Source organism: Notolepis coatsorum, assembly GCF_963971535.1.
Source record: "Notolepis coatsorum genome assembly, chromosome: 20".
Taxonomy (NCBI): domain Eukaryota; kingdom Metazoa; phylum Chordata; class Actinopteri; order Aulopiformes; family Paralepididae; genus Notolepis; species Notolepis coatsorum.
This window is the reverse complement of record NC_140184.1, coordinates 876,484-1,020,662: the sequence shown is the minus strand read 5'-3', so window position 1 is coordinate 1,020,662 and position 144,179 is coordinate 876,484. Positions and strand designations below refer to the sequence as shown.

Genomic DNA, 144,179 nt, shown 5'->3' with positions numbered 1-144,179 from the left:
CATACGAGATAAAGGGTTCCCACACCACATCAAATTTCCCACTTGATCCCCGTAAAAGTATATTTAATCTTTTCAACTTTTAAATGGTACATTACATCGCAAATCCATCTGCCAAATGAGGGAGGATGTTCATCTTTCCAGTTCATAAGAATGAGACGTCTTGCTAGAAGGGAGGAGTAAGCGAAGCAGTTCAGTTGTGCTTTTGGTAGATGTAAGTCGTCGGAGAGAACACCAGAAAAAACAGGAAGTGACACGGTTCCAGTACCCGACCTGCCAGGTCTGAGTAGAGCTTAAATATGGACGACCAGAAGTCTGCTAGGCTAGGACATGACCAAAATGTGTGGTACAGACCGGCCGGGGCTTGTTTGCATCTGTTACAAGTAGGACTAGCCTCAGGGAACATTTTTGACAGTTTGAGTTTGGATATATGTAGCCGATGTACAATCTTAAATTGAATAAGCCTGTGTCTCGCACAGATAGCTGAAGCGTGAAATTCAGTCGTACACAGTATTTTGGAAGCTATACGTTTCCCCCTGCATAGAACAATATCCCTACAACAACATTACAAAAACTGAGGGGTATTGATACCTTTAACTTATGTAACATATCTAGTGTTTTCTCTACCATTTTATTGTATTAAGGAAGATCGATTTATTTTCAAATAATAACTGTGATATTTCCTCAGACAATAATCGTACCATCATAATCTCAAATCGTGACATTCCTAGTCCATTTATGCAACAACACTGATATTTTCGGAGGGGAAACGCTGATATCATAAATGTATTCATTTGGATTGGAAGCACTGGAAATATGAACGAGCAAATTGTCATTGAGTTTCACGAAATACCCCTGGAAGATGGGTCACCAGGGCCCAGATCGGCTATATCTATTGATGCGATATGCTATATTGATTGGCGGCCGGTCTGTACTGATGGTGAAACGTGTTTGCAGGAGGAACAAGGTGGTGAACCACTTCAGCATCATGCTGCAGAAGCGTCTGCGTGAGGGCGACCGCGGCAACGACGACGACGAGAAGGGGGGCAAGAAGAAGAAGAAGAACCTGCGCATCGCCAACCGGGAGGAGGAGCTGAGCAGCGACGACAGCGACAGCAGCATTATCTATCTTCTAGGCGGCAGTGTGTGAAGTTAAGTCAAGCACAATCTGAATTCTTGGCCATGACTAAAGGTGTGCCACAAGGTTCAGTTTTGGGTCCTGTCCTTTTTACAATTTATATTAATGATATTGTTTCTTCTTTGTATGGATGTCATGGCTGATGACACAATTGTGTACTGTATTGCAGACTCTGTACAGCTGGCCTTTGATTTATGCTCTACAGGATGCCCTTACTAGTCTTAAATTGGTTCTTAATGCTAGTAAGACAAAGTTTGTTATTTTCAAGAGCAAGGAATATTAACCTTGATGATGTGAGGATATCTACTGTCAGTGGCTCTTGTATAGAGAGAGTCACTGAGTATAAATATCTTGGCACCACCAGGCACTACTACCACTACAACTATTAGATTAGATTAAATTAGATTAGATTCAATTCGATTTTATTCGATTCGATTAAATTTGATTAGATTAGATTAGATTCAAATTCATTGTCATTATACAGTACAACAAAAAGAAGTGTGGCATCCAACCAGAGTGCAAATGTAGCAGTAAAGTGCAACAGCAATATACAATGTACAGGTGATTAAACTGGGTACAAAATTACTACCGAGTCTAGTGCTAATCAGATGTATGTACAGAGTGTATTATATAAATAGAGACAGTATGACTACTACTGGCCAGCAGTGTAACTAAGAGTAGGATATGTACAGATATATAGGGCTGTCAAAGTTAATGCTTTAACTTTGGAGATTCATTTAAATTATTTAAAGCCGCCCTGAAAGGCGAAAGCAATTAGGCTCTCTCCGACTTATTTTATTTATTTATCTAAAAACCAAACTATTCAGTCAGATAGCGATTTATTATGAAAGTATACAGTGCAATTACAATTTCAATAACTTTCCAGCACTTTACACAATCCAAGCACTTTTCAAACCTTGAAAACACCACATTGAAATACAAGCATTTTTAAGGATTTCCAGCACCCGTACGAACCCTGTTAATTATATGATTTATATTACTGGTAGTTCATACAAGACATTATCGTCCTCTAAGCCAATCTGCACTTTAACATATTTCTGTTAGCGCCGCGGATATAAGAAAGAGGTCTAGCTGAGTCAATGTTGATGGTTTTGTTGAACATTTGTATTTCACAGGAGAGAAACTGTATTCAAAGAAAGCTATAGTCTTTTAATCTAAATATACTTTCTTTGTGTTGATTTTACATTAATTCCATGATTTTACTCAAGTAAATATCTGTTACAAGCTTTGGTATTAAGTAGAAAAATGTAATCTATTGACAGCACTAATATATATATATATATACAGCATTATAGTACATGCTATCATACAGAGCTAAGGGTTATGTACAAGCAAGTATATGAGGGGTTATATGCAGGTATATTCAGACAAATATGGGTATACAGTATATGCAGTGATATAAATATATAAGTGTTCAGCACTGTTGTGGGGGACCCTGATGTAAACAAGACGAAAGTCTTTCTCTGGTCTGCATCCCCTTAACAATTGTGTGTATTGAGCCGTACTGTACTTTACCCATTCTGCAATCTGTTAATAAAGTTTTCAATCAATCAATGTTGTACATGCTATCATACAGAGTCTATGGGTAGACAGTGAAAGCAGTTAAATAAAGTATATAGAGTTACAATTACTAATTGCTGCTACTATTATTTATTTGCCAACAAATTGTCACCTTTTTGTCTTCAGTTATATCGGAAACAAATAGACACTCATACACTTATAAATGAGGTGTAAAGAGAAAGAAAAGAGAGAGAACAATAGTGAGGACTAGGGCAGCTTGTGCCCCTGACCAGCTGGACTCTGTGACAGGAGACTAGTGCTCGGGGAATAAGGTGCTGTTTAAAACTTAACAGCTTGTGGAACAAATTAAAATCTATTTTTAGTAAGTAAAGATGGGCAATATCATTGCCCAGGTGGCAACAATTCAATAAACATTGTTATTTGTTTATATGCCCTTTATTGTTAAGCTACAACCTTACAACCTTACATCACGATGTTCCTGGATTTGAACTTTGAACCCTATCTACAGCTTGAAGGTCCAGGGTTCGATTCTGGCTTGGGGACCAGGTCGCCGCGTTGCCAGGTACCCAGGTGGGAGGTATCTCCCGGGCCTTTCTGTGTGGAGTTTGCATGTTCTCCCCGTTGCTCGCAAGGGGTTCCCCTCCAGAATATAAAACCCAATGGAAAAACATGCAGAACAGATCGCTAACGCCGTCACGTCCCTGACTAAGAGGGACAGGAGAACTTGGATTGGTCCCCGGTCTCTGCCGCAGCCCGTGTCTGCTCCCGGCTGCCCTCGAAGGACAATGGGATGGGTCAAGCGCAGAGATGAAATTTCATCGGCGACCCAAAAAGAAAATTATGCATGTGTGTGTGTGCCGCCCATCACATGTGTGTGTCGCTGCATGACGATCATTGTCAATGTGTGCAATGAACAATGTTCAAAGTCCAATTTAAATGACTTGTGCTTAAGGTTCCTCCAGCTTATTCTGAGCTTGGAAAGGTCTGCCTTCTCTGTTGATGCTCCTGCCTCATGGAACATCCTTCAACACACTTTAAAGATCAGTACTCTTCCAACCTGTGCACAGTTCAAAACCATGATCACTAACCACTGTATATCATTGTTTTGATTTCGTGTTTTAGCTGATTTGTATCTTTTAACCACTGTTCTACTGTATTCATGGTCAAGTCAGTAACAGCTCTGTCACCAGCCTGTGCATCATGTGTCCACTTCACGTGTTTGGATTTGACTCTCCGCTAGACTCCAATGGTTGGAGTCAGAGTCAAGGTTGACTTCAGAAATCCCAGAGTCAAGCATCACCTTCTAGATGCTTAACAGAAATGTCTGCCCTCTCATATTTGATGTTAGCAAATCCCCCTCCTGAACAATGAATCTTAGAATTAACAATATCTCGCATACAGCAGGCCTACCACATGTATCCCATGCCTGCAAGAGTGTCCTGTGACTAACTGCAACAAGCCACACTTTTCAATAGCACCTGTATTTCAAAGACCCGTGTGTGTGTGTGCGTGCATATTTTTATTCTTTCTCCCTCTCCTTCTCTCTCTTTCCTCTTCTCTGAGTGTGCTCTTGATCCCAGGGGTGGTAGGGAGGGATAAGGGGTGGGCATAGCGGGTCATTGTCCATGTGTCTTCAATGTTTGAATAATTTGTACAAGTATGTTTGTTAGAATAATTGGATGTCTACATTTATGTCTATGTATATTAGTCTGAATAATTGAGTGTCTAATTTGTATGTTTATTTCAATAATCACTGTCTATATTTGGATATAATGTATGCGTGTTCAAATAATTGAAAAATTCTACAAATAAAGGTGAAAATATATATATATATAATAATAATAAATATGTGCTTTGACCCAGTGTAAATCTTGTCTAAACCTATTTGTCATATTTTGCATTTAAAAAGAAAAGAAAATCGACTTTGTGTATCAATTAAAGGTGCAGTCAGCTATTCTTTTCTAATTTATTCTTCTTTAATTATATTCTTTTTTTTTTAAAATTCAGTGAATTTGTGAGCAGTGGGAGTGAGAGGGGTGGTAAATCTGGCACATCCTAACGTGCCACACACTAAATATCAACAATCTTTCTCCAGAATATCAATCAATCAAACGTGACGAGCCAGGCCAATTTTAGCATGTTAATTTATGGAATATGCAATCTAACAGCTAACGTGAACTTTACAGTAATTACATGGATAATAATTTAAATTGCTTATTTGTTTTTTAACCAACAAAGCAACATTAGGATAGTGTAAATACACAGTACACACTGATTGCAATTCTCACTGGGAGTCTGGGACCTACTGTACAAATTTCACACACGTCACACACACATTGCCTTTTGTCCCTCCAGTCGTACCGTAGCTCGCTGACGTCACTTAAAATGGCGGCCCCGCCGGCCCCCATCAGAGCATTCGGCTAACAACATTAGCTTAGCGAACCTGCCACCGCACTTAAATCAAATCAAATCAAATCAAATTTATTTATAGGGCCCGACAACACACGTTAATGTCCCCACTTCTATGTGCATAAAGTGTGGTAACAAAATATCACAGCCCCTAAGACTGGGAGCGTTCTAACTCTACCGAGCATGTACCCAACATTATATGAAAAATAAAAAATCATTCCCTTTAGCGTTTGAAGTGCACTAAAACGTCGTAATGATTTTTTATTTTTCATATAATGTTGGGTACATGCTCGGTAGAGTTAGAACGCTCCCAGTGTTAGGGGCTGTGATATTTTGTTACCACACTTTATGCACATAGAAGTGCGGTGGCACTTCGCAGGTTCGCTAAGCTAATGTTGTTAGCCGAATGCTCTGATGGGGGCCGAGCATACGTCGCTGACGTCACTTAAAATGGCGGCCCCCATCAGAGCATTCGGCTAACAACATTAGCTTAGCGAACCTGCGAAGTGCCACCGCACTTCTATGTGCATAAAGTGTGGTAACAAAATATCACAGCCCCTAACACTGGGAGCGTTCTAACTCTACCGAGCATGTACCCAACATTATATGAAAAATAAAAAATCATTACGACGTTTTAGTGCACTTCAAACGCTAAAGGGAATGATTTTTTATTTTTCATATTCTTTGATAGCGATATATATTATATATCGCTATCAAAGAATGCTCCCACTACAGAATCATTTTATATGACCTCACTCCATGTATACTGTATGCATATGGTGAGCATATTTTTATACTCTATCATAACATTTTTATGTAAGATTTCTGGGGTAAGGTATTTCAATACACCAATATTTATATCGCTATCAAATAAACTCAGAATTCAGGGAACAAAACTGTTGCTTTTAACCATGGATTTATTTATATACACTCCATGTATACTGTAAATGTATGATCTGTAATGTTGTCCTCTAGGCAAGACAGGTGTAGAGGAGTTCACAGTGTAATAAGTTACTAAACTCGCAACCCACACATGGCAAACAAAAATTAAAATACAAACTCAAAAATAATGGCCAGTTTCCAGTTTTTATTTAAACACACACAATACAAGCGCTCCTCGCTCTAGGACTGGTGTTGCGGTTCTCTGCGGTCAGCCAAAGAACGCGGCTAGCCTCCCTCTGTCGATCTCATCCTGTGACGCTGCGCCACCAGCTATTCCTGCACAGAACAGTGAAAACGTATGTTATAGAATGAATGAATGAATGAAAACTTTATTAACAGATTGCAGAATGGGTACAGTACAGTACAGCTCAATACATACAATTGTTAAGGGGATGCAGACCAGAGAAAGACTTTCGTCTTGTTTACATCAGGGTCCCCCATTTTCAATTCATCGTAGACTCAGGAATAGACCGACAGTCAAACAAACAAATTGCTTGGCTTGTGTGAGATGTGTCAGAAAGAGTACTCACATGGCCGCAAACAACGCGAACTTTCCGGCAATCCTAATAATCCAGGAGATTACATAGCCGGCGACTACACCGACGACCAGTTTTTCATTGTGGGGAGTGTCCACCTGTGCCTGCAGGATGGGGACAGGAGTGTCCACCTCAGGTTCGTGTGCCTGCAGGATGGGCGTGTCCACTTCAGGTTCGTGTGACTGCTGGGTCGGCATAGTGGCGACTGGAAGAAAAAGATAGCACAGTTTAGTATAATATTGCAGTTTAGCATAACAGGATAATATAGCATAGCATTACAGTATAGTATAGGAGTATAGTAATAATATCAGCATTATTATTATAATAATTCATTTCACAAGCATATGCAGACAAGACATGCAGACAAAACTCAAGACTGAATGAATGAATGAAGAGGTATACCTGCTGTTGCCGGGTTGGGTTGGTTGGTGGTTGGTTGGGTTGGTTGGTGGTTGGTGGTTGACAGTCTGAGTGGGACAGTCTCTTAATTTGAGTTTATGACTCCAGGAGCCGTGATTTATAGAGTGAGGAGGACTGACGTCAGCTAATGATGACACACACACACACAATCCCACCTACATGTGTGTGTGTCTAAGTGTGTGTATGTGTGTGTGCACGTGTGTTCTGTGTGTGTGCATATATGTGTGCGTGTGTGTGTGCCAGCAGGTCGCGGTGACAGAAGGTCCGATAACGTTCTAACTGAGACTCAATCAGCAACGACTGTCTCCTCCGCGTTAGTGTGGCCAGAGTTTCGTTATTATTCTTGTTGAATGGAGATTTCCGCGAATCCACTGTGTGAAATTTCTCCCCAATCAGGTTCAAATGTTCTCGAGGTCATGTTCTACAAAGTATCCAGTCGGCCCATTGCCCTCCTTCCTGAGTCTGACGTGGTGAGAAACACCTCTTCAGTAAACAACCTGGCCCCTGGTGAGCAATACACCCTAAATCTAACCAGTGTTGATGACCTGTGTGCTCATGCCTTATAATGTCTGTAATGCATAATAACAAAAGTCTAAATAATACATGTTTCTATCATAGCAACTACGGAATAAGTGACCACAATAATCTGGATTTGGGCACATAAATGGTAAATGGCTGCATTTATATAGCGCTTTTATCCAAAGCGCTTTACAATTTGTTCCTCACATTTGACCCATTCACTCACACACCAATGGCGGAGGCAACCATGCAAGGTGCCAACCTACTCATCGGGAGCAATTAGGGGTTAAGTGTCTTGCTCAAGGACACTTCAACACACTGCCGGGAGGAGCGGGAATCGAACCGGGAACCTCCAGATAACCAGACGACTGCTCTACCTACCAAGCCACTGTCGCCCCCTTGTTCCTTTCATATATCTGACCAGCACTGCACTGTGATCGCCACGCCTCTTTGGGGGGGAAACAAACGTGGGGAGTAAACAGGGGTTAGGCAACGTTTGTTCATCATTTATAACTTTAGCACAAAGCTAGAGATGTAAATCTATCAAGTCCCAGGAATAGTAATTATTACCTCTGTGTTGTTAGGTCACCCGGAGATACATATGTCAGGGTATTGAAATGGGGAACTCTTCTGCCTACCACCATGCGCTATGTGAGGCTTTGATTGATATTAACAGATGGGTTTAGCAGAATGGGTACAATACAGTACGGCTGAATACAAACAACTGCTAAGAGGATGCAGACCAGAGAAATTCTTTCGTCTTGTTTACATCAGGGTCCCCCATTTTCAATTCATCAAGACATTTATGACATACATGACATACAAATATACAGAAGGCCCAGAAGGTCCTGAAGTCAAGAGAGAGAGAGAGAGAGAGAGAGAGAGAGAGAGAGAGAGAGAGAGAGAGAGAGAGAGAGAGAGAGAGGAGTGAGAGATAGAGAATAGAGAGAGAGAGAGAGAGAGAGAGAGTTTTGATTGATTGATTGATTGAAAACTTTATTAACAGATTGCAGAATGGGTACAATACAGTACAGCTCAATACACACAATTGTTAAGGGGATGCAGACCAGAGAAATTCTTTCGTCTTGTTTACATCAGGGTCCCCCATTTTCAATTCATCAAGACATTTATGACATACATGACATACAAATATACAGAAGGCCCAGAAGGTCCTGAAGTCAAGAGAGAGAGAGAGAGAGAGAGAGAGAGAGAGAGAGAGAGAGAGAGAGGAGTGAGAGATAGAGAATAGAGAGAGAGAGAGAGAGTTTTGATTGATTGATTGATTGAAAACTTTATTAACAGATTGCAGAATGGGTACAGTGCAGTACAGCTCAATACATACAATTGTTAAGGGGATGCAGACCAGAGAAAGACTTTCGTCTTGTTTACACCAGGGTCCCCCATTTCCAATTCATCGTAACATATATGACATACATGACATACAGATAGACAGTACTGCTACATCTATACATTTATGACATACCAGATTTGCAATTACAGTACTGTATTTGTGATACAAAAAGAGTCCAGAAAGAAAAGAGTATATACATTAGGCGTAGAAACTGTACATTGGATTGGGTAGGTGGGGGTGGGACTGTACATTGGAGGTGGTTGGGGGGGGGCCCCTCTCCCCGATATTATGGGTCGGAGTGGAGGGTCGTTTGGGCATTTGTGCACCTTGGCTAAACCATAGATGACAGGTGTGATAGGGAACTCATCCACCAGGAATTTTGCTTCTTTTGCAGTGACCCATTTATTTTCTTCAGCTCGTTTGATTATCTGTTTCAATTCTAGGTTGTAGTTATTCCTGGGATTCAGTAAAATTCTCTTATAATATTTGGTGTCAGTTAACATCTCTTTGATTTTTTTCACTGTATCTAGGCGTATCCATTATAGAGATTCCACCGCCTTTGTCACAAGCCTTAATGGTGATATTTCTATTCTTGGCTAGTTGGTCTGCAGCCTTTCTTTCGGTTTGAAAGAAGTTTTTTCTCTTGCTATTAATCAGTTGTTCGCTTTCCACAAACTTTATCTTATTTTTATTACGGATCCCCAATAGTCATCACCGCAGCAACAACTAGTCTTCCTGGGGTCCACACACAACAAAAACAGTACATACATACATAACATTATAGTAGCATACATTTAAAAATATATTCCAATATTCCTACATATAAAAATATTTCCAAATAGCATTACAGTACACAGAGTATCAGATCACAGAAAATACAATAAAAGGGATTAAACTCTCAGACAGTCATATCTTTACAGTGTAAACTACAGTATCTGTGTTTTTCTTTAATGTAAACTAATTTCTTTTTCTCTCAATGCTCTTTTCAAATTATTTTTAAAACTTATCTTACTGGTTATCTGAGTAAGATGTACTGGCAGTTTATTCCAATATGACATGGCTCTATATAACAGTTTTATTTGCTGCATTGGTTTTTGGTAGTAGCAGTGTGGATTCTCGGCTCTTTTCCATACTAAACGTGATGGATTCTACACAAGAGTTCAAATATGACAAAAAGGATGACGGCTCTATTTCGTTTCCTGACCAGACCATGAAAACATCATCGATAAATCGAACAAAGTATTTGATATAAGGTCCATACAATGCATTGTTGTAAATGAAGTCCTCCTCGAACGTACCCATAAATAAACACGCATAGGCGCATGCGGATGGGGATCCCATAGCAGACCCATATTCCTGTTGGTAATAGGTATTTTCAAACATAAATACATTTCTATTCAATGTAAATTTAATCAGTTCCATGATAAATCCATGTGGGGGCGTTTGGTCTGGGTGTTTCCCTAGGAAATGGTTCAAAGCTTCTAGACCAAGGTTGTGGTTAATGTTGGAATATAGCGAAGTAACGTCTAGGGTTACAAGGATATCACTGTCACCAATATTTCTGACTGAATCTAGTTTAGATAGAAAATCAGAGGTATCTTTTATATACGAGGGAAGTTTCCACACCAGTGGTTGGATGTGGTAGTCTACAAACTTGGAGGCATTCTCTGTGAGTGAATGAATGAATGAATGAATGAATGAATGAATGAATGAATGAATGAAAACTTTATTAACAGATTGCAGAATGGGTACAGTGCAGTACAGCTCAATACATACAATTGTTAAGGGGATGCAGACCAGAGAAAGACTTTCGTCTTGTTTACACCAGGGTCCCCCATTTCCAATTCATCGTAACATATATGACATACATGACATACAGATAGACAGTACTGCTACATCTATACATTTATGACATACCAGATTTGCAATTACAGTACTGTATTTGTGATACAAAAAGAGTCCAGAAAGAAAAGAGTATATACATTAGGCGTAGAAACTGTACATTGGATTGGGTAGGTGGGGGTGGGACTGTACATTGGAGGTGGTTGGGGGGGGGCCCCTCTCCCCGATATTATGGGTCGGAGTGGAGGGTCGTTTGGGCATTTGTGCACCTTGGCTAAACCATAGATGACAGGTGTGATAGGGAACTCATCCACCAGGAATTTTGCTTCTTTTGCAGTGACCCATTTATTTTCTTCAGCTCGTTTGATTATCTGTTTCAATTCTAGGTTGTAGTTATTCCTGGGATTCAGTAAAATTCTCTTATAATATTTGGTGTCAGTTAACATCTCTTTGATTTTTTTCACTGTATCTAGGCGTATCCATTATAGAGATTCCACCGCCTTTGTCACAAGCCTTAATGGTGATATTTCTATTCTTGGCTAGTTGGTCTGCAGCCTTTCTTTCGGTTTGAAAGAAGTTTTTTCTCTTGCTATTAATCAGTTGTTCGCTTTCCACAAACTTTATCTTATTTTTATTACGGATCCCCAATAGTCATCACCGCAGCAACAACTAGTCTTCCTGGGGTCCACACACAACAAAAACAGTACATACATACATAACATTATAGTAGCATACATTTAAAAATATATTCCAATATTCCTACATATAAAAATATTTCCAAATAGCATTACAGTACACAGAGTATCAGATCACAGAAAATACAATAAAAGGGATTAAACTCTCAGACAGTCATATCTTTACAGTGTAAACTACAGTATCTGTGTTTTTCTTTAATGTAAACTAATTTCTTTTTCTCTCAATGCTCTTTTCAAATTATTTTTAAAACTTATCTTACTGGTTATCTGAGTAAGATGTACTGGCAGTTTATTCCAATATGACATGGCTCTATATAACAGTTTTATTTGCTGCATTGGTTTTTGGTAGTAGCAGTGTGGATTCTCGGCTCTTTTCCATACTAAACGTGATGGATTCTACACAAGAGTTCAAATATGACAAAAAGGATGACGGCTCTATTTCGTTTCCTGACCAGACCATGAAAACATCATCGATAAATCGAACAAAGTATTTGATATAAGGTCCATACAATGCATTGTTGTAAATGAAGTCCTCCTCGAACGTACCCATAAATAAACACGCATAGGCGCATGCGGATGGGGATCCCATAGCAGACCCATATTCCTGTTGGTAATAGGTATTTTCAAACATAAATACATTTCTATTCAATGTAAATTTAATCAGTTCCATGATAAATCCATGTGGGGGCGTTTGGTCTGGGTGTTTCCCTAGGAAATGGTTCAAAGCTTCTAGACCAAGGTTGTGGTTAATGTTGGAATATAGCGAAGTAACGTCTAGGGTTACAAGGATATCACTGTCACCAATATTTCTGACTGAATCTAGTTTAGATAGAAAATCAGAGGTATCTTTTATATACGAGGGAAGTTTCCACACCAGTGGTTGGATGTGGTAGTCTACAAACTTGGAGGCATTCTCTGTGAGTGAATGAATGAATGAATGAATGAATGAATGAATGAATGAATGAATGAATGAAAACTTTATTAACAGATTGCAGAATGGGTACAGTGCAGTACAGCTCAATACATACAATTGTTAAGGGGATGCAGACCAGAGAAAGACTTTCGTCTTGTTTACACCAGGGTCCCCCATTTCCAATTCATCGTAACATATATGACATACATGACATACAGATAGACAGTACTGCTACATCTATACATTTATGACATACCAGATTTGCAATTACAGTACTGTATTTGTGATACAAAAAGAGTCCAGAAAGAAAAGAGTATATACATTAGGCGTAGAAACTGTACATTGGATTGGGTAGGTGGGGGTGGGACTGTACATTGGAGGTGGTTGGGGGGGGGCCCCTCTCCCCGATATTATGGGTCGGAGTGGAGGGTCGTTTGGGCATTTGTGCACCTTGGCTAAACCATAGATGACAGGTGTGATAGGGAACTCATCCACCAGGAATTTTGCTTCTTTTGCAGTGACCCATTTATTTTCTTCAGCTCGTTTGATTATCTGTTTCAATTCTAGGTTGTAGTTATTCCTGGGATTCAGTAAAATTCTCTTATAATATTTGGTGTCAGTTAACATCTCTTTGATTTTTTTCACTGTATCTAGGCGTATCCATTATAGAGATTCCACCGCCTTTGTCACAAGCCTTAATGGTGATATTTCTATTCTTGGCTAGTTGGTCTGCAGCCTTTCTTTCGGTTTGAAAGAAGTTTTTTCTCTTGCTATTAATCAGTTGTTCGCTTTCCACAAACTTTATCTTATTTTTATTACGGATCCCCAATAGTCATCACCGCAGCAACAACTAGTCTTCCTGGGGTCCACACACAACAAAAACAGTACATACATACATAACATTATAGTAGCATACATTTAAAAATATATTCCAATATTCCTACATATAAAAATATTTCCAAATAGCATTACAGTACACAGAGTATCAGATCACAGAAAATACAATAAAAGGGATTAAACTCTCAGACAGTCATATCTTTACAGTGTAAACTACAGTATCTGTGTTTTTCTTTAATGTAAACTAATTTCTTTTTCTCTCAATGCTCTTTTCAAATTATTTTTAAAACTTATCTTACTGGTTATCTGAGTAAGATGTACTGGCAGTTTATTCCAATATGACATGGCTCTATATAACAGTTTTATTTGCTGCATTGGTTTTTGGTAGTAGCAGTGTGGATTCTCGGCTCTTTTCCATACTAAACGTGATGGATTCTACACAAGAGTTCAAATATGACAAAAAGGATGACGGCTCTATTTCGTTTCCTGACCAGACCATGAAAACATCATCGATAAATCGAACAAAGTATTTGATATAAGGTCCATACAATGCATTGTTGTAAATGAAGTCCTCCTCGAACGTACCCATAAATAAACACGCATAGGCGCATGCGGATGGGGATCCCATAGCAGACCCATATTCCTGTTGGTAATAGGTATTTTCAAACATAAATACATTTCTATTCAATGTAAATTTAATCAGTTCCATGATAAATCCATGTGGGGGCGTTTGGTCTGGGTGTTTCCCTAGGAAATGGTTCAAAGCTTCTAGACCAAGGTTGTGGTTAATGTTGGAATATAGCGAAGTAACGTCTAGGGTTACAAGGATATCACTGTCACCAATATTTCTGACTGAATCTAGTTTAGATAGAAAATCAGAGGTATCTTTTATATACGAGGGAAGTTTCCACACCAGTGGTTGGATGTGGTAGTCTACAAACTTGGAGGCATTCTCTGTGAGTGAATGAATGAATGAATGAATGAATGAATGAATGAATGAATGAAAACTTTATTAACAGATTGCAGAATGGGTACAGTGCAGTACAGCTCAATACATACAATTGTTAAGGGGATGCAGACCAGAGAAAGACTTTCGTCTTGTTTACACCAGGGTCCCCCATTTCCAATTCATCGTAACATATATGACATACATGACATACAGATAGACAGTACTGCTACATCTATACATTTATGACATACCAGATTTGCAATTACAGTACTGTATTTGTGATACAAAAAGAGTCCAGAAAGAAAAGAGTATATACATTAGGCGTAGAAACTGTACATTGGATTGGGTAGGTGGGGGTGGGACTGTACATTGGAGGTGGTTGGGGGGGGGCCCCTCTCCCCGATATTATGGGTCGGAGTGGAGGGTCGTTTGGGCATTTGTGCACCTTGGCTAAACCATAGATGACAGGTGTGATAGGGAACTCATCCACCAGGAATTTTGCTTCTTTTGCAGTGACCCATTTATTTTCTTCAGCTCGTTTGATTATCTGTTTCAATTCTAGGTTGTAGTTATTCCTGGGATTCAGTAAAATTCTCTTATAATATTTGGTGTCAGTTAACATCTCTTTGATTTTTTTCACTGTATCTAGGCGTATCCATTATAGAGATTCCACCGCCTTTGTCACAAGCCTTAATGGTGATATTTCTATTCTTGGCTAGTTGGTCTGCAGCCTTTCTTTCGGTTTGAAAGAAGTTTTTTCTCTTGCTATTAATCAGTTGTTCGCTTTCCACAAACTTTATCTTATTTTTATTACGGATCCCCAATAGTCATCACCGCAGCAACAACTAGTCTTCCTGGGGTCCACACACAACAAAAACAGTACATACATACATAACATTATAGTAGCATACATTTAAAAATATATTCCAATATTCCTACATATAAAAATATTTCCAAATAGCATTACAGTACACAGAGTATCAGATCACAGAAAATACAATAAAAGGGATTAAACTCTCAGACAGTCATATCTTTACAGTGTAAACTACAGTATCTGTGTTTTTCTTTAATGTAAACTAATTTCTTTTTCTCTCAATGCTCTTTTCAAATTATTTTTAAAACTTATCTTACTGGTTATCTGAGTAAGATGTACTGGCAGTTTATTCCAATATGACATGGCTCTATATAACAGTTTTATTTGCTGCATTGGTTTTTGGTAGTAGCAGTGTGGATTCTCGGCTCTTTTCCATACTAAACGTGATGGATTCTACACAAGAGTTCAAATATGACAAAAAGGATGACGGCTCTATTTCGTTTCCTGACCAGACCATGAAAACATCATCGATAAATCGAACAAAGTATTTGATATAAGGTCCATACAATGCATTGTTGTAAATGAAGTCCTCCTCGAACGTACCCATAAATAAACACGCATAGGCGCATGCGGATGGGGATCCCATAGCAGACCCATATTCCTGTTGGTAATAGGTATTTTCAAACATAAATACATTTCTATTCAATGTAAATTTAATCAGTTCCATGATAAATCCATGTGGGGGCGTTTGGTCTGGGTGTTTCCCTAGGAAATGGTTCAAAGCTTCTAGACCAAGGTTGTGGTTAATGTTGGAATATAGCGAAGTAACGTCTAGGGTTACAAGGATATCACTGTCACCAATATTTCTGACTGAATCTAGTTTAGATAGAAAATCAGAGGTATCTTTTATATACGAGGGAAGTTTCCACACCAGTGGTTGGATGTGGTAGTCTACAAACTTGGAGGCATTCTCTGTGAGTGAATGAATGAATGAATGAATGAATGAATGAATGAATGAAAACTTTATTAACAGATTGCAGAATGGGTACAGTGCAGTACAGCTCAATACATACAATTGTTAAGGGGATGCAGACCAGAGAAAGACTTTCGTCTTGTTTACACCAGGGTCCCCCATTTCCAATTCATCGTAACATATATGACATACATGACATACAGATAGACAGTACTGCTACATCTATACATTTATGACATACCAGATTTGCAATTACAGTACTGTATTTGTGATACAAAAAGAGTCCAGAAAGAAAAGAGTATATACATTAGGCGTAGAAACTGTACATTGGATTGGGTAGGTGGGGGTGGGACTGTACATTGGAGGTGGTTGGGGGGGGGCCCCTCTCCCCGATATTATGGGTCGGAGTGGAGGGTCGTTTGGGCATTTGTGCACCTTGGCTAAACCATAGATGACAGGTGTGATAGGGAACTCATCCACCAGGAATTTTGCTTCTTTTGCAGTGACCCATTTATTTTCTTCAGCTCGTTTGATTATCTGTTTCAATTCTAGGTTGTAGTTATTCCTGGGATTCAGTAAAATTCTCTTATAATATTTGGTGTCAGTTAACATCTCTTTGATTTTTTTCACTGTATCTAGGCGTATCCATTATAGAGATTCCACCGCCTTTGTCACAAGCCTTAATGGTGATATTTCTATTCTTGGCTAGTTGGTCTGCAGCCTTTCTTTCGGTTTGAAAGAAGTTTTTTCTCTTGCTATTAATCAGTTGTTCGCTTTCCACAAACTTTATCTTATTTTTATTACGGATCCCCAATAGTCATCACCGCAGCAACAACTAGTCTTCCTGGGGTCCACACACAACAAAAACAGTACATACATACATAACATTATAGTAGCATACATTTAAAAATATATTCCAATATTCCTACATATAAAAATATTTCCAAATAGCATTACAGTACACAGAGTATCAGATCACAGAAAATACAATAAAAGGGATTAAACTCTCAGACAGTCATATCTTTACAGTGTAAACTACAGTATCTGTGTTTTTCTTTAATGTAAACTAATTTCTTTTTCTCTCAATGCTCTTTTCAAATTATTTTTAAAACTTATCTTACTGGTTATCTGAGTAAGATGTACTGGCAGTTTATTCCAATATGACATGGCTCTATATAACAGTTTTATTTGCTGCATTGGTTTTTGGTAGTAGCAGTGTGAACGTTTCCCTACAGGCATGCCTAGTATTATACTTATGTCGATCATGTGTACATGTTAGCTGTGAATACAAACAGATAGGCTCTCTTGAGATATATATATTCCTCGTGAACAAGATCAGGCTGCAATCCAGTCTGTCTTCCACCTTCAACCACAACAGCTTGGTATGCATCCCCTCCACACTGTTTCTCATTGAGCAGTTCAGGGCCAGTGGAAGTGGACTTGGAGTGACCTTAGCTATCTTTCACATTTGAGGAAAAACACCCTCACTTAGACATAGATTAAAAATATGACGCAGTGGCTTTGCTACAATTCTGGCAGTTTACCATCTAAGTTATCATGACCACAATCATAACTGCCAGTTATGCATTCATCTTTGTTCTCATCGGAACAATAGCCGGGTCCCCCCCGCCTCCTCCTGTGTAGTCATCGTCTCCCGCTCTGCTCCTTCGCAGCTTTTGTTGTGCTGTTGTCCCGTTGAGAAGGAGCAGCTGACGCCGAGTGGTTTGACCCACCGAGATGCAGAGGTTGAAGGACTGTGCACATTTATGTTGCTACTACTAGGGGTTTTCACTGGGTGGTCTTTTTATTTTATTTTTTATATCATCTATATGATTGCGACACTGGCCCCTGTAAATATCCTAACCCAACCCCCTCCAATGTACAGTAATAAAAACAAGACAATGTACACGTAGATAAACAACAAGTATAAAAAAAAACAGATGTGTGTGTGTGTTTGTGTGTGTAATCTCCTTTGTAAACTGCAGAGACCACTTCTCATGAATGTGGGGATTTCATCCGACCCGTGTCGCTGTAGATAGATACTGCTATTAGCAGCTTCCCCCGCTGCACTCACACCTGCTGCTTTCTCTTTCTGATCCAAGGACATGGGCACCAGGAGAGATTTCAGGGTGCCGATACTGTATCGATACAGGGACGCCAAGTATCGATATTTAATTATTTATTATTATTTAATTATACAGTTTTTAAATTTCTTATAAGGAAGTTGCATTGTTCATTTCAATACCTGTAATAGTACAGTAGGTCACACACACACATGCATTCAGTTAAGTTGGAATATGACTGTAATACAAACAGTTCAGTTTGTCAGGTACATGCAACACAGATTACAGTGTTTATATCTGTCTGCTTGAGAAAATACCATGTTCTGCAATAAAAATTATTGAAGTGAGATGAGCAGACTGAACTTTATTTTATTAGATAAAACATGTTGACAAAGTTGTACTTTGCAGTTGAAAAAAGGTAATAAATTAAATTTGACCAAAATAAAAATAAAAAAATTCCGCAATACTCAGCGTATCACGATATATTTAGTATCGCGATACTATCGTATCGTGACGCAAGTATCGCGATAGTATCGTATCGTGAGGTCTCTGGCAATTCCCACCCCTACAAGCTGGTCTCTCCACAGCAGATGAAGTTATATATTTTGTTAAGTATTGGACATTTAGACTTTTTATTCAATTCATCTTTATTTGGAACTTGTTCTAAATATCCACAATGTACAGTATTTGTAATGTATATTTTTTGTTATTTGTTGTAGGTCTCAGATGAGCGGACTGCAGGTTTACAAAGGGGGGGGTGGTCTCTCTCTCACTCACTCACTCACTCACTCACTCACACCATGCTCAGTTTTTTCAGGGTCCTCCATCGGTCCTTGAGGTTGGCAGCGGTGCGACCCACAAAGGGGTACGCAGACTTTATCTTGGCCCAGTTTCCTTCACCGAACTTTAACACCCCAGCTTTCAACATCTCGGTCTCCTCAGAATTCCACATCTGCAACCAGAACAGAAACACGACCATGTGATATAACCAGGGAATGACAACTTTCTGGTTATCGTGGCACATTTAGGCAAAACCAAAACCCCCATCAGCACAGTAATTATTATTTGGTTACAACGTGTAATGAGATGTCGGCCTGCTGAACGACACCTTCATGATTTAGAGAAAACGTGTGATGGCACCACCTGGGCTGAATTGATATTTGATTAAAGTTGCTGTACTCTGGGAACGGCTGCGTCGCTGTAGATCTCGACTGGAATGATACTCCGGTTCTGAGAAAACCTCTCACTGGTCAAGATTATATAACCTAACATTAGGAACCTGGAACAATGCCTACAGTGTAGCTAATCTACTGACCGGCTGACCCTTAATAAAAGGTACATATTTCATTGTAATTAGTGTATATACTTGACCACATGGTGCCCAGTTGTACAGCCCTGGCCTCTCCCCCCCTCTCTCTCCATGGCAGACTGGCTGCAACCCACTGTGTACAGCATGTAAAGCAGTGCAGCTACTGACCTTCTTCCTGGGGCTGGAGCCCCGAGTGCTTCTGTCTGCTGCTGCTGCTGCTGCTGCTGGGAAACAAGACCAGTTAGAAGACAAACTAATGTGAACAAATAAGTTATGAAATTAATAGAATAATTAAATGTACCACTTATGTTGAATAATGACTCCTCATCACTCCATGTGTCCCTCTCTTCCTCTGCTTTATTGAACAGCTGTTTCCTGTGTAGAGCAAGGTGTACACAATAATTTATTATTGAACAGCTGTTTCCTGTGTAGAGCAAGGTGTACACAATAATTTATTATTGAACAGCTGTTTCCTGTGTAGAGCAAGGTGTACACTAATTTATTATTGAACAGCTGTTTCCTGTGTAGAGCAAGGTGTACACACTAATTTATTATTGAACAGCTGTTTCCTGTGTAGAGCAAGGTGTACACAATCATTGCTTGAAAAGATTACTGTAGTGCCCCCCCCCCCCATTCTAGAGGTACTACAATGGTACTACATTCTAATCTAGAGGTACTACGGTGGTATTACCAACCATTTCTCCTTGGAGACCTCCTTCAGGGTGGAGTTCATTTTAGGAGCTGACCGAGCTGACCGTCTACTCGGAGAGCTGTCCGATGAAGAGTCTGCAATAATCAGCTTCTCACTGTCCGATGAGGACCTGCAAGAGGAAGGCGTGTTCAGGGCCATCTTCAATGAGGACCTGCAAGAGGAAGACATTAGAAGTCACCAGAAAGAGTCAAAAGAAGATCGGTGATGCAGCCTTTGTAAACTACGCCCCAAAACTGTGGAACACGTTAACCAACAACATTTTTTAAAAGGCAGCATCTCTTTACCAAAACATTTGACTGACTTTACACTATTATACTGTACTATTTCTCTGTGATTGACATTGCACTATTTATCTATTTTTTATTCCCCATGTTTTTATGTTTTTAATTTTTATTCTCCTTTTATTTTATATATCCAAGGATTTTATAGTATGTCTCATTCATGTCTTTTACATTCTACTAAAACTGAATCAAACCATAAACAAGGTGGCCTGTTGGGATGTTAGATCCTAATGTGAAAAACTGTGATTTTATAAGTCTGCTCATTTTACTTATTTTTACTTTTATCTTTACGCCCCACTATCCACTGGGTGCATACTATAACCTTATCATGTTTTTTAACAGATTACAGAAGCCTATTGGAACGTGAGGTTCTGATATGAATTGATTAATATATCTGCATTATTTTATCTCACTTTATGCTTTGCACTCGTAAATATGACCACATCTCACGATTCTATCCTCACTCCACTGGCTCCCTGTGCACTTTAGGATTCATTTTAAAATTATTTTATTTGCTTTTAAAGCTCTTCATGACTGGGGGGAGCTCCAGTAGCTCACCACGTACCGCAAGTGCTATTTCAGCGCCGTGGACAACCGCGCTCGCGCGGATCTGGGGCTGAGCGCGTTCGAATCCCGGACGGCAGCCGTGCCTTTCCCAGAGTGTCTACCCCCCCATCTGAACCCTTTCAGCCTGCTTCTGTCGGTCGAACTTGACCAAGTAAAGTTAAAAAAAAGAAAAAAAAAAAAGCTCTTCATGACCTTGCCCTACCCTACCTCTCTGAGCTGTTGCAGTTCTATGCACCTTCTCGCTCTCTCAGGTCAGCTGACCAGCTGCTCCTTGTGGTGCCTACAACTAGGCGTGAGCTCAGGGGGGACCGTGCTTTCTCCGTTGTCGCCCCCAAAGTGTGGAACGAGCTGCCGCTGCAGATTAGGCCTCATCACTGCCCCATTTTAAAGGCCTCCTTATGACCCACCTTTTCTCTCTGGCTTTTGACACCATGTAGCTTGTTGATTTTATGATCTTATTGTTGTATCGTTTTGTTACTGTGTCCTTTGCTTTTAAATATTTTGTAAGTACTCTGATCTATTTACATTTTTATTGCTGCCTATGTTTACCCCCCCCTTTTTTTTCTCTTTTTGGTACTCCTGTTCTTTTTTATCTATTTTTTGTGCTGCTTATAGTTTTTTTAATATGCTCCCTCTGTACAGCACTTTGTGCCCCTGTGGCTGTTAAAGCGCTTTATAAATAAAGTTGGATTGGATTGGATTTGCTCTTGCCGCTTGTTTTACACTGATTTTATGTTTTATTTCGTACTGATGTAAAGAACTTTGAACTACAATCCCCTGTATGAAAGGTGCTATACAAATAAAGGTATTATTATGAGCAGGGACATCTTCAGTGAGGACCTGTTCAGGGACATCTTCAGTGAGGACCGGACGCGTGTATCGCTTCCGCAACGGAATTCGGTTTCCTGGTTCCTCTGATTGGCCGCGACCCCCACGTGACCCGCCCCCCCTATCCACCGCGCGCGGCAGAGACCATGCGTATAAATTGAGGAAGCGAGCGCGTCCGCGGCCGCTCTCTGCCGCGGTGGATAGGGGGGCGGGTCACGTGGGGGTCGCGGCCAATCAGAAGAACCAGGAAACCGAATTCCGTTGCGGAAGCGATACACGCGGACCGGACCAGTCTTTTTGACACATGGGTTCAAAGTTATTCTTCCCTCGATACAAAAAGCAACATGCCCTTCTTTTATCATAACCTTGTACCGTCACTGAAGAATGTGGTTATTATTCACAAACACATGTTGACCCGTTACGGGGGGGCAGTCACACCCATGTGGAGGTCTGTTACGGGGGGGGGGGGGGCAGAGACTTACTGGCAGAGTGGCTTGCTGGCCTGGCGCTTGCGGGGCTTGCGTGTGGGCGTGGTGCCTCCAGCCAGCGGACTGAGAGGGTCCTCCTGACTGATGGCTGCCGGCGGCTGTGCAGACTCGGTGGGGCTCCTGCAGAACAAGAATTCATGCTCAGTTCAACGGTGTTTTTCATTTGACACATCGGGGTGTTTGTATTGTGGCCCTATAACAAAAAGAGAAATGTTACAGAGCAATATGGGGAAACGTACTCCTTGGATCAAACCCGAAGTTACAAGTCTTGGTGTTATAATATACTCAGACCTAAGCTTTAAATCACACATCAACAGGGTGACAAAACATAATATTTCCACCTTAGAAACATAGCTAAGGTATAGCCGTTATAAATCAAAAAGACGCTGAAAAACTGATCCATGCCTTTATCTCAAGCCGACTTGACTGCTGTAATGCACTTCTCACCGGCCTCCCAAATAAATACACAGAACGACTCCAACTCATTCAAAACTCGGCAGCTAAGCTACTAACTAGAACCAAGAGGAGAGACCACATGAGTCCAGTATTAGCTAACCTACACTGGCTTCCGGTAACATTTAGAATCTATTTCAAGGTCCTCCTCCTTATATACAAAGCACTAAATGGAACAGGACCAAGCTACATTGCAAATTCTCTAGTCAACTATGTGCCTCCTAGAACATTGCAATCATCTACTACTGGTCTATTGAAGGTTCCAAGCCACAGCCTAAAGATAATCGGGGATGCAGCCTTTGCAAACTATGCACCAAAGTTATGGAACACACTGGACATTAGGGAAGCTAGATATCTAAATATTTAAAAAAATGAGCTAAAAACGTACCTCTTCACCATAGCCATACACTCCGCTGTTGATTTGACTGTAGCACTATTTTACTCTGTCCATTATATTTTATTGAACTGCACTGTTGCATCATTTTACTATCTATTGTATTCTACTATTTTATTGCACTGCAATATTTTACTCTGTCTATTGCTTTTTATTACAGGTTCAAAACTGTCAGGCTTTAAAACTGTGTAGGACCCAGGCCTAGAACTGCACCCTGAGAGGCAGGTTTGCCCTGAGTGGGAGGTTCAAAGGGTAAAATCTTAGTGGGTATCAAACAGGAGGGAAGACTGTCAGGTTTTAAACTGTGGATACCAAACAGAGAAGGTAAAGACGACTTTAAACTGTTTAAACAGTAATCCAGAACTATTTTATTGCACTGTAAAAAACTGCTTTTATATGTCTGCACTTTGTGCTCATTTTATGTCTATTCTATTCTACTATTTTATTTCACTGCTGCACTATTTTACTCTGTCTATTTGATCTTACTCTTTCTATTATTGTCTATTTTTAAAACTGAATCAAACCATAAACAAGGTGGCCTGTTGGGATGTTAGATCCTAATGTGAAAAACTGTGATTTTATATGTCTGCACTTTATGTGCTCATTTTATGCCTGTCTTTTTTCTGTTGTGAAGCAATTTGAGCTGCAGTTTCTGTATGAAATGTGCTATACAAATAAAGTGTATTATTATTACAATTATGTTTTCAGTTCATCCTTGATGAAAGGATGAAACATTTGAACAAATTCCACCTGGCGTTCCTGAGATGATCTCGTCGGTCCAGAGAGCGGGACGGCCGTGAGGTCAGTCAGGTCACAACGACCTCCTGAATCACTGCACCATCATTACAAAACTCACAGGATATGTTTCATAACACTGTTGACCCACGTCTGTGAAGGTATTTTGAACTCGCCCAATAGGGGGCGCCACCAGTTCCAAACATTTACATTTAGTAATTTAGCTCAAAGCTTTTATCCAAAGTGACTGAACACTTTGGGTGCCAGCTATTACCCGGAACCGTCTGTAGCAAGGCCACCACTAGTTAGATAGGGAACGGTCACCTTGTTTGTAGAGCTATAACTATATTCTATATTATAACTATGGATACAATACCATGGTAATTTGACAGTAAGAACCTTCCGTTCAAGATGAGCAAAAGAAATAATTTTTTCATCCATACATTCCCGTTTTATACCGTGGTGAATATAAGTATGGTTTTAGAGCGGTCTAGGGTAATTCCTGGGAGGTTGGTAATAGCCCGCAACGTGTTTCGTTTTTTGATGCTTTGATCGCCACCAACGGCATACGTTGTGGAGTAACGTTACAGTAACACTTTCGGATCGCAATGAAGGCATGCTTGGATCAACGCAAGATTGATATCATATAGCCCTTACCTTGACTAGGATGTACCCCAAAAAGAATATTCCAATTATCTGATCGCCATTCCAAGTATTGATGTCCATCATGTTGCCAACATAATCCATCCCACAACACTGATCAAGAGTATTTGATTCTTCTCAATCCGCTCGTCTTGCCCGGAGAAAAAGAGCAGAGCCGCACCCATATAATCGACGCACATGTGTGTGTGTGTATAAATGAATGAACCTAAATATGTAATTTGACTGATAGATACACAAAATGGGTTTATTTATGTTGATTTAATTTAGTTGTGTTGATGTTTCCATTTTTGCTAAATGGGTATATTCTGTTTGGTCTTACGCAATAAGTCTATCGGTGTGTTGGATGTGTGTAGGGGCAGGTATATATAAGAATCTTTCTTCTTCCTGTTCCTTTCGGCCATGGGATTTGGTGAGTTATATTAATATGTACTGTTGGACTGTGGTAATTCCATGTACGAATAAATAAATGATGATGATGATGATGATGATGATGATGATGATGATGATGATGATTACGAACGATAACTGATTATAAGGTCAATGAACTCAACTCCTTTTACGCAAGGTTTGGGGCGAGCAGTGGCGACGTTAGCTCACCGGCTAGCGATGCCACTGACACGCCGGGGGGAACACACTCTCTCGGTGACGGAACACAGCGTGAGGAAAGCGTTTATGGGAGTGAACACTAGGAAAGCTGCAGGCCCAGATGGGATAACAGGACGAATACTTAAGTCCTGTGCTAATCAGCTAGCCCCAGTGTTCACCACTATATTCAACCTATCCCTGGCCGAGTCCGTGGTGGCTGCCTGCTTCAAGGTGTCCACTATAATCCCTGTACCAAAGAACACCTCCCCAGCAGGCCTAAATGACTACAGACCGGTGGCACTCACCTCTGTGGTCATGAAATGCTTTGAGAGGCTGGTCAAGGACCACATCTGTGCCTCCCTCCCTAGTACCATGGACCCATTGCAGTTTGCATACAGGACAAACAGGTCCACTGACAACGCGGTCGCCCAGGTACTGCACAACACCCTTTCTCACCTTGACCGTCAGAAGGGGGGCTATGTGAGATTGCTGTTCATTGACTATAGCTCAGCGTTCAACACCATAGTCCCCACCAGACTGGTTGACAAGCTGATCGATCTGGGTCTGAACTCCGCCCTGAGCGCCTGGATCCTGGACTTTGAGTGACAGGCCACAGGCAGTCAGAGTGGGGGGACATACCTCCAACTCAATCACCCTGAGCATCAGGTCCCCCCAAGGCTGTGTTCTCACTTCTCAGCCCCCTGCTGTATTCACTGTACACACACAACTGTGTGGTCAGGTTCAGCTCCAACTCCATAGTAAAGTTTTCGGACAACACAGCGGTGGTGGGGCTGATCTCTAACAACGACGAGAAGGCCTATCGGGAGGAGGTTGATGTACTGGCACGATGGTGCCGGGATAACAGCCTACTCCTGAACATTGGTAAAACCAAGGAGCTGATCGTGGATTTTAGGAGAATACAGCAGGGGACACACAAGCCACTGTGGATAAACTGGGCTACCGTGGACAGGGTGAGGAGTTTTAAGTATCTGGGAGTCCACATCACAGAGGACCTGACATGGACAACACACAGACACTGTGGAAAAAAAAGGCGAAACAGCGCCTCTATCACCTGAGACAGCTAAGGAAGTTCAGAGTATCAGGGAAGATACTCCACTCCTTCTACTCCGGGGCTGTAGAGAGCATTCTGACTGGAAACATCACTGCCTGGTTTGGAAACAGCACGGCCCAGGACAGGAAGGCCCTACAGAGAGTGGTGCGCTCAGCAGAATGGACTACGGGTATTGCACTACCACCACTTAAAAAAAAAAAGATTGTATAGTAGTTAGTACTAGCAAGTATAGCATATGGACATAGAGTAAAACTGTATATTGTATAGTAGTGTACATAGGACCCAGTGCATTTAATTCGTAGCTCAACATTGTATTGCTTTTATCTCAGGACATGTCTATTTTATGTCTACTTTATCATCTTCTACTTATTTTATTTACTATTGTATTCTTGCACAATCGAAGCGGGCATGGCCAACCGCATTTCACTGTATGCCCTGGTATGTGTGATAAATAAACCTCTTGAATCTTGAAACTCCTACACAGAGTGTTGCTTCCCAGCCATCCCATAATCACATACACTCCTACAGAGAGAGTTGGATGAGTATTATAAATAAGAACTGGAAAAAAAAGGTTATTTAATTTCACGGTGTCCATAGAAACGACGATGAACGGTGGTTATTCCATAACCCTAGTTAGAGGATTCCTGGCCTAGCGTCTTGTTATATATCATAACTGGCCAATGAGATAACCTCTTATCTCCACGCACCTAGCGTGCATGCGAAACAAACAAATGCACCCACTTGCACGTGACCAAGCCACTCCCATGCGTCTCCCTATATGACGCCGGAAATGGTCACGATGGTCAGAAATTAATGGTCAGAAATTACACAATGTTGGGTATTCGCCAGAAGTTCACCAGCCCCCGGAACCTTCTCGGTACATCCTAACAGCGCAGCGGTCCTGTCCTGGGTTTTCCTCGTCTCGTGACAGCGGACCGAGGGACGTCGCACGACGGTTAGCAGTCGAGCTAAGTCGTGCACAGGTAGGGCCTGCGCTATCAGGCATTGATACTAGCATGGGTAATACTGCTCGTTGTCTCGTGAGACAACCGAGTGATGTATTGGCGCAGGGGCGGGATATTTGGGAAAACATGGTTGCCATGACTCTCTTTTGGGTGTTTTTCCAAGTATCCTAGAGCGCGCAGCTAATGCTAATGCTACAATGTTAGGACGGCGTTCCCCATGTGCCCCGACGGGGTTGTCACCACTCTTCCCTCCTCTTAACCGTTTCATTGCTGAAGGTCAATCGGTGTCTAATGTGGGGGGTTTTGCTGAGGCTTATTTACCCTTTATACGGGTGGATGGGCTGACGACAGGGCGCAAGGCAGGTGTGCCATGCTTAGAGGGCCAGGTAGCATCGGTCCTTTGCCCTGGCATGGTTGAACGGTATCCCACCCGGAAGCCGACGCCAGAGGGCGAGTCGGCCCGGCAGGTGGCTGAGTGGGCTGATGAAGCTTGTACCGCCGCGGGACGGAATTTAGCAGCAACCAATAACATTGCTCATTTGGCTGCTTTTCTGTCCACAATGGTGTCGGGTGGTGGGGCCTTAGGGCCAGCCGACGTCAAAAACATTGAGCGTGTTTTTGAGGTTATACAGCTTTTGACCCAGCCGCAAGCTATAACCGCAGGGAGGGCTAGGATGCTGTCAACACTTGTTCACAGGCATCTTTGGTTGGAACAGTCTCCCCTTGAGGAGGAGAGAAGACTTCCCCTCCTCAGGGCTCCCCTCTCCGCAGAGGGACTTTTTGGTCTGTCCGCAGGGGCGCGGGCGGTATTTGACCTGGGCCCCACACCACGCAGCCAGAGGTGAGAGCACGAGGCCCCCGACCGGCTGCCATGTTTCCCCCGACTGAGATACCCTGGGCACAAAGAAAACAGGTGATCACAAGGCCGACAGCCTCGGCGGCCGAGGGATCGGCTACATTAGATGAGCACGCCCTAAAAAAACTTCGCCATCTAGCTGTGTCTAGCACGCTCTCCGGTTACTCCCCCCCGCTACGCTACGGGACACAGGGCTCTGATTTGTTCCCTTTGGCTGCGGGCCGCGTGCTTTCAGTGAAGCGCAAGCGGCCCCACGTTTCGCTTCTCATGGGGACAGGGGCTGACACCCAGTTGCTAGCTAGGCCTGGGTCTGCCTGTGAGAATGCTGTGCTGTCAAGCGGCTTCCACACCACACGTTCTGCGTCTGTGTTTGGTGAGCCTGGTGTTGTGTCTGTCGACGGAGCAGGGTTCCCTGTATCTAAAAAGGGTTGTCAGCGGGGGAACTCTAGGCCCAGGAGGTTGCAGCGTGAGTTCCCCCAGCCCCGCCCTCGCCAGGCCGGGTATCACGTTAGTGCCTCCCCCGACCGGAAGACCGGCGGTGGTCAGTCAGGCACGTGTGGTTTGGGTGGTAGTAGTATCACTACAGGGCTACGGTGTGTAGGGACTCACCCTATCGGGCAGTGTGGGGACCACACGCCTTGCATGTCCAGCAGCAGAGCAGGCTATCCTCAGCAGTCCATGCCGGGAAGATGCTCAGCGGGGGAGCTTATGTGACCAGGGGTGATGGCCGCTCCCCCCGTATCAGACCGGCCCTTTCTGTCGGGGTCCCCCCTTGGGTGCGATTGCCTCGTTGGTAGAGTCAGGGTGCGATATCCCGGCTTCGCGAGACGCCCTGCTCGCGCGGTTGGCGAGTCCAGGGAAGGCAACACACAGCGGGTGGGACCGGGCCTCCTATCTACGGTTCCTGGCGGGCCAGCGCCAGTTGGCGGCGGGTGCGCTTTGGGATTATCATCACGTATGGCTACAGCAGTGCCATATGTCGAGGTGGATGGAGAGAGCGCTGAGGCGGGGGCTTGTGTTGCAATTTGCACAACCCCACCCTCCGTTTTTGGGTTTGGTACAGACCCTTTTGTCAGGGTCCGCAGCGGTGACAGCTCTGGCCGATGAGATCCAATCTCTGTTGGCGAAGCAGGCCATCGTTGTGGTCCCAAGGGAGGACGCGATGTGTGGCGTTTACTCCCGGTATTTTCTGGTGCCCAAGAAATCGGGAGGTGTCAGACCTATACTGGACCTGTCCGCGTTCAATCGGCTGATTGTGGCGAGACGGTTCAGAATGTTGACGTCAAACACCTGCTAAGCGCTGTCAGAGTGGGAGACTGGTTCACCTCCATAGACCTGAAGGATGCGTATTTTCACATCCCGATCTTCCCTCCTCACAGGAAATTCCTTCGCTTCCTCTTTCAGGGCATAGCGTACAAATACCAGAGGCTGCCGTTCGGCTACTTTCTGGCCCCTCGTACATTCACCAAGTGCGTGGAGACCGCGCTGGGACCTCTGCGTCGTCAGGGGATACGAATTCTATTCTACCTCGATGACATTCTGCTCCTCAGCCGGTCAGAGGAGATCGCCAGGTCTCATACCAGGCTGGTGGGTGAAATTCCTCACCAGTCTAGGTTTTGTTGTAAACTGGGAGAAGAGTACTCTTCTTCCCAGTCAACAGGTGGAGTAATTGGGCTTGGTTCTAAGCTCAAGGCCCATGAGGGCAACCCTCTCAGAGCGGCGGCGAAAGGATATTCTCAGCGCGCTCAGGAGGTTCCGTCCTGGCAGGATGGTTACGGCACTGTCCGTGATGCGCCTGCTCGGTATGATGGCATCTGCTAAACTTTCAGTTTAGCTGGTCGTCCGTACTAATACACATTGGCCGTATTAGGGGGTGGGAAACTGAAGGGTGGGGATCGGGCGTTGTGGACAGCGACTCCTACAGGTCGGTTGGTGCGCCTGCGCAGTAGAATCAGGAAGTGTCGGGGGCAGCGTGAGCCTCCCACGCGTTACTCCTCGCCACTGAGAGATCGAGCTTCGCAGGTGAAAAGATGCGACTGCTGTTACCTCAAGTACCGGAGGGGACTTGTGCTATGTATGACTTAGTCCACATTGCAGCCGGCTTGTGGGAGGCAAGAAACAGCGTTCGTGACAGGGGAGGGTTGAATTGGATGATACGAAATTGGGATGGGAGAAAATATAGAAAATGGGAGAAAAAGTGGATCAAAAAACAAAAAAAAATAGGTTATCTCATTGGCAGAGCGAGACACTCAGCCAGTATTCATATAACTAGGTTATGAAATAACCTTTCGTTTCGCCTATTGGACTATGCTTGCGCCATTGGACTCTCACTGAAAGAACTTTGAATCACGCACCTATCACTGACCAGGACACGCCCACTACCTGCAGCAGGGGGCGTGGCCATGCTCTCCCTTTTAAGTCACATTTCACATAGAAAAGGTCATCATTGCAATAGGGTATATCTGTAGAGCCGCAAGCCCAACGTCTGGGCGGGGCTTCGGGGCTTGTACTCTGCATGGGCGGGGCGTCGGGGCTTGTACCTTGTGTTGCACTACTGCGCATGCGGATGAGGGGGGGGGGGGGGGGGGGGGGGGCTCTCTCGCTCTCTCTCTCTCCCTACGTGTTACTAGTGCAGACACGTGTTACTGGTGCGACGGACTTTCGCCTTGTTTACTACTTTCGTCTTGTGTTACATTGGACTTTCGCCTTGTTTACTACTTTCGTCTTGTGTTACATTTGTGATTGATTGATTGATTGAAAATGAATGGGTACAATACAGTACAGTACACACAATTGTTAAGGGGATGCAGACCAGAGAAAGACTATGACATACACAACATACATTTGTGATTGATTGATTGATTGATTGATTGATTGATTGGAAAGACTATGACATACACAACATCGTCTTGTGTTACATTTGTGATTGATTGATTGACATTTTTATTAACAGATTGCAGAATGGGTACAATACAGTACGGCTCAATACACACAATTGTTAAGGGGATGCAGACCAGAGAAAGACTTTCGTCTTGTTTATCAGGGTCCCCCATTTTCAATTCATCATAACATATATGACATACAGATAGACAGTACTACTGCTACATCTAGGGAAGAAACTGTACATTGGAAGAGGTTGGGTAGGTGGGGAAAACTGTACATTGGAGGTGGTTGGGTGGGGGGGGGACTGTGCATTGGAGGGGGTTGGGTTTGGACATTTAAGTTTGTGACATACAAGATATGCAAATATGGTTAGAGATACATAGATGGAGAGACTGTTATTAACTGGTTAGAGTTACATCAGAATCAGTAAATAAGAGGTTGAATAAAATTATATGGGATATAAACTAAATATAGCACATATATAAAAAATAAAATAGGAACAGGCCAGGGCTGTACAACTGGGCAGATGTGGTCAATTATATACACTAATTAAATGAGTAACAATGCAGTGGGCAAGTATATAGTCCAGTAGGGTGTGTTAATGTAACACAGTGGGGGAGTGTCAGTGAGGATCCCGAGCCTTGTTGATGAGGCTCACTGCAGAGGGGAAGAAACTGTTCTTGTGGCGTGAGGTTTTGGCCCTGATGGACCACAGCCTCCTTCCAGAGGGGAGTGTCTCAAACAGGTTGTGACCGGGGTGGTAGGGGTCAGAGGGGAGTGTCTCAAACAGGTTGTGACCGGGGTGGTAGGGGTCAGAGGGGAGTGTCTCAAACAGGTTGTGACCGGGGTGGTAGGGGTCGGCCACAACCTTACCTGCACGCTTCAGAGTTCTGGAGAGGCATACAGGTCCTGGAGAGATGGCAGGTTGCAGCCGATCACCTTCTCAGCAGAGTGGATGACACGCTGCAGCCTGCCTTTGTCCTTGGCTGCAGCGTACCATAGTGTGATGGAGGTGAGGATGGACTCAATGTACCTATAAATACTAACTAGATAGTTGATGATAAACATTTAATTTCATTATCTGAAATATTCTAAAATCTAATTGTTTTACCCCGTGCACCCCAGACACAAACTTTTTTTTTTACAATTTTAATAATTTTCTAGAGGTTTAAATTGCTGGGGTGAAATTTACCTCAAGGAAACCAAATGTAATGTAAATTGTAAATTTGAGGATAGCAGGATGTTAAATGCACACAAGATTACTTTAGCCTTTCCTGAACTAGACATTATCAAACAGATCTATAAGCAGATGTATGGATGTCTGGCATCTTTATGTCATGACAGCTGCTAAAGCCTCTTTCGGTTTAATAATAATAATAATGGATTGGATTTATATAGCGCTCTTCTCTGACTCAGAGCGCTTCACAGAGTCCATTATTCGTTCATACACAGTCATACCGGGCTGCCCTGAGGCTGTGCAGGGATTCATGGGAAAATAAACGGGTTGGTACGTAATGGGCTGCTGGAGTTAAAATGACTTGTACCTGAGGCCTGCCGGGACACATGACATCAGTGGTGGACCACCCGTCACCTCTCACTTTACCATGACCGCACATAAACCTGGTACACAGGGGAGCTCCAGTAGCTCACCACGTACCGCGAGTGCTATTTCAGCACCGTGGACAACCGCGCTCGCGCGGATCTGGGGCTGAGCGAGTTCGAATCCCGGACTGCAGCCGTGCCTTTCCCAGAGTGTCTTCCCCCCCATCTGAACCCTTTCAGCCTGCTTCTGTCGGTCGAACTTGACCAAGTATAAATGCGATAAACGTATAAAAGAGCCAGGGAAATGGCCAAAGTTTAAAAAAAAAAAACCTGGTACACAACATACTTGTTCACATATATAATTTTTCTTCCACTCTAAAGGAAATATCTCACATACAGTAGACCCCCCCCAGTACTTTGTGGAGACAAAGATGGGAGGCCCGTCTGTGGACCTGATGAGTACCAGTCTTCTCCTCAGACATATAAAATCAGTTTTTCACATTAGGATCTAACATCCCAACAGGCCACATTGTTTATGGTTTGATTCAGTTTTAGTAGAATGTGAAAGACATGAATGATGTGACATACTATAAAATCAGTTTATTTACAGTGCAATGAAATAGTTCTGGATTACTGTACAGTTCAAAGTAATGTTTACCTTCTGTTTGGTATCCACAGTTTAAAACATGAGTCTTCCCTCTTGTCTGACACCCACTCTTAACACATTAACTGCCACGCTTCTATCCATCAATGTATGATCATTGCCACCAGTCTAAGCCTATGGAGATGTTCACCTTCTTTGCAGGGCTATAACTTTTTTAATTGTATTGCTAAATTGACATTACTATGGCCCATTCAACATCGATTATTTATCGTTCAGGATGTAGGAACGTTATACTTTTTCATTCATATGAAAATACCGTCTAGAATATAAGTTATATGTTGTTATATGTTATCGTTTTCTGCAGTAATTCCTAGAACGCTAGTTATAGGCCTAAACGCATAATATAGATTATCGATTGCAGTTTATTCGCGATACACGCTATATTAAAAAATCCAACTGAATACGATCCTAAACGTTATGACTCATCATGCGCGGATGAAAGGGGGGGGGGGGTGTCGTTTATAATTCCGTGATCGTCAGTAAATGCTTTATGTAGTATGGGTGATATATTGATCAGAGTGGTTTGCATTGAAAAGAATAAACAATCAAGCTGAAAGTAATGTTACTGTCCTCTTACCGTTCGCCGATGAGACAGGAGGAAAAAGATCCCACTTATTTGACGTCAATCGACTAGATCCATTTCCGGTTTGTATGGCGCAATAAACGCCCAAATCATATCGATTATTGAGTTATGCTAGCGATCCATATACACGGATGTGGGTCTAGAGGCCCGCAACAATATGTGACTGCCAGACGGATTTCCCAGATCACCAGAGATCCATTTCCGGTTGTAACTCGCCCGATCATCCACCAGGCGGCGGTATTGAAGCGTTGCACGGTTGTGCCGAGTCTCACTGTCTCAGCCGAGGCTGGGTGGCGGAATTATGAATACCATGGCGAAAAAATGAAATATGATCTCAATAACGTCGTACGCCGTGGCTTGGCGGAATTCGCATGATCAGCAAACCCGTCATAAGCCGTTTATGGCGGTGGATGTGTTAATGGTTTATATCGTAAACACAATGGGTTTGATAAACGATTGTTTATCAATTGCTCTCTCCCAGCGAACAGACACGCACCAGTAACACGTGTTCGCTGGGAGAGAGCGAGAGCCCCCCCCCCCCCCCCCCCCCCCCTCATGCGCAGTAGTGCAACACAAGGTACAAGCCCCGACGCCCCGCCCACGCAGTCAAACAGAGTACAAGCCCCGCCTCAAACAGAGTACAAGCCCCGAAGCCCCGCCCAGACGTTGGGCTTGCGGCTCTGCAGATATACCCTACTGGGGGAGAAAGCAAGACGCTACACCAGTATATCATATAACTAGGGTTATGGAATAACCACCGTTATATTTCATACTGGCTGCATCTTGCTTAGTCTGTTGGACAAAGAAATCCAGATTATCTCAACATATTGACATTGTTTCTAGTTATAACTACAAAACAGGCAGATTTTTTACTGAATTAATTGAATCCGTTCCATAGCTTCATGTTTATCTCAGTCTGTTGCCATTTGTGAAGCACTTTGAGCTGCAGTTTCTGTATGAAAGGTGCTATACAAATAAAGTAGTATTATTATTAACATTAGCTTCGTTTACGTTTTCCCTCACCTGGACATCTTTCTGGTTCCTCTACCGACTCACGTAGGAAAGTGACACCAAAGTGCAGAATATGTTCAGCTAGTATTTTGAATATAAGACATTTATTTTATGAGTAACGTACTATAAAGTATATCTATTGTAAAATAATTATAAAACGGCACACCGAGAGAAACATTACAGCGTATATAGCTAACATTACAGCGTATATAGCTAAGGATCCTTGTCAATAAATAAAATAAATATAGCAACCACACTGCTCACAAGGAGAAACAAAAGACAACTCTGTTTGATACATTTTTACTGCACAGTAGCACAAGTCATTCAAGCATCATTGAAGGTATACAAACAAAAACATCCTCAACAGCTATATTATGTACAGTAGTTGCTACTCTTGGCAATGACTCACTTAATCTAACCCATCGTCTCCTCAATTACTCACTTAATCTAACCCATCATGACCGAGTATGAGTCCATCCCATCCAGGTCACAGTGATCGTCACCCTGAGAAACGACTGTAGAACTGAACCTGGTCCGTCAATGTCTCCCAGGGATCCCATACGACTATTCACAGGCTTGTGGGCAAATTTACATCATTTCAAACCCCAGCCTATTTTTTCAGTCATCCAATCACAACTGTTGCTATCTGAAGCAACAGTTGTGATGGGAGGATCAAGAAAGGAGGGCAAAGTTTGAGATAAGTAAATTGTTTGCTAATCCCCAATGTTCTCCCATCTTCAAAGAAGCCACAATAGACGATGTGGTTGTTGCTGTTGTTGTTGTCTAAGACGTAATGGACACCATGTTGTTAGGACTCAGGATCTCAATCCAATAACCATCAGGGTCCTGAATGAAGGCCAAGCCTTTCATTTTACCTGAGAGAGAGAGAGAAACACAGAGAGAGAGAAACAGAGTAATGTAAACACTGATGTAAACATTGATGTAAACACAGAGCAAACATTAACTTTACAGTGTATATGAGGTAGGACATGTATAGCACAACAATAGAGTTGTGCATCTATTTGGATGGAAATGTAAATATTAACAAAAGCGACTCATTCTGCTTCCTTTAATTTAAGGAATATTCTTACCGTCATCTGGCTTCTTGACAAACGTGACTCCTTGCTCTTCAAACAGTTTGCAAGCAGCATAGACATCAGGCACTGCAATCCCAATGTGTCCTGTATGCAATGAGACGCGAGGAATGAGCAGGATGTGCATCAAGAACAGTGTTAAGAATGTAAAGACAATTATAGGGATGTAGTGGCCTAGTTATGCTGCCAACAATATTCGAATACATTAGATTATTATAATGCATATAGAAATGGGAAGACCATTAACACATTGGACGCCAAAAACAAGTATACTCGTTATTGCCCGCCATGCGTTGTGCGCCAGAAACTAGTTAACTCGTTTTTGGGATCAATATTAAATTTTTTCGCCATGGCATTCATAATTCATCTAGCCTCCCTCGACTGCTGCAGCTGGACCCTGTCTGATATTGCAACGCCTCAATACCGATGTCGGGCGAGTTACACTCCAAGCCAAACCGGAAGTGGCGCTCGGTGCATCGAGGAAATTCCTCCGGTAGTAATATCTTGTAACGTGGATCTAGATACACACTCGAGTGCATTGGGATTGCTTTCGAAACGCAATAATCAATATGATTTCGGCGTTTATTGCGTCATACAAACGGGATATGGATCTAGCAGATCGACGTCAATATTTTTCCTCCAGTCTCATCGGCGAACGGTAAGAAGAAACTAACGTTATTTTCAGCCCGATTGTTTATTCATTTCACGGCAATCCAGCTGATCAACGTATCAACCCATAGTAAAAAAAAAAGACGCCACTGGCGATCAAGGAATTATAAACGACCCCCCCCGCCTTTCCTTCACGCATGATGAAGCATAATGTATACCGATCATATACATTGGAATTTTTTTATATAGCGTGTATAGGAAAGAAACACCAATCTATCATATGCGTCAGGGCCTATAACTCGCGTTTTTGGGAATTACTGCAGAAAACCCTTAATCTGTAGACCGTTTTCGCCTAAAGGTACATGCCTAAGTAAATGGAAGATGTACTCCACTTCTGCATGGTCAATTTGCATGTTCTTGGTATCTATTTCCAGTGTCAGAAATATTGTGTCTGTTACTAGGCTGAGTAAATTGTAATGAAGAAAAGGAGAATATAAATTATGATTTATGATTTTTTGCATCTTTGATCAAAAATGTATACGGGTAGGAGAAAATGCTCACTGAGCTCATTCACCACCTTATTGAGATCATGTGTACAAAAAATCTAAGCAAATGAACCGCGGGAAGATGATTAAACAGAAGGATTTGTAGATACAGTAATTAATGATAATCGACTTTAATTATAAATTCATATTTGACCTTGAACTTGACCTTATTATGGCCAAATCATACATCTATGGATAGGGAAAATGCTCATCTTTCCAATGACAGGGTTGAATCTGGATTTAGTCATTTCTTGCGGTTTTTACGATAATTAGCATTTTCCGATCAATTTGTATTTCCGATAAATCGTATAAAACATCGGTAAAAATGAAAATATACACTTTGACTACTGTTTTTGATAGGGTTGTGGTCTTTACTCTTGGCTACAAAAAAAAAATATTTAAAAACATTGACCTCTTAACATCCAAGGGCCCACATGTGGACGATTCTTTGCCGACCTCTAGTGGATCGGGTGTGCATTTCTTTTAATACAATATATAGATAGAATTAAAGCCCTATTTGTTGCCTGTCGATTGCCCTTTCAGGTGACAAAATCCGTTCAGCGGTTCTCGAGTTACATGCCGATATGTGAGGCGTGCCCCAAAGTACGCAAAAGTACACATTACCACCCCCGACTCCCGGGGGGCTCTAGCTCCGTCAATCATTTGGCGATCTTGAAGATCTTTGCACAGGGTTGTATAGCCAATGAGTGTGGCTTTCCAATGATACCCCATGATATGATAATTGGGGATCTCTATTGATCGATAGGGATGGGTACCGAATTTGGTACTTTTGAGGTACCGAACCGAAACACGTCGGTACTACCGAGTATCGAATCAAGTGAGAAACCGAAAAAAAAATAAAAAATAAATATATATATTTTTTTTATTATTATTTTATTTTATTTTATTTTATTTTTTTAACTTTTTTATTTTCATGTCAACGTTCACACGCACAATATATGCTTACCTAGGATTTGACTTGATTCAACAACAAAGCAGTCGGAGCAATGACAAGCCGAAAACTGTCGAAATTGTAGTTATTTGAAGTTTGGATTTTTTTTTTACGACTGAAGTACCGAAGTACCGAAAAAAGGTACCGTTGGGTACCGGTATCGATTCACAGGTACCGGTACCGGTTCAAATGTGAAAGGTACCCATCCCTATTGATCGATTTATGATAAAGAAAAGAAAAGTCCCCTATAGGGGGACCTTAAGGCTTAAACATACTTATATTCACGGCGGTATTAACACGACAATGTATGAATGAAAAATATAACGTTCCCACATCCGGAACGATAGATACCCGATGTTGAATGGGCCATAGTAATGTCGATATAGCTATAATATTTAAAAAGTTATAGCCCTGCAAAGAAGGTAAACATCTCCATAGGGTTACAGCACTGGCGGACTGGGTATAATGATGGGTACAATGCATGGCGGACAATGTGTTAACTAGACCTTTTTTAAAGTGTTTTTTTTAAGTTCTACTGTTATATGGCCTAATTCACCACAAATTGTATCTTCTTAATGTAATTGTTTTCCCAGATAGGCCTCTTTATTTTACCATATGAGCTGCTTTTTCCACACTTCATCACCACCATCATTCCAACAGACCGTGTCTGGCACTGTCCTTTCAGCACCACATGTTCCCTCTCTGCTGTGTTCTGTATAACAGTATGATCAGCTACATTGATCTGCTGTGTTCTGTATGATCAGCTACATTGATCTGCTGTGTTCTGTATAACAGTATGATCAGCTACATTGATCTGCTGTGTTCTGTATGATCAGCTACATTGATCTGCTGTGTTCTGTATAACAGTATGATCAGCTACATTGATCTGCTGTGTTCTGTATAACAGGATTAACCCCAAGTATCCGTATCCATTGTGCTCCGTAAGAATAGTTAAATCTGTTGCTTCTATTTCAATGGTTTAATTACAACACTATGTAATGTTTTATTTTTTTTACATTTAGAATTGTAACAGTAAAGTTTTTAAGAACGTTTGAACAGGCCATTAAAAAAATTACAATTACTACCATCACTGACGACACTGAGAACACATTATCACATCCCTAATCAAAACCATTTCATTTAGTTTCTCATGTTCCTGTACTACTGATAGTAATACTGTGGCCGGTGTTCCCGGATGGCCAGTAAACTCACCAAAGCCACGAGGATCTGAGTTTCCGCTGTGATACGACTGACTCTCGTCGCTCTCAGAGCCCCAGTTACTGGAGGGAGAGAACAGGAGGGGAACATCAGAGGAACATCAGAGGAACAGGAGAGGAACATCAGAGGAACATCAGAGGAACAGGAGAGGAACAGGAGAGGAACATCAGAGGAACATCAGAGGAACATCAGAGGAACAGGAGAGGAACAGGAGAGGAACATCAGAGGAACATCAGAGGAACAGGAGAGGAACAGGAGAGGAACATCAGAGGAACATCAGAGGAACAGGAGAGGAACATCAGAGGAACAGGAGAGGAACATCAGAGGAACATCAGAGGAACATCAGAGGAACATCAGAGGAACATCAGAGGAACATCAGAGGAACAGGAGAGGAACAGGAGAGGAACATCAGAGGAACATCAGAGGAACATCAGAGGAACATCAGAGGAACAGGAGAGGAACATCAGAGGAACATCAGAGGAACATCAGAGGAACATCAGAGGAACATCAGAGGAACATCAGAGGAACATCAGAGGAACATCAGAGGAACATCAGAGGAACATCAGAGGAACATCAGAGGAACATCAGGGGAACATTAGAGGAACATCAGAGGAACATCAGAGGAACATCAGAGGAACATCAGAGGAACATCAGAGGAACATCAGAGGAACATCAGAGGAACAGGAGAGGAACATCAGAGGAACAGGAGAGGAACATCAGAGGAACAGGAGAGGAACATCAGAGGAACATCAGAGGAACATCAGAGGAACATCAGAGGAACATCAGAGGAACATCAGAGGAACAGGAGAGGAACATCAGAGGAACAGGAGAGGAACAGGAGAGGAACATCAGAGGAACATCAGAGGAACAGGAGAGGAACATCAGAGGAACAGGAGAGGAACAGGAGAGGAACAGGAGAGGAACAGGAGAGGAACATCAGAGGAACATCAGAGGAACAGGAGAGGAACAGGAGAGGAACAGGAGAGGAACATCAGAGGAACATCAGAGGAACAGCAGAGGAACATCAGAGGAACATCAGAGGAACAATTCCACCTTTGATTCTGACCATTTCATACAAACTTAAGAAGTGAAGTCAGGTTTCCATGGTCTTTTCAGGCGACGTCATTTTGCGTGAGACGGTCAAAGGTCCTTAGATCAGCACTCTTGTCAGATACTTGATAAGCACGGTCTAATTTGTGTTTCTATTTTCAAAGTATGAATTTCAGTTGCAATTAAATGGATACCAAGGAGATCTGGGCACCTAAAAATAGTTTTTTCTTTTTTTCTTTTAACACTTTGAATGCCCAGCAGGGGGCGCACATTTAGTGCTTGAATGCCCACCAGCCGCTTCAATGTTAAACGTTAATATCGCCTAATCTAGGTTTTACATTATGGCTATGTGTCTAATCTGCCCGTCGCATTATCAATGACCCATTTCCAGCCAACATTGTTGAAGCGGATTGTTTTTTTATCGGTTCATTTCCGTTTTAGAGCATTTTGAAAAGCCCTTGTTTTCAAGAAGAAGAAAAAAGAATCCCTGATAAACGCTGATGTACTGTAATATTCTAGAACGTTGTCATTGTTCGGCCTATTTATTCGTTTTCAAATAAACGCTAGATTATCGATAGTATATGTGTACGTATGCACGCTGGTGCCGCAAGCTGTAAATCGATTCTCTTATTTCCTGATCACTCGCACAGTCAAAACAGCCATATCACATATAGGGGGAAAGCTTATATCTCCGTGAAAAAAGGTCTGATTATCCTAATACTGGTCAAATAGATTCCTTACCTGAGATCAGATGGTATCCAAATGGATTATTCCAATTCCTGATCGACCATTCCAAAAATCGATTTTTATTGATCCCACGCGTATACTGTAAAACAGCGTATACACGCTGTGCTGAGGGTCCAACATGAAGCTGATCGGCCCCGGTTACATGCGTGAGAAGTAAAATGTGGAGTCCGGGTTTTTTCCCCCCATGCATTTTCATTGAGTCCAATCCAAAAAGGTGAATTACCATCTGGGAGACGATAGGGGGCGCTTTTTTCACATCTGAGCGCCTGGGGTGGCTGATTTACCAACAGTAGACTCGGTTGATGAAATATGAATTCAGATCGCTAATAAAAAAAAAGAGAGAAAAAACGAATATTCTCGTTATGGGCATTCAACCCGCGGGGGGTAAACCCGAGAAAACTCGGGTTGGGCATTCAAAGTGTTAAATGCCCTGGTGACAGATAATCTATACTGGCGAGAACGGACAAAGAGAATCACGATCAATTTTGTTTAGGAATCCAGACATAAAAAGTGTGAACCCACACTAGTCCTGTTTACCAAAAAAACAGATTAATATACTGGTGCTAGAAGCTGCTAGATGTCTTACTGTGTGAGTTCGATGGTGGCTCTCCTAGAGAAGGTCCAGGCCGTCTTCTCCTTCACGTCAGCAGGGATCTCCTTCTTGTCCTCAAAGCCGAGGAAGAAGAGGGAGAAGCGCATGGAGGGGAAGTCAAACTTCTGCAGCAGCCTGTGAAGCGTGAAGAAATAAATACAGGTGCAACGGGAACACAGTTGTTCTGTTCCGTTTAATTTTACTACAGGCTCTGCACATTTATGTTCATATCAAAATGAAAACCATGTGAGGTGAGAGTATGGTATATTGACTTGAGCAGACTGTTAGATCAACCCTGAAACTGCAAATATCTGTTATAATAGTTAATTCAAATAATGCTTTAATATTGAACTGTAGCATTACATAGAGGATACTAGAATGATTAGATCCCTCCACGGTAGTATGGGAATCTGTTGACAGTAAACTCTCAGGGTAACAACACAATGAAGATGCAAATGTAATCAGTGGAGAACAAAGACTAAAGGTCACACCTTAATGTTAGCAGATTTCAGCAGAGACCAGCCTAGACTGGCGAACAGGAAGAATGTGCTTACAGAATGATAAAACAAGATCTATTAATCAACTGTTTAGTATCAAAATGTATGCAAAAGAGTAAAAACCTCTTCAAAGTAAAGCAAAGTAAAGCAATTTGACTCCTTGGGTCTTTTGCTCTTAGAAGCATGTTAGATTTCTCTAGTGGTGAATAGCCTATCTTAATAGTTTTTGTCCAGTGATCCCAAACTAATGCAATATTGGTCTAAATCTAAACAGTTCAGTAAAAGTCATTGCTCATCAGAGCTTCCCCCTTGCGATGGGGAAGAGCGGAGAGCAGATCTTACCCGTTAGAATCATGGCAGTCAGGTTATTGTAGAGAACCTTGATCATGTCAATAAATGATGTGTCGAATCCCAGAGCACTGAGAACTGACCACAGATAAGGCCTTCATCGCATCCAATGAAAGAACTGCCGCTGGTATGTTCAAGTTTAGAGTGGAGGAGCCTTCTCGTGTTATCTAATTAATCCTGTCTTAACACATCCTGCGCCAAGAACGAGTTACGCCGTTTTTGCCCGCCATGCGTTGAACGCCAAGAACGACTTACGCCGTTTTTGGGATCAATATTAAATTTTTTCGCCATGGCATTCATAATTCATCCAGCCAACCTCCGGACTGCAGTGGGACCCTGTATGAGATTGCAACACCTCAATACCGCCGCCTGGTGGATGGTCGGGCGAGTTACACTCTCGCCAAAACCGGAAGTGCCGATCGGTGCGTCGAGGAAATCCCTCCGGCAGTGATATGTTGTTACGTGGCTCCAGACAAACACTATAGTGCATTTGGATCGCTTTCTAAACTTAATAATCGATATGATTTCGGCGTCTATTGCGCCATACAAACCGGAAATGGATGTAGGAGATCGACGTCAAATAATTGGGATGTTTTTCCTCCAGTCTCATCGGCCGAACGGTAAGAGGACAGTAAGGTTATTTTCAGCCCGATTGTTTATTCATTTCACTGCAAACCATCTGATCAATATATCAACCCATACTAAATAAAGCCGTTACTGACGATCAAGGAATTATAAACGACACCCCCCCCCCCTTTCCTTCACGCATGATGAAGCATAATGTATACCGATCATATACATTTGAATTTTTTAATATAGCGTGTATAGGAAAGAAACACCAATCGATAATCTATCATATTATGCGTGAGGGCCTATAACTCTCGTTTTTGGAATTACAGCAGAAAAGATTAAAAACATACTTATATTCTAGACGGTATTAACACAACAATGTATGAATGAAAAAATATAACGTTCCCACATCCTGAACGATAGATAATCGATGTTGAATGGGCCATAGTAATGTCAATATAGCAATACAATTTAAAAAGTTATAGCCCTGCAAAGAAGGTAAACATCTCCATAGGCTTTCAACTGTGGCAGACTGGGTATATTGATGGATATAACCCATGGCGCCCAATGTGTTAACATTAGGGATGTCCGATATTATCGGCCGACCAATATTATCGGCCGATATCGGCAGTAAAATGTGATATCGGAAAATATCGGTATCGGTTTAAAAAAAACAAAAACAATAACAATATTTGTTATATATATATATCCAGTGAAATTATTAGTTACCTGAAATTATTCCGTTTTTGGGGGGGGTGGGGGGAACCCTGCATATATCGGTATCGGTTGATATCGGTATCGGAAATTAAGAGTTGGACAATATCGGAATATCGGTATCGGTAAAAAAGCCAATATCGAGCATCCCTAGTTAACATAGATCTTTACATCCGAATTAAAAAGTGAGAAGGGACGCTAGCTGGAACATTCATTTGATCCTTGGCTTTTTTAAGGAGCAAAGATCCCATCCCTTAAAAAATAACCCTCTTTTATTGATAATCTTATCATTTCTTTAATCAAAGGACCAAAATATGTGCCAAAAGGTGAGATGAAGTAGTGGAACCCATCAGGGCCTTCCTTTGTTCACATCATTTACTGCTTTTTCAATTCCTTGGAGCATGATTCAACTCTTCATTAGATGCTCCAATTTAACATTATAAAAACAAGTCAGTTTCTTATCAAAAACATTTTCCGAACTTACAACTCTTTATAAAATGAGGCAACGGTTGAATTAACACATTTTGGAGCAGTCACCATAATCTCTTTCTTTTCAACACTAAACATGTCAGCAAAATGCTAGATTTGTTCTAAGTCTCAAGGCCAATAGATGACTAGGTCTAGTTCTGTGCATAAGAAACTCAGAAAGGCGTCTCAGAATAGAGTACTGCAACGGGGTCCTGTCCGGGGTCCCAAGCAAAACCCTGGACAGGCTCCAGTATGTTCAAAATTCAGCTGCCAGGGTTCTAACCCGCACCAAACCCTGGCAGCACATCACCCCCATCCTCATCCAGCTCCACTGGCTCCCCATCAAATCCCGCATCACCTACAAAACCCTCCTGCTCACCTACAAATCCCTTCACGCTCTGGCACCTCAGTACCTCACTGACCTCCTCCACCCCTACACTCAGTCACGGTCCCTGCAATCCACGGACACTGGTCAGCTCTCCATCCCCCGAACCAGACTGCGGACGTTCGGGGACAGAGCTTTCAGTGTGGCAGCTCCCACCCTCTGGAACTCCCTCCCCGCAGAACTCCGCACCACCCCAACTCTGGACTCATTTAAAAAACTGCTCAAAACCCACCTCTTCAACCTGGCCTTCAACCCCTAACCTTCTCACTTTATATGTATGTGTTGTGTCTGTCCACTATGTTTGTTGACTTGTTATCTCCCCCCCCCCCCCTTATGTAAAGCGACCTTGGGTCCTCTGAAAGGCGCTATATAAAACGAAGTATTATTATTATTATTATTAGAGTTCATCTATTTTTAATCAGTTATTTTTGGAGGGAAACCGCATCACTAACATTATGTAGTAAAGTTGTGTCAAGAGTAGCATATTCTAATTCCAGAGCTTCCAATTTAGCTGCCCTTTCTTTATTTTTGATAGATTATCAGTAGTATTAGGGCGGCTAGGTGGTGTAGTGGGCAAGGCACTCGCCACCAGTGTGGAGACGCTAGGATTCGCGTGTTCGAATCCAGCTCTCCACATTGTTTTTCAGTTTGGCTGGTCGTCCGCAGTAATACACATTGGCCGTATTACGGGGAGGGAAAACTGAAGGGTGGGGATCGAACGTTGTGAACAAGCGACTCCTACAAGTCGGTTGGTGCGCCTGCGCAGTAGAATCAGGAAGTGTCGGGGGCAGCGTGAGCCTCCCACGCGTTACTCCTCGACACTGAGAGATCGAGCTGCGCAGGTGAAAAGATGCGACTGCTGTTACCTCAAGTACCGGAGGGGACTTGTGCTATGTATGACTTAGTCCACATTGCAGCCGGCTTGTGGGAGGCAAGAAACAGCGTTCGTGACAGGGGAGGGTTGAATTGGATGATACGAAATTGGGATGGGAGAAAAATATGGAAAAATGGGAGAAAAAGTGGATCAAAAAAAAAGATTATCAGTAGTATTACTCCTGATGAATCATTTTACTGCTGCCCATAAGAATCTTGGATCAGAAACTGAGTCTTTGTTGAACTCTAAAGATTCTTTCAAATTAGATTCAAACTGTCTCCTGTATAAATCATCACGTAACGAGGAGTTGAAGCGCCATCTAGAGGCTCTATTGAGAACAGGCCTCATGGTGACTGAGCAAAATTATTATTTATGGTCTGACCAAGTAACCGGTATATAAAAGATATTATAGACATTTTTAAATAGATCTTTAGATGCAAATAATAAATCTATTCTGGAGAATAACTAATGTGTAGCAGAGAAAAAATAATAATCCTTCAGACATCTATCACACCGGTACGGTCTGCCCAACCCCTTACTGCCTCAGAGGCCAGTCTGATTCTCGTGGTTGTCATCTTTTGGTTCAATAAAAAGTTCACTCCCGACTTATCCTCACCAGTTACTTATCCTCAGTTACTTATCCTCACCAGTTACTTATCCTCACCAGTTACTTATCCTCACCTGCAGCCAGTTACTTATCCTCAGTTACTTATCCTCACCAGTTTGAATACAGAAACGGTGACATTGGTCGCAGGAAGCAACAAAGCAGTGAAAATGTCGGAGCTACAAAGTTAAGCCACCTGCTCCATTAGACGCTCAGCCTCGCCCTCCTTCTAAAGTCCTACACTTAAACAGTGAGTTTATAAAACATCTGAATGCACCTACAGCTCAACTTCCTTTACGGTGTTTGAGAAAAAGAGTGTTTTTTGTGACGCTGCCACCAGTTCCACTTACGTCATGCCAAGGATTCTGGTGTAGAAGTCCAAGGATGCCACAGGGTCCTTGACCCGCAGCATGGTCTGTTGCATCATGAAGTCCTGACACGTAAGGACTAGTCATTGTTGGTGATTTCAATTGGGACTGGTTATCTCCGGCGTCAGATGAATTTAAAGCATATTGCAATTCAATGAATTTTACGCAATTAATACTCTCCCCAACTCGCCCAAATCTGAAATCTCCTGAAAAATCTACACTTATTGACTTGTTCTTAACAAATAATCCTCATAAGTATACCTCGATAGGCATGTTTCCTAATGACGTGAGTGACCATTGTGTTATTGCGGGTGTTAGGGATACAAAGATATCGAAGTCAAAACCTCGCTACATTATTAAACGTGATACAAAGCACTTTTTTGAACAGGGATTTTGGCAGGATATGTACCTAAATGATTGGAGCAGGGTCTCTTTAATACCTGACGTTGAATTAGCATGGAATCTCTTCCTGGATATGTTTTTGCCAATTGTAGACAGACACGCCCCCTTAAGGAAGTATAGAGTTAGGGGCAGGGATAACCCCTGGTTTTCTAAAGATTTATCCAACCTCATACGAGAAAGGAATCTCATCTGGGCCAAGGCAAGGAAGGCAAACTCTGAAGCTCTCTGGACCACTTTTAGATGTTTAAGAAATAAATGTACTTCCTTAGTAAAGAAGGCCAAATCAAGTTTTTATCTCACTCTCACAACAGAAAACCTAAATAACCCACAGAAATTTTGGCAGACAATCAAATCCTTATCCCCAAATAGCACAGCTGGTCTTCCACCCTGTATTGTATCTGGTCTATCTACTGTGTATGAGAAAACTGAGATGCTCAACTGCTTTAACAAACACTTTGTCTCTTCTGGGTTTCTCTTTGATCAAGTAACAAACAATACCACAACACAGGTCCCACTTGAAACTGAGCCCCCATCACATAATACATTTGATTTTCAGCCCTTCTCTATTGGTGAAGTGCATAAAGCCCTTAAGAATTTGAATCCTAAAAAACGAGCTGGGCCAGACAAACTGGATCCCTATTATTTAAAGCTTTCTGCTGATTTTATTGCAGAACCTCTAACTTATATTTTTAACTTAACCTTGACTTGTAATGAAATACCCAAGATTTGGAAAAAGGCTCATGTTCTACCCCTGTTAAAAGGTGGTGAGCCTTCAAACCCCAACAACTACAGGCCAATTTCTAATTTGTCAGCTTTAGCCAAGATACTGGAAACTCTGGTAAGTAATCAGCTGAAGGAGTTCTTATATAACAATGCTATTTTATCTTGTGATCAATCTGGTTTTAGGAAATGTCACAGTACCGTTACAGCAGCTACAAAGGTAGTAAACGACATAATTGGGGCTTTAGATAGGAAACAACATTGTGCTTCCCTTTTTATTGATTTTTCAAAGGCATTTGATACAGTGGACCATAATATAATGAAGCATAGGCTAATTAATGTAGGACTGTCTGACTCTGCTGTTGGCTGGTTCTGTAATTATCTTGCTGACAGGACTCAATGTGTTCAGGCTGATGGTTTTTATTCTGATGTTTTATCTGTCCACAAAGGGGTGCCACAAGGTTCTGTTCTAGGACCATTGTTATTTACAATCTATATCAATAATCTAGGCAAAAATGTTCCAAATGCAAACTTTCATTTTTATGCTGATGACACTGTCATTTACTGTTGTGCTAATACGTTGACAAAAGCTCTGGAAAGTTTGCAAAATACGTTTAAAGAAATAGAATCCCAACTTCAGCAACTAAAGCTTGTTTTAAATCCGGAAAAAACTAAAATGATGATTTTTTACTAAATCCAAAACAAAAATGCCTCGTCTTGCCTCTATACACACATCGCAAGGCATTCCTATTCAGATTGTGTCGACTTTTAAATACCTTGGCTTTTTACTTGATGACAGCTTGTCTTTTAAACCACACGTTGAAAGCCTGGTCAAGAGGCTAAAAGTGAGGTTGGGTTTCTTTTTCAGAAACAAATCGTGCTTTTCTTTTAATGCAAAGAAGCAACTAGTTGCTGCCACTTTTTTACCAGTATTAGATTATGGTGATGTTTTATACATGAATGCCTGTTCCACCTCACTACACATGTTGGACACTGCTTACCATGGTGTATTAAGATTTATTTCTGGATATAGATCACTTACCCATCATTGCACTCTGTATGCTAAAGTTAACTGGCCGTCCTTGACTGCCCGTAGACTGCTTCATTGGTACACCTTCATTTATAAAGCAATTATTGGTCAGCTCCCTTTTTACCTCGGTTCATACCTCACCATCACATCAAACCCATTTTACAGCTTACGATCCCAGGACTATTTATATGCCTCAGTACCCAGAACCCGCACAGAGTTTGGGAAAAGGGCCTTCATGTTCTCTGCTCCCTCTGCCTGGAATGGACTTCAAAAAACTTTGAAACTGCAGGCCCTCACTACCATATCTGATTTTAAAGTTCAAATTAAGGGCATTTTAAAGAATGAGATGGGAGAATGTCGCTGCTTCACTGCATAATGTGCCGTTATATTTTATGTTTTTAACCTGACCTTCTCTCCCCAGCAACCTCCTGCAGGGCCTCACCTTCCATCCTCTTTCTACCTTTTTACCCTACCCTCCAATCTCCCCCCAATCCCATTCAATCTGATTTGCTGCAGCTCAAATGTATCCCCTTGCCCCACTTTGCCTTTTATGTCTTTGTCTGTGTTTTGTGTATTTTTGTATGTTTGTTTTTTGTTTTTGCTGCCATTTTGGCCAGGTCTTGCTCGAAAAAGAGATCTTTGATCTCAAGTGACTACCTGGTAAAATAAAGGTCAAATTAAACTCTTCATTAGATGCTCCAATTTAACATTATAAAAACAAGTCAGTTTCTTATCAAAAACATTTTCCGAACTTACAACTCTTTATAAAATGAGGCAACGGTTGAATTAACACATTTTGGAGCAGTCACCATAATCTCTTTATTTTCAACACTAAACATGTCAGCAAAATGCTAGATTTGTTCTAAGTCTCAAGGCCAATAGATGACTAGGTCTAGTTCTGTGCATAAGAAACTCAGAAAGGCGTCTCAGAATAGATTTTTAATCAGTTATTTTTGGAGGGAAACCGCATCACTAACATTATGTAGTAAAGTTGTGTCAAGAGTAGCATATTCTAATTCCAGAGCTTCCAATTTAGCTGCCCTTTCTTTATTTTTGATAGATTATCAGTAGTATTACTCCTGATGAATCATTTTACTGCTGCCCATAAGAATCTTGGATCAGAAACTGAGTCTTTGTTGAACTCTAAAGATTCTTTCAAATTAGATTCAAACTGTCTCCTGTATAAATCATCACGTAACGAGGAGTTGAAGCGCCATCTAGAGGCTCTATTAAGAACAGGCCTCATGGTGACTGAGCAAAATTATTATTTATGGTCTGACCAAGTAACCGGTATATAAAAGATATTATAGACATTTTTAAATAGATCTTTAGATGCAAATAAGAAATCTATTCTGGAGAATAACTAATGTGTAGCAGAGAAAAAATAATAATCCTTCAGACATCTATCACACCGGTACGGTCTGCCCAACCCCTTACTGCCTCAGAGGCCAGTCTGATTCTCGTGGTTGTCATCTTTTGGTTCAATAAAAAGTTCACTCCCGACTTATCCTCACCAGTTACTTATCCTCAGTTACTTATCCTCACCAGTTACTTATCCTCACCAGTTACTTATCCTCACCTGCAGCCAGTTACTTATCCTCAGTTACTTATCCTCACCAGTTTGAATACAGAAACGGTGACATTGGTCGCAGGAAGCAACAAAGCAGTGAAAATGTCGGAGCTACAAAGTTAAGCCACCTGCTCCATTAGACGCTCAGCCTCGCCCTCCTTCTAAAGTCCTACACTTAAACAGTGAGTTTATAAAACATCTGAATGCACCTACAGCTCAACTTCCTTTACGGTGTTTGAGAAAAAGAGTGTTTTTTGTGACGCTGCCACCAGTTCCACTTACGTCATGCCAAGGATTCTGGTGTAGAAGTCCAAGGATGCCACATTGCCACAGGGTCCTTGACCCGCAGCATGGTCTGTTGCATCATGAAGTCCTGACACGTAAGGACTAGTCATTGTTGGTGATTTCAATTGGGACTGGTTATCTCCGGCGTCAGATGAATTTAAAGCATATTGCAATTCAATGAATTTTACGCAATTAATACTCTCCCCAACTCGCCCAAATCTGAAATCTCCTGAAAAATCTACACTTATTGACTTGTTCTTAACAAATAATCCTCATAAGTATACCTCGATAGGCATGTTTCCTAATGACGTGAGTGACCATTGTGTTATTGCGGGTGTTAGGGATACAAAGATATCGAAGTCAAAACCTCGCTACATTATTAAACGTGATACAAAGCACTTTTTTGAACAGGGATTTTGGCAGGATATGTACCTAAATGATTGGAGCAGGGTCTCTTTAATACCTGACGTTGAATTAGCATGGAATCTCTTCCTGGATATGTTTTTGCCAATTGTAGACAGACACGCCCCCTTAAGGAAGTATAGAGTTAGGGGCAGGGATAACCCCTGGTTTTCTAAAGATTTATCCAACCTCATACGAGAAAGGAATCTCATCTGGGCCAAGGCAAGGAAGGCAAACTCTGAAGCTCTCTGGACCACTTTTAGATGTTTAAGAAATAAATGTACTTCCTTAGTAAAGAAGGCCAAATCAAGTTTTTATCTCACTCTCACAACAGAAAACCTAAATAACCCACAGAAATTTTGGCAGACAATCAAATCCTTATCCCCAAATAGCACAGCTGGTCTTCCACCCTGTATTGTATCTGGTCTATCTACTGTGTATGAGAAAACTGAGATGCTCAACTGCTTTAACAAACACTTTGTCTCTTCTGGGTTTCTCTTTGATCAAGTAACAAACAATACCACAACACAGGTCCCACTTGAAACTGAGCCCCCATCACATAATACATTTGATTTTCAGCCCTTCTCTATTGGTGAAGTGCATAAAGCCCTTAAGAATTTGAATCCTAAAAAACGAGCTGGGCCAGACAAACTGGATCCCTATTATTTAAAGCTTTCTGCTGATTTTATTGCAGAACCTCTAACTTATATTTTTAACTTAACCTTGACTTGTAATGAAATACCCAAGATTTGGAAAAAGGCTCATGTTCTACCCCTGTTAAAAGGTGGTGAGCCTTCAAACCCCAACAACTACAGGCCAATTTCTAATTTGTCAGCTTTAGCCAAGATACTGGAAACTCTGGTAAGTAATCAGCTGAAGGAGTTCTTATATAACAATGCTATTTTATCTTGTGATCAATCTGGTTTTAGGAAATGTCACAGTACCGTTACAGCAGCTACAAAGGTAGTAAACGACATAATTGGGGCTTTAGATAGGAAACAACATTGTGCTTCCCTTTTTATTGATTTTTCAAAGGCATTTGATACAGTGGACCATAATATAATGAAGCATAGGCTAATTAATGTAGGACTGTCTGACTCTGCTGTTGGCTGGTTCTGTAATTATCTTGCTGACAGGACTCAATGTGTTCAGGCTGATGGTTTTTATTCTGATGTTTTATCTGTCCACAAAGGGGTGCCACAAGGTTCTGTTCTAGGACCATTGTTATTTACAATCTATATCAATAATCTAGGCAAAAATGTTCCAAATGCAAACTTTCATTTTTATGCTGATGACACTGTCATTTACTGTTGTGCTAATACGTTGACAAAAGCTCTGGAAAGTTTGCAAAATACGTTTAAAGAAATAGAATCCCAACTTCAGCAACTAAAGCTTGTTTTAAATCCGGAAAAAACAAAAATGATGATTTTTTACTAAATCCAAAACAAAAATGCCTCGTCTTGCCTCTATACACACATCGCAAGGCATTCCTATTCAGATTGTGTCGACTTTTAAATACCTTGGCTTTTTACTTGATGACAGCTTGTCTTTTAAACCACACGTTGAAAGCCTGGTCAAGAGGCTAAAAGTGAGGTTGGGTTTCTTTTTCAGAAACAAATCGTGCTTTTCTTTTAATGCAAAGAAGCAACTAGTTGCTGCCACTTTTTTACCAGTATTAGATTATGGTGATGTTTTATACATGAATGCCTGTTCCACCTCACTACACATGTTGGACACTGCTTACCATGGTGTATTAAGATTTATTTCTGGATATAGATCACTTACCCATCATTGCACTCTGTATGCTAAAGTTAACTGGCCGTCCTTGACTGCCCGTAGACTGCTTCATTGGTACACCTTCATTTATAAAGCAATTATTGGTCAGCTCCCTTTTTACCTCGGTTCATACCTCACCATCACATCAAACCCATTTTACAGCTTACGATCCCAGGACTATTTATATGCCTCAGTACCCAGAACCCGCACAGAGTTTGGGAAAAGGGCCTTCATGTTCTCTGCTCCCTCTGCCTGGAATGGACTTCAAAAAACTTTGAAACTGCAGGCCCTCACTACCATATCTGATTTTAAAGTTCAAATTAAGGGCATTTTAAAGAATGAGATGGGAGAATGTCGCTGCTTCACTGCATAATGTGCTGTTATATTTTATGTTTTTAACCTGACCTTCTCTCCCCAGCAACCTCCTGCAGGGCCTCACCTTCCATCCTCTTTCTACCTTTTTACCCTACCCTCCAATCTCCCCCCAATCCCATTCAATCTGATTTGCTGCAGCTCAAATGTATCCCCTTGCCCCACTTTGCCTTTTATGTCTTTGTCTGTGTTTTGTGTATTTTTGTATGTTTGTTTTTTGTTTTTGCTGCCATTTTGGCCAGGTCTTGCTCGAAAAAGAGATCTTTGATCTCAAGTGACTACCTGGTAAAATAAAGGTCAAATTAAACTCTTCATTAGATGCTCCAATTTAACATTATAAAAACAAGTCAGTTTCTTATCAAAAACATTTTCCGAACTTACAACTCTTTATAAAATGAGGCAACGGTTGAATTAACACATTTTGGAGCAGTCACCATAATCTCTTTATTTTCAACACTAAACATGTCAGCAAAATGCTAGATTTGTTCTAAGTCTCAAGGCCAATAGATGACTAGGTCTAGTTCTGTGCATAAGAAACTCAGAAAGGCGTCTCAGAATAGATTTTTAATCAGTTATTTTTGGAGGGAAACCGCATCACTAACATTATGTAGTAAAGTTGTGTCAAGAGTAGCATATTCTAATTCCAGAGCTTCCAATTTAGCTGCCCTTTCTTTATTTTTGATAGATTATCAGTAGTATTACTCCTGATGAATCATTTTACTGCTGCCCATAAGAATCTTGGATCAGAAACTGAGTCTTTGTTGAACTCTAAAGATTCTTTCAAATTAGATTCAAACTGTCTCCTGTATAAATCATCACGTAACGAGGAGTTGAAGCGCCATCTAGAGGCTCTATTAAGAACAGGCCTCATGGTGACTGAGCAAAATTATTATTTATGGTCTGACCAAGTAACCGGTATATAAAAGATATTATAGACATTTTTAAATAGATCTTTAGATGCAAATAAGAAATCTATTCTGGAGAATAACTAATGTGTAGCAGAGAAAAAATAATAATCCTTCAGACATCTATCACACCGGTACGGTCTGCCCAACCCCTTACTGCCTCAGAGGCCAGTCTGATTCTCGTGGTTGTCATCTTTTGGTTCAATAAAAAGTTCACTCCCGACTTATCCTCACCAGTTACTTATCCTCAGTTACTTATCCTCACCAGTTACTTATCCTCACCAGTTACTTATCCTCACCTGCAGCCAGTTACTTATCCTCAGTTACTTATCCTCACCAGTTTGAATACAGAAACGGTGACATTGGTCGCAGGAAGCAACAAAGCAGTGAAAATGTCGGAGCTACAAAGTTAAGCCACCTGCTCCATTAGACGCTCAGCCTCGCCCTCCTTCTAAAGTCCTACACTTAAACAGTGAGTTTATAAAACATCTGAATGCACCTACAGCTCAACTTCCTTTACGGTGTTTGAGAAAAAGAGTGTTTTTTGTGACGCTGCCACCAGTTCCACTTACGTCATGCCAAGGATTCTGGTGTAGAAGTCCAAGGAGGCCACAGGGTCCTTGACCCGCAGCATGGTCTGTTGCATCATGAAGTCCTGACACGTCACACGGAGGTCAGGAAACAACAAGGACACAGAACAAACCATTAGGACATTTATATTGCAATTACATTACATTTAAATTACGCTTTTATCCAAAGCGACTTCTGTACTGTATGCATGTTCTGTACTGTATGCATGTTCTGTACTGTATGCATGTTCTGTACTGTATGTATGTTCTGTACTGTATGTATGTTCTGTACTGTATGCATGTTCTGTACTGTATGCATGTTCTGTATGTATGCATGTTCTGTACTACTGTATGTATGTTCTGTACTGTATGCATGTTCTGTACTGTATGTATGTTCTGTACTGTATGCATGTTCTGTATGTATGTTCTGTACTGTATGTATGTTCTGTACTGTATGCATGTTCTGTACTGTATGTATGTTCTGTGTACTGTATGTATGTTCTGTACTGTATGTATGTTCTGTGTACTGTATGTATGTTCTGTACTGTATGCATGTTCTGTACTGTATGTATGTTCTGTACTGTATGCATGTTCTGTACTGTATGTATGTTCTGTACTGTATGCATGTTCTGTATGTATGTTCTGTATGTATGTATGTTCTGTACTGTATGCATGTTCTGTACTGTATGTATGTTCTGTACTGTATGCATGTTCTGTATGTATGTTCTGTACTGTATGCATGTTCTGTACTGTATGTATGTTCTGTACTGTATGCATGTTCTGTACTGTATGTATGTTCTGTACTGTATGCATGTTCTGTATGCATGTTCTGTACTGTATGTATGTTCTGTACTGTATGCATGTTCTGTATGTATGTTCTGTACTGTATGTATGTTCTGTACTGTATGTATGTTCTGTACTGTATGTATGTTCTGTACTGTATGCATGTTCTGTACTGTATGTATGTTCTGTGTACTGTATGTATGTTCTGTACTGTATGTATGTTCTGTGTACTGTATGCATGTTCTGTACTGTATGTATGTTCTGTACTGTATGCATGTTCTGTACTGTATGTATGTTATGTACTGTATGCATGTTCTGTACTGTATGTATGTTCTGTATGTATGTTCTGTACTGTATGTATGTTCTGTACTGTATGCATGTTCTGTACTGTATGTATGTTCTGTACTGTATGCATGTTCTGTATGTATGTTCTGTACTGTATGCATGTTCTGTACTGTATGTATGTTCTGTACTGTATGTATGTTCTGTATGTATGTTCTGTACTGTATGCATGTTCTGTACTGTATGTATGTTCTGTACTGTATGTCAGCAGGAAGGTTCTGTACGACATCAGCACGAACTAAGGGTACAATATCTTTCAGCTGAGTAACAATGGTCATTCAACAGTGTTGAAACTAACTTGGGTGCTGCATTGTTGAGTGCATAGTAGTAGAGACATATTAGTAGTATAGTAGGTACTGGTAGTAATATAGACAAGGAATATTAATTAGTGGAAGACTGCATGATTGTAGAAGACAGTAAGAAGAAGGTTCGTTTTGGGAGATTCCGCCTTTGGTATAATTGGCGTATGACTGGATTCCAACCAAACTTCAAATGCTGGCAGTGGCAGAAGCGATGGCTGTCCAGCCAAGCTTTAGTAATGCAGACCCATGATGCCAGGGGTCTGTGTAGGGGTGGCCTACTTTCATCAGTCTTAAATTCAATGATGCATAGGTCTCTTTGGACTAGTAACACAACATAGCCCCTTTCGTGACTGTGATGCACGCCAACAAGGTTTGGCCGAGGGTGAATCCACAGTCCATTGCTCCTCAATAGGAAACCAACCTAGATTTACCCAGAAGAACTGGTCCGACACGAACCGTTCGTTATACAAGTATCGCAGAAAAATTGCAACTGTGAGTACCTTTGAAATGTCTCTGCGATACAGTTGTATAACAAACGTTTCGCGTCGGACCAGTTCTTCAGAGTTAAAATAGGGTGGTTTCCTATGGGGGAGCGAGGGACTGTGGATTCCCTCTGACAAACCTTGTTGGCGTGCATCACAGTCACGAAATGTGATCTTATACCATTATGATGAATTGAAAATGGGGGACCCTGATGTAAACAAGACGAAAGTCTTTCTCTGGTCTGCATCCCCTTAACAATTGTGTGTATTGAGCCGTACTGTATTGTACCAAATTCTGCAATCTGTTAATAACATTTTCAATCAATCAATCAAACCAGGCTGTGTATATGCCAGATTGTCTCTCTATCACACAGGCCTAGCAATAAATCAACTCTGCACTTGTGTGATGTGAAGTGTAATGAAATTAAGAGGGCGGCGTGTAGTGTTATCTGCTGCTGCTGCTGACACTTCTCCTTTCCTGTTCCCTCAGTGAGTTGGAACTTGACTAGTCATAACCCCCCCCCCCCCCCGAGGTGTATCTAAATGTCACTGTCTAGTCTAGTGTTTCCTAGGTTGCCTGCATATTAAACAAACAGCAATATAAAGTGGTTTCTGTTTTCAACTCATACCAGATATTAACAGGCCTATAGATTATTATACAAAATTAACAGGTAGGTTACTAAAGTAAAAACTTAAATGTCTAAATTGCATACACCGTTTAGTTTGCTAGCCTGAAGGGACCTCCTGTAATGTTAGCTTAGCATAAGTATCTTTGGTTACAACAAGTCAGGTTTCAATAATAGTTTATGACCATTTCAGTGAAACATCATTACAACTAAGTTATGCCACGATTGTCAACTTACCTTCGTGAGGGGGTTTCCATCTTTACAGGCTGCGGCTGCCGCTTCGTCCGACAGTCCCTGGTCGCTCATGTTGTTTCTCTCTGGTGGGTTTCAGGGAGTAGGGTATATCTGCAGAGCGACCAACGGCCTCTTCCTGCCGACAGGGTAAATCTGCAGAGCGACCGGTGGCCTCTTCCTGCCGACAGGGTAAATCTGCAGAACCGCAGACGCGTCTCTACAATTCGTAGCCGCATTTCTGCAGACCCCTCTCTGATTGGTTGAGGCCATTTCTGCAGACCCCTCTCTGATTGGCCGAGCCGCGACAAGCTCCTGGCTGAAAAGAGGCTGAAAACCCAGTTGTTGCCCGACGGATGGGAGCCGAATCCCGGATCCGAGTTTTCTGATGAATAGCCCCAAAACATGGAGGCCGCGAACGCAATTTATACGCATGGAAGTATTGATTACGCCATAACGAATCATTAAAAAAATATACCGTTAACTGGAATATGTTGTGTGTTTGATTGATTGATTGAAAAGTTTATTAACAGATTGCAGAATGGGTACAGTACAGTACAGCTCAATACATACAATTGTTAAGGGGATGCAGACCAGAGAAAGACTTTTGTCTTGTTTACATCAGGGTCCCCCATTTTCAATTCATCATAACATATATGACATACATGACATACAGGTAGACAGTACTGCTACATCTATACATTTATGACATATCAGATTTGCAAATACAGTACTGTTTGTGATACAAAAGTGTCCAGAAAAGGAGTGTATATACATTTGGCGTAGAAACTGTACATTGGAGGAGGTTGGATGTGTGGGGTGGGGTTGGGTGAGGGCTGTACATTGGAGGTGGGGGGGGGGGGGGGGTGCCTTTACACATTGATTGGACGTCCCGTGACGTCCCGTGACGAAGGCCGGGAGGTTGCGACCCCCTCTGCGTGCCCCCCTGTCTCCGGAGGTCTCGTAGTGGTGACCGGAGTGCCGGATGTCCCGCGATGATGTCGGGGAGTTCGCGACCCTCCCTGCGCCACCCCCTATCTCCCTGTCTCCGGCTGTCCCTGAGCAACGACCGGAGTGTTAAATGTCCCTTGACTAAGACGGGGAGGACGTGACCCTCTTTGCGCCGCCCCTGTGCCTCAAATAGATTCGCTATCAGCTCTATCTTTAATCTTTCAAAATGTTCAGTTGCTATCGCTATTAGCTCTATCTTTAATTTTTCAAAATGTACAGTTGATATTGCATGCACTCATCTGTGTTCCACTACACACATGAGTGCATGCTTACCAACTGTCCGTCTGCAACACTACTATCACCAACATCTAAGAAGGGAGATCCCCCCTTGAATGGCCCTTCTAAGGTTTCTCTCCTCCACATTGCCTGTGGAGCTTTTTTCCCTATTGTTAGGTTTTAGTGAGTTTTTCCTTACCTTCGCGTGGGGTATGTCTGGGAGTGCTTGCATTCTTTCATTTATTTGCATTCATCTAAAAATGTTTGGACCTTATGGTGTTCTTGTTCTGTTCTTGACTTATTGTTATGTTTTCTTCTTGACTTGTTTAAAGAAGATCTGTACGGCCCATGGGGACATTAACGTGTGTTGTCGGGCCCTATAAATAAATTTGATTTGATTTGATTTGATTGATTGATTGAAAACTTTATTAACAGATTGCAGAATGGGTACAGTACAGTACAGCTCAATACATACAATTGTTAAGGGGATGCAGACCAGAGAAAGACTTTCGTCTTGTTTACATCAGGGTCCCCCATTTTCAATTCATCGTAACATATGTGACATACATGACATACCGATAGACAGTACTGCTACATCTATACATTTATGACATACCAGATTTGCAATTACAGTACTGTTTGTGATACAAAAAGAGTCCAGAAAGAAAAGAGTATATACATTAGACGTAGAAACTGTACATTGGATTGGGTAGGTGGGGGTGGGGGGGGACTGTACATTGGAGGTGGTAGGGTGGGTGGGGGGGGGGGGGGGGTTGGGTAGGAGTGGGGGGGGGGGGGGGGGGTTGGGTAGGAGGGGTGGGTGGGGGACACTGTACAACTGTACAAACAACACTGTACATTGGATTATTGACAAGACCATACTTGGTAATTTACTGTACATTGGAGGGGGTTGTGTTCATTTACAGGGGCCAGTTTCGAGTTGCAGTCTCCCTTAGGTGTTTTTTGAGAGTGTTTTTGAAAGTGGGTAGTGATTCACATTCCTTTACAGCTTTGGGTAGGGCGTTCCACATTGATGTGGCATAATTGCGAAACGTGTTTAGTCCCTTGTTTGAGCCGAATCTGGGTTTAACATGATTTGTGGAGCTCCCTCTGGTGTTGTGATCGTGGTATTCACTGACCTTTGGGAAGTATTTTGACATGTACATGGGTACCTTGGTCGTGTAGTGTATCTTGTAGACCAGGCCCATTGCAAGTTGCTGTACTCTGTCGTCTACTCTAAGCCATCCTAGGTTGTCAAAGTGGGCAGGGGTGAGGTGGGTTCTAGGAGTAAGGTCAAGCAGTAGTCTGACCAGTTTGTTTTGAGATGTTTGTAATTTTGTTTTTAGCGCCTTTGAGGTGCTTTGGTACCATGAGGTGCAAGCATAGTCGTAGTACCCCTGAATGAGTGCTAAATGACGGCCGTGTTGCACTGCAGTGCTGTATGTGGTGCGCCACCCTGCGCCCCGGAACATGTGGAGCCATCCCCAGGTGAGATGAGATGGAACACATCTTCTGATGTGGAGTCACCCCCAGGTGAGATGAGATGGAACACATCTTCTGATGTGGAGTCACCCCCAGGTGAGATGAGATGGAACACATCTTCTGATGTGGAGTCACCCCCAGGTGAGATGAGATGGAACACATCTTCTGATGTGGAGTCACCCCCAGGTGAGATGAGATGGAACACATCTTCTGATGTGGAGTCACCCCCAGGTGAGATGAGATGGAACACATCTTCTGATGTGGAGTCACCCCCAGGTGAGATGAGATGGAACACATCTTCTGATGTGGAGTCACCCCCAGGTGAGATGAGATGGAACACATCTTCTGATGTGGAGTCACCCCCAGGTGAGATGAGATGGAACACATCTTCTGATGTGGAGCCACCCCCAGGTGAGATGAGATGGAACACATCTTCTAACGTGGAGCCAACCCCAGGTGAGATGAGATGGAACACATCTTCTAACGTGGAGCCACGCCCAGGTGAGATGAGATGGAACACATCTTCTGATGTGGAGTCACCCCCAGGTGAGATGAGATGGAACACATCGTTGCTACTTCATCACACTAAGGTTAAATGCAAACACTGTACCATTAAGCAATGCATTTTGTTAGGGTTTGAAACCGATTTCAACAGCACGGCACAGACAGGTAGTTCAGAGTTAGCCAAACACTAGGGCGTATTTATTTACAGAATCAAAAAGAGTCAAGTAACAATTCTGAACAACAAAAAAGGAGAATGCCTTCGGCAGAGTTATCTGCGGCTCTGCAGATCCTCCCGGTGTTAGAGGTGGGGAATCGGCGTTGACGCTGTTGCGGCTCTGCAGATACTCGGAGAGAGAGAGAGAGATCAACAACAGTCCAACAGTACACAGAGGCAGTGCAGTTCAGTCCTCCCTTAGCTGAGTCCAGTATGAAATACAAGTGACTTGATCTTCGGTGTAAACTACACACAAGTTAGCTGAGTCCAGTACAAAACAAAACGGTACCTCTTCAGTGTTCTCCAAACACACAATTTAGCGGAGTCCAGTACAAAACAAAACGGTACCTCTTCAGTGTTATCCAAAACACACAATTTAGCTGAGTCCAGTGCAAACAAAAACGATACTCTTCAGTGTTATCCAAACACACAAAAACAGATAATCCAAAAGGGTTTGGTTCCAAAACTCACCAAAGCGCAAACGCGTAAAGCGGGCAACGAGGCGCAGCTCCAAACGGATGATCAAGATATTCACCAGCGGCGATCCAAAGATGTCCTGGAGGGAAAGTAGACGAGGCACAACAACGGGGGGAAGGCAGGCAGAAGCAGTAGTATTCAAAACGACCCGACAACGATTGAAAGAAGGTCCCAGTATATGAAGCCTCTGGAGCGCTAATCACAAACTACGACAGGTGCGTGATGGAATTGGTAATCGCTCCAGAAGCGTGTGGCGGGGAATGCACCAATCAACACAGTACCTTAAAGGAGCGTGTGGCGGGGAACGAGCCAATCCTCACACATTTAGTCTGGAATAATGTTTTTTTTCTTGCCTAATAGTCTAATAATTATCTTTTGTATCTATCAATTTGTGTCTGTGGTATTATCTGGGCTGGTGTCTGTGGTATTATCTGGTCTGGTGTCTGTGGTATGATCTGGTCTGGTGTCTGTGGTGTGATCTGGTCTGGTGTCTGTGGTGTGATCTGGTCTGGTGTCTGTGGTATGATCTGGTCTGGTGTCTGTGGTATTATCTGGTCTGGTGTCTGTGACATTATCTGGTCTGGTGTCTGTGGTATGATCTGATCTGGTGTCTGTGGTGTGATCTGGTCTGGTGTCTGTGGTATGATCTGGTCTGGTGTCTGTGGTATGATCTGATCTGGTGTCTGTGGTATTATCTGGTCTGGTGTCTGTGACATTATCTGGTCTGGTGTCTGTGGTATGATCTGGTCTGGTGTCTGTGGTGTGATCTGGTCTGGTGTCTGTGGTATGTTTTGGAGTGGTGTTTGTGGTATGTTTTGGAGTGGTGTCTGTGGTATGAATGATCTGGTCTGGTGTCTGTGGTATTATCTGTAGGGCTGTACCGAATGTCATTTTTTAACATTCGAAGCTTCAATTGAAGTATTCGAACGAAGCTTCGAATGTCTACCAAAAGAAATTTGACAAAAAAAAAAAAAAAAAAACTAAATCCTCAATTTGAATAAAGTGATTAATCTGATTAAATGAGTATTTTTCTTTTATTAAATACACTTTCTTTAATGAATATAACTCATCAGTTTCGTCAACATAAATACTCCAATAAGGGCACGGTTGGTGATGGTGACGTCTTATAGTATAATATTAGTGTAGCCTAATCTTTAACTGCAAATGTGAAGAAAACCCCCATTGGTTTAAACAGATTGAATAGACAAAAAAATAATATTAAAAAAAATATATTTTTATTTTGTTGATTTAGAATTCGAATGTCATCATCATCACCATCACCCACTAGGGGTGTAACGGTACACAAAAACCACGGTACGGTACGTACCTCGGTTTTGAAGTCAAGGTTCGGTACGGGTTTTCGGTACAGTGGGGGAAAGTTTGGCTTTCCATGTTCCACTCAGGGGTGATGTAGTGTGCACTAATTGTACTTCCCCATTTTCTATTTTTCACCCATCCCAATTTTCGTATTATCCAATTCTACCCTCCCCTGTCTCAAACGTTGTTAGACCATGCCTCCCACAGGCCGGCTGCAATGTGGACGAAGCCTTGCATCACGTGTCCCCTCCGGTACACGAGGAGGCAGCCGTCGCATCTTTTCACCTGCACAGCGCGATCTCTCAGTGGCGAGGAGTAACGCGTGGGAGGGACACGCCGCCCCCGTCGCTTCTTGATTCTGCTGTACAGGCGCACCAACCGACCTGTAGGAGTCGCCGTCCACAACGTCCGATCCCCACCCACCGGCTTTCCCACCCCCTAACACTGCCAATTGTATTAGTATGAACGACCAGCCAAGCCGGAAGCAACGCCGAGGTTGGTGGCGAGCGCCTTGCCCACTGCGCCACTTAGCCGCCCTGTCAACTAATATTCTATATTGAAATTAATAATCGACTTGTAAAAAAATTTAAGAATAATAATAATTATATTAGATTGTGAAAAAAACAGCCCCGGTGGGCGGTCGTTAGTGGTTAACATACCGTTGTATTTGTTTGGTACACTACACAGCGGCTGTCTCACAGCCGTTCGGTACGGTACGGTATACACACTCAAACGGTTCGGTTGGGTACGGATACGTGTACCTTTACACCCCTACCACCCACTGGCATCATAGCCTCCCTCTATTTATCCCTGTGTCTGCTAGTGCCGGGTGCTCAGTGTCCACAGCAGAGTTACAAGTGGTGACCTAACATGTTGTGATCAGTGCTTTCAGCTGCTACGCGTCTATACTTTCCGTAGCCGCATTTCTGCAGGACGCTCTCTGATTGGCTGACGTCAGTTTCTACACTGGTTAGGCTTAGGCACTCTTTCGAAGTAGGTTAAGGTTAGAGTTTGTCTTAGAGCGTGACGGCAAGTTCTTTCGACGGTTAAGCTTAGGCACTCTTTCGAAGTTGGTTAAGGTTAGAGTTTGTCTTAGAGCAGGGCGATAGAACGCCAGGTAGTTTGCAGGCTGTTCGACGCGGAAATGGGCAAAGACACAGCTCGTCACGCGATTGGGCAAACATGTCAGTGGCCAATCAGAGAGCGTCAGTCAGTGGCCAATCAGAGAGCGTCCTGCAGAAATGCGGCTACGGAAAGTATAGACGCAGCTGCTACGCCCCAAAACTGTGGACCACTCTCCTGCAGGTCATTAGGACAGCAGACTCGGTTGGCACTTTAAATAAACTGCTCAAAACGTACCTTTTTAAACTATAGCTTTTAAATGAATTATTATCTTTATTTTATTGCCTTATTTTTCTTTATTTCTATTATTTTTACTTAAATATTTTATTATAATTTTTATCAATATTTTATGTAGTTTTTTTTATCATTTTATTTGTTATTTATTAATGTCTTATTTACTTATTTTCCATTTTTTTCTTATTGTTTACTATCTAATTTAGCTATTTTATTATTTTAACTATTTTATTTTTCTGTCTTTATTATTATTTTATTTGTAATTTTTATTTATTGTCTTATGTTAGTGTCTTACTGTTTGTCTTATTTAGCTATTTTTACTATCTTATCTAGTTGTTTTATTACCGTTTGTATCATTTTAATGTCTTTATTATTCAATTTAATTATTATAATTTTTTCTTAAATTTGGTTTCGTTTTTTTTTTATGACTTATACTTTATTGCGTTTTCTTTTTTCTTTTTGCACACAGTACTTCAGGACAATACAAATTAATGATGACATATCTTTTGAATCAACATGGGTCAGTCCTGAAGGACAACACAGACACCTAGACCACTAACGTCTAGGCTACAATGACACCCCCCACATGGAAAGAAAAAAAGAAAAAAAACACACAAAAAACACAAAAATAAAATAAATAATAATAAAAAAAAAAAACTAAACCCGAAAATAGAATGAAAAGTCATAACAAAACAAAAAGAAACAACACAAAACTAAAAAGAAAATCGACTACATTACATCGAAAATAAAGCTACATTAATACATAGAGCCAATCTTGTCGACATAAACATGGTGCATTTGTCAGGTATTATATAATCATGTGCAACGTCGCTGTCTTAGGCAAGTGTGCCCCCCCTCCATTTATAGTGAGTGAAATTGCAGATATTTCCCCCATTTGCTAATATATATTTCTCCTGTCTCTCCTAAACTAAAAGATATTTTCTCATAGGCAGCTACCCTACCCAGTTCTCCACTCCACTCTCGGAATGACGGGCCTTCTGGTGCCTTCCAGCCTCTCATTATGATCTGTCTGCCTATCATAATACTAGTCTGAATCCAATCAGCTAGGGCAGGGGTGCACAACCTTTTTTGAACCAAGATCTACTTTTTAATTTACCACCTAGCCGAGAGCTACCAGCCAAAATTGTATATTGTAAGCCGTCATTTGAGGCTTTATAAAAGCAGCATAATGAACACAAATCTGTTAGTGCCGAGTCCGACCTCATCTTAAATACCAAACAGCATTGCTTGTTGTAGTTAACAAAGAGAAGCAGAGTTGATTTTGCAAAAAAGAAAATTTAATCTAATTTTATTAATCGAGATCTACTTGAAATCAGCCCGCGATCTACCTGTCGATCGCGATCGACTGGTTGGGCACCACTGAGCTAGGGGCTTTGCGATATGGCTAAGACTGCAGGGATCCCCCAGGATATATAAACCAGAGCAGAACTCATACTCCTTCCCTGTGACCTCTGTGATGTAGTCATGGATGTTACTCCAGAAGTCTCTGATTTTCGGACATGACCAAAGAGCATGGACTAGGTCCCCCTCCCCTGTCTGGCATTTTTTTATTTTTTTAACTTTGACCAGTCACCTGGTTCTTTTAGCGTTTATCGCTTTTTCTTCGCATTCATACTTGGTCAAGTTCGACCGACAGAGCAGGCTGAAAGGGTTCAGATGGGGGGGAAGGACACTCTGGGAAAGGCACGGCTGCCGTCCGGGATTCGAACGCGCTCAGCCCCAGATCCGCACGAGCGCGGTTGTCCACGGCGCTGAAATAGCACTCGCGGTACGTGGTGAGCTACTGGAGCTCCCCCCCCTGTCTGGCATTTCCAGCAATCTGGGTTCTCTTTCAGGCCCAGTCTATACATTCTAGAGGGGGTCCAATAAATGCGGTGGAAGATCTTGAATTGTATTAGCCTTGTTCTAATATCCCTGGACACCTGTTTGGGGATCCCCGAGATTATATCCCAGTCCTCTTGCTCAAATGTGACCCCTAGGTCCTTTTCCCAGACTATTTTGAGAGCAGAGGAGATCCCACTGCCCTCCCTGTCGATGAACATGGAATAGTAAACAGAGGCCTCATGTCCCAACCCAGAAATAGCCAAAATCTTTTTAAGCAGATCTGTACCCTGGGGGAGGGTCTGTGGAGAGCCAAATGTGCTTATGAGAAGATGCCTCAATTGTAAATATCTCCAAAATTGATTGTTGGCCAGATGATATTGTTGGATCAGTTTTTCAAATGATTTTAATGTATCGTCTTCATAGAGGTCCCCCAGGGTGAGGATGCCTTTGTCTATCCATTCCTTCCACATAAAGGGTGATCTGCCTATACACAATTTGGGGTTGGCCCATATACCTGCTGACAGGCTTAAATTTGGGTTGATATGGAAGATGCGAGACACCTTCTTCCATACGGCCTGTAAGTGAGAGATGGTGAGTTCGGGCAGTTGGTGGTAATTTAGCTGTGATATACGACAGTGGGGGAAGCAGTGTATATACCGACTGCTCCATTATGTACCATGGAGGCGCTCTCTCAGGGGACAGGGCCCACTGTGTCATATGTCTGAAACTGTAAGCATAATGATATAGAGATAATTTGGGGAGACCCAGGCCACCTCTGTCCACAGGCTGTTGTAGTTTACCAATACGCATCCTGGGTCTTTTACCGTTCCACAGGAACGTGTTGCATATTCGGTCAAATTGTTTAAAATACTTGCTAGGTATTGCTATCGGCAGTGACTGGAGGAGGTAGTTTACTCTGGGAATGGTATGGGCCATCTCTCCACATCCGCTGAAATTTTGCCTAGTAGTGGGTCAAAGTTGACCCTAACAATGTCGTTTACTTGCCTGGGGAAAAGGATCCCTATACCGAATACCCTTTTCAGGCCACTGAAAGGAGCCATCTTTAAATAATGATTTGGGGCAGTAGGACGTTAGGGGAAGAGCCTCCGATTTCGACCAATTAACCTTATAACCTGAAAATCTTGAGAACGTATCTATTGTCTTGAGTACCGCATTGCCTGGGTCTGTAACAAAAAGCAAAATATCATCTGCATAAAGCTAAAGTTGTTGGGCCGTGCCCCCCACTGTAACTCCAGGGAAACTTGGGTCCTTACGTATAGCTGCTGCCAAGGGTTCAAGCGCTAAACAGAAAAGCAAAGGAGAAAGGGGCGAACCTTGGCGTGTCCTGCGGCCTAGCTTGAAATATGAGGAGATTATCCCATTTGTTTGCACTGCTGCCTCCGGTTGGTTTCGTTTTTTGTGTAAATCACTTTGAGCTGCAATCTGTATGAATGGTGCTATATAAATAAAGTTATTATTATTTTACATTTATTTTAATTTAAATTAAATGTATTTTATTTTAAGACTTCTAAAGAATGTCATGTTTTTAGACATATTTCTATATTATAATATACTTTATTATTATATTACATTATATTATAATATATAATATTACATTACATTATATATCATACATATTATTTATATTATTCAAATTAAGTCAAATATGTTCCGGTGTGATGTCACATTATGATGTCATAATCAAACATTGTAGAACATTTGTGATGTCACAGTATGATGTCAAAATAGAACATTCTAGAACATTTGTGATGTCACAGTATGTCATAATAGAACATTCTATAACATTTGTGATGTCACAGTATGATGTCATAATCAAACATTCTAGAACATTTGTGTATATATTCAAATTCTCTCAGAAGATCTCAGATCTCAGTAGACAAGTGAAGAGCTCACTTGTTGTTTCCGGCTACTTGTCTGTAAGCTTGAATATATTCTGTAGATACAATTTAAAAATCACCACATGGAAAAGGAAACAGGCGCCATGTCCTGTACAATCCTTAATGAACTGCGTCTGGAGGGAATGTACTGTGATGTGGTCATTAAAGTCAACAGCACTGAGTTTAACGCCCACAAGGCAATCCTTCTTCTTCTGAATTTTCGGCAGTCTAGACACCCTTCGGCGTATTGCTGCCTAACTACAATCTAGTTTACAATCTTCTTCTTCTTCTTTGGAATTAATGGCGGGTCGAAGCAACAAGGCAATCCTGTGTGGCTGCAGAGCCTATTTCAGGTAAGTTTATCTTGTTATCAGGTATGAGCCAGTATGGGGGGGGGGGGGGGGCACAAAAACAAAACAAAAAACGTAAGTAAAAAATATTTTTTTGACATGAAATATTTATTTTACATTTTTTATATAGCTAAGTATGACCGGTAAGTATAAAGGAAGTTGGGTTTATCTAGACAGGTACCCTAAGTGTAGCAGGTAAGGTCATAGCTGTTGGTCTGGTGTCTGGTGGTATGGTTTGGAGTGGTGTCTGTGGTATGATCTGATCTGGTGTCTGTGGTATGATCTGATCTGGTGTCTGTCTGTGGTATGATCTGATCTGGTGTCTGTCTGTGGTATGATCTGATCTGGTGTCTGTGGTATGATCTGATCTGGTATGATCTGATCTGGTGTCTGTGGTATGATCTGATCTGGTGTCTGTGGTATGATCTGATCTGGTGTCTGACTGTGGTATGATCTGATCTGGTGTCTGTCTGTGGTATGATCTGATCTGGTGTCTGTGGTATGATCTGATCTGGTGTCTGTGGTATGATCTGATCTGGTGTCTGTGGTGTGATCTGATCTGGTGTCTGTGGTATGATGTGATCTGGTGTCTGTGGTATGATCTGATCTGGTGTCTGTGGTATGATCTGATCTGGTGTCTGTGGTATGATCTGATCTGGTGTCTGTGGTATGGTCTGATCTGGTGTCTGTGGTATGATCTCATCTGGTGTCTGTGGTATCATCTGATCTGGTGTCTGTGGTGTGATCTGGTGTCTGTGGTGTGATCTCATCTGGTGTCTGTGGTGTGATCTGATCTGGTGTCTGTGGTATGATCTGATCTGGTGTCTGTGGTATGATGTGGGCTGGTGTCTGTGGTATGATCTGGTCTGGTGTCTGTGGTATGATCTGATCTGGTGTCTGTGGTATGATCTGATCTGGTGTCTGTGGTATGATCTGGTCTGGTGTCTGTGGTGTGATCTGATCTGGTGTCTGTGGTATGATGTGGGCTGGTCTGTGGTATGATCTGATCTGGTGTCTGTGGTATGATCTGATCTGGTGTCTGTGGTATGATCTGATCTGGTGTCTGTGGTATGGTCTGATCTGGTGTCTGTGGTATGATCTCATCTAGTGTCTGTGGTATCATCTGATCTGGTGTCTGTGGTATGATCTCATCTGGTGTCTGTGGTGTGATCTGATCTGGTGTCTGTGGTGTGATCTGATCTGGTGTCTGTGGTATGATCTGATCTGGTGTCTGTGGTATGATCTGATCTGGTGTCTGTGGTATGATCTGATCTGGTGTCTGTGGTATGATCTGGTCTGGTGTCTGTGGTGTGATCTGATCTGGTGTCTGTGACGGGGAGTCAGACAGACAGACAGACAGACAGACAGAGAGGAACAACATGGCGCCGGGAGCAGCAGCAGCTCTGGCTTCTGGACCAGTCGTTGTTGTCTGAAAGAACCGGGCGAGGATCGGGCAGGATGAACCTCTGCGCCCAATATTTACGGTAACGTGGGACATAAACGGTCTGTTTACCTTTACAGCCATGCATTGGATGTGATCGAGAGACAACGGAGCAGCAGGCATAGCGATGGTTTTCTCTCCCCTATAGCTAGCAGCGTTAGCTCGCTGGTTAGCGTCCTGCTAGCTAGCATCACAGAATAACAACAAACTAACGGTGGAAATACAACACCGGTCAAATCAACGTATCGTTTCCCCCGTCATGACCTGGTTTGTTTATTGTTAACAAATGAATATGATCGTGTGTCCCTGCAGTTGTCATATATATAACTGTTAAAACGTGTGTTGTTTACCCGCCACACTGGTCTGTTAGCTAGTAGGTTAGCTAACGGTGTTGTAGATCATACTAACCGTGTAACGTTATAATAATGTCTAAATACATTAATACTCATGCGTGTTAACCGCAGATCATGTATGTTAACGTTGTGTAACGTTAGCCATGCATACGTATCACTTGGTAACAACGAGTTAGCTAGGGTTGTTGTGTGTAGTTAGCTATAGATCCCATTGTATGTGTGGATCCAGGGAGTAGTCAGAGCCCACACTACACTACATGTCATCCACACACCGATCATTCTGTAACAACGAGAACTGATGCGTCTATATTCAAAAAGCCATCTAACATCACAGCTATTAACACCCCTGTGCTCATTAAACCACCACCTTGCTGTGTTCTTCTAAACTAACTAAACTCTCCTTGTTTACATCCTGAGCAGGCAGGCAGAGGCCCTGAAGGCTGACATGACAGGTATGATGTTTTGTGTATCTTCTTACCTTTTTTGGTTTCTTGAAGTGTCTTAGACGTTTGCCATTTCTTTGTTAACACACCATGGATTAGAAATGCAAGACGGTATGCCATTATGTGCCCTTTTTGAGTGTCACCCATCTTGCTACTATAACAATTATTTAGACTTTTGAATATATAATCTTTCGAATCTTCTCTTTTGCGCTGTGCTGCGTGATCCATGTAACATAGTAAAGCTAGTAACGGCGTTCTTCCAACTTCTTTTAATTTTGGGAATAAGAATATCCTTATTTGAAATTCATTGCAATTCATGCGTTGTCCCAAGTGTTCACGCTATGCGAGTCTATTTAGGGTCCAACCTATTACAATCTCTTGTGGGGAAAAAAAACAACAACAGCTGAGAGGAATGCTCTTCTTTGCACCTTGTCCTCTAGATTCCAAGCTTGGGGCAGCAGAGGTGTGGACGTCCAGGCAGGCTCTTCAGGACCTCTACCAGAAGATGCTCGTGACGGACCTGGAGTACGCTCTGGACAAGAAGGTGGAGCAAGATCTGTGAGTCCCCCGCTTTGCTTTGAGTGTTTCTCAATGGAAGAGTTTCACTTGTAATAAATCTTATGCAGGCCGAAAAAGCTGCACAAAACTCCGATCCTCATCCATAAGCATTTATCCTGTCAAATACGATGGGGGCGACAGAGGCTCAGGAGGAGGTAGAGCGGTCGTCTGGTAGTTAGAAGGGTTCCCGGTTCGATTCCCACCCCTCCTTGAGCGAGACACTTAACCCCTAACTGCTCCCGATGAGCAGGTTGGCACCTCTGTCGGTGTGTGAATGTGAGGAACAAAATTGTAAAGCGCTTTGGATAAAAGCTGCTATATAAATAAATGCACCATAAAATCAGGCAGCAGTGCCCATTGTGGCTACATGGCCAGCGCTCTGAGCCCCTGCTGTCACTGAGGGGCAGCGCTCTGTCCTCGCTACTGTCACTCCACAGAGACGGCCCTCATTGCAGTCACAGAGGCACTTCACTTAGCAAAAGCGAAAGGCCTCTCTGGCCTGATTCTCCTAGATCTATCTGCAGCCTTCGACACAGTCAACCATCAGATCCTCCTCGCGGCCCTCGCAGGAATGGGAGTGGCTGGCTCTGCGCTGACATCATACCTCAATGACCGCTCCTACCAAGTGTCATGGATGGGTGTCCCCCAGGGCTCGGTCCTAGGACCCCTTCTCTTCTCCCTCTACACTAAATCACTGGGTAACATTATCACGTCTCATGCCTTCTCGTATCATTGCTATGCCGATGATACTCAACTCTTCCTCCTTCCCTCCCTCAGATATCCACGTCTCTGAGTGGATCTCGGCCTGTCTGTCCGACATCTCCGCCTGGATGACGACCAACCACCTCAAACTGAACCTAAGCAAAGCAGAATTGCTTCACCTGCCGGCCAAATCCTCCCCCCTGACCGACCTTTCCATCACAGTCGAGAATGCAGCTGTGACCGCGTCCCCGACCACCAAGAACCTTGGTGTTGTCCTCGACGAGCAGTTGAACTTCTCCGCTCACATCGCAGTGACAATCAGAACCTGCAGATTCCTCCTGAGCAATGTCAGAAGGATCGGCCCCTTCCTGACAAAAGAAGCCACCCAACTCCTCGTCCAATCAACAGTCATCTCCCACCTCGACTACTGCAACGTACTGCTCGCTGGCCTCCCGGCCACTGCCACCAAGCCTCTTCAACTTATTCAGAACGCAGCGGCCCGCCTGATCTCAAACCTACCGAAGTCAGCCCATGTCACCCCACTTCTTAGGGACCTGCACTGGCTCCCCATTGCTGCACAAATCCGCTTCAAGGCCCTCGACCTGGCATACCGTGCGGCAAAGGGAACCGCTCCCGCCTACCTCCGGTCAATGGTCTCTATCTACACACCCTCAAGACCCCTACGCTCTGCATCTTCTGGCCGCCTCAGACCCACTCCTATCCGAGCTCCGGGAGGGTCATCAAGGAGAACCTGCCTTTTCTCAGTCCTTGCCCCACAATGGTGGAATGAACTACCCACCCCAGTTAGGACAGCTGAAACCCGTCCAATCTTTCGCCGTTGACTAAAGACGCACTTCTTCAACCATTATCTGAAATGAAAAAAAATTAAATAAAAATCTAACCCGAACTAACCTTACTGTCATGCACTTGTCCTTATACACTAACCTACACTGTAGCACTCAACACTTTGATAAACATTGTTACTCAGCTGATAGAGTTGTGCCCTTCCTGATGACTTGTCGTACAGAATTTGTAAGTGTCAGCTAAATGACTAAATGTAAATATTTGCTCCCAAGTGCAACAGCCTTGGCTTGTTTGATATGGAATCAGTTTTTACAATTGATGTTGTGGGAAATCGTGGTGTCATCTGATGCTAAACCTCTATTTTGCAGGTGGAACCATGCTTTTAAGAATCAAATAACAACACTACAGAGCCAAGCTAAGAACAGAGTGAACCCCAACCGAAGTGAAGTCCAGGCCAACCTCTCCCTGTTCCTCGAGGCGGCAAGTGGATTCTACACGCAGGTGAGAGAAGAACCTCTGAGTGACTGGTGTGTTGGAGGAGGAAAAGGTACAATTTAGGGGCGACAGTGGCGCAGGAGGTAGAGCAGTCATCTCGTAATCCGGAGCATCCCAGTTCGATTCCCGCTCCTCCTGGGCAGCATGTTGAAGTGTCCTTGAGCAAGACACTTGACCCCTTAACATGAGCAGGTTGGCACCTTGCATGGTTGCCTCCGCCGTCGGTGTGTGAATGTGAGGAACGCATTTTAAAGCGCTTTGGGTAAAAGAAAAAAGAAGGAGAAGGAGGAGTATGAATGAATGAATGATGTTTATTTTTCGGTCTTGTTTAAAAACAAATCAAACACACCTGTGTGGACTTGCAAAAAAAAATAAAAAATCACAAATGTACATATTAAAGTTAAAGGCAAGCTCACACACAAAATCCAAAATCAACGACCGAAAAAAAGGAATAAGCTGAGGCTTATTTTTGCCTATCCCTCACAAATGCTTAAAAACTAAATATATTTTAATATAAGAAAGAAAAACTTAAAATATGCTCTGCAAGATATCATTTTTTGAAAGAAAAAAAGTATCCGCTGTGATATGAGCTGTGTGTGTGGTTATGAGCTGTGTGTGTGGATATGAGCTGTGTGTGTGTGGTTATTAGTGGTGGGGGAAAATATCGAAACGTAGTAGTAGTAGGGCGATACTTTGCGTGGCGATACTGTATCGATACAGGGACGCCAAGTATCGATATTTATTTATTTGTGTGCGTGTGTGGTTATGAGGTGGGTGTGTGGTAGGGCTGTACCGAATCATTTTTTAACATTCGAAGCTTCGATTGAAGTATTCGAACGAAGCTTCGAATGTCTATAAAAAAATATATAAATTAATATAATATAACTCATATAACTAATATAACAGTTTCGTCAACATAAATAATCCAATAAGGGCACGGTTGGTATGAAAGTGATGGTGACGTCTTGTAGTATAATATTATAATATTAGTGTAGCCTAATCTTTAACTGTCACTGTGAAGAAAACCCCCATTGGTTTAAACAGATTGAATAGACGCAACAAAAAAAAGATTACAATTTTTATTTATATTAAAAAAAATTATAAAAAATTCCAAGGTTGATTTAGAATTTGAATGTCAACATTATGATCGAAGCTTCGAAGCATTCGGTACAGCCCTAGTGTGTGGTTATGAGCTGTGTGTGTGTGTGGTTATGAGCTATGTGTGTGTGGTTATGAGCTGTGTGTGTGGTTATGAGCTGTGTGTGTATGTGGTTATGAGCTATGTGTGTGGTTATGAGCTGTGTGGTTATGAGCTGTGTGTGTGTGTGGTTATGAGCTGTGTGTGTGTGGTTATGAGCTGTGTCTGTGTGGTTATGAGCTGTGTGTGTATGTGGTTATGAGCTGTGTGTGTGGTTATGAGCTGTGTGTGTGTGTGGTTATGAGCTATGTGTGTGGTTATGAGCTGTGTGGTTATGAGCTGTGTGTGTGTGTGTGGTTATGAGCTGTGTGTGTGTGGTTATGAGCTGTGTGTGTGGTTCTGAGCTGTGTGTGTATGTGGTTATGAGCTATGTGTGTGGTTATGAGCTGTGTGGTTATGAGCTGTGTGTGTGTGTGGTTATGAGCTGTGTGTGTGTGGTTATGAGCTGTGTGTGTGGTTATGAGCTGTGTGTGTATGTGGTTATGAGCTGTGTGTGTGGTTATGAGCTGTGTGTGTGTGTGGTTATGAGCTGTGTGTGTGTGTGGTTATGAGCTATGTGTGTGTGGTTATGAGCTGTGTGTGTGGTTATGAGCTGTGTGTAGGGCTGACCTTCGAATTTCTTTTTGGAATTCGAAGCTTCGGGGCCGAGATTCGATTTTAATTCGAAGCTTCGAGATCAAAAAAAAAAATTATATATATATATATTTTGAATTTTTTTTTATGTTGTGGGACTTGTACAGCACTTTGTTCAACTTTGTCAGTGCTGTAAAGTTTAAACCTTTTTAAATCTTAAGACAAACGAAACACTTTGCTTTCATGAAATATTGTAAGTCGTCATTTGAGGCTTTATAAAAGCAGCACAATGAACACAAATCTGTCAGTGCCGAGTCCGACCTCATCATAAATAACAAACAGCATTGCTTGTTGTAGTTAACAAAGAGAGGCAGAGTTGATTTAGCAAAAAATATATATATAAAATATATAATCTTAAATTTTCTTTTTCTTTTTCTATATTCAAATTCTATTTTCCCATTAGAATCCCATGCCCATCGAACGAAGCTTCGAAGTATTTAAGACAGCCCTAGTGCTGACCCCTGTGAATTTCCCAAATGTGGGAATCTCTGCTGCATCATTTATGACAGTGGGGGACTGCGTTCGCACTCTCCTTTGTTTAGATTTTCCTGAATCTCCCCAAGGGGATCAATAAAGGAATATCTTATCTTGTTTTAAATAGATTCTCATGAATAACAATGTGGACAGAACAGCGGATGTGACAGCATAATTGCTCACAGCAATTTAATTTGGCTGTGTGTCGGCTAATATGATAATATGATTCACCATAAGCCGCGCTGCACTGAAATAAGCTGCTGTTTGTGTCTGAATCGGAAAATCAAAAGAGAACTGCCTCATTGTTTGACTCAGGAATCCAAATTCATTATTAAAGGCTATAGGCTATTTTTTTTTATTGCTATGTACAATTGATGAATAAAATACTTTGACGTTCTGGATGGTAGACTACATCATCCTTTTAGGGTTCGGTTAAAACTGATGCCACGTCCGACGCCTCAGTCGGACTTAGTTTATATATGCTTTTATTTATGGATATAGAATCCAATCAATCAATCAATCAATCAATCAATCAATCAATCAATCAATCATGGTTCATATATTGTCATTGAGCTTCACACCTGTTCCATGTAATGTCATGTTCGTGGGTATTTGTATAGCACCTTTCATACAAGAATTGCAGTTCAAAGTGCTTCACAGTAGGAAAAAAAGAGCAATGGATAAAGTGAATACATAAAATAAGTATAAAACAAGCATCACAATAGAGCATTAAATCACAGTTCTTCACATTAGGATCTAACATCCCAATAGGCCTGTTTACGGTTTGATCATCACACATAATATAGACAATTTTAAAATAGAATGTAATAAAAGCGCAAAATAGCGTGAACGGAGCAAAATAGTGCAATAGTGCAATAAAATAATTGGTAAAATAGAATAGTCAGAGTGCAGTTCTGAATGAATAAACACAGTTTATGACGCACAGCGGCTGCTCGATTGGCTGATGTTCTACCGTTGGACGAGGAAGTTGAAGCTGACGAGGGAGTTCAGAGAGAGCGAGTCTTCAGGGGACCGGCAGGATTTAGAATAGAATAGAAATACTTTTATTATCCCGAGGGAAATTTGACACTGCAAATCGCTCACATTAAACATTTAGACAGAACAAGTCACAAATAAGAATAACAAAACAAATTGCCTAAGAATAGAATCAAATAAAATCGAATAAAAATCGAATAAAAATCGAATAAAATATACAGTAAATAAATACAGTAAAAAATATACTGAAGTCTACAGTAGGTGTAATATTGCACAGTGTTGTTTGAAAAGTAATAGTCCAGGCAAATGGTAACTGTCACTCGGGCCACTGCCTCACTGCATCACTGAGCAATGAGCTGCTTCCGACCACCCAATGCTGTTCAAGGCCGCTAAGACGGCGGGACAAGATGTACGCTCACGTGTGCAAAGCTTTGTGTTGATTGTGATTCATAACGGGGACCTGGCGTGGGACATGCGTGCGCACCTTGTTACAAATTGGAATATCGCTGTGCGGACCTTTTGGAGCTCTTTGGCAAGCAAATTGTTCTAAATAGGGATGGCTCCGATACTCCGTATCGGTATCGGTCCGATACTGGCCAAATTCACAGGATCGGATATCGGAAAAAACGCTTACGTATTTTCAGATTCGATACATGCTGTAAAGCGCGCCATCACGTGAACAGTAGTAGTGCGACAACAACGTTACAGCTAGCTAAACGTGAGTCTTGTTAGTAGCGCGCCGTGTTCATGTCAGCTGTGTGGAGTTATTTTAAGCTCAAAGAAGAAAAAGGCAAAACAACCCAATAGGGTCCAGCTGCAGACCCGGGTGTACGACACAGAGAGAGTACAGGCCACCGCAGGTAACGTTAGACTACTAGGAGCGGATTAGCTACGGAGCTAACAGAATAACGACACTCACAAACAAATACAGAGGACTCGCGTGTATACTTGTGGAATAACACGACACAGCCGAGTGTACCGTCTGCAACGCAAACGGTGGCAGCAACACTGGAAACTTAATTAAACACTTCATGGAAACGGAGTAAGGTTATGTCGAGTTCATACGTTTATATATATAAAAATGCAGCCATACGTCCAACGAATGCAGAGGAATGTTTTGCAGCAGCAGTTAACGTCGCTGGAAACCGCAAGAGAAACCATGCGAGAAACTCCCTGCAGATGGTAACAAAGCAAAGCTTATAACCGAGAAAATAACCAAATGTATTGTGCTGGACGAACAGCCCCTTTCTTTAACGTTGGTGTAGTGTTGTAAAGTGTCTAAAGTGAATGTTAAAGGTGAATGTTTAAAGTGAGTGTGTGCAATGTGGATGTGTGTGTGCAGTGCTCTGTACTGTGCAACTCATGGTAACTACTGTGTATTCAACCCTTTCACTGCCGCACTACCAAACGGTTAACCCTCTCACTGCTACAATACACAGAACGGTTAACCCTTTCACTGCCACACAACAGCCGGTTAACCCTTTCACTGCCACACGACAGAAGGTTAAAGGCCCACTTGCATGTTGTATTTTTGTTCAATAAATAATGTGACTAGGCCAACGGTGACTTTCATGAAGAGGGGAATCTTTTTTTTAAATTGACCCAGTTTTAGCGTTTTTATCAAACATTTTGTCTGCCCAACCACAACCACCTATTTTAATCCATGGTTCATAACATGCGCGTGTCATCTTAATGGTGACGCCACAGCAGGTGCAGGGCAGCAGGGGCTCTGAGAGTCACAGGCAGGTAGCCTTCTTGTTACTACTACTACTAGCCGAGGAGCTAGTATCTGTTTCACCTAACACTATTGCTCCGTGATCATAGCCATTTATCTCTAAAGCTAACCACTATTTGTAAAAGCCACAACCACGTCACCATATTTGTAATAATGTAAATCATTGTGTCGTTGTACATATTGTGTATATAACGTTAGTAGCTAAGTTAGCTAGCTTGCTAGCCAGCATAGCATTCTCGAAACTCCTAACATGCCCCGATTTAAAATGGTTCTCTCCTCTTTGTATAACTTTGTCCTCACAAACAAAGTATTCTGCCAGGGAACTTATGGACACGACAGTAGTATAAGGTGTTTGAGGTTGTAACGTTAACGTTAGTTAGCTATCGTGGTAGCCCCTTTCGTGACTGTGATGCACCAAGTGGGGCTACTAGGGGGCTACTATCGTATCAACATGACGTGCAGCTTGCTAGCCGGCATGATGCGTGCGTGTGCAGTGCTTTGCCCCACAGGTCTGAGAAGAGGACCTGCACATTTTACTCGTTCCCCAAACTCTTTTACATGCCCCGATTTAAAATGGTTCACGACAGTAGACATAATGCTAACGTTAGCGGGGTAACGTTAGCCAGAGCCATATAGCCAGCTTGGGCCTTGCACATCGCAGTCACGGAAGGGGCTACTTGGTACTATGACCCGCGACAGCCCACAGACCGACCAGTAGCGCTGCTGTACTGAACAACAGGCTGCCTAGTGGTACATGTAGTTCTTTTTTTACGACATTAAAAACCTTATAACTACCTTGTTTCAACCAATTGTAGCTGGTCCATCGAAATCTCTCCGACGATTAAACCCATTTGCGTCTTGGCTTGTAAGGCGTCCATTTGGATCAAGGAAATAGCTTTCTGCACTCGTCAAACTCCATTGTAGTGGATCAGAAATAGGGAAAAGTTACCTGAAGTGACATCACGGCACTGATAAGGTCTGCTAAGCTTTTTCATTTGCTCCATACATGTTATTCGTGCATGGACCTTTTTAACCCTTTCTGAGTGGAATTTCCGGCGTCAAATGGAAAAAAATAAATAATGAAATTAGATACCAATGATGTAAACTACCCATAATTGAAGAGTAGGGTTTAACCTGCAAGTGGCACTTTAACCCTTTACTATCACACTACCGACGGTTACCGTCGGTAGTGTGATAGTAAAGGGTTAACCTTCTGTCGTGTGGCAGTGAAAGGGTTGAGCTAAAATCATCTGCTGAAGTGACCGTGATCCCTGTCCCTCCCTCCCCTCCAGTTACTCCAGGAGCTGTGCACCGTGTTCAACGTGGACCTGCCCTGTCGCGTGAAGTCCTCTCAGCTGGGGATCATCAGCAATAAACAGACCATCACCAGTGCCATCGTAACCCCCCAACCAAGTTCCTGCTCTTACATCTGCCAGCATTGTCTTGTCCACCTGGGAGACATAGGTAGGCATCGTCCTGTCCACCTGGGAGACATGGGTAGTAGGGCTGTTTCCCCGAAGCCTGTTTTTGGGCTTCGAACTTCGTCAGGGTTTTTCGAACGGACGTTCGAACCTTCGCCTTTAATAATAATAATAATTTTTTTTTAAAAAGAACATTCTTTATTTTTTATTAATAAATATCCTCAAACTAAATCCTCAATTTGAATGAAGTGATTAATCTGATTAAATTAGCCTTTTTTTTTTAATTAAATCAACTTTCTTTAATGAATATAACTCATCAGTTTTAATACTATAATATTAGTGTAGCCTAATATTTATCTGCAACTGTGAAGAAAAACCCCATTGGTTTAAACAGAATGAACAGACACATAAATTTTTTTTTTTTTTACAAATTTAAAATTCGAATGTTGATTTAGAATTCGAATGCCAACGTAACGAACGAACGTTCAAACGTTTGAGCTCAGCCCTAATAGGTAGGCATTCTCTTCTCCACCTGGGAGACATAGGTAGGCATTCTCTTCTCCATCTGGGAGACATAGGTAGGCATTCTCTTCTCCATCTGGGAGACATGGGTAGGCATTCTCTTCTCCATCTGGGAGACATGGGTAGGCATCGTCATGTCCACTTATGAGACATAGGTAGGCATTAGCTTAGTTCATCGTCCAGTCCGTCTTCTGGATTATCCTAAACATAGTTCATAAATATTTTAACATTGACACAATTGTCATCATTCTGGCTCTGTACGCCACAATGGAGTTGAAATGAAACAAATAAAGATGTGCTTTAAGTGCCAACGTTCAGCTTTAATTTGGGGGTAATTACATCCTTAATGAGGTGAAGGGTGTAGGAATTACAACAGGTTCTATTATGTGCCTCCATGTTTAAGGCACCAGAAGTATTTGGACGATTGGCTTGTCAGAATTGTGTCAAGTTTGTTTTTATTTGTCACTTATAAGGTACATGTACACATTACAGTGAAATGCTTGGTTCTGTATGAGCCCCTGAGAATGTGCTGCATACAGTAAAAAAAAGAGTAAGTAAGTAAAAGAGGAATAAAGTCCCAACACTGTACAAATATACAATAAAGTACAACCTAAGTACAATGAAGTAAAAATGCAGACAATGAGGTACAAAAATGCAAACTCTTTCTATTGTAATGCAAAATGCTAAAATGAGTTATGGATGTAGTGCAAATCTCTTTTAATAAATAGATAAAATATGGTGTAGTGTTAAAGTGAGTGTTAAGGAGTGTTTGTTTAAAGTGAGTCTGTGCAATGAATGTAGAATGGATAGGTTAGTGTTGCATAGAGTCATTGAGCATCCTGATGGCCTGGGGATAGAAGCTCCTTCTGAGTCTCTCTGTACCGGCCATGAGACTCCGGTAGTGCTTGTCTGGGGATAGAAGCTCCTTCTGAGTCTCTCTGTACCGGCCATGAGACTCCGGTAGCGCTTGCCTGGGGATAGAAGCTCCTTCTGAGTCTCTCTGTTCTGGCCATGAGACTCCGGTAGCGCTTGCCTGGGGATAGAAGCTCCTTCTGAGTCTCTCTGTTCTGGCCATGAGACTCCGGTAGCGCTTGCCTGGGGATAGAAGCTCCTTCTGAGTCTCTCTGTTCTGGCCATGAGACTCCGGTAGCGCTTGCCTGGGGATAGAAGCTCCTTCTGAGTCTCTCTGTACTGGCCATGAGACTCCGGTAGCGCTTGCCTGGGGATAGAAGCTCCTTCTGAGTCTCTCTGTTCTGGCCATGAGACTCCGGTAGCGCTTGCCTGGGGATAGAAGCTCCTTCTGAGTCTCTCTGTTCTGGCCATGAGACTCCGGTAGCGCTTGCCTGGGGATAGAAGCTCCTTCTCGGTAGCGCTTGCCTGGGGATAGAAGCTCCTTCTGAGTCTCTCTGTGCCGGCCATGAGACTCCGGTAGCGCTGTTTCTGGACCTGACTGTGTTTCTCCTCCTCCAGCACGTTATCGCAACCAGACCAGCCAGGCGGAGTCCTACTACAGACATGCAGCCCAGCTGGTCCCATCAAACGGTGAGCAGGTGCCAATATCCTCCGTGTGGTCGTATTTGCATGATTTGATACTATTCCTCCTTCTTCATCTTCATTTCGCACATCATTCATTCATTTATTCACATTTATATCTATTGATAATCTGTTTATTTATACCAGTGTAGACTAAGACTTAGGTTAGCTATATATATATTTGGACCGGGGATAGACTTGGGATAGAGTCTGAATATTATACCAGGGTGGGCTGTACTTATGCGCATGGTAATATTATTGACAGAGTATGTCTCAACTGATCAGAGATCCAGTGCAGATCAGACCTTTTTTCTTTTCTATATTTACTTACTATATTCTTATATTGTATTCTTACTATATTCTTATATTGTATTCTTACTATCCTGTCTGTATCTCTCATGTTTACTTCCTGGAGCCATTCACCAGGATTAGTGAAGATCCATGTTATCTTATTTCTGAACATGTTTCTAACACAGTCTGTGGTCACGCTCACAGGTCAGCCCTACAACCAGCTGGCCATCCTGGCCTCGTCGAAAGGAGACCACCTCACCACTATCTTCTACTACTGCCGGAGCATCGCAGTCAAGTTCCCCTTCCCCGCCGCCTCCACCAACCTGCAGAAGGCCCTGTCTAAAGCTCTGGAGAGGTATTGTGATCACAAGTAGTTTGCACTTATCCAATACAGCACCTCGGACAGCGCCAGCCGACGCAGACTGGGAGCAGTGTGGCTCTCGCTGTCTGTGCTGAATGGACCGCTAACAGTGCTACCTAGTGCTACCTTGATCCCCTGAATCACTGCTTAGTAGGGATGTCCGATATTGGCATTAAAATGTAATATCGGAAATTATCTATCGGGTTTAAAATAAATTATTATTATTATTTTTTTTACATTTATTTAACCTTTATTTACCCAGGCAAGCAAGTAACAACAAATTCTTATTTTATTTATTGTCAAAAGTATGCATAATGTTGTGTTAATTCCACGACAAGAGATATGTAATATTAATTACCTGAAATTATTCCGTTTTTTGGGGGAGGAAACCCTGCATATATCGGTATCGGAAATTAAGAGTTGGACAATATCGGTATATCTGTAAAAAAGCCAATATCGAAACATCCCTACTGCTTAGCGGTCCGTTCAGCACAGTGGATCTAGATGTGAATGGACAGCTCGATCTCCTCTATCACCTCTATCTCTTTCTCTTTTTCACTCTCTTTATATCTCTTTCTCTTTCTCCCTCTCCCTCCCTCTCTATCTCTATTTATATCTCTCTCTCTCTCTCCCTCCTCTCTCTCTATATCTCTTTCTCTCTCTCCCTCTCCCTCCCTCTCTATCTCTATTTATATCTCTCCCTCCCTCTCTCTATCTCTCTTTATATCTCTTTCTCTCTTATCTCTCTCCCTCTCCCCCCCCCCTCTCTCTCTTTATATCTTATATCTCTCCCTCCCTCTCTATCTCTCTTTATATCTCTTTCTCTCTTATCTCTCCCTCTCCCCCCCCTCTCTCTTTATATCTCTTTCTCGCGCTTATCTCTCCCTCTCCCTGCCCCTCTCTTTATATTCTTTATATCTCTTTCTCTCATCTCTCCCTCCCTCTATCTCTTTATATCTCTTTCTCTCTCCCTCTCCCTCTCTATCTCTCTCTCTTTCTCTTTATATCTCTTTCTCCCTCTCTTATCTCTCTCCCTCTCCCTCCCCCCTCTCTCTTTATATCTCTTTCTCTCTTATCTCTCCCTCTCCCTTTCCCCTCTCTCTCTTTATATCTCTCCCTCTCTTATCTCTCTCTCTCTCTCTCTCTCTCTCTCTCTCTCTCTCTCTCTCTCTCTCTCTCTCTCTCTCTCTCTCTCTCTCTCTCTCTCTCTTATATCTCTCTCTTTATATCTCTCTCCTTCTCCCTCCCCCTCTCTCTCTCTTTCTCTTTCTCTCTTAGTCGTGACGAGATGAAGACCAAGTGGAGTGTGTCGGATTTCATCAAGGCGTTCATCAAGTTCCATGGCCACGTCTACCTGAGCAAGAGCCTGGAGAAGCTCAACACCCTGAGAGAGAAGCTGGAGGAACAGTTCCAGGTACAACCTTTTGAACCATTTCACTACCACACTACAGAATCCATTTCCTCATCCACGGCCATTCATTTTCAAGTGTGATTGCCTTCTGGTTTCCGCTCGTCAACTTTCACCTAGATCCCTTATTCGCACCCCCCCCCCCCCCACGTGGGGTATCATTGGAAAGCTACATTCATTGGCTACAACGCTGACCAATAATCTTCGCCATCAGCGGATGATTGGCAGTTCTGGGGCGTTGGGATTTCGGGTGGTCATCTTTATGCGCAGCGTAAAAAGACACTCGCCTGACATATCGTCATGTAACTCGAGAACTGAGACACGGATTTGGTCGAGTGAGGTGGCGTTCGAACGGCAACACATAGATCTTTAATTCTGTCATTTATATGTTCAGCGGAAAAAATTCAGCCCTGAGCCGCTAGACGCTTGCAAAGTGCCGTGACTTTGTGCCTCCCGCCGGGTGGGTATGAGGGCCCTCTCCCAGGCCGTTGCGTGTTAAGAGGTTAACAGATAGGATTAGTCAGTCAAGATTCTTACTGGCGGTTAACCATAATCACCATAATCAGTTATTTTTGGAAACCACCTATAACATCCCTCTTCATATCCTTCTCTTCCATCCAGAGGCTGATTCTCCAGAAGGCCTTCAGCTCCCAGCAGTTGGTCCACATCACGGTCATCAACCTGTTCGAGCTGCACCACCTGAGGGAGCTGGACCAGACAGGCTCTGAGGAGCATATCGGCTGGTTTCAGCTTCTGGGCCTGTTCAGTAGGTCACTTCTCTCTAGTATTCAGCTCCTGTTCAGTAGGTCACTTCTCTCTAGTATTCAGCTCCTGTTCAGTAGGTCACCTCTCTAGTATTCAGCTCCTGTTCAGTAGGTCACTTCTCTCTAGTATTCAGCTCCTGTTCAGTAGGTCACTTCTCTCTAGTATTCAGCTCCTGTTCAGTAGGTCACTTCTCTCTAGTATTCAGCTCCTGTTCAGTAGGTCACTTCTCTCTAGTATTCAGCTCCTGTTCAGTAGGTCACTTCTCTCTAGTATTCAGCTCCTGTTCAGTAGGTCACCTCTCTAGTATTCAGCTCCTGTTCAGTAGGTCACCTCTCTCTAGTATTCAGCTCCTGTTCAGTAGGTCACTTCTCTAGTATTCAGCTCCTGTTCAGTAGGTCACTTCTCTAGTATTCAGCTCCTGTTCAGTAGGTCACCTCTCTAGTATTCAGCTCCTGTTCAGTAGGTCACCTCTCTAGTATTCAGCTCCTGTTCAGTAGGTCACCTCTCTAGTATTCAGCTCCTGTTCAGTAGGTCACCTCTCTAGTATTCAGCTCCTGTTCAGTAGGTCACCTCTCTCTAGTATTAGAGGGAAGGAGAGAAGGTGGGGATAGAAGGGGGAGGGAGGCAGGGAGAGAGAGGGGGCAGGAGAGGGAGGGAGGGACAGAATGGTAGATTGATGGATGAATGAAAGAATGAAGAGTGGCCCCAGGAAATATATGAGGAAATATGTATGAAGGAAGGAAGGAAGTTGTTTCTGATCGTCCCAAGTTTGAAGCAGTGTTTTGAAAGCCCCCCCCCCCCCCCCTGCGCCCCTTTCTCTCCGCAGTGTCATTCCTGGGGATGATGTGCAGTCGAACGCTGCTCAACACGCACCGCGGAGAGGAGATCATGGGGGAATGTCCCCTGCCGGCCATCAAGGTGTCCCTGGACTGGCTCAAGCTGAGGCCCAGCGTCTTCCACGAGAGCGCCGTGGACAAGAGGCAGTAGTAAGTAGGGATGTCCGATATTATCGGCCTACCGATATTATCGGCCTACCGATATTGGCATTACAATGTAATATCGGAAATTATCTGTATCTGTTTTCAAGTTTTTTTTTTTTTTTTTACATTTATTTTACCTTTATTTACCCAGGCAAGCAAGTAAGAACAAATTCTTATTTTATTTATTGTCGAAAGTATGCATAATGTTGTGTTAATTCCACGACAAGAGATATGTAATGTTAATTACCTGAAATTATTCTGTTTTTTTGGGGGGGAAACCCTGCATATATCGGTATCGGTTGATATCGGAATCGGAAATTAAGAGTTGGACAATATCGGTATATCGGATATCAGTAAAAAAGCCAATATCAAACATCCCTAGCAGTAAAAGTTGTTGCTCCCTGGGGCCACGTCTGAAGTCTCTCTGTTCTACGTTGCGCCGTTGCATTTGTCTACACCTGAGATAAATACTGTATGTTCTCTTTATCCTCTTTTGTGTTATTTTAGCGTCTGGCCTTGGCTGGTTTCAATTCTGAACAGTTTCCAGCCCAAAGATGACGACGTGTCCTGTGCATCAGGTAAAGGCAACAGGCGGCTGTTTTGATATGGAATTTAGACGGCATCTAATAATATTGTATTGTACAATATTTCTTCTTCTGGCGGGGCGTCCCCACATTTCAACAGTAGTGATATGTTTGTGATGGGTTTCAATGAGAAACCATCTCTAAATAACTGTGCTCTTCCCCTCTCAGTGCCGCCCCTCCCAGAGGAGTTTGAGCTGCAGGGGTTTCTCGCCCTCAGACCAGCGTTAAGGTACTTACACTCACACTCATCAGACCAGCGTTAAGGTACTTACACTCACACTCATCAGACCAGCGTTAAGGTACTTACACTCACACTCATCAGACCAGCGTTAAGGTACTTACACTCATCAGACCAGCGTTAAGGTACTTACACTCACACTCATCAGACCAGCGTTAAGGTACTTACACTCACACTCATCAGACCAGCGTTAAGGTACTTACACTCACACTCATCAGACCAGCGTTAAGGTACTTACACTCACACTCATCAGACCAGCGTTAAGGTACTTACACTCATCAGAACAGCGTTAAGGTACTTACACTCATCAGACCAGCATTAAGGTACTCACACTCATCAGACCAGCGTTAAGGTACTTACACTCATCAGACCAGCGTTAAGGTACTTACACTCATCCGACCAGCGTTAAGGTACTTACACTCATCAGACCAGCGTTAAGGTACTTACACTCATCAGCAGATGAAAAAATTTACAATACCCGCACTCACTTTTTCTCTGCTTCTATTGTCGTCAACGTTTCGGCTATTCAGCCTTCATCAGGACAGTGGCATGAAACAATGAGGTCTCACATTCATTTTATACAATTCCAAGGTCTGTTTTGGTTGATTGCATAACAGGGAGCACCTGTGCCTTCCTGTCAATAAACCAATTGGTTGAGCTTGCAGCCCCACTGGGTACTGCAGCAAAAAGAGAGACAGAGTTAGAAATGCAATAATTCAACCTCAGAACAAAACATTTTTGAAACACTCATCAGACCAGCGTTAAGGTACTTACACTCATCAGACCAGCGTTAAGGTACTTACACTCATCAGACCAGCGTTAAGGTACTCACACTCATCAGACCAGCGTTAAGGTACTTACACTCATCAGACCAGCGTTAAGGTACTTACACTCATCCGACCAGCGTTAAGGTACTTACACTCATCAGACCAGCGTTAAGGTACTTACACTCATCAGCAGATGAAAAAATTTACAATACCCGCACTCACTTTTTCTCTGCTTTTATTGTCGTCAACGTTTCGGCTATTCAGCCTTCATCAGGACAGTGGCATGAAACAATGAGGTCTCACATTCATTTTATACAATTCCAAGGTCTGTTTTGGTTGATTGCATAACAGGGAGCACCTGTGCCTTCCTGTCAATAAACCAATTGGTTGAGCTTGCAGCCCCACTGGGTACTGCAGCAAAAAGAGAGACAGAGTTAGAAATGCAATAATTCAACCTCAGAACAAAACATTTTTGAAACACTCATCAGACCAGCGTTAAGGTACTTACACTCACACTCATCAGACAAGCGTTAAGGTACTTACACTCATCAGACCAGCGTTAAGGTACTTACACTCATCAGACCAGTGTTAAGGTACTCACACTCACACACATCAGACCAGCGTTAACACATTGAGTGCCACGCCCCTTTGACCATATATGGCAGTTCCGTGCCAGCGCTGAAGTCAATGGGAGGTCGGGGAAATTTTCGAAGGCTTAAACTATATCTTAAATTATGGCTATGGGTCTAAAACACCCCTCGCTTATCAATGACTTGCTTGCAGTCAACATGTACGAAACGGATTGTTTTTTCATTGGTACATTTCCGTTTTATACCGTTTTGAATAAGAGTATAGTTTGAGAGTTCTAGTAATTCCAGAGAAATTCCGCGATAATAGCTCTAGTGGAATACACAAAACACGTTGTAATTTTTCGGCTGATTTATGAATAGTTTTCAAATAAATGCTAGATTATCGATAGTATATGTGTACGTATGCATGCTAGAGAAGCGGGCTGAAAAATGTATTATCCATGACCTGGTCAGCACTAACGCCATACACACACACACACACAGAGACACTGAGAAAAAAACATCTGATTAACCCAATACTGGTAAAATAGAGTCCTTACCTCACATCAGATGTTCTGCAAAAAGATAATCCAATTCCTGATCTCCATTCCAAATATTGATCGCGTTTATTGATCCAACGTTATAGTCCGAAACACATAATCGACGCTGCTCTGAGGGTCCTCAGTCAATCTGGTAACACGATACTGCTTGCCAGAGATGGGGAAAACCCCAGACCAGACTTTTTTTCTGATGCACATGGCCACCCAATCCAATCCAATGATGTGCATTACCATCCGGGAGACGATAGGCGGCGGTATTTGCCCTTTTCGAGCTCAGACCCATTCACAGGCTGGATGGATGAAAAATGAATGGATATCGCTAATAAAAGAAATAACGATTAAAAGATGAGAAAACTCGTCATTGGCACTCAACGCATGGCGAGTTAGCATGACTAATCTCGTCATTGGCACTCAAAGTGTTAAGGTACTTACTACATTTACTCTACCAGGGCCACCAGGAGAGCACATAACACACCCCCAGCACACACTCTTCAACCTCCTGCAATCAGGCAGGCGATACAGGAGTCTGAAAGCCAGGACTACGAGATTGACATCAGTTTCTACCCATAGGCCATCAGGCTTGTGAATGTTATCCCCCCCCACACACTTTTCTTTTAAACTGTGATCCCCCACCCCTCTTTTTCTTTTGTGCCAGGCAGACACTCTGACCTGACTGCTGCTGTGACCTCGCTTTCACCCTTCCCCTGTGAATCACTAAAGACACTTTTAACTGCTGCTGTGACCCATTGTCACCTCCATATTTATATTGTAAACACTGTGAATCGGAATGTGCAATAACGTCAATGTTACTCACTGTGCCTTGTATATAGCTTATACCTTTAAAAAAATAAAAATAAATATATATTTTTTTGTATTTTATTTTTTTATATTATTTTTTAAACAAACACATAAACAAACATGACAACACAAGATTAGATATACAAGCATTAATTAACAGTGCACATCCAATGAAATCACCATTTAGTTAAATGTCTTATACAAGATATACCCCTAATACCTGCTATCTAATACCCTACACACATATGCTCTAGCTCGCACCCCCCCCCCCCCCCCCCCCCGGACCCCCCATTGGATAATCCATCCATTATCACTCGCACCTAACCAGACACTACCATTATATGCTAGCTTTTATTCTCTCCACCACTTCTAACCACATTGTCATTTGGGATTCATTGAGACCCAAAATTCTTGCTGTAGATATTTCTAGATAAATCACATCGGGATATGTAAGAATCCAGACCTTCCGGCACATTTTTTCCGGTTGAAACCATCGTGATGCTATCAGCTTTTTAGCCACTGTGATACCAGATAAAACCAATCTCTTTAGCTGTATAGGTACTGCACCAGGCCATGTGAGCGGCGCGGCACGTGAGCGGCGCGGGGAGCGGAGCGGGCGGTTTTGACGTGAGCGAGGAGTGGGTTTTAAAATGTGTCTGTGCGACGTCCGGAGCGAGAGTTCTCCTCCGCTCCAATCCACTCCAGGCCGCTCACAGTGGTTTAACACTGATGTAATATACATGTAGTACAATGCCAAAGCAACAGATGGCGATGTACAAACATGAAGGCCATTTTCAACCAATGAGAAGGGTGAACCTGTGATATCCTGTTCAGGCTTTGTCACTCACTCCTGTTAGAAAAAGTATCGACGCCATTGTTGTTGTCGTTAGCTTACATGCTAACGTTAATGGCAGCGACCATAGCATTGTGGCTCGGCTAGCTATCATCGCTTAATAGAGCTAGTGAATGGATAAACAATGTTATTTAACATTGCAGAATGGGTACAATTACAATGCGGCTCAATACAAACAATTGTTAAGGGGCCCAGGGGGTGTAGACTGTTGTAGTTTGAGCTAATTTACACCATGCTCCAAAAAAAAAGAAAAAATCTGCCGAGCGATCTGGCGCGGGGAGCGCTCGATTCAAGGTGAGCGGTGAGCGAGCGGAGAGCGACTTGGGGGCGGGGTCAACATGAGCGATTAGCGGAGCGGACCAAGCTTTAAAGAGCGAAGATCGGATTTCTCGCCCGCACCGATCCGCTCACGTGGCCTGTACTGCACACTCAAAAACATCATTCAGCAGTAATACAGAGGGGTGTACAGGTATATTCAGAGTTAAGAGATTTGATAATTGCTGGGTCACTTCTTTCCAGAATATCTTAACTGGTGGGCAGTCCCAGTACATGTGCATAAATGTCCCCTCGTCCCCATTTGTACATAAGGAGCATTTGGAGTCTTGTTTAAGACCCATTCTGTTCAGTCTTATAGGAGTCAAGTATGTCCTGTGAATATAGTTAAGATTGATTTGTTGATGGTCCGGGTTCCTTGATGCAAGTCGAACATTTGCCCAGGCTTCTTGCCAATCAAAATTTTTCCAGGTCTGGTATATCCCTCCTCCAGACTGAGTCTAGGTGGAGGGTTTCATACGAGGACGTTAGTAATTGATGATAAAAATCTGATACAAAACCTCTCGATGTCTCTCTTTCATAGAAGAATTTGTGGTATCTGTGGTGTACAATTGGTATCCTTAATGGAACACCGTGAGCCTTCAAACATAACAATAACTGTGCGTAAAAATAATATGTGGAATCGGTGAGATTAAATATATATATTTTTTTACCTTATATAAAAATAAGTATAAGCTGGAAAACACAGCGGTTCCATAGCCTGAAGTATTATGTAGTACAGGTCAAATCTTTATAAAAATCCGTTCAGAAATGAGTACGCCAAAAAAAAGAGTTCCAAAATCCATTTCTGCCGTCCACCTCTGTGCGTTCTGAAGTCTGAGTTCACATCTAATTTTCGCTAGTCAACTTTATTCGCACCCCCCCCCCCCCCCCCCCACGTGGGGTATCGTTGGAAGCGGACACTCGTTGGCTACAACGCTGACCAATAATATTTGCCATCATCTGTGATTGGTCAGTTCTCGAGCGTATACTGTCCGACGTGGTAATTTTACGTGCACTCGCACGCATCTTTCCTTCTCTGGCATGTTCTGGTCTACCATCATCTATGTTGTTAATGTCCAAAGAAAAAAGTAAATGCACTGACCTGTTGTGCTGTTTGTGTTTGCAGAACCCTAATAATAATAATAACTTCATTTTATATAGTGCCTTTCAAAAGACCCAAGGTCGCTTTACATAGGGGGGAAAAACAAAAGTAACAAACATAGTGGACAGACACAACATACAAAGTGGTAAATTAGGGGTTAAAGGCCAAGTTGAAGAGGTGGGTTTTGAGCAGTTTTAACGAGTCCAGAGTTGCGGAGTTCTGCGGGGGGGGGGGAGTTCCAAAGGGTGGGGGGGGGGGGGGGGGGGGGGGGGGGTGGGGCTGCCACAACCCTGGACAGCACTGACCTGTTGTGCTGTTTGTGTTCGCAGGACCCTGGACTTCACCAAGGGACACCAGGGCGTCGTGGTGAATAAGGACGGCCTGCCGGTCCACGCCCGCCACCAGAGGCTGGTCAGCCTGGGCAAGTGGGTGGCAGACACCCAGCCAGGGTGGGTCTCCTCCTCCTCCTTCACTTCAGATTCAGATTCAGAGTTTTATTTGCCACATGGAAACAATACAATCATAGAGTTTTTCATACAAAATCATAAATACCATACCATGGTCAAAAAGGAGCAGGAAGAAGAATAATAGTTACCTGCCCCTTATTCCTAAACTAAAAAGTATTACTTGATGGTCGGCGTACAACCTAATTTACACAAAATAATCATTTATACCATATACAAAGAAACAAACAATCCACAGTTTAACACTTTGATCGCCAGGGTTAAATTCATAATTTACCATCCCTTGCCAGCTCTATTTGTCTATGGAGAAGTTCCCCTTCTTTGCAGGGCTATAACTTTTTAAATTGTATTGCTAAATTGACATGACTATGGCCCATTCAACGTCCTATATCTATTGTTCAGGGTGTAGCAACGTTATACTTTTTCATTCACATTCACATATTCATACTAAAATACGGTCTAAAGTATAAGTATGTTTTTATCGTTTTCTGCAGCTTTCTCCAGAACTTGATTTATAGCCCCAAATGCATTATATTGATGATGAAATACAGTTTGATAGGAATCTGTGAGAGATAAAAAATGTCAACTGGACGTGCTTCTAGGAGTTACTAAGTATGATCTGATGTTGACCGGATGGGCGGGGGGTCGTTTATAATTCCGTGGCCAACGTTATATCATTCATCTAGTGTGGGTGATATGATCATTAGAGCAGTTAGTATCGAACACGTTGAAAAATAACGCTGGATCTTACCGTATCTTCCTCGCGCCGTTGGACGATGACCGTGGAACTGAAATATTCCTATTATGGGATGTAGAAATATCCGATCCATTTCCAGGTAATAGTATATACGTCCAAATCATGTTGTTTATCGAGTTATTTGCAACCGATCGATGTCCAGTGTGTCAAGATGGAGTCCCGCTAACGATAGCGAGTGCCCGGACGAAATATGGGTGAGCACCACTTCATCCGCATCACTTCCTGTTTGGGCGATCCGCCGATCGGCCACCAGATGGCGCTCTTGAACCGTTGGAGAGTTGAGAGGGGCTCAACAGTACATATCATGTCTCCGGGGGAGAAATATGATTTCAATCACAGATTTTTGAAATATTGATATCAAAGACGCTGCCCAGCGTCTTCGGCAGAATGAGCATGGTGGGGAAAGACGCTGCCCAGCGTTTTTGGCGATTAAAGTGTTAAACAAGAAAAAATTTAATGATAATAATAAAGAATAAAAGAAAAAATTTAAAATATCTCACTATTCAGATCACATTTGACTTTCATACTGACTAAATAGAATTTTTTTATCCTTTTTTAATTGACAAACACTATTATTACATCCCTTAAGCTCGCTATGGAGAGAATTCCACAACTTTACACCAATAACTGAAGGACACATCTGTTTGTGTGGTACGTGCAAACTGATGTTTAAAATTAAATGTCCTCCTACTAAACTCACTTTCTAAATGAAAAAGATTTTGTAATTTTTCTGGCAGTGTATTATTTCTTGCCCTAAACATAACACTTGGCGTTTCATTGAGCTGATGACTGGCTATGGCGCTGCATATGTCTGGTTTCTGGTTAAGCTGATGCCATGCAAAATAAATGGTTTGGTTCCGACCGACCCTGCCGATTTATGTGCGACCCAAATGTATTTTATGAGTTTGTAAAAAAAAATATATATATATATATTTTTATTTTACAATAAAGTTGACTTAAATCTTAGTAAAAAAGTGCAGTCCATGTCAATAATGAGAATATATAAAAAGCAAGTATTTCACAATATTTGCACAGCTCTCTGACGTCAGGATATTTAGTGAGTAGTATTTAGGGGTGACATTTCTACCTTTGTACATTGTACTTTTGTAGTACAGTGTCTTTGTATTTTAACCGTTAGTATATGGATATTAAACATGCTGGCAGAGTACATGCATCCATGTTGTCGTGAAAAAAAAAAAATGCCCTATCTATCCATAGTCGCCGTGGGAAAAAATCTAATAAAATAAATTCCCTACCTACCCATGGCCTTAACTGACAACCAACAGGAACCAAACCACATTTATTTTGTTAGGCCCTCTGGTGCTGCTGGGTCTGGTTTCTGTCAGTCAGAAACCTTTGCTTTTATCAGGAAATGAAGTGGGTTTCACTAATGTTTGGCTCCGTGTAGAACAGGTTCCTCTGCTCCGTGTAGAACAGGTTCCTCTGCTCCGTGTAGAACAGGTTCCTCTGCTCCGTGTAGAACAGGTTCCTCTGCTCCGTGTAGAACAGGTTCCTCTGCTCCGTGTAGAACAGGTTCCTCTGCTCCGTGTAGAACAGGTTCCTCTGCTCCGTGTAGAACAGGTTCCTCTGCTCCGTGTAGAACAGGTTCCTCTGCTCAGTGTAGAACAGGTTCCTCTGCTCCGTGTAGAACAGGTTCCTCTGCTCCGTGTAGAACAGGTTCCTCTGCTCCGTGTAGAACAGGTTCCTCTGTGCCCCCCCCCCCCCCCCCCCCCAGGCTGCTCAGTGTAGAACAGGTTCCTCTGTGCCCCCCCCCCCCCCCCCCCAGGCTGCTCAGTGTAGAACAGGTTCCTCTGTGCCCCCCCCCCCTCCCCAGGCTGCTCAGTGTATAACAGGTTCCTCTGTGCCCCCCCCCCCCCCCCCCCCCAGGCTGCTCAGTGTATAACAGGTTCCTCTGTGCCCCCCCCCCCCCCCCCCCCCCAGGCTGCTCAGTGTATAACAGGTTCCTCTGTGCCCCCCCCCCCCCCCCCAGGCTGCTCAGTGTATAACAGGTTCCTCTGTGCCCCCCCCCCCCCCCCCAGGCTGCTCAGTGTAGAACAGGTTCCTCTGTGTCCCCCCCCCCCCCCCAGGCTGCTCAGTGTAGAACAGGTTCCTCTGTGCCCCCCCCCCCCCCCCCCCCAGGCTGCTCAGTGTAGAACAGGTTCCTCTGTGCCCCCCCCCCCCCCCCCCAGGCTGCTCAGTGTAGAACAGGTTCCTCTGTGCCCCCCCCCCCTCCCCAGGCTGCTCAGTGTATAACAGGTTCCTCTGTGCCCCCCCCCCCCCCCCAGGCTGCTCAGTGTATAACAGGTTCCTCTGTGCCCCCCCCCCCCCCCCAGGCTGCTCAGTGTAGAACAGGTTCCTCTGTGCCCCCCCCCCCCCCCCCCCCCCCAGGCTGCTCAGTGTATAACAGGTTCCTCTGTGCCCCCCCCCCCCCCCCCCCCAGGCTGATCCAGTACCAGGCCACGGAGGGCGGCCTGCTCCTCTTCCTCACCTCCATCCCGGAGCTGGCCCTCGAGGAGCCCCAGGAGAGGGACACCCCCGTCCTCCAGGAGTCCTCCAACGGAGAGCAGACCTCCAGCGACAGCAGCCAGAACAACACCAACAACAAGAACCTCAAGTCGGTCCTGTCCGCGGGCAGCAAGACCCAGAGCGGCAGCGGCGGCGGCCCGGGGGAGAGCGGTGGCGAGAGGCCCGTGGTGACCTTCAAGGAGAACATCAAGCCCCGCGAGCAGAGCCGCCTCGAGCAGAGCCGGGAGCCCGCGCTGCGCAACCACCACCACCACAACAAGGAGGCCGGGAGCAAGGAGCGGCGCGACTTCGGCGGCAAAGGAGAGCAGCAGAAGAGGGACGGCAAGAGGAAGAGTGAGGTGAAGAAGAACAGCCACGAGAAGGCAGCCGACGCCGGGAAACAGGTAGAGAACCCATTGTATTTATTTGGTTGATATGAGCAGAATGCAGATCCAGCTGTGTCTCCATTCATTCAGAGGCAGATATAAAGAACCTGAGTGATATAAAGAACCTGATATAAAGAACCTGATATAAAGAACCTGAGTGATATAAAGAACCTGATATAAAGAACCTGATATAAAGAACCTGAGTGATATAAAGAACCTGATATAAAGAACCTGATATAAAGAACCTGGATGATATAAAGAACCTGAGTGATATAAAGAACCTGAGTGATATAAAGAACCTGAGTGATATAAAGAACCTGATATAAAGAACCTGATATAAAGAACCTGGATGATATAAAGAACCTGAGTGATATAAAGAACCTGAGTGATATAAAGAACCTGAGTGATATAAAGAACCTGCTATAAAGAACCTGAGTGATATAAAGAACCTGAGTGATATAAAGAACCTGAGTGATATAAAGAACCTGATATAAATAACCTGAGTGATATAAAGAACCTGAGTGATATAAAGAACCTGGATGATATAAAGAACCTGATATAAAGAACCTGAGTGATATAAAGAACCTGGATGATATAAAGAACCTGAGTGATATAAAGAACCTGAGTGATATAAAGAACCTGGATGATATAAAGAATCTGAGTGATATAAAGAACCTGGATGATATAAAGAACCTGAGTGATATAAAGATATAAAGAACCTGAGTGATATAAAGAACCTGGATGATATAAAGAACCTGAGTGATATAAAGATATAAAGAACCTGAGTGATATAAAGATATAAAGAATCTGAGTGATATAAAGAATCTGAGTGATATAAAGATATAAAGAACCTGGATGATATAAAGAACCTGAGTGATATAAAGATATAAATAACCTGGATGATATAACGAACCTGAGTGATATAAAGATATAAAGAACCTGAGTGATATAAAGAACCTGGATGATATAAAGAACCTGAGTGATATAAAGATATAAAGAACCTGAGTGATATAAAGATATAAAGAATCTGAGTGATATAAAGAATCTGGATGATATAAAGAACCTGAGTGATATAAAGATATAAAGAACCTGAGTGATATAAAGATATAAAGAATCTGAGTGATATAAAGAATCTGAGTGATATAAAGATATAAAGAACCCGAGTGATATATACAGTGTGTCCCACAGGATTTTCAGAGACTATGGGGGGTTAACCTCCGACCCTCTAGGGGGGGTCCCCCGGATTTTTTTTTTTTTGTACATTTTAAAGTTAAATGCATCAATCTGGTGCACTTTGAGAGCAAAATAAAGAGGCTAGATCTATGATGAACTTTGTGCTCAAAACACAAAATCGACTAGACTAGTGGTTCCCAATCCTCTCCTCGAAGCGCCCCAGCCGTTCAATGTATTTGTTAAATTCCACCACCAGCACACCTGATTCAACTTAACTAGCCCTTTATTAGTTGAATCAGGTGTGCTGGTGGTGGAATTTAACAAATACATGGAACGGCTGGGGTGCTTCGAGGAGAGGTTTGGGAACCACGGCACTAGAGAATACATTTGAGCCATCAAAGAAATGAAGCAAAAGTGCTTACCTGTGTTGAACTAGTTTATTTTTTAGAAAATAAAAGAATATAGTGGATTACTATTACGACTACTACCACGGCCAATACTACTGATATATCCCTATTGGCAAACTTTATATGAAAAAGATAAAAATATATTACACTTTTTTTTTTTGGTTCATTATACAACTGTGGCGGGACTAATTAGACTGGCGGGCCGCCACAGTCTAGGTAATTAATGGGAAACCCTGAAAGATATAAAGAACCTGAGTGATATAAAGATATAGAGAACCTGAGTGATATAAAGATATGGAGAACCTGAGTGATATAAAGATATAAAGAACCTGAGTGATATAAAGATATAAAGAACCTGAGTGATATAAAGATATAAAGAACCTGAGTGATATAAAGATATAAAGAACCTGAGTGATATAAAGATATAAAGAACCTGAGTGATATAAAGAACCTGAGTGATATAAAGATATGAAGAACCTGAGTGATATAAAGATATAAAGAACCTGAGTGATATAAAGATATAAAGAACCTGAGTGATATAAAGATATAAAGAACCTGAGTGATATAAAGAACCTGAGTGATATAAAGATATAAAGAACCTGAGTGATATAAAGATATAAAGAACCTGAGTGATATAAAGAACCTGAGTGATATAAAGATATAAAGAACCTGAGTGATATAAAGATATAAAGAACCTGAGTGATATAAACAACCTGATATAAAGAACCTGAGTGATATAAAGATATAAAGAACCTGATATAAAGAACCTGATATAAAGAACCTGATATAAAGAACCTGAGTGATATAAAGATATAAAGAACCTGATATAAAGAACCTGATATAAAGAACCTGATATAAAGAACCTGAGTGATATAAAGAACCTGATATAAGAACCCGATATAAAGAACCTGAGTGATTTAAGGACAACATGGTTCAGTTCAGTTAATTTTTATTTCGGGGTTTGGACACATAACAATGGTCATTCCATAAATCGCCAAAGTTTTACCAGCTGCTATTGCAGAATTGTCCGAAAAGGGCTAGCACTAGGCTTGTCGGGCCCTACCCCTGAAGACTTATGTTTCGTTTTATTTTTACACAAATATTTTTTATTTTTACACATTACAGTATAGTATACCTGCAGTATATAATAGTATATATAATAGTATATAGTACATAATAGTGTATACAACACATATATAATGTGATATGAGATATATAATACATACAATATAATATCGTACCATAATATAATAGTATATAGTGTAAATATAGTTTAATATAATATACAAATGAATTATAATATGATTATATAATGTAATATGATATAACGTACAATACAGTATCATATGTATTTTGTTTTTATTAATATGCAATTAAAGCTCTTCTTCCCTTCTGTACCTCGAAAATAGATTTTTTTAGTCTAGATTTGAATAGATTTATGTTTTTTTCACAATATTTTAGTTCATCCTCAAGTCTAGCCCATTCCACAGAGAGGAGATACACATTATTTTCAGGTTGGTTATGGTTATTATTTTACATGGTTATTTGGTCGTGGTGTCCAACACTCTGTCTCGTGCTGCAGGTGAAGGCCCAGGTGGAGCTGAGGAAGACCCCCGTCACCCAGACCACCTGCTCCTCCCAGTTCATCCCCATCCACCACCCCGGAGCCTTCCCCCCGCTGCCCAGCCGGCCAGGTAGGTGACCTCACTGACCTCACTGACCCCACCATTCCTGCAGTCGTTGCAAAGTCATGTTATGGAAAGGTGATTACAAAGAGGTTCGTAAAAGGGGGGCTGGGTGGCACAGCGGACATTGCGCTCGTCAACAACGCAAGAGACACCGGGTTCGACTCCGGCTGTCGGCGTTGCCTCCGGCTTGGGCCGGCCGTCATACTAACTCAATTGGCAGAGTTAGCGGGTGAAAGTCGATGGGTGGTAATCTGGACGTTGTGGACAGCGACTCCTACAGGTCGGTTGGGGGACGCCTGCACAGCAGAGACAGGAAATGGCGGGGGTAGTGTGAGCCTCCCACGCGTTACACCTCGCCAATGAGTGTCCGCGCTGGCAGGTGAAAAGATGTGACAGGCTGCCTCCTCGTGTACCGGAGGGGACACGTGATGCAAGGCTTCTATCCTCCCTACAACCGGCCAGTGGGGGGCATATGCAAGCAACGTTCAAGACAGGGGAGGGGAGAATTGGCACAGTGGAATTGGGATGAAATAGAAAAAGAGGAGAAAAAGTGGATACAAAAAATAAAAAGGTTCGTAAATGTCATGGAAATTGGTTCATGATCTTAATTTCAGCAGGGGAAAATGGGAAGTTCACCCAAAATTTGAAACAACAACACATGTCCTCTTCCCCAGAGTGTGATCCACCATCTACATAAACCACATCTGTCGAACAAAACCTATACTAAATAAACCTTTTTTATTACAAATGTGCAACTTTCATGGAACAAGTTATAATGGTTGGATTATCCAATGGGGGGTCCGGGAGAGGGGGGTACGAGCTGGAGCATATGTGTGTTTGTATATCCTATTGTGTGTTGTCATGTTTGTTTATGTGTTTGTTTAAAAAATAATAAAAAAATAAAATACAAATGTGCAACTTTCAAAGAGTGCAGTCCATTATGATGGAAAAGTATTTAGCTTGTTTCACCTGTTTGACTATCTCGTAGTGTTGTCAAAAATATTGATACCAGCTGGCTTGCTCGCAGTGTTCTACCGCAAGTTGTTGACAGACAGACGCACGCTGTTGCAGAGCACGCTTGCCCCTCCTCCTCCTCCGCTGCAGCCCCCCCCCTCGCAGACCTGTCTTTAGCTAGTGCAGAGCCTCCGCAACTTGGGCTTGTGGATAAAGAAAACAGCAGAAGTGCTGTTTGGAAGTACTTCGGGTTTGAAGTAAACGACGAAGGAAAAGCTAAAGCCCATTTGCAAGCGTTGTTACAGAGCAGTGCCAACGATACAGCTATTAGCTAACGTTAGCTAGTCGTTCCTCCGTTAGCTTATGCTAGCTCGCTGGCCACCTTTATAATTACTTCATGGAAACGGAGTAACGTTAAGTCGAGTTCATTCATACTACACTAGTACACGTATGAACTCGACATAACGTTACCCCGTTTCCATGAAGTGTTTAATTAGCAGCAATCTTGTTGAAAATGTAACGTTAATAAATGCTCCGAGTATAGCTCCGGAGAAATCTCTCTCTCTCTCTCTCTCTCTCTCTCTCTCTCTCTCTCTCTCTCTCTCTCTCTCTCTCTCGCTCTCTCTCTCTCTTTCTCTCTCTCTCTCTCGCTCTCTCTCTCTCGCCGTCATGAAAATTGTTGTAGTTGTTTTAACCAAATAAAAAGCAGCAGCACTATTGCATAACTGAGTCATGTTTGCTATGTATTTCTTTCTTTAGGGGAGTTTGTTTCACAGTTTTAGCATGATGTTTTATAGATGGCTAGGTTAAACAGGTTTTTGTTTTTAAGAGGGGTTTGATTTAGATTAGATAATTTAGTTATTTTTAAATGTCTGATCTAAAGATAAACAAAGGGTTTTAAAAGTGTTATATTTATCTTCTCTTATAGTACCAGAGAGAAGCCGAGGAGAATCAACCAGCAACAAAAGCAAAATTTGTTAAAAATATATATATATATATATATACCGGTGTATATATATATATATATATTTTTTTGTATCGAAAATGGTATCGAATATCGATACTTTTCAAGGTATCGTATCGAAGTCGAAATTCCAGTATCGTGACAACACTACTATCTCGTCACTTATTTCCTTTCCAATCAGTGCTACAACTTCATAGATGGTTGGGTTAGTGTTGCATAGAGTTATTGAGCATCCTGATGGCCTGGGCCCAGGAGTTCAAAACTTTTAATCTCAATCAGATCCGATCAGATTTTTAAATCCCATTTATTGTGATCCAGGATCAGACAACTCAGACAGATTTAGTCCCGGTATTTCAAAGAAATCCAGGGTAGGATCACCCTGATCCAGATTCAGACTTTTCAAGATTACTAGATCCTGAATATCAGTGCTTTAATCATCTAGTGGATATGAAAAATAATACAAGGAAGACAAGGGACCACATTGCAGAGACATCTATAATGTCTAATTATATTGTTAAATACATAAAGGATATAAAACCATAATGGAATTGTAATAAAAAAAAAATACTCCCACTAGGGTAACAACCAAAAAACATGAATTCAAAGGCAGCTGATCATCCAGGCGTGCTGAATTCTAAGTGAGGTTTCAGTTTGTTGAAGGTGATGACAGATGATGGACTTTTTTTTGTGATATTTTTTTCTTTAATCTAAATTACATTTGTGATTGACAATCTTTGTTGTGATACTTTTACGAGCATAAACATTTTTGTCATGAACATTTCAAGATTCAAGAGATTTATTCGTCACATACATACACAAGACATTTGGTTGAAAACAAAATAGGCCACCGCAAATGTGACAACATTTTTTTTATTTTATTTGTTTGCCATGAAGGCAATTTATTTTTATTATTTCAGTTAACAAACTTTGCCATCTTATTTATATTGAAACATATTTTTAAATAAAATGTATACCGGTAGTACATTTTGCTCTGGTAATCCACTGGAAAGCCACCCCTCTTGTGGGATCAAGATAATCCAGTTTTTTGGGATCAAACTGATCCCAATCCTGTGTTGTCGGTTTGAACTACCCGTTTTGAAGATTTGATCCAGATTAAAGCTGGGATTTTATTTCCTGATCTGATCGGATACCAAAGTGAGTTTTTTGGTTTTCAACTACCCAAAATCCAAATCTGATCCAATCAGATAGGGATTAAAAGTTTTGAACTTGGGATAGAAGCATGGTAAACTGGTGGAATAAACAGATGGAATATTGACCAGTACATTGGGTTTTGGCAGGCTTCCCTCCCCCAGCCTACGTGATCCCACCCCCCGTGGCGTTCGCCGGGGCGCTCCAGGTGACCCCGGGCTTCACCTTCTCCACGGGCGTGTCCGTCCCGGGGCCCTTCCTGCAGCCGGCCGCCCTCACCGGGGCCCAGGTCCAGGCCGGGAAACAATCGCACATTCCCTACAGCCAGCAGAGGCCCTCGGGGCCGGGCCCTTCGGGGCCGGGGCCGCTGAACCAGGGGGGCCCCTCTCAGGGGCAGCAGCATCCTCCCTCCCAGCAGGTCCTCCAGGCCCAGGCGCTCGCCCAGCAGCAGTCGCCCACCAAGCCGGTACAGATGGGGAAAAGCCCGCCTCACCACCCCGGGATGCAGCAGGTGAGTGAGATTGAACGCCTTCTTATCTGGCCTACTTGTAGAGGCCGTTAACAGTAGTGGTGAGGGAAAATATCGATACAGTATAGTATCGCGACACTTTGCGTGGCGATACTGTATCGATACAAGGATGCCAAGTATCGATATTTAATTATGCAGAAAAAAAAGGAAGTTGCATTGTTCATTTCAATACCTATATAGTCAAGTTAGACCGCGCTCACAAGTTCTCACACTGGGTGCTGTAATCCCATAAAGTTCAGTATATCAAAAAGCAGGGTAGCCGGACCAGCACTCGCAGGTTCAATGTTTTTTAATGGCAGCCTGAATAAAAAGCAGACATGTTTCGGACAATGTCCTTCTTCAGAGATATGGCTAACCTGTAATAGTACAGTAGTCTACACACACGCACACGTGTGCATTTAGTTAAGTTGGAATATGACTGTAATACAAACAGTTCAGTTTGTCAGGTACATGCAACACAGATTACAGTGTTGACATCTGTCTGCTTGAGAAAATACCATTTGCTGCAATAAAAATGATTGAAGTGAGATGAACAGACTGAAAACTTTATTTTATTATTATTATTATTTATTTGATAAAACATGTTGACAAAGTTTTACTTTGCAGTTGAAAAACGGTAATAAATAGAAATATATCGCAATATTAATATCGCAATACTCAGCATATCGCAATATATTTTGAATCACAATACTATCGTATCGTGAGGCCTACAGTCTGCGTCGCTGCTGTGATGGGGTGCTGCAGTACCAGGATGTAGCCCATGAGTCTTCCCACTTCTTAGTTTGTTTGTTGAGTAATTGGTTGTTAAGAATTGAGTTGACCAGATTTGATTCGGTTGATAGTTGGTTGTGCCTTATCTTTGGTCTTAGATATCTGCAAGATTAAAACATCTGCATGATTTATCATCTCCAAAAGAATAACAATGTTGTCAACTAGGCCTGGGCGGTATCATAATTTTCACACCGTTATACCATGATGACCTAATACCCCGGTGTACGGTATATGACTGTATGACTTTCATTTTCATCAGCTGGGGGGGGGGGGGGCAACCCGTGTTACCAAGTAAACAAATCGCGGAGATGGCCAGCCAGGAGCCCCGCAGCACCCTAGTACTAGTAACGTTAGTATTGTGTATTCAAAAACGCACCGGACTGCGACGTAACGTTTTACAGTTTATTTGCTTGTTCCACCAGTCCACAACAACACACACACTCGTTACCACAACGCTTTACGGTATTTTCACAGCACTGTCGCAACATTACCGTAAAGCGTGACCACCGTTGTGATACACATACACAACAGTTGGCTCTCAGAACAGCCAGTTAGCCCGCAGCACCAGGCAGCAACGGTAAGCGTGTCTCGACTCTCATTTAATTTCCAGTGAAGCAGGGTTTCCCCTCCTCCTCCTGTGTGTAGACAACCAGCTCTGCGGCTCGCTCGACTAGTGAGGACTGGTCTCGCCCTCTGCTGGCGCGTGTGTGCAGTGCACTACAACCAACCACAGTTAAAACTCTGTTTCACTGTAATATAAACTGAAACGGATCTTGTGATTTTGACGGTATTGGTTTTCAATACCGTCGGGATTTCTAAATACCCTGGTATACCGTAATACCGTCATACTGCCCAAGCCTATTGTCAACCAATTCTACAGATTAGTTTAAATCAAGCCAATAAATAATTTGATTAGTCGACTAAATGACTTGGTAGACTACATGACTATTTGTAGACTAAATTACTATTGGTAGACTAAGGCCCATCTTTTTCAAAACTGATATTTTCAGGCTCTGTTTAAAAAAAGAAATCCTTGTCCACACGGCAGGGTTTTAAAAAAATACCTCCGTCCAGACGTAAACAGAAACGCATATAAATAGCTCCAACAAGCATGCCGGGCCAGTAGTGTTGCCAGTAGTTTTTTCTCTATACATACCGATTCTGAATATTTAAAACAGTTTCAATACTCATTTCCCGCAATATCGATACTTTCTGCACTATCGATACCAGCTGCAGGGGCGTAATTATGGGGGGGGGACACGGGAGACATGTCCCCTGCATGTTTTCAGAAGGCAGTTATTGTCCCCTGCCCGTTTTTACCGTCCAAAACAATGTTACACGATAATAAACGTTGACGCGGCACTAAGGCTGAGGTTACACCTTTCGTATCATCTTCGTATTGTTTTCTTATACGTATCGCCGCGTATCGCCGCGACGTCATGCGCCTCGAGTCACACTTTCGTTTTTTTTCGTTTTTGTCAGCCAAGCACACTGATGTAGTACACTGCCAATCAGAACGAATGTGCCAATACACTTCCTGGTGGAAGCTCCAGCAAAAGAAAATGTCAATAAGGCAGGCGCCTATGCCGCGCCACCATCTTGCTTTACTCAATGCAGCAATAATTTTTCAGCAAAGCCTAATAAAAGTGCAATAAACAAAACGGATACATTCACTGTGTGTTCTGCCTGTCATTTGTTGATGAAACAAAACTAACATCAACACAAGTGACCACCAAGAGCGGATAGTTTAGGCTAAAAAACGATCGGTAGCATTGTAGCATTGTTAGCTGCATGCTAACGTCAATGGAGTATGCCATTATAACAATATAGCATTGTGGCTAGAAGCTAACGTTAGCTCACGCTACTTAGCCAGCATCAAAACTGATGATATCGCGAGCTATCAGTAGTTAGATAACATTAGAGACAACGCTGTGTGTATTAAACAAAGGTGAATAGATGACTGGGCCATTTTGTTTAATGCTTCTTAAGTTGAAAGAGGAACTCTGAGCTAACAGGGTCTGAATCCTGATAGCTCACGTTAGCCAGCTGCTCATGCAATCGGTAATGCTAGCAGAATGAATGGATGTAAACTTTATTTAACATATTGCATATGGGTACAATACAATACGGCTCAATACAAACAATTGTTAAGGGAATGCAGACTGTTGTAGCTTGGACTGGGGTCCTTATAACAATAACTTGACAACACATGGTAGCTGAAGCTATTTGGGACACGGAGCTCTGTCCCAAACACACACACTGTACACAGGAAGGGCACGCAGATGGTATCTACTGCGCATGGGCGTTTTCGCAACAACTGCTCCGTGCTGACTACACGCTGTTGTCGAAGCGTTTTTTTTGCGTATCTCCAAACGCAAACACAATTTTGCGTTTCAGCCGTATCCACAAAAAAACGCCAAAAAACGCATTTCTGTGTAGATACTAGATAGGACATGAAACGTCGTCAAAAACGTATAAAAAAACGCCAGGAATACACTAGTCTAACCATAGCCTAAGGCTGCGGTTAGACTGAGTTTCGTTTTCAGATGAGTTTCGCTTTTCCAGGTCGCAACGTAGCCGGTAGGCGAGTCACACTTTCGTTTTTGTCACCTGAGCACAGTGATGTAGTACACTGCCAAAGCAGTCGGTGGCAGTAGGTGGCGAACATGAAGGCAATTTTCAACCAGTCAGAACTTGAATGTGCCAATACACTTCCTGCAAAGAAAATGTCAACAAGGCGCCGCCATCTTTAAATGCCTATTTACCCAATGCAGCACTTATTTTTCAGCAAAGTGTAATAAAAGTGCAATAAACAAAACGGATACATTCACTGTGTGTTCTGCCTCTCATTTGTTGATGAAACAAAACTAACATCAACACAAGTGACCACCAAGAGCGGATAGTTTAGTCTCAAAAAGGATCGTCGATGTTGTTAGCTACATGCTAATGTGAATGGAATATGCCAGTATAACAGTATAGCATTGTGGCTAGAAGCTAACGCTAGCTAACGCTAGCTCACGTTAACCAGCCAGCACCAAACTGATGATATCGGGAGCTATCAGTAGCTAGATAACATTAGAGACAACGGCGTGTGTATTAAACAAAGGTGAATAGATGACTGGGCCATTTTGTTTAATGCTTGTTAAGATTGAAAGAGGAGCTTGAGCTAACAGGGTCTGATAGCTAACGCTAGCTCACGTTAGCCAGCTGCAGTGCTCATGCAATCGGTAATGCTTGCAGAATGAATGGATGTAAACTTTATTTAACATATTGCATAATGGGTACAATACAATACGGCTCAATACAAACAATTGTTAAGGGAATGCAGACTGTTGTAGCTTGGACTGGGGTCCTTATAACAATAACTTGACAACACATGGTAGCTGCATCTATTTGGGACAGCTCTGTTGTCACCGGAAGGGCACGCAGATGGTATCTACTGCGCATGGGCGTTGAGCAACAACGGCTCCGTGCAGATTACACGACATGTTGTCGGCGAGCTTTTGGCGCTATTCCAAAACGGAAACACAATTTAGCGTTTTCTATCTAATAGGGACAGCAAACATATTCAAAAACGCATTCAAACGAGCACAAAAACAGTGTGTGTAACAACGGCCCAAGACCACACGGAAAACGGCTGCTTGTTCCATCTCTGAGCTCAGGGGGGGGGGGGGGCTACAACTCTACGCAACAGACCACGCCCCCAAATATGTCCCCTCCGCCTGTACGTTAATGCCAAGCAAGCAGTGCAAAAATGCTTCCGCATTCGTCACCGCACGCTAGTGCGGTAAAGCGCCCTTCTTTTCAGACAAATGCTACCGTGCGTGCACCGGCGGCGGCGTGCTCGCTCAGGTGCGTGCGTGCGCCGGCGTGCTCGCGCGAGGTGCCCGCGCATGCGACACGAGCGGAGCTCAATATATATAAGTCACCGCCCCTTATTCAGTATCTAGCAAATAGCTCAATTGGCAAGGACACATGGCTGTGGATCCTATGGCTTGTTTGCTGGCGAGTTCGAATCCCATCGAAAATATTTTTTAACGTGATTTTTTTTTAACGTGTATTCTTTCGCCGATTAAGGTTAGGCATTGTTTCGGAGTTGGTTAAGGTTAGAACGGTTAAGTTTAGGCGCTGTTAAGGAGCTGGTTAAGGTTAGAGTTTGTCAAAGAGAATGGCAATATAATTTCTATGGTTAAGGTTAGGCATGGTTAAGGTTAAGGTTAAGGTTAGGCATTGTTTCGGAGTTGGTTAAGGTTAGAACGGTTAAGTTTAGGCGTTGTTAAGGAGCTGGTTAAGGTTAGAGTTTGTCAAAGAGAATGGCAATAGACAGCCTATTTCCGCGAAAATGAAAGGCGCATTACTGCATGCCACTACGGTAAATTTTTGCACTGCTTGCTTGGCATAAAGCTACACGCGTCCCCTCCACCATTGAAAACAAAATTACGCCCTTGACCAGCTGGCTTTCTCGCTGTCTTCTCTCCTACAGCAAGTTGTTGACACACACACACACACACACGCACACACACACACACATGCACACACACACACGCACACACACACACACACACACACACACACACACACACACACACACACACACACACACACACACACACACACACACACGTACACACACACACACACACACACGTACACACACACACGTACACACACACACACACACACGCACACACGCACACACGCACACACACACGCTGCTGCAGCGCATGCATTGCCCCTCCCCCTCACAGACTCGTCTTGTCAACAAATCCTCAGGGACTTGAACACCTGAGCAACGGTACCCGAGGTGAGGCAGGACATGTAGAAACGGGCCCCAGATACAATTTCCTTTGCATTTTTTATCTCAAGGAGACATTTGATCTTCCAGTACATGCAGGTCCAGGAGCAGCCGGGTCAGATGTGGAGCCAGCACCAGCACCAGGCCGCCATGCAGAAGATGCCCTCCATGCAGATGCCCGTCAAGCAGCAGCAGGCCTACTACATGACCCCCCAGGACCCCCTGAAGCTGTACGAGCTCCAGCCCCCCATGCAGGGGGGTCCTCAGCCCCCGCAGATGGCCAGCATGGACAAGAAGATGAAGTACCCCGACGTGAAAATGCAGGATTTCTACTTTGAACCCTCGTACCGCATGGGGGAGAACCGGGCCATGATGGCGGCGGAGAGGATGGGGGCCAACAAGAGGCCCCCAGGGGGGTTCTGTCCAGACCAGGAGAGCAGCGGGCCCCGGGGACCGCCCTTTGAGGTGAGGCCTTGTGCTCAGAAGCAGGGACGTCTGCACACTATTGATCACTTGCTCTGACTCTACGCCACTCCATTAGCCATCTTTCACTGACTACGCCACTCGATTAGCCATCTTTCACTGACTACGCCACTCGATTAGCCATCTTTCACTGACTCTACGCCACTCGATTAGCCATCTTTCACTGACTACGCCACTCGATTAGCCATCTTTCACTAACTCTACGCCACTCGATTAGCCATCTTTCACTGACTCTACGCCACTCGATTAGCCATCTTTCACTGACTACGCCACTCGATTAGCCATCTTTCACTAACTCTACACCACTCGATTAGCCATCTTTCACTGACTCTACGCCACTCGATTAGCCATCTTTCACTGACTCTACGCCACTCGATTAGCCATCTTTCACTGACTACGCCACTCGATTAGCCATCTTTCACTGACTCTACGCCACTCGATTAGCCATCTTTCACTGACTCTACGCCACTCGATTAGCCATCTTTCACTAACTCTACACCACTCGATTAGCCATCTTTCACTAACTCTACACCAGTCGATTAGCCATCTTTCACTGACTACGCCACTCGATTAGCCATCTTTCACTGACTCTACACCACTCGATTAGCCATCTTTCACTAACTCTACACCAGTCGATTAGCCATCTTTCACTGACTACGCCACTCGATTAGCCATCTTTCACTGACTCTACACCACTCGATTAGCCATCTTTCACTGACTCTACACCAGTCGATTAGCCATCTTTCACTGACTCTACACCAGTCGATTAGCCATCTTTCACTACACCACTCCATTAGCCATCTTTCACTGACTCTACGCCACTCGATTAGCCATCTTTCACTGACTCTACACCACTCGATTAGCCATCTTTCACTGACTCTACACCACTCGATTAGCCATCTTTCACTGACTCTACACCACTCGATTAGCCATCTTTCACTGACTCTACGCCACTCGATTAGCCATCTTTCACTGACTACACCACTCGATTAGCCATCTTTCACTGACTCTACACCACTCGATTAGCCATGGTTCACTGACTACACCAGTCGATTAGCCATGGTTCACTGACTACACCAGTCGATTAGCCATGGTTCACTGACTACACCAGTCGATTAGCCATGGTTCACTGACTACACCAGTCGATTAGCCATGGTTCACTGACTACACCAGTCGATTAGCCATGGTTCACTGACTCTACGCCATTGTTAATGTTAGCTGTACCTGGCACAGTACAACTGGGACACCACAACACAACCTGTTGAAGAACTCAAGTAACCAGTTACAGGTACAATGTGCTCCAAGCAGTTCATGCGATGAAGAGCACAACCACAATATGATGTAGTTATAGAATAGAATAGAAATCCTTAGAATAGAATAGAAATAGAAATTTGGCACTACAGATCGCTCACATTGAACAACAATAACATTTAGGTAGTCAATAGGACTAAAATAAGAATAAGAATATAATTAGGGATGCCCCGATCGATCGGCCAGCATATGGTATCAAAAGCACTGGAGAAGTCAGAACATGACTCGCCGGCTTGTCCAGGTAAGTGTAGGCTCGGTTCAGTAGGTAGATGAAAGTAAAACAGGTTTAGCTCATTAGCCCTGTCCACGTCTCCATCCACTCCCCGCCGGTTTAATGCTGGTTATGGTCTGCATATGGTCTCTGAGGTTGGTTCTCAGAAGCCCCTGTACCTGTTTGACCTCCTCCCTGTTACCTGCATTGAAAGCCCTCTTCTTTTGATGTCCGTAGGGCTTTGATGTCCTTAGTGACCCATGGCTTGTTTTTTAGGGTAGCAGGTAAAAGTCCTTGAAGGGACATTGGATTCCACACAAAAGTTTCTATAGTCCGTGATGGACTCTGTGAGCCTGTCAATGTCCACTCCATGGGGCTCACAGAGTGCCTGCCAGTCTGTGACCTCAAAACAGCCCTGTAGTGCCTCCTGGGCCTCCTCCGACCACCTTCTCACTGTTATTTTGTTCAAGTTTCAAGTTCTCAAGTGTCTTTATTAGTTGTCATACAAAGATACAGAATACTTTTATATGAAATGCTTTTTTCTGTTTTGCTCCTGAGAGTGTGCTAGATAAAAATGGATAAGTATAAAATAGAAAGTCTAAAGTATGTAAACAAGTGTAAACAAAAGTGTTCAATATACATATATACAATATACAATACAGAGTAGAAAAAAAATGTGTAACTGAGTTACAATACAATATACAGTACAATGCAGAAATGGGACGAGGTACAATTTAGGGTAATGTGCAATGAGGTATGAGTTGTAGTGCAAATCTCTTTACCAATAAATATAAAGTGTGTTAAAGTGTCTAAAGTGGGTAAAGTGGGTGCTACAGTGAGTTGTGTATTTAAAGTGAGTGTGTACGTGTGGATGTGTGTGCTGTGAGTAGGGCTGGGCGATATAACGATAACTAATTATCGCGATATATTTTAATAATCGATATCGGAAAAAAATAAATATCGAAACCAGAGACAGTGGACAGACTTGTCTTTCTTGCCTGCAACTTAACACTTTAATCGCCATGGGTTAAATTCATAATTTACCATCCCTCGCCAGCTCTATTTGTCTATGGAGAAGTTCCCCTTCTTTGCAGGGCTATAACTTTTTAAATTATATTGCTAAACTGCCATTATTATGGCCCATTCAATGTCCTATATGTATTGTTCAGGGTGTAGCAACGTTAAACTTTTTCATTCACATATTCATACTAAAATATGGTCTAAAGTATAAGTATGTTTTTATCGTTTTCTGCAGCTTTCTTCAGAACGTGATTTATAGCCCCAAATGCATTATATTGATGATCAAATACAGTTTGGTAGGAATCTGTGCGAGATAAAAAATGTCAACTGCACGTACTTCTAGAAGTTTCTACGCATCATCTGATGTTGACCGGATGGGCGGGGGATCGTTTATAATTCCGTGGGCAGCGTTAGATGATTCATCCAGAGTCGGTCATATGTTCATCAGATCAGTTAGTATAGAAAACGTTAGAAAATAACGCTGAATCTTACCGTGGCTTCCTCGCGCCGCTGGCAGATGAGCGTGGAACAGATTTTTTTCTATTATGGGATGTAGAAATGCCCGATCCATTTCCAGGTTGTATAATAGTATATACGTCCAAATAACGTTGTTTATTGAGTTAGGGCGAGCAATCTATTATCCAGTGTTTCAAGATGGAGTCGCGGGAGCTATAGCGAGTGGTCGGACCACATATGGAGTGAGCACTACCGGTTTAAAGGTTAATATCTGGTTGGCGATCTGCCGATCGGCCACCAGATGGCGCTCTTGAACTGCTAGAGAGTTGAGAGGAGATCAGCAGTGTGTCTCAGGGCTCCGGAAAGGAAATATGATTTCGATGACAGATTTTTGAAATATTGACATCAAAGACGAGTTACGGCGTCTTCGGCAGAATGAGCATGGCTCGGAATGACGTGAAAACTCGTCCGCGGCGATCATAGTGTTAAAGTAATGGCTCTGCTTGTCCAAATGACAATACTGACCAAATTGAGATTTATTTTTCTCTTGTCCATTTATTTTGTTTGCTTTCTAATTTAAAATACAGTTTGAAACTGTCTGTACACAGTAGGCTATGTGTGCTAGCAGAGCTAGTCTCCAGTCGCGAGTCACATGTGCACATGTGCAGTGGTTTGTCCACCAAGAAAGCGCCAAAAGATAGAAAAGAAACTAGCAGGGCCAGAACTGTTCAACTCCCCTGGAGCCACAGCCAGCAGAGAAGCCGGTTTATTTTCGCTTTTAAACCAGCTGCAGCCTGAGAACTGGAGTGTGAGGGGATGTAACACTAAAGATGGCGGCAACGACAAAGAATTGCTGCAAAATAAACATACATCTGTTGTTAAAAAAATTACAATAATAATAAAAAAATAAATATTGTAACAATATCGATAATATCGAGTGGTATGATATTGTTATCGATATCGTTATCGCAATATCTTTTTTGGCCATATCGCCCAGCCCTAGCTGTGAGTGTATTTGATGGTTTGTTACATAGTGTTATTGTCGTTGAGCATTGAGCATCCTGATGGCCTGAGGATAGAAGCTCCTTCTGAGTCTCTCTGTGCTTGCCATGAGACTCCGGTAGCGCTTGCCTGACCGCAGCAGTTCAAAGAGGCAGTTGTTTGGGTGACTAGAGTCTTTGATTATTCTCTTTGCCTTACCCCTGGTCGCAGGTTGTCTCTTGACCAGAGGCACATAACAGGGGTTAAAGTGAACCAGGTTGTGGTCCGATCGGCCCAGCTGTGGTAGGGGTGAGGAGCTATACGCCTCCTTGATGTTGGCATACAGCAGGTCCAGGGTTCTGTTTTCCTGATGTGGCAGCTGACTGTGTGAAATTTGGTAGCGATTTGTCCAGTTTTGCATGGTTGGAATTGGAAATCCCCTGAGATGAGGATTAGAGCCTTCGGGTGTTTGGTTTGGAGACGTGCAATAGCGCCGTGGATGACATCACACGGGGCAGTCGGGTTTGCCGAGGGGTGGATGTAAACCGCCATCATGATAACGTGGGGGATCTCTCTGGGCAAAGAATATGGCCAACAGCTAACATCTCTATATCCGGGTCATGGGTTTGACTTGACTAATAGGTGGCTATTTGGCTGAATTGACATGGTTAACTTTATATAAAAACTAACAATGAATTGAAGCAATTATGTAATATAACCTTGGAGTTTTAATTCACAATGTCATTGTTTTCATGATGGCCAGGCCTATCCAAACCTTCCATAGATGGAGAGAAAAAGCGTTGACTAACATTGACTAACGTTAGCTCCATCATCTCATCAGTGCTTCTGACAGGGTCCACAGACAGTCTCTGTAAAACAGCAAGGAGTATGACACTTGTACATGGTCCTTGTAAATCAGGCACAAATGTGAAAATGATGAATGAAAGTCCATATTATGTAATAATATAGTAGTATGTAATATTTTTAGGGCTGGGACTTTATCGCATTCATTTCGATTAATTAACTACAGCATTTAATCACATGATGTTTTTTCTTTATTGTGTAAGAATGTTACCTTTCAAATGAGACCAGACTCCTGCATGTGCTAAGTATAAAGTATAATAAATCGCAAATTTCTTTATTTCTTAGTCTGGTTTGTTCATATAGAATAAAAAAAAAATAGGAGAAATTGAGATCAATCAAGATTTTCTTCCCCCAATTGTCAACTGTTCTGGAATGTACTTGAAAGTACTGCGTTTTACTTTTACCTCGAAAGTGCTTGAGTTTACAAAAGGTCCTTTGCGCTATATATATATTATTCCTAAAATTGCTGCACAAAAATTGCATTGTTCTGTTGGTCTGTGTAGTAGCTAATACAAGATTTTGCTGCTTAAACGTATGTATAATGTATATTCATTGATTCACTCGTATACAAAAATTCATTTGAATTGAAAAATGTTGCTTTTCGCATCAACTAAAATGTGATTAATTTCTATTAATTAACTAAAGTCTCGAATTAATTCGATTACAATTTTTAATCGAGTCCCACCACTAAATATTTTGCAACGTTGAATGGGAATTGATAGGATTTTATCGATACGATTCCATTATCGATTCTGCTTATCGATTCGATTCTTTATCGATTCCCTTATCGATACCTGATCAATTTATAATTTAAATAAATAAATTGGAAATGCAACAGAACTACATTTAGTCATTTAGCTAACGCTTTTATCCAAAGCGACTTACAAGTTCTGTACGACAAGCCATCAGGAAGGGCACAACTCTATCAGCTGAGCAACAATGTTCATCAAAGTGTTGAGTGCTACAGTGTAGGTTAGTTTATTAGGACAAGTGCATGACAGTACGGTTAGTTAGGGTTAGATATTTTTTTTTTATTCAGATAATGGTTGAAGAAGTGCGTCTTTAGTCGACGGCGAAAGATTGGACGTGATTCGGCTGTCCTAACTGGGGTGGGTAGTTCATTCCACCATTGTGGGGCAAGGACTGAGAATAGGCGACTTCTCTTTGATGACCCTCCCGGAGCTTGGATAGGAGTAGGTCTGAGGCGGCCAGAAGATGCAGAGCGTCGGGGTCTAAGCTGGTTAGAATAACAACATGCAACTTGACATTTCTGATTGTCATTTATTGTTGAGCCCCCATGTCAGAAAAATACAAAAACTGTAAAAAATAAAACATTAACTATAGCCTACACTTAAATAAAATAATGTATTTGAGATTCTCTTAAAATGTATTTATTTTTTTATTATTATTATTACGAATTTAATCTATTGAATAACAGGTTGTTATTCCTCTGACTTCTGTCTCTCACTCACTCTCTCTCTCACACACACACACACACACACACACACACACACACACACACACACACACACACACACACACACACAGAGAGAGAGAGAGCTCCCTCCCCGGGCCCCTGTCCTTTAAAGTATTGGCTTGTGTTGCTACACGGACACATTTGTATGTTGCACCACTCTTCCTGGCTTACAGAGACTAGTAAACAAGCACTCACGTCTCTCATTATATGTGAACTAAAGAGTACAAGGTTTACACAACAGCCCCCACCTGCTGTTTTATTGTATTTGTACCTGTACTATCCGCTGTCAGCTGTTTATCTCTCTTTGTGAGCTTGATTAAATAGCGTTAGCTCACGTTAGCTCCGCGGCTAATTTTAGCTCACCCTGATCTAAATCAATGACTAGATTCTAAAGCATTCAAGTAGTTTTCACTGCACATAGAAGTAGCCAAACAGCGGGAGCATTTCGGGAGCATATTACCAAAACCCAGGCAATTTCGAGCCCTTAAGGAATCAAATAGAGTCTGCCATGGCTACATGCTAACGTAACGTTATTGCGCAACTGTAGGCAGCGATAAGGGAATCGAAAGTCACAGGAGCCACACGGTTCCAGGCATCGGCCAATTAGGAACCGGTTCCCAACGGGAACCGGTTTTCGATTCCCATCCCTATAACCCACCCCAACAGGGGAGGCTGCTGCGTATTTCTGCTCTGTCGTCTTTGAGATGGAGAGATCCACTCTGTGAGGTCACGACACGTGAGCCAATGAAAACCAGGCGGGGTTTTTAGCTAAACTTTGCTTGGGAAGGGATGTGAAGTGAAGGTTAGGCAGCGGATTAATTTAGACTGGTCATTAATCTGGTCAGCAATCTACACATGCAATAAACGCACAGCTGCCGGCCAATCAGAAAAGAGTATTCACCCATGCTATGGTATAAAGTGGTATAGTGAAGGTAGTAGTGAGGTAGATGAGTATAGTTGTAGGCAGTAGATACGTATGGGTTGAGTATAGGCAAGAGTTCAGAGTTCAGAGTTCATGCAGTATGGGTTGAGTATAGACTACAGAGTTCAGAGTTCATACAGTATGGAGAGAGAGAGAGACAGTCGTGAACAACAGTCCTGACAGTATCCATGGTGTTTGTACTGGGATGGTGGTTATATTATGAGTCCACACAGTCTGTCAATAATGAATTGGACCAACTACTTTAACACTTTCCGTGCCGGCCGTGCCAGTCCTATTAACCCTGTTGAGTGCCAACGCTCTATTCAATGACAGAGCGCTCACATTTGTGAACGCATAAACTATATCTTAAATTATGGCTACCGTAATTCCTCTAATAGTGACCCGGGCTTGTATTTGTTTCAACTGTAGCGGGTACCAGGCTTTTATTGAAAGGAGGCATGTATAAGAGAGAGGCCTATATTTCAAATTTTCAAACGGATCATAATGAATAAATCAACATTTTGTGTCAGTTTGAACCCAGTAAAATGTACTGGGTTCATTTATTGAAACCAAGTACTGTATGAAATAGTAAACAGTGCAATTACAGGTGGTCACTGGTCATTTCAACGTTTTCAAAGTGAAATCGAGTAACTTTACCTGAGTAAAATAGTGCAATAACTGGTATAAACAATTCTGAGGTAGGCTTACTCTCTTGGTAAACATTAACACCATACCATTTATATGGTATTTACTGCACAGCCAGCATATAACAACAATAACAAAATATATTGCCTATGGTAAATACCATAAAAACATCAACACAGTGCAACAGTGTCAATTTAACTTGAAATATAACTTCAACTGAGGTAGACTACCACAATACTGTGGTCCATCCTATTTATTGCCCATTCAAATACCTGTATATAGTAGGGATGGGTACCGAATTCGGTACTTTTGAGGTACCGAACCGAAACACGTCGGTACTACCGAGTATCGAATCAAGTGAGATACCAATTTCCTTTTTTTTCTTATTTTTTTCCCTTTTTTTTTTCCTTTTTTTTTTTTCCTTTTTTCTTTTCATGTCAACGTTCACACGCACAATATATGCTTACGTAGGATTTGACTTGATTCAACAACAAAGCAGTCGGAGCAATGGCAAGCCGAAAACTGTCGAAATTGTAGTTATTTGAAGTTTGGATTTTTGGGTAATTTCTTGAGACTAAAGTACCGAAAAAAGGTACCGTTGGGTACCGGTATCGATTCACAGGTACCGGTACCGGTATCGGTTCAAATGTGAAAGGTACACATCCCTAGTATATAGGCCTATATACAGTTAGGCTAATAACAGTCAAGTTCAGCTGCAAATAATAAAATAAAAATAAAAGATATGGTACAGTATTAACTATAACATCATCAATGCAGCTTACACGGTGTAGAAACTTCTCTAGCCAACCTTTACTGGCCACAAACGCCTTGCCTCCATCACTCACTGTTGGGTAGATTTCCATTGCTTTTCTTTGTATCATTTTGCGCAATACACGGTTGTGTTTGTCGCACAATGCATAAATCCACTCAGAAAGTAGTGTCTCCATCTCCTCGCTCACTTTTTTTCTCCCTCCAGTTATGCGTGCTCTTTTACCGTCAGCTGCTTTCAGCTCATTCCTTTGTTTTTTCCAATATCGGATTTGTCTGGAATCAATGTTAAAGTGCTTTGCGGCTTTCTCCCGAATGCTCCGCCGCATACCTCAAAACGTCCTCTTTAAACTTAACGTCAAACTTTCGTCTCTGTTTAGTACCGGTAGCCATGCTTGCTCTGTTGTTGTTGTGTTCCATATATACGGAAGTAAGGAGAGGTCCGCTCACGCGTATATTAGTAACCCGGTTTGTATTAGGAGGTTGGCTTATAATAGCTTATTTCAACAGCGCACCCGGTCATTAATAGAGAGTCAGTTTTTAATTGAATAGCGGTCACTATTAGAGGATTTACGGTATGTGTCTAATACGACCGTCGCTTATCAATGACTTGTTTGCAGGCAACATTGTCGAAACGGATAGTTTTTTAATCGGTTCATTTCCGTTTTATACCATTTTGAAAAACGCTCGTTTTTTTTTAACTTACAAAAAAATATCTGCAGGAATCACGCTTTACTGTAATACACAAAACACATTGTCATTTTTCGGCCTATTTATGAATCGTTTTCAAATAAACGCTAGATTATCGATAGTATATGCAGGGCTGTACGTTAACTTTTTTTGCACATAGCACTGGTGCTACAGAGGTTGATCGTTTTGTAGCACAGGCCAAAATCTTGTAGCACAAGTATAAAATGTGTTATATTTGTAACAGTCACAAATGTGCCTATTGTATTTGTGTTATTTAGTTGCAGTGCCATGTTTGGCTGTCATTTTATGCTGACAAGTTGACATCACACAGCCAGACACGTTACGTGTAAGGAATTATGGGATTTGGTGTTGGGTGTATGGACTCTACTAGGGGTGGTAATCACCAGTTTCATCACGATACGATACGATATAGATTCTTTGGACAACAATACGATATTTGCTGATATATGCCACGATATGATACGATGCAGGTGCCTGCAATCGATATGAGACGATATCATAACATAAGCCCATTTAACACAATCAGTAACATTTAGATCAACTCAAAAAAGGCAACGGAAATATCATTTGACATTTTTATTTTTGACCTCTTCCAGACTTTTAAAGGAAAAACAATCTATTGTTTTTAATACACATAGACCTCCTGTTCACTGTAAAGTGCCACGTTTTGATATATTGAGCTTTAAACTTTAAGTTAAATGTTTTGGAACTCACAACACGCAACCGTTTTATGTTGCATGATCATGAATACATTTATTTTGTATTGTATTTTTTATGTTTAAATATCAACATTATCTGTCCACCCTCAGTACATTTACTATCAATATAATATACTCGTCTGACTTAATGTGATCTTTCCAAACGCACACACACACACACAGAGAAGGGAGAATGTCTGCCCCCTCCTCCTCACTCTGCCCGTCTGCTGTTCTCTCTATATGGCTATGAACAGCTTGTTGTTAGCTCATGCTAACGTAACGTTCATTTCGGACTTTATGACGCGAGGATTGCAAAGCATATTATATGCATTTGACCCGTTGCCGAATAAAACAGCAGGGATTTGTTTTGGGTCGCGACAACACTATCCACTAGCTCTGTTTCAATGTCCGCGTTCCAAAGGCTACTGTCTGCTGCTGAGATCCTGCTCACCTGCTGTGTTGTGAGCTGAGCCGAGCAGATAGAGTCACTGCTCGCAACTCGCGGGGATATTGTTCGCTAGGGATTATGGGATTTGGTGTTTGATATATGGAGTCTTACGCAGAAGGGACATTGTATTTAATCGCACAAGACTACAAGTACCAAGTGGATAGCGCCGTGGTCCATTCATTTACCGTCACACTTTTTTATTTATTTTTTGCTTGCGCCACGGGCCATCGCACCCGTGCTAGTGAAGTCAATTCATTCATCGCACAGACTGACGTCAGTGTCGCACGTGCGACATATATATCGCACTGTACACCCCTGGTATATGTATACTTATGCACTCTATAGAAGCGGGTTGAAAAATCGATTATCTTATTTCCTGATCAGCACACACATACTCACAGCCACACACACACATATGGGACACGTTGATATATAGGTGAAAACAGCTCTGATTATCCCAATACTGGTAAAATAGATTCCTTACCTTAGATCAGATGTTCTCCAAAAAGATTATTCCAATTCCGGATTGCCATTCCAAATATCGATCGTGTTTATTGATCCAACGCTGGGTGGTCAAAAGACATATTCCACGCTGTTCTGATGGTGGGCGATGACTGGGATCGTCTCCAGTTACTTGCCTGACAAGTAAAGTCAAATGTGGATTCCGGACTCTTTTTCCCCCCATGCGTTTCATTCAGTGCAATCCAATGGGGTGCAGTACCATCCGGAGAGACGATAGGGGGCGGTATTTTCCCTGTTCGAGCTCAGACAGATCCCCACTGGTAACGTGAGGCTAGATTGATGAAAAATGAATGGAAATCGATCAAATCTATAAAAATCTATTAAATGTCTCGTCGGCTGGCACTCAACGGTTGGCATGAACTAACGAGAAATCTCGTCGCTGGCACTCAAAGTGTTGATGTTTGCAGATCAGATCTCTTTTAACACCACACATCATCAGCCTCTCGTTCCTCTTCTCCTGCAGTTGTCAAATCAGTCGAGAATGGAGAGCAGCTCGGAGGTCATCGGCCAGTCGTCTTCTCTCCTGCCTTTATCTGGGTTTCCCATCCAGGTCGGTGTGCTTCAAACCTCGTTCCCAGTTTTATCTCCGTGAGATAAAACCTGGTAAAGAACTACGGCCGAAAGTGTATGGGGTAGAATTTCCGGTGTATGTTACTTCCCCTGGAAGCTGCCTCCGAACGGACCAAACTTTTCCCGAATCCTGTCGGCAAACAAGCTAGAAAGTCCCGGTCATGTAGTAAATTCTTCAGGCAAAGCCTGTTGCAGTGGCATAAACGAGGAAATAATGTGCACTTCACACGTTTCTATAATTGTTTTGTCGAAACCGGAAAGCCTGTAGCCTGTACTTCCTGTACTATCGTTTAGACATTTTACGAGGCATATCTTTACCAGCCTAGTGTGCTTCAAACAGCCGCGCCCAAATACTTGTTTTGACTGCCCCCTCAAACAGAAAGAGAGTATGTGTAGCTCGGAGGGTTATGTGGAAAGACACATTTATTTATTTTTTATTATTATCTTCCCCCCCCCTCCTTTTTCCGATTTTTCTCCCATCCCACTGTTAGTCGTTATGCCAATTCCCAACCCCCTTCCTGGTTGTTGCGCACTCCCCCCTACTGTTGGTCCGGGAGGCCGGAGACTGTCACATGCTTTCCTCCGACGCATGTGCAGCCAGCCGGCAGCCAGCCTGGCCGCGCAGATTCTCACCGGGAGAGTGTAATGTGTGGAAGGTCACACTAGCTCCCTCCAGATCCTACCCTCACTGTGCAGGTGCCCCGACCGAACTGTAGGGGTCGCTGTCCACAACGCCCAGGACCCACCCATCAGCTTTCCCACCCCTAACACTGCCAATTGTGTTAGTATGAACGACCAGCCAAGCTGATGGCGACGCCGAGAGCTGGATTCGAACCCAGCGTCTCCAGCGTTGATGGCGAGCGCCTTGCCCACTACACCACCTAGCCGCCCGGAAAGACACATTTAAAAATGGACAATAACATTCTTTTGAATTCCTTGTGTCTGTGCAGGAGAACTATCAGAATAACAGCATCTTCAGTCAGGCGTACGGGAAGAACCTGCCAGCCAACCCCAAGCCAGACGGCCCCATGGTGCACCAGGAGCCCTCCCTGTACTCCCTGTTTGAAGGCACGCCCTGGTCCCCATCCCTCCCTGCTAGCTCAGGTACACGGCGTCTCTCTTCCTACTACTATGTAACATGTCTTCTCTCTACACTACATGTAACATGTCTTCTCTCTACACTACATGTAACATGTCTTCTCTCTACACTACATGTAACATGTCTTCTCTCTACACTACATGTAACATGTCTTCTCTCTACACTACATGTAACATGTCTTCTCTCTACACTACATGTAACATGTCTTCTCTCTACACTACATGTAACATGTCTTCTCTCTACACTACATGTAACATGTCTTCTCTCTACACTACATGCAACATGTCTTCTCTCTACACTACATGTAACATGTCTTCTCTCTACACTACATGTAACATGTCTTCTCTCTACACTACATGTAACATGTCTTCTCTCTACACTACATGTAACATGTCTTCTCTCTACACTACATGTAACATGTCTTCTCTCTACACTACATGTAACATGTCTTCTCTCTACACTACATGTAACATGTCTTCTCTCTACACTACATGTAACATGTCTTCTCTCTACACTACATGTAACATGTCTTCTCTCTACACTACATGTAACATGTCTTCTCTCTTCTTACTACTATGTAACATGTCTTCTCTCTACACTACATGTAACATGTCTTCTCTCTCTACACTACATGTAACATGTCTTCTCTCTCTACACTACATGTAACATGTCTTCTCTCTCTACACTACATGTAACATGTCTTCTCTCTACACTACATGTAACATGTCTTCTCTCTACACTACATGTAACATGTCTTCTCTCTACACTACATGTAACATGTCTTCTCTCTACACTACATGTAACATGTCTTCTCTCTACACTACATGTAACATGTCTTCTCTCTACACTACATGTAACATGTCTTCTCTCTACACTACATGTAACATGTCTTCTCTCTACACTACATGTAACATGTCTTCTCTCTACACTACATGCAACATGTCTTCTCTCTACACTACATGTAACATGTCTTCTCTCTACACTACATGTAACATGTCTTCTCTCTACACTACATGTAACATGTCTTCTCTCTACACTACATGTAACATGTCTTCTCTCTACACTACATGTAACATGTCTTCTCTCTACACTACATGTAACATGTCTTCTCTCTACACTACATGTAACATGTCTTCTCTCTACACTACATGTAACATGTCTTCTCTCTACACTACATGTAACATGTCTTCTCTCTACACTACATGTAACATGTCTTCTCTCTTCTTACTACTATGTAACATGTCTTCTCTCTACACTACATGTAACATGTCTTCTCTCTACACTACATGTAACATGTCTTCTCTCTACACTACTATGTAACATGTCTTCTCTCTACACTACATGTAACTAGGGATGTCCGATATTGGCATTAAAATGTAATATCGGAAATTATCGGTAGCTGTTTAAAAAAAAAATACTTACATTTTCTTTTCTTTTACATTTATTTAACCTTTAATTACCCAGGCAAGCAAGTAAGAACAAATTCTTATTTTATTTTATTGTCAAACGTATGCATAATGTTGTGTTAATTCCACGACAAGAGATATGTAATGTTAATTACCTGAAATTATTCCGTTTTTTGGGGGATATCGGTATCGGAAATTAAGAGTTGGACAATATCGGTATATCGGATATCGGTAAAAAAGCCAATATCGAACATCCCTACATGTAACATGTCTTCTCTCTCTACACTACATGTAACATGTCTTCTCTCTCTACACTACATGTAACATGTCTTCTCTCTCTACACTACATGTAACATGTCTTCTCTCTCTACACTACATGTAACATGTCTTCTCTCTACACTACATGTAACTTGTCTTCTCTCTCTACACTACATGTAACATGTCCTCTCTCTCTACACTACATGTAACATGTCTTCTCTCTACACTACATGTAACATGTCCTCTCTCTCTACACTACATGTAACATGTCTTCTCTCTACACTACATGTAACATGTCCTCTCTCTCTACACTACATGTAACATGTCTTCTCTCTACACTACATGTAACATGTCCTCTCTCTCTACACTACATGTAACATGTCTTCTCTCTCTACACTACATGTAACATGTCCTCTCTCTCTACACTACATGTAACATGTCTTCTCTCTACACTACATGTAACATGTCTTCTCTCTCTACACTACATGTAACATGTCTTCTCTCTCTACACTACATGTAACATGTCTTCTCTCTCTACACTACATGTAACATGTCCTCTCTCTCTACACTACATGTAACATGTCTTCTCTCTCTACACTACATGTAACATGTCCTCTCTCTCTACACTACATGTAACATGTCTTCTCTCTCTACACTACATGTAACATGTCCTCTCTCTCTACACTACATGTAACATGTCCTCTCTCTCTACACTACATGTAACATGTCTTCTCTCTCTACACTACATGTAACATGTCTTCTCTCTCTACACTACATGTAACATGTCCTCTCTCTCTACACTACATGTAACATGTCTTCTCTCTCTACACTACATGTAACATGTCTTCTCTCTCTACACTACATGTAACATGTCCTCTCTCTCTACACTACATGTAACATGTCTTCTCTCTACACTACATGTAACATGTCCTCTCTCTCTACACTACATGTAACATGTCCTCTCTCTCTACACTACATGTAACATGTCTTCTCTCTACACTACATGTAACATGTCTTCTCTCTCTACACTACATGTAACATGTCTTCTCTCTACACTACATGTAACATGTCTTCTCTCTCTACACTACATGTAACATGTCTTCTCTCTCTACACTACATGTAACATGTCTTCTCTCTCTACACTACATGTAACATGTCTTCTCTCTCTACACTACATGTAACATGTCCTCTCTCTCTACACTACATGTAACATGTCTTCTCTCTCTACACTACATGTAACATGTCTTCTCTCTACACTACATGTAACATGTCTTCTCTCTCTACACTACATGTAACATGTCTTCTCTCTCTACACTACATGTAACATGTCTTCTCTCTCTACACTACATGTAACATGTCTTCTCTCTCTACACTACATGTAACATGTCTTCTCTCTCTACACTACATGTAACATGTCTTCTCTCTCTACACTACATGTAACATGTCTTCTCTCTACACTACATGTAACATGTCCTCTCTCTACACTACATGTAACATGTCCTCTCTCTCTACACTACATGTAACATGTCTTCTCTCTACACTACATGTAACATGTCCTCTCTCTCTACACTACATGTAACATGTCCTCTCTCTACACTACATGTAACATGTCCTCTCTCTCTACACTACATGTAACATGTCTTCTCTCTACACTACATGTAACATGTCTTCTCTCTCTACACTACATGTAACATGTCCTCTCTCTCTACACTACATGTAACATGTCCTCTCTCTCTACACTACATGTAACATGTCTTCTCTCTCTACACTACATGTAACATGTCCTCTCTCTCTACACTACATGTAACATGTCTTCTCTCTCTACACTACATGTAACATGTCTTCTCTCTCTACACTACATGTAACATGTCTTCTCTCTCTACACTACATGTAACATGTCTTCTCTCTCTACACTACATGTAACATGTCTTCTCTCTCTACACTACATGTAACATGTCTTCTCTCTCTACACTACATGTAACATGTCCTCTCTCTCTACACTACATGTAACATGTCTTCTCTCTACACTACATGTAACATGTCCTCTCTCTACACTACATGTAACATGTCTTCTCTCTCTACACTACATGTAACATGTCTTCTCTCTCTACACTACATGTAACATGTCTTCTCTCTACACTACATGTAACATGTCTTCTCTCTACACTACATGTAACATGTCTTCTCTCTACACTACATGTAACATGTCTTCTCTCTACACTACATGTAACATGTCTTCTCTCTCTACACTACATGTAACATGTCTTCTCTCTACACTACATGTAACATGTCTTCTCTCTACACTACATGTAACATGTCTTCTCTCTCTACACTACATGTAACATGTCCTCTCTCTCTACACTACATGTAACATGTCTTCTCTCTCTACACTACATGTAACATGTCCTCTCTCTCTACACTACATGTAACATGTCTTCTCTCTCTACACTACATGTAACATGTCTTCTCCCTCTACACTACATGTAACATGTCTTCTCTCTCTACACTACATGTAACATGTCTTCTCTCTACACTACATGTAACATGTCCTCTCTCTACACTACATGTAACATGTCTTCTCTCTCTACACTACATGTAACATGTCTTCTCTCTCTACACTACATGTAACATGTCTTCTCTCTACACTACATGTAACATGTCCTCTCTCTCTACACTACATGTAACATGTCCTCTCTCTCTACACTACATGTAACATGTCTTCTCTCTACACTACATGTAACATGTCTTCTCTCTACACTACATGTAACATGTCCTCTCTCTCTACACTACATGTAACATGTCTTCTCTCTACACTACATGTAACATGTCCTCTCTCTCTACACTACATGTAACATGTCCTCTCTCTCTACACTACATGTAACATGTCCTCTCTCTACACTACATGTAACATGTCCTCTCTCTCTACACTACATGTAACATGTCTTCTCTCTACACTACATGTAACATGTCCTCTCTCTCTACACTACATGTAACATGTCCTCTCTCTCTACACTACATGTAACATGTCCTCTCTCTCTACACTACATGTAACATGTCTTCTCTCTACACTACATGTAACATGTCTTCTCTCTACACTACATGTAACATGTCCTCTCTCTCTACACTACATGTAACATGTCTTCTCTCTCTACACTACATGTAACATGTCCTCTCTCTCTACACTACATGTAACATGTCTTCTCTCTCTACACTACATGTAACATGTCCTCTCTCTCTACACTACATGTAACATGTCTTCTCTCTCTACACTACATGTAACATGTCCTCTCTCTCTACACTACATGTAACATGTCTTCTCTCTCTACACTACATGTAACATGTCCTCTCTCTCTACACTACATGTAACATGTCTTCTCTCTCTACACTACATGTAACATGTCCTCTCTCTACACTACATGTAACATGTCTTCTCTCTACACTACATGTAACATGTCCTCTCTCTCTACACTACATGTAACATGTCCTCTCTCTCTACACTACATGTAACATGTCCTCTCTCTCTACACTACATGTAACATGTCTTCTCTCTACACTACATGTAACATGTCTTCTCTCTACACTACATGTAACATGTCCTCTCTCTCTACACTACATGTAACATGTCTTCTCTCTCTACACTACATGTAACATGTCTTCTCTCTCTACACTACATGTAACATGTCTTCTCTCTCTACACTACATGTAACATGTCCTCTCTCTACACTACATGTAACATGTCCTCTCTCTCTACACTACATGTAACATGTCTTCTCTCTACACTACATGTAACATGTCCTCTCTCTCTACACTACATGTAACATGTCTTCTCTCTCTACACTACATGTAACATGTCTTCTCTCTCTACACTACATGTAACATGTCTTCTCTCTACACTACATGTAACATGTCTTCTCTCTCTACACTACATGTAACTTGTCTTCTCTCTCTACACTACATGTAACATGTCTTCTCTCTACACTACATGTAACATGTCTTCTCTCTCTACACTACATGTAACATGTCTTCTCTCTACACTACATGTAACATGTCTTCTCTCTCTACACTACATGTAACATGTCTTCTCTCTCTACACTACATGTAACATGTCTTCTCTCTCTACACTACATGTAACATGTCTTCTCTCTACACTACATGTAACATGTCTTCTCTCTCTACACTACATGTAACATGTCTTCTCTCTCTACACTACATGTAACATGTCTTCTCTCTCTACACTACATGTAACATGTCTTCTCTCTACACTACATGTAACATGTCTTCTCTCTCTACACTACATGTAACATGTCTTCTCTCTCTACACTACATGTAACATGTCTTCTCTCTACACTACATGTAACATGTCTTCTCTCTCTACACTACATGTAACATGTCTTCTCTCTCTACACTACATGTAACATGTCTTCTCTCTCTACACTACATGTAACATGTCTTCTCTCTACACTACATGTAACATGTCTTCTCTCTCTACACTACATGTAACATGTCCTCTCTCTCTACACTACATGTAACATGTCTTCTCTCTACACTACATGTAACATGTCTTCTCTCTACACTACATGTAACATGTCCTCTCTCTACACTACATGTAACATGTCTTCTCTCTACACTACATGTAACATGTCTTCTCTACACTACATGTAACATGTCTTCTCTCTACACTACATGTAACATGTCTTCTCTCTCTACACTACATGTAACATGTCCTCTCTCTACACTACATGTAACATGTCTTCTCTCTCTACACTACATGTAACATGTCTTCTCTCTCTACACTACATGTAACATGTCTTCTCTCTACACTACATGTAACATGTCTTCTCTCTACACTACATGTAACATGTCTTCTCTCTCTACACTACATGTAACATGTCTTCTCTCTCTACACTACATGTAACATGTCTTCTCTCTCTACACTACATGTAACATGTCTTCTCTCTACACTACATGTAACATGTCTTCTCTCTCTACACTACATGTAACATGTCCTCTCTCTACACTACATGTAACATGTCCTCTCTCTCTACACTACATGTAACATGTCTTCTCTACACTACATGTAACATGTCTTCTCTCTACACTACATGTAACATGTCTTCTCTCTCTACACTACATGTAACATGTCTTCTCTCTACACTACATGTAACATGTCTTCTCTCTACACTACATGTAACATGTCTTCTCTCTCTACACTACATGTAACATGTCTTCTCTCTCTACACTACATGTAACATGTCTTCTCTCTCTACACTACATGTAACATGTCCTCTCTCTACACTACATGTAACATGTCCTCTCTCTACACTACATGTAACATGTCTTCTCTCTCTACACTACATGTAACATGTCTTCTCTCTACACTACATGTAACATGTCTTCTCTCTACACTACATGTAACATGTCTTCTCTCTACACTACATGTAACATGTCCTCTCTCTCTACACTACATGTAACATGTCTTCTCTCTACACTACATGTAACATGTCTTCTCTCTACACTACATGTAACATGTCCTCTCTCTCTACACTACATGTAACATGTCCTCTCTCTCTACACTACATGTAACATGTCTTCTCTCTACACTACATGTAACATGTCTTCTCTCTACACTACATGTAACATGTCCTCTCTCTCTACACTACATGTAACATGTCTTCTCTCTACACTACATGTAACATGTCTTCTCCCTCTACACTACATGTAACATGTCTTCTCCCTCTACACTACATGTAACATGTCTTCTCTCTACACTACATGTAACATGTCTTCTCTCTCTACACTACATGTAACATGTCTTCTCCCTCTACACTACATGTAACATGTCTTCTCTCTCTACACTACATGTAACATGTCTTCTCTCTACACTACATGTAACATGTCTTCTCTCTACACTACATGTAACATGTCCTCTCTCTACACTACATGTAACATGTCTTCTCCCTCTACACTACATGTAACTTGTCTTCTCTCTCTACACTACATGTAACATGTCTTCTCTCTACACTACATGTAACATGTCTTCTCTCTCTACACTACATGTAACATGTCCTCTCTCTGACCATGTCCCCGACAGACCACTCCACCCCAGCGAGCCAGTCCCCCCACTCCTCCAACCCCAGCAGCCTGCCCTCGTCTCCTCCCACTCACAACCACGGCTCCATGCCCTTCTCCAACTTTGGGCCCATAGGCACGCCGGACAGCAGGGACCGGAGGATGGTGGACCGCTGGAAGGCAGAGAAGACAGGTGAGCTGTGTGGACTGACGTTAGAGAGGACCATGTTATGGTAAAGAGGGTATGGTAGCATTTGGGCCAGAACTCCCACGCTCAGCTAGTGGTTATGCAGCCATTCATACCACTTCATGTCAAAGAAAAATAAATCCATTTTAAGTTGTTTACAAAGAAAATGTAATATTAATTGTTTATTTTCCAGTATCCATAATTTCATATTTTTAAAGATGTATTGGCAAGTAACTCAACATCATCTTTTTTCAAGTTAAAATAAAGGTTTAAAATTGTATTAAATAAAGGTCAGCAGACGGTTCAGTCAGTATGTTCTTCCTGTGCCCCAGGACGCGTGATTTTTTTCCGTAGCCTATGTGTGCGAAGACGCTCTCTGATTGGCTAGCCGCGTACAGCGAAGACGCTCTCTGATTGGTTTAGCGCCGAAGGGTCTCTTCCGCCTTGTACATATATTCTCTGCTTCAAAGTGCTTTGGCCCTCTTTCGAAGTGGGTTATGCTTAGAGTTATGGTTAGGGTTAAGGTTAGGGTTATGGTTAAGGTTAGGCGGAAGACCAATCAGAGAGGATCTTCGCTGTATGCGGCTAGCCAGGCTGGGCGATATGGCCTAAATATGATATCACGATATTTTCTGACCTTTCGGCGATACACGATACGCATCACGATGTTTTTCTTTTTTTCCCCAAACAATTCATTATGAGGCTTACCAAGACAGTATTTGAGTTTGCAAGCTAACATTAAAAATACCCATGCATTTAGCATTTTTATATTAGATTATTGGATTATTAGATTATATATTGCATATATTTAGCAATGAGATATTATATGATTTAGATATGAAATATGATGAAATGTAAATGGGGGACCCTGATGTAAACAAGACTAAAGTCTTTCTCTGGTCTGCATCCCCTTAACAATTGTATGTATTGAGCTGTACTGTACCCATTCTGCAATATGTTAATAAAGTTTTAAATCAATCAATCAATCAATCAATCAATCAATAAATAGCATTTTAGCATTTTTATGAAACTACTGTATATTTGTATGTCTCTAAATGTTTTGATGAATTGAAAATGGAGGACCCTTATGTAAAAAAGCCGAAAGTCTTTTTCTGGTCTTCATCCTCCAGTCCACTGTTGTTGTTTTGAGCTGTACTGTATTGGACCCATTCTGCAATCTGTTAACACTTTGGTCGCCGGCCAGAAATCCGGAAATGACTGTGCCTGGCCAGGATTCCTGGGCGATTTTAGCATATCTCATGATCTTAGCGGAGCTATTTGTATATTTTATATTATAACTATGGGGAAATGGTTTGGCTCATTTGACGACGACGAGTTGATGTACACTATGAAAAAAACCGTTTGTTTCTGCATGTCTTCGTTCGTTCACAATTACAAGTTTAAAAAAGGTAAATAAAGGGGAAAATCCAGGTGGATTCTTTAGAAAGAAAGTTAAAAGCCTTTTTATGCCAGGTGCGCAATTCCCCGTTGCTGCTGCTTGAAACAGACGAGAACATGCACCAACATGTTTTCATAAAGTTAAAGTTTTCATTCATTCAATCATTCAGCCGGCAACAGAATAATTTTGATTGACAGTCGAGTCTGCCAATTACGTCACACCGCTTGCACCCGCCCTGCTGTTCTTAGCACCAATCGGCAAGCGCGTATTCGTGTTTTACTTCCAGAATGTCCTCCATTGATTTTGATGAGAGCTCAACAACAACAACAACGTTAACTCCCCGCGGCCGACGAGTAGATTACCAGCGCTCCGCAGCATGACTAAACGAGGCATAATGATTTTACTGCAACAAATGTTATAATAAAAGCCTTTCCATACATCTGTCTGATTGAAAACTTTATTAACAGACGGCAGAATGGGCACAACTCAGCACGGGCTGAGATATGAACGAGTAATGCTTGCTATCTATCTAGGTCGTCCTCGGACGTTGCTATATTCTGGTAAATACGCTAATGTTATTGAACGTGTAACTATATAACGTTAATGCCACAAAACGAATGCCTTTGTTAATCATAAGTAGTAACTTTGATGCAGTAGTGTGTGTGTGGGGGCGGCGTTGTTCAAAATTTTGAACGTGTGGACCAGATTGACGCGACACAATCCTCTTGGGCAAAACATCACGATATCCACGATACGTTAAAAAAGTGTATCGTTAATGAACTGTACCCGATATTTATATAATATCGTCATAGCGCCCAGCCCTAAGAGAGCGTCTTCACACACATAGGCTATGGCAAAAATCACGCCCCCAGGACAGTTCAGTCAGTATGTTCTTCCTGTGCCCCAGGACAGTTCAGTCAGTATGTTCTTCCTGTGCTCCAGGACAGTTCAGTCAGTATGTTCTTCCTGTGCTCCAGGACAGTTCAGTCAGGATGTTCTCCCTGTGCCCTCAGGACAGTTCAGTCAAATGTTCTTCCTGTGCCCCAGGACAATTCAGTCAGTATGTTCTTCCTGTGCTCCAGGACAGTTCAGTCATATGTTCTTCCTGTGCCCCAGGACAGTTCAGTCATATGTTGTTCCTGTGCTCCAGGACAGTTCAGTCAGTATGTTCTTCCTGTGCCCCAGGACAGTTCAGTCAGTATGTTCTTCCTGTGCTCCAGGACAGTTCAGTCAGTATGTTCTTCCTGTGTCCCAGGACAGTTCAGTCAGTATGTTCTTCCTGTGCTCCAGGACAGTTCAGTCAGTATGTTCTTCCTGTGTCCCAGGACAGTTCAGTCAAATGTTCTTCCTGTGCTCCAGGACAATTCAGTCAGTATGTTCTTCCTGTGCTCCAGGACAGTTCAGTCATATGTTCTTCCTGTGCCCCAGGACAGTTCAGTCATATGTTCTTCCTGTGCTCCAGGACAGTTCAGTCAGTATGTTCATCCTGTGTCACCAGGACAGTTCAGTCAGTATGTTCTTCCTGTGCTCCAGGACAGTTCAGTCAGTATGTTCTTCCTGTGCTCCAGGACAGTTCAGTCAGTATGTTCTTCCTGTGTCCCAGGACAGTTCAGTCAGTATGTTCTTCCTGTGCTCCAGGACAGTTCAGTCAGTATGTTCTTCATGTGCCCCAGGACAGTTCAGTCAGTATGTTCTCCCTGTGCTCCAGGACAGTTCAGTCAGTATGTTCTTCATGTGCCCCAGGACAGTTCAGTCAGTATGTTCTTCCTGTGCTCCAGGACAGTTCAGTCAGTATGTTCTTCATGTGCCCCAGGACAGTTCAGTCAGTATGTTCTTCCTGTGCCCCAGGACAGTTCAGTCAGTGTGTTCTTCATGTGCCCCAGGACAGTTCAGTCAGTATGTTCTTCCTGTGCTCCAGGACAGTTCAGTCAGTATGTTCTTCATGTGCCCCAGGACAGTTCAGTCAGTATGTTCTTCCTGTGCCCCAGGACAGTTCAGTCAGTATGTTCTTCCTGTGCTCCAGGACAGTTCAGTCAGTATGTTCTTCATGTGCCCCAGGACAGTTCAGTCAGTATGTTCTTCCTGTGCCCCAGGACAGTTCAGTCAGTATGTTCTTCCTGTGCTCCAGGACAGTTCAGTCAGTATGTTCTTCATGTGCCCCAGGACAGTTCAGTCAGTATGTTCTTCATGTGCCCCAGGACAGTTCAGTCAGTATGTTCTTCCTGTGCCCCAGGACAGTTCAGTCAGTGTGTTCTTCCTGTGCCCCAGGACAGTTCATTTAGAACAATTTGTTAATATATATATAATATATAATATTGCAGCGAGCGTTGTCTGCATCTAGCTTTGTAAAGTGTAACCACACTCGCGACCGTTTTCGGCTTGCCATTGCCCCGACTGCTTTGTTGTTGAATCAAGTCAAATCCTAGGTAAGCGTGCACGTGAACTTGCGGCACACTTCATAGATTTAGTTTTGCGGTAAACTGAACGTTGACGTCATCAGACTTAAAAATATATATATATATATAATAATAAAAAGATATATATATAGAATAATTTTTTTAAATAATAATTACAGTACCGAAATGTGGCACCGGTGGATCTCACGCGAATCTGTACTCGGTAGTACCGACGTGATTTGGTTGGTACCCTTAAAAGTACCGGATTCGGTCCCCATCCCTATTGAATATAGCAATAAACCAGATTTAAAACCTAATTTGTGAGAGCTCATACAGACATGTTATGGCTCATAAAGTAAGCCTTGTTCATCGTCCACGGAGCAGCCCCCAGATCTTACCTCATCCTAATTACATCACCGATTAGAAGGTTCTCTCTCCGATCTCTAGCCTTGGCAGAGAGTGGTGCATCTGTGTTTCACTACACACATGGGTGCATGCTTACCAGCTGTTCGCCTCTTTTTAATGCAACATGCAACACTAATATCACCGACATCTAAGAAGGGAGATCCCCCCTTGAATTGGCCCTTCTAAGGTTTCTCTCCTCCACACTGCCTGTGGAGCATTTTTTCCTATTGTTAGGTTTTAGTGAGTTTTTCCTTACCTTCCCGTGGGGTACGTCTGGGAGTGTTGCATGCATGCATTTATTTTGAGCTTATGGTATTCTTGTTTTTTCTTGACTTACTGTGTTACTATGTATGTATGTATGTATGTATGTATGTGTGTATGTATGTATGTATGTATGTATGTATGTATGTATGTATGTATGTATGTATGTGTGTATGTATGTATGTATGTATGTATGTATGTATGTATGTATGTATGTATGTATGTATGTATGTATGTATGTATATATGTATGTATGTTTTTTTTTTTTTTTTTTTTTGGGCTCGTTTAAAGAAGACGTGTCTTAAGCACTTTGAGCTGCACTCCGTGTATGAAAGGTGCTATATACCGTAATTCCTCTAATAGTAACCGGGTCTCAAATACAAGCCGGGTCTCTATTAATGGCCGGGTGCGCTCTTGAGCTAAGCAATTATAAGCCGGCCTCCTAATACAAGCCGGGTTACTAATATACTGAGCTGCATACTGAGCTAGTTACTTGATTTCACTTTGAAAACGTTGAAATGACCAGTGACCACCTGTAATTGCACTTTACTATTTCATACAGTACTTGGTTTCAATAAATGAACCCAGTACATTTTACTGGGTTCAAACTGACACAAAATGTTGATTTATTCATTATGATCCGTTTGAAAATTTGAAATATAGGCCTCCCTCTTATACAGGCCTCCTCCTAATACAAGCCTGGTACCCGCTACGGTTGAAACAAATACAAGCCGGGGTTACTATTAGAGGAATTACGGTAAATGAAGATTATGTTCATAGATACTGACTGAACTGTCCTGGGGCACAGGAGGAACATGTGACTTCTCATATTACATCATTATTGGAATGGAATTGTGGAACCTATGGAACCCGTTCTAGTGACTGGCTGGTCCTTAAGGTCCCAGAGTTTGCTCTGAACAGGGTACATCTGGTTTTTGCTATGATGCTCCTCTAGCTCATGGAATGAACTCCAACAGTCCTTAAAGCTTGAGATTCTCCCCTCTGTTGCAGAGTTTAAAACCTTGATCTCCAACCTTTGTCAATCAAGTTGTACATGTTTTAATTTATTGTTATCCTTACCGTCTTATTGTTATGATTTTATATGCTGTGTGATTTTATAGGCCTTTTTTTTTTGCTTATTTCTGTATGTACACTCGACGTGACTGTAAATGAGGGAAACCTCACAGTTGCCTTTCGAGTTTAAATAAAGGCTTGAAATGAAATGAAAATGGGTGGCATTCCCCCTTTTAATCCTCACTTCTTCTTCTTCTTTCAGGAGTGGTGAGTGGATTCGGTCTGGACTACCTGCCAGCCTCCTCTGCAGCCTCGGAGAACAGCTGGCACCAGGGGGGCCCTCCCGGCAGCTCCTGGGCCACCCAGGACACGCCCATGGAGGACTCCTCCACCGTGCTCCTGGACAGTCTGAAGGTACGCAGCGGCCAACTCCTCCTCCTCAGCATCTCAACGCTCTATAGACCACTGCACTTCCACGTTACATTGAAATCGGGGAGGAGATAGCGGGGGGAGCACATGAATGAATGTGGATGAGAGCCTTGATGTAAGTGGTTGCAGCTACGGCTGTGGGGGCGCTGGAGACATGATCCAATAGACTTTTATGCGCCTGAGTTTCCTGAACACCGTGCGACCCATTCCTAATCGATCAGAACTAAATGGGCCGAGATCAAGTCCCTTTTCCAGCACCTACTCCCCATACACATGCGCAGATTGTCAACGGAGTCTGGACGACTCGAGGGGGGAGCTTCGGTGGCCAGTGTCCTTTCAGCCGAACAGGATAATGAAAAAATTATCCCACTAAATGGCCAGACGCGTCTTATGGCGACATCTACAATGAATTCATTGAGTCTCCAGGTAGACTAATGTTTATATTTAAGTGCAGTGGTCTATAGCCGCTCACACTACCACCCCAAGCTCCCCCCCTCTGATGGAACAGTCCACATTCATTCGTGCGTCATCTCGCGTCGTCCAGACTCCGTTGACAATCTGCGCATGTGGGGAGTAGGTGCTGGAAAAGGGACTTGATCTCGGCCCATTTAGTTCTGGTCGATTAGGAATGGGTCGCACCGTGTTCAGGAAACTCAGGCATAAAAGTCTATTCGATCATGTCTCCAGCGCCCCCCACAGCCGTAGCTGCAACCACTTACATCACGGCTCTCATCCACATTCATTCATATGCTCCCCCCGCTATCTCCTCTCCTGAACTGAACTCAATATTTTAAAGTTCTGGTAACTTATTATTTATTTTTTTACAGTGTAGTCTTGCGATCAATCAAAACTTATTTACACGATATACCTCACATTCACCCTCCATTCACATCCTGGTGTTCTCCTGGTGTTCTCCATTAGGCCTGTAGGTGGAGCTATGACAGCACACGTACAGTACACGCACCGATGGTGTGTGATGTGTCCAAAAATGAATGGGCAAATGTGAGTGAAATGGTCGCACTGTATGCAGCTGTTTGTCTGCATTGCACCCCCCCCCCCCAACTCAGATTTAGGGTTGATACAACCATCATAATAATATTGTTAATAATAACAATAACAATAATGATGTAATGTAAAAATTATCATTAAAAAGACCTGATTATGAGAAAAAAAATTACGATGCATGGAATATTGTTGAGGCACACTAGTTACAACTATATTTCAAACAGGCACTCCATGTCAAAAAGGTTGCTGACCCCTGGTCTATGGGGATGTTTACCTTCTTTGCAGGGCTATAACTTTTTAAATTGTATTGCTAAATTGACATTACTATGGCCCATTCAACGTCAAGTATCTATTGTTCAGGGTGTAGCAACGTTATACTTTTTCATTCACATATTCATACTAAAATACGGTCTAAAGTATAAGTATGTTTTTATCGTTTTCTGCAGCTTTCTCCAAAACGTGATTTATAGCCCCAAATGCATTATATTGATGATCAAATACAGTTTGATAGGAATCTGCGCGAGATAAAAAAAATTCAAATGGACGTGCTTCTAGAACAGGGTTTCCGTTAGAAAAAATTGTTGCCGGCCTCAGTGTCCGGTAGATTTCAATCTACCGGTCAAATGAGAGAAATTCCGGTCAGAGTTTATTGAGCTTAAAAACAATTGATAGGCAAAAGAATGACAACAAAACAAAATAATGACATCATCAAGGCATGTAGATTTATAATATTTTTACTTAAAACTAGGCTACTTTTGCGTATAAAGTCATTATATTCCAAATAAAATAAGTCCCGAGACTCGTGCTGCTGCCGACTTTAAATCAAATAGGTGTCTGTGGGCAGTCGCCCGACATTAATAAACAACAGTCTGTTATAATCACATTTTTATGAGCTAACGAATTCCGTTATATTGGACATTTGTATTAATGATATCAAGCGAAGAACTGAGAAAGCAGAGAGACGGCAACATTATCGTGGTTTGCGTGACGACTCTCCACCTCGCAACGACTTATTTGCAAAGAGTATGGCGCTGCAGTTATTGGCTCTTTTCTGGGGACCGCACAGCAGCGCCCCCCACCCAACATTGGCTGAAAATGGCTGAATTGGAGTACTGCTGGAGTACTGCATTGTGCTGCTGCTGCTCCGGCTCTGCAGCTTCACAAAAGTTCGCACACCCAGCACTAAGCTCTCGCTGACAACGGCGTTGTCATTATTAGAAGCAACGATGAAACAAATGTAATGATTGTTTCGTTCATCGCATAGGCTATTTAATTTTAGCCTATTTTAATACAATTCAAATAATCAAATTGTGCTTAGACTCAGGGAATTATTTTCACCGGACATTAAGACCGGAGAGATTAAATATGTCGGACTTCAACTGATTTTGCCGGTCAAATACCGGTAATTACCGGCTAACGGAAACGCTGTTCTAGAAGTTACTACAGATCATCTGATGTTGACCGGATGGGGGGGGGGGGGGGGGGTCGTTTATAATTCCGTGGCCAACGTTAGATGATTCATTTAGTGTGGGTGATATGATCATTAGAGCAGTTAGTATCGAACACGTTAAAAAAGAACGCTGAATCTTACCGTAGCTTCCTCATAGCGTTGGGCGATGAGCATGGAACAGAAATATTCCTATTATGGGATGTAGAAATATGCGATCCATTTCCAGGTTGTATAATAGTATATACGTCCAAATCATGTTGTTTATCGAGTTATTGGTAACGGATTGCTATCCGTTGTCTAGCTCGAGTCCTGGGACTATTACCGAGTGATCGGACCGAATTGAAATGAGCACCAGCTTCCATTTCCTGTTTCCGCTCTGGGCGATCCGCCGATCGGCCACCAGATGGCGCTCTTGAACCGTTGGAGAGTTGAGAGGGGATCAACAGTAGATCTCATGTCTCCGGGGGAGAAATATGATTTCGATCACAGATTTTTGAAATATTGATATCAAAGACGTGGTACGGCGTCTTTGGCAGAATGAGCATGGCAGGGAAAGACGTGCTACGGCGTTTTTGGCGACCATAGTGTTAATGATGCATGAACTACTTTACCCAAGGGCCATTGCAATATACATTATCCCTCCACCACTTAACACCTTCCAGCGGGTGGAAGAGGTTAAGGCCATGGTTACACTGGTGTAAAACAGCAACGTTCTATTTTCGAATGATTACGTTTGCATGTCCAAGTTAAAAAGAAACACAGTTTTGGCAGGAAAACGCGTTTTCCTAGTGGCAACGCTCAAAGGGTGTTTTCGTTTTGGAAACTCGGCGAAAACTCGCCGACAATGGTGCCATGTAATTTGCGCAATACGGAGCCGTTCTGCCCAATGCCCATGCGCAGTAGAGACCCGCACGGTTATTTTCAGTGTTTACAGCAGAGCTGTCCCAAGTAGCTGCGGCTACCAACGTGTTGTCAAGTTAGTGTTATAAGGAACCCAGTACTCCAAACTACAACAGTCTGCATTCCTTTAACAATTGTTTGTATTGAGCCGTATTGTATTGTACCCATTCTGCAATCTGTTAAATAACGTTTACATCCATTTATTCTGCTAGCATTAACGTTATTACGCTGCTAGCCACAATGCTATACTGTTATAATGGCATATCCCAATCACGTTAGCACGTAAGCTAACAAAATCTGCGATCTTTTTGTGAGACTAAACTCCGCTCTTGGTGGTCAATTGTGTTGATGTTAGTTTTGTTTAATCAACAAATCATCAACAAATGAGGCAGAACACAGTGAATGTATCCGTTTTTGTTTATTGCACTTTATTTCTTGCTGAAAAATAAATGCTATGTAGCTAAATGGCTCATGCGAGGTATAAAGATGGTGGCTTTGAGATTTTGAGCAGGATGTGGAGTGACTCGTTCAACCTTTCTGATTGGTTGAAAATGGCCTTCATGTTTGAACTACATCGCCACCTACTGCTTTGGCATTGTACTACATGTGTATTGTGTATACATCACTCGGTGGTCAGGAGACAAAACAATGTCTAACTTGCCTGCCATTACGTAGCAACACTCCAACATTTTGGGAAATTAGCTTATTTGCCATCTACCCTGGAGTTAGCCAAGAAGATACATACCTTTTTCTTCTCTGTCCATGCAGTAGGAGTAGGAAGACGCGCACCGTTAGCCTAGCTTAGCGCCAGTCACTGGAAGTAGGTTCCTCCATTAGCCTTGTTCCCAAGGTCTTCCTACTCCTACTGTATGCACAGAGAAGAAACATTTATGTATCTTCTTGTCTAACTCCAGGGTAGATGGAAAATAAGCTAATTTCCCGAAATGTTGGAGTGTTCATTTAAATACATTTTATTAAACAATTTAACAAAAGAATTAAATGTACCTAAAGTAAAATGCTAGAAATGATCAAATGGGTTTTCAGAAGTGATTGTAAATAATAATAATACCGTCCTGCCCTCTCTCTCCCAGTCCATCTGGTCCAGCTCCATGCTGCAGCCCGGCCCCTCCGCCCTGGAGCAGCTGCTCATGCAGCAGAAGCAGAAGCAGCAGAGGGGTCACGGCAACATGAACCCGCCACACTGAAGGGCACCGCAGGGGCCCACGCACTCGACAAGTCAGAACCACCAAAATGGAGGGGAAAAAGTTGAAAAAGACGGAGCTCCAGCTAATCGGAATTAACCGGCAAACACGGTGGAGGCTAAGGGACGGGCTTAGGGACGGGCGAGCGAGCCGCGGCGCGCTCAGCGGTCACCCCCTCCCCACCCCCTCGGGCCTGACGAGGGGGGCGGTCACAGCCCCTCCTCCTCTCCTCTCTCCTTGTGCCACCGCACGGCGACCTGTGGGGGGGCATGTGGGGAGCACCTGCCAGGGGCCTCAAAACACTGAGGACATCTGAACAAACCTTTCAGACAGACGCCACACACCTCCAGGCCTCTCTCCTCCCGCAGAGAGGATCTGTGACCCATTTCATCTTGATTTAGTGACGGAGGAACAGGGAGGCGGTGTGGTGATTTAGTGACCACGCGGAGGAGCAGGAGGGAAGGTGTGGTGGGTTGTTTCAGGGGGAAGGCGAGGCCTTTCTAAAAGGTCAGGATGTGTTGTTTATAAAAAAAGAAACAAAGAAAACAAACTGATCTTTCTCTGATCTCAATTCATTTTCCTTATCTGGGAGGAAGAGCGCTCTCTGTGTCGTCGATCAGATGAATGAAGGAGGAGTCCACTGATACGTGCCGCCATCTTTGGTGAAGGTAAAAAAAGAGAAAAGAGCTGTGCCTATCTCAACCCGCGCAATGGACGAGGGGGGAGGGGGCGGGGTGGCAGAAGCAGACTCCGCCTTCAGAAACAAGTTTTCCTGACCGGCTGCTGATTGGACCGCAGACCGGCATCTGATTGGACCGCAGACCGGCTGCTGATTGGACTGCAGGTTGTCTTCTGCACACATCTCCTCACGGAGATGGCGACTCCACACCAGGCGAGCATGATGGGACTGCTCCGTAACGCTATGTTAGAGGACGAGGAATGCAAACCGAGATAGATTTGGGGGAGGGAGGGAGGGAGGGAGGGGGGGAGGGGGGTTTGGGGGTGGGGGGGCGGGGGGTCATTAACTTAGGGATAATATTATCATTAGCTGCAATTATTAGAAAAAAAATACTGTATTTTGTGATTTGTTGGTAGCAATTTTAGCTTCATGAGATATGGGGTAAATATGCCCCATAGTTTACTGCTTCAGGGGAGCTCTTTATATTTTGTTGCCCCCCCCCCCCCTCCTGTCTCTTACCTACCCTCCTTTCAGTAAAAGAGAAACAATGTAACCCTGCTAACGTTAGTTTACCTGTTAGCCTACCTGCATTAACTGTTTTCTTTTTGTCCATGTTCTGCCTTTTTAATAGTTTTAAGCAGCTTTAATTTGATCTCTCTGTGCCTGGTGGTCAGTGTTGTTTTATTACTACTATCATGGTTGGCACTGTCAATAAAATGTAAAAAAGGAAAATAATAATAATGAAAAAACAACTCTGGTCCAGCAACGCTGGCTGGTTCAGCAATAGAGGGCGCGATGCCTAGATGGTCAGTTAGTTGAACTGGACTGAGCTGGGCTGAGTGGTGTTGGGGGTCAGTTAGTTGAACTAGACTGAGCTGGGCTGAGTGGTGTTGGGGGTCAGTTAGTTGAACTAGACTGAGCTGGGCTGAGTGGTGTTGGGGGTCAGTTAGTTGAACTGGACTGAGCTGGGCTGAGTGGTGTTGGGGGTCAGTTAGTTGAACTAGACTGAGCTGGGCTGAGTGGTGTTGGGGGTCAGTTAGTTGAACTAGACTGAGCTGGGCTGAGTGGTGTTGGGGGTCAGTTAGTTGAACTGGACTGAGCTGGGCTGAGTGGTGTTGGGGGTCAGTTAGTTGAACTGGACTGAGCTGGGCTGAGTGGGTGTTGGGGCTCAAGCCGGCTGGTCAAACTCCTTGTAAGCTGAAAGCAGATGAGAGAATGTTATCAGATAACAACCACTAGTATAGTCGCCAACACTTATCCTGCAAACACATCCTCCTATAGCGGTTATTGATATTAATATCATGTCTAGGCCCCTGGAGAGTTCCAGAGTCTGTCCCTCGGTGGTCTTGTAGCTCAGCTCTAAACTAACCTGTAATTATTTATCACCCATCGTGTCGGTTTCAAGTCCTGTCACTTGGTTTCAAGTCCTGTCACTTGGTATTTTCTCGCCAGTTTGGAACTTTTTGCGTTCAAGCGTAGTTGTGATTTCACCTTTTTGAGACAACCAAGCTTTTAGATGGTTTTTGATAAACCTGGCTGGGAGGCAAATCGACTGAAGCACTAGGCAACGACAACCACCACGGCCAGGGAGGCTCTCCAGGAGAGAGGGAGAGGCACACGGCCCTAGACTAGGTCAGGCGGGGAGGCATAGGGTCAGGCGTTAGAAAGGGTTAAGATATCCAGTTCTATATCAGTGGTTACTTTATAGTTTAGACCAGCGAAAAGGCATTTTGTATCTAAAGGGTAACACAGACTGAATATCTTGTATGAGGGACTAAAACAGGTGTTTTTATTTTCCCCTAGAGAACATTTTATTAAAGCCAACTTTAAATTATGTGTCTATTTTCGGTGTGATTGTGCTTTTCTTGTTGCATTACATACAAACATGTATTTGAAAAATAAAGATAAATATACATCGAACTGAATGTCAGGACAAATTTGGCCAGAAGCTATTCTCCAACTGTTCAGGGGGGCTGTTCTCCAACTGTTCAGGGGGGCTGTTCTCCAACTGTTCAGGGGGGCTGTTCTCCAACTGTTCAGGGGGGCTGTTCTCCAACTGTTCAGGGGGGCTGTTCTCCAACTGTTCAGGGGGGCTGTTCTCCAACTGTTCAGGGGGGCTGTTCTCCAACTGTTCAGGGGGGCTGTTCTCCAACTGTTCAGGGGGCTGTTCTGTCAATCTGTTCCGTTTGCTTTTCTGTCGCTCATTACGGGGGTTCCTTGATGTGAATATTTGCAATAGTTTCAGAAGGTGTTTATTCGGTTGCTTTTGTGGAACAAGAACAAACTGACTCGGAGTTGGAAGAACCGGTTTCCTGGCCAGAGACATTCCATACCTTTAAGTCCTCTGGGACCTTGCAGGCAAACTTTGAGAGACAAATCATTTACAGTCCCCCTGACCTGTTGACCGCCACCAACCAAGCACTGTGTCCCATTCACGTTCCAATAACCCAGAGGAGAGGGACTCTGTTGCATGAGGTCTGGCCGCTCAGAATGTTCCAGACGTTGACGAGATTCCTTGTTAACTTCTGTGTGAGAGATAAAGAGTAACGTTTGTGGGGGAGGGTAACATTCTGCTTGTGTTCTGAACTGTTGTATTTTGTCTTTCTGTAGACATTCAGAAACGGCAGAATCGGCTCTGCCTTTAATAAAAGTAAACATGTTCTCCCTTCTTTTTGCCTACTCTGCTTTGTGTGAATGAACGGGTTGAGTTCCGCTAACCGAATGAACGGGTTGAGTTCCCGCTAACCGAATGAACGGGTTGAGTTCCCGCTAACTGAATGAACGGGTTGAGTTCCGCTAACCGAATGAACGGGTTGAGTTCCGTTAACCGAATGAACGGGTTGAGTTCCGCTAACCGAATAAACGGGTTGAGTTCCCGTGCGGCTCGAGTTCCGCTAACCGCTCTCCAATAAGACCAGAGAAGGTTAAGACCCAACGTTTCCTGTTGATTTTATGAGTAACGTAAAGTCACGCAAATTATGAAAATAAAACGCCTCCACATCAACATTCCCACCCGGTCCCTCAGGTCTACCTCCGCCATCAACCTGACCGTCCCCCCAGCCCGTCTGTCCACCATGGTGTCAAGAGCCTTCAGCTGCTCTGCCCCCCACCTCTGGAACTCCCTCCCCCCCGACATCAGGAACATTGACTCCATTATCCCATTTAAAACCCACCTGTTTAGGCAGGCGTATGTCTGATTTTAAATGAACTGTTTTTAATTGTTGTACGATGACCTTGAGTGTCCTGAAAGGTGCCTTATGAAAAATCCACCTGTTTTAACACCGTCTTCCTCATTTGAGATTCAGTGTCTGGTGGAACACTGAACATTCTGCATCACTGCCACTTGGTGGAAAGAGCGATGGAGATCAGTGACCTGACAGCGATACAGAATAAATCAGAGCCACTAGGTGGCGGTAGAGACTAGGGGTGGGACGATACATCGATCTAATTATCAACGATCCAATAGGATTGATGCAGCGTAAAAAGATCGGTTCATATCGATACTCTTATTTTGAAAATCCCATGGCGAGTCTCATACGCCCAACAACAGCAGTAGCATGTGGAACACCTGTGTGTGTAGATGTTACAGCAGAGTCCGCCTATTTGGTCCCGAAATAAGTCCCAATAGATTGTTTTTCATTTACATGTCTGGAAGAGCTAAAAGAAAATAATGTCAAATGATATTTTCGTTGCCTTTTATGAGTTGATCTAATTCTGATTGTGTTAAATGGCCATATGATATCGTCTCATATCGATCGCAGGCACCTGAATCGAATTGTATCGTATCGTGGCAGACTTTGTGATATCAGCAAATATCGTATCGTTGTCCAAAGAATCGATATTGTATCGTATCATGATGGAACTGGTGATTCCCACCCCTAGTAGAGACACGTGAGCGGTCGGTTTTCCTGCTGTAGAAGATCATTTCACTCAAATCAGAGCGACTAGGTTCAAGTTCAAGTTCTTTAATAGTTGTCATACAGAAGTACAGAATACTTTCATACAAAATGCTTCTTACTGTTACGCTCCAGAGACTGTGCTAGACAAGATAGTATCAAATAACATAATAACATAATATAGCATGAATTTAGAAGAAGAAAATGAGGTCACAGTGTTCGGTATAGTGGCAGTAGAGACACGTGAGCGGTCGGCTTTCCTGCTGTAGAAGATCATTTCGCTCAAACGGCATTAGGCCATGATGTCACCAACGATGTCACTCGTCATATTGGGGTATATATGGGGATGTTATTCCCCAAGTATACACGTGAGTCCTCTGTATTAGTTTGTGAGTGTCTTTATTTCATTGGCTCCCTAGCTACACACCATACAGGTCTGTTATTCTCCGCTCCTAGTCTACTCTGCCTCGCATACCTGTCTGTGACCCCCAGTACGGTGGCCTGTACTCTGTCGTATTAACTCACATACATAACACCCAGGGGTGTAACTGCACACAAAAACCACGGTTCGGTACGTATCTCGGTTTTTAAGTCACGGTTCGGTACAGTCTGGGAAAATGTACGTTTATTTATTTGGCTGTATTTATTTATGTTCCACTCAGGGGTGATGCAGTAACTGTTAACACTTTCTGCGCCAATCACGAGTATACTCGTTATTGACCGCCAATAACGAGTATACGTTTGGTCCGTTTTTATTTTTTTCGATTTCGGTATTTGATTAACTTGTGGAACCTCAAGACTAGCCACAAGCCTAGCCACAAGCTAGCGGCAACATTCATCCATTCATTCATTCACCACTAACACAGTGCACATGCAAATATTATCTGCAGGCTGCATTAGCAGCCAGCAGCCAACGTGATACATTACATTGTGTTTATATGTGACATAGCCAAGTTAACAACG

General features: G+C 42.5%; 3 protein-coding genes across 5 annotated transcripts; 1 reads left to right on the top strand and 2 right to left on the bottom strand.

Annotated features, from left to right (window-relative positions):
- Positions 1-18,485: 18,485 nt before the first annotated feature.
- LOC311247273 (telomeric repeat-binding factor 2-like) lies at positions 18,486-30,252 on the bottom strand (the record flags this gene model as incomplete). Its single annotated transcript, XM_084337633.1, has 7 exons — positions 18,486-18,892; positions 19,418-19,473; positions 19,551-19,624; positions 19,945-20,112; positions 22,120-22,245; positions 24,968-25,064; positions 30,231-30,252. The coding sequence occupies 7 exons, from the start codon at positions 30,250-30,252 to the stop codon at positions 18,734-18,736; spliced, it is 702 nt and encodes a 233-aa protein (XP_084193759.1). The 3' UTR covers positions 18,486-18,733.
- Positions 30,253-34,815: 4,563 nt separating this feature from the next.
- LOC311247251 (lactoylglutathione lyase-like) lies at positions 34,816-57,094 on the bottom strand. 2 transcript variants are annotated; one of them, XM_084337599.1, is made up of 6 exons: positions 56,970-57,094; positions 54,201-54,283; positions 41,333-41,473; positions 38,944-39,011; positions 35,623-35,712; positions 34,816-35,406 (listed from the first exon to the last, which is right to left on the bottom strand). In XM_084337599.1, the coding sequence occupies exons 1-6, from the start codon at positions 57,036-57,038 to the stop codon at positions 35,315-35,317; spliced, it is 543 nt and encodes a 180-aa protein (XP_084193725.1). In that variant the 5' UTR covers positions 57,039-57,094; the 3' UTR covers positions 34,816-35,314. The 2 variants fall into 2 exon arrangements, with proteins under 2 accessions (XP_084193725.1, XP_084193726.1); XM_084337600.1 differs by lacking the exons at positions 54,201-54,283; positions 56,970-57,094 and adding an exon at positions 46,149-46,227.
- An 11,923-nt stretch (positions 57,095-69,017) lies between these two features.
- smg7 (SMG7 nonsense mediated mRNA decay factor) lies at positions 69,018-139,586 on the top strand. Of its 2 annotated transcripts, XM_084337585.1 has the most exons (22): positions 69,018-69,117; positions 69,848-69,879; positions 70,311-70,428; positions 72,303-72,435; positions 78,758-78,929; positions 80,879-80,950; positions 81,437-81,587; positions 82,872-83,007; positions 83,623-83,767; positions 84,593-84,752; positions 85,254-85,324; positions 85,499-85,559; positions 90,862-90,981; positions 94,194-94,662; positions 97,807-97,918; positions 101,129-101,490; positions 107,165-107,539; positions 119,055-119,141; positions 120,112-120,265; positions 128,016-128,186; positions 133,918-134,069; positions 138,531-139,586. In XM_084337585.1, exons 1-22 carry the CDS (start codon positions 69,092-69,094, stop codon positions 138,642-138,644), a joined length of 3,393 nt encoding a protein of 1,130 aa, XP_084193711.1. In that variant the 5' UTR covers positions 69,018-69,091; the 3' UTR covers positions 138,645-139,586. The 2 variants fall into 2 exon arrangements, with proteins under 2 accessions (XP_084193711.1, XP_084193712.1); XM_084337586.1 differs by lacking the exon at positions 119,055-119,141.
- Positions 139,587-144,179: the final 4,593 nt, after the last annotated feature.

Coding starts and splice junctions, on each gene's coding strand:
- LOC311247251 (XM_084337599.1), bottom strand. CDS start 57,038: ATGAGCGACCAGGGACTGTCGGACGAAGCGGCAGCCGCAGCCTGTAAA. Junction 41,474..54,200: donor ACCAGAATCCTTGGCATGAC/GTAAGTGGAACT, acceptor CACGCTTCACAG/GCTGCTGCAGAAGTTTGACT. Junction 39,012..41,332: donor GCCACCATCGAACTCACACA/GTAAGACATCTA, acceptor CTCTCCCTCCAG/TAACTGGGGCTCTGAGAGCG.
- smg7 (XM_084337585.1), top strand. CDS start 69,092: ATGAACCTCTGCGCCCAATATTTACG. Junction 83,768..84,592: donor TCAGCTTCTGGGCCTGTTCA/GTAGGTCACTTC, acceptor TTCTCTCCGCAG/TGTCATTCCTGGGGATGATG. Junction 85,560..90,861: donor GCCCTCAGACCAGCGTTAAG/GTACTTACACTC, acceptor TTGTGTTCGCAG/GACCCTGGACTTCACCAAGG.